The sequence below is a fragment of the Bombina bombina genome, chromosome 3, assembly GCF_027579735.1.
Source record: "Bombina bombina isolate aBomBom1 chromosome 3, aBomBom1.pri, whole genome shotgun sequence".
NCBI lineage: Eukaryota > Metazoa > Chordata > Amphibia > Anura > Bombinatoridae > Bombina > Bombina bombina.
The window spans coordinates 79704962-79849140 of NC_069501.1; the positions used below are offsets into that span (position 1 = coordinate 79704962).

The 144179-nt window shown below is 36.6% G+C and overlaps 1 protein-coding gene across 1 annotated transcript; it reads left to right on the plus strand.

Annotated features, from left to right (window-relative positions):
* Positions 1 to 6508: 6508 nt before the first annotated feature.
* On the plus strand, positions 6509 to 109573 carry GJA5 (gap junction protein alpha 5). The gene is made up of 4 exons (XM_053705890.1): positions 6509 to 6771; positions 19733 to 19809; positions 99023 to 99171; positions 107968 to 109573. The coding sequence occupies exon 4, from the start codon at positions 107988 to 107990 to the stop codon at positions 109080 to 109082; it is 1095 nt and encodes a 364-aa protein (XP_053561865.1). The 5' UTR covers positions 6509 to 6771; positions 19733 to 19809; positions 99023 to 99171; positions 107968 to 107987; the 3' UTR covers positions 109083 to 109573.
* The last annotated feature ends 34606 nt before the right edge of the window (positions 109574 to 144179 follow it).

Sequence of the window (144179 nt, forward strand, 5' to 3'; positions counted from 1 at the left end):
CCACAAAAGTGAGTACACCCCTCACATTTTTGTAAATATTTTATTATATCTTTTCATGTGACAACACTGAAGAAATTACACTTTGCTACAATGTAAAGTAGTGAGTGTACAGCCTGTATAACAGTGTAAATTTGCTGTCCCGGCAAAATAACTCAACACACAGCCATTAATGTCTAAACCGTTGGCAACAAAAGTAAGTACACCCCTAAGTGGAAAAAGTGTCAATATTTTGTGTGGCCACCATTATTTTCTAGCACTGCCTTAACCCTTTTGGGTATGGAGTTGGTGGATGTTAGAGACCTTGCGCTCCCCTACCTTGCGTTTGAGGATACCCCAAAGATGATCAATAGGGTTTAGGTCTGGAGACATGCTTGGCCAACTGATCACCTTTACCCTCAGCTTCTTTAGCAAGGCGGTGGTCATCTTGGAGGTGTGTTTGGGGTCGTTATCATGTTGGAATACTGCCCTGCGGCCCAGTCTCCGAAGGGAGGGAATCCTGCTCTGCTTCAGTATGTCACAGTACATGTTGGCATTCATGGTTCCCTCCATGAACTGTAGCTCCCCAGTGCCAGCAGCACTCATGCAGGCCCAGACCATGATACTCTCACCACCATGCTTGACTGTAGGCAAGACACACTTGTCTTTGTACTCCTCACATAGTTGCCCCCACACACGCTTGACACCATCTGAACCAAATAAGTTTATCTTGGTCTCATCGGACCACAGGACATGGTTCCAGTAATCCATGTCCTTAGTCTGCTTGTCTTCAGCAAACTGTTTGTGGGCTTTCTTGTGCATCATCTTTAGAAGAGGCTTTCTTCTGGGATGACAGCCATGCAGACCAATTTGATGCAGTGTGCAGCATATGGTCTGAGCACTGACAGGCTGACACCCCACCCCTTCAACTGCTGCAGCAATGCTGGCAGCACTCATACGTCTATTTCCCAAAGACAACCTCTGGATATGACACTGAGCATGTGCACTCAACTTCTTTGGTCGACCATGGCATGACCTGTTCTGAGTGGAACCTGTCCTGTGAAACTGCTGTATGGTCTTGCCAACCGTGCTGCTAGGCCATCTTTATGTAGAGAAACAATTCTTTTTTTCAGATCCTCAGAGAAATCTTTGCCATGAGGTGCCATGTTCAACTTCCAGTGACCAGTATGAGAGTGTGAAAGCGATAACACCAAATTTAACGAGTAACATGACACCGGGGAGGGAAAATGGCTAATTGGGCCCAATTTAGACATTTCCACATAGGGGTGTACTCACTTTTGTTTAGACATTAATGGCTGTGTGTTGAGTTATTTTGAGGGGACAGCAAATTTACACTGTTATACAGGCTGTACATTACATTGTAGCAAAGTGTAATTTCTTCAGTGTTGTCACATGAAAAGATATAATAAAATATTTATAAAAATGTGAGGGGTGTACTGAATTTTGTGGGATACTGTATATAGTGTAAATGTATTATTATTCTGAGCAGGAATAATTGCGAATATAGCATGTAATCAGGGTATCATATGTATTTATTTGCAATCAATGGATATTTTTAGAGCTGGGTCAGTTTTCTCTCTGTACCTGTGTAACCCCTCCTGATTGCAATCTAGTTTTAAAACCACCCCTACACAGTTGTTATAAAATGGGCTGGCATATAAGATGACATTTCTTACTGAAAAAGAAATTCAAGAGAAGGAAGAAATAGCATGACAGTAAAGAAGTGATTTTAATTTCTTTTGAATCATACATCAATTCGAATTTTAAAATCATTGTCTAAAATAATGTTTATCTTTAATACTAATTTGACATATACATACTTTCAAAGTATAATACACAATGTAACAAATGGCACTTACAAGTTCTGATGAGTGATCAATGACACAAGTATCGAGAAATTTGTTTGTGATAGTTTAAAATGTATATTTGAATCAGATTGGCTGATGTCATAAATCATGTGATTATGCATATTCCAATCAAAAGTGGTTGAAAAATTATCTAATGTGTGGGTTGTTTAGGAGTTTGCGTCATAATTGGTGCAAAAAGTGTTGCACCAAATTTGGTGCGAAGTGGAGAGTGGGACTTGTATTACATGGCATAAACATGGTGCAAATAGATTTTTCCAAAAAAATAAAAAGGAAGTTAGCTATATTATGTTGTGTATTTATTTCATTTTTATCTCTTTATCTATTAGTGCAACACATTTGGGGCACAACTTTGCAATATATTTGGAAAAATAATATTGTCCCTTTGCTTTGTAATGAGAGACAAAGATGTAACATAATCCATAAGTAGTAATGTATTTTTAATTTTTATCCCTATATCTACTAGTGCACCAAAAGTGTAGCAAAAATATTGTTTGATTTAGAAAGGGTATACAATTTTAATAAAGTTTCTATTTTACTTTTATTATGTAATATACTTTATTCTCTTGCAGCATCGAACATAAGCTTTCTGTGTTTTCAGACTCCCAGTGAGTTCTATGGCATCCGCGGCATAAAGGGTGGCGGATTTAAAACTAGGTACGCTGCGTCAGAATAGATGCGAGAGTACCTGTTAAATGTTTGATAAATTTGGGAAAGGGTCAAATAGAGTCGAATCTGAATTCGAAACATCTGTAATGATGCAAGCATCGATCTGCATTGGATTGAGATTGCGGGAGCGTATATTACGTCACAAATTTCAACATTTGACGATCTTGACTCTGTGATAACTACAGCGGATCAATATCGCGACAAATACAACGTGTATTTTCAGTTGACGCTTTGATAAATATCCCCCTTGTACGAGAGAGAGAGAGAGAGAGAGAGAGAGAAAGAAGAGAGAGAAGAGAGAGAAGAGAGAGAAGAGAGAGAAGAGAGAGAAGAGAGAGAAGAGAGAGAAGAGAGAGAAGAGAGAGAAGAGAGAGAAGAGAGAGAAGAGAGAGAAGAGAGAGAAGAGAGAGAAGAGAGAGAAGAGAGAGAAGAGAGAGAAGAGAGAGAAGAGAGAGAAGAGAGAGAAGAGAGAGAAGAGAGAGAAGAGAGAGAAGAGAGAGAAGAGAGAGAAGAGAGAGAAGAGAGAGAAGAGAGAGAAGAGAGAGAAGAGAGAGAAGAGAGAGAAGAGAGAGAAGAGAGAGAAGAGAGAGAAGAGAGAGAAGAGAGAGAAGAGAGAGAGAAGAGAGAGAAGAGAGAGAAGAGAGAGAAGAGAGAGAAGAGAGAGAAGAGAGAGAAGAGAGAGAAGAGAGAGAAGAGAGAGAAGAGAGAGAAGAGAGAGAAGAGAGAGAAGAGAGAGAAGAGAGAGAAGAGAGAGAAGAGAGAGAAGAGAGAGAAGAGAGAGAAGAGAGAGAAGAGAGAGAAGAGAGAGAAGAGAGAGAAGAGAGAGAAGAGAGAGAAGAGAGAGAAGAGAGAGAAGAGAGAGAAGAGAGAGAAGAGAGAGAAGAGAGAGAAGAGAGAGAAGAGAGAGAAGAGAGAGAAGAGAGAGAAGAGAGAGAAAGAGAGAAAGAGAGAAAGAGAGAAAGAGAGAGAAAGAGAGAAAGAGAGAGAGAGAGAGAGAGAGAGAGAGAGAGAGAGAGAGAGAGAGAGAGAGAGAGAGAGAGAGAGAGAGAGAGAGAGAGAGAGAGAGAGAGAGAGAGAGAGAGAGAGAGAGAGAGAGAGAGAGAGAGAGAGAGAGAGAGAGAGAGAGAGAGAGAGAGAGAGAGAGAGAGAGAGAGAGAGAGAGAGAGAGAGAGAGAGAGAGAGAGAGAGAGAGAGAGAGAGAGAGAGAGAGAGAGAGAGAGAGAGAGAGAGAGAGAGAGAGAGAGAGAGAGAGATTAAAACATAAGATCTATATTAGTGTAACACAATCTATCACAAACATTATGGCTTTCTAGAGCAATTCAGCACGATTCATTATTGCAGCTGCATTCTTTCCTATGTAGCATACAGTTCCTAACCAACAGGCACAAGTTTTATAGACAGGGATTTCATTGTTTAAATTCAGCTAACAGTTATGAATGCTGTAGTTACACAAACCTTTACTGAATAATACAGTAAATCAGAAGTGAAAAATAATGATGTCTGATAGCAAAAGAAGACCTCAATTATTGGGGAATTATGAAAGTCTCATTGTACTTTAGCTTACACAAAATATAAATATAAATATATATATATATATAAATAAAGAGAGAGAGAGAAAGCTTTAAACAATTAAAACATGGAAAACAATAATTGCTTAAAAAAGTGCATTGTTACATTTATATTAAACACTGTTACAATTAGATGCAATTAAAATAATACTTGTGTTTTTTCTCTATTGGTAGTGATTAAAAAGCTTTATTAATTTGTCTGATGTTTGTAAAGTAATTTAGCCATCGTCTGCCACTGCACCATTTTCTCAATCACCCCTTAGTCATTTGTCTCGTTATCCTTTACTGTGGAACACATCTTATGCACTGAGAAGTGAATAATTACGAGATACATGTGACCTAATTGATTATATAAGTGTAACTTACAACTCATTTATGGGACAAAGCACAACTATCTTTTTGAATTGTGCAATTTTCCAGTTGCGATATTGTGGCAAGTTTTTCCATGAGATATTATTTTTACAAACTGGTGTAACTGTATCTAGTTCACTGAGAACATTAATTGCCCCAACTGGTTTAAAATTAACCGAATATGTCCCTCAGGAAAGCATATTGCTCATCCTTTGCTGGCATTATTGTATTTATGCTTATTGCTGAACCCCCCCCCCCCTCAGCTCTTGCACTGTCCCACCTGTGCCCACTTCTGATTTGATTGCTCCATTGTTTTCTGTTCTGATTTAAACAGCCAATAGGATTTCAGTAGCTCTCATCCTATTGGCTGATTTGAATTTGAAGAATCAAATCAGCTAATATGAATTCAAGGAATGCCATCTTTAATCGCGTACCTTGAATTCACTATTCAGTGTACAGCGGCGATCGGAAGAAGAGGATCCTCCATGCTCCATGGTCACCAGTCTTCAGTTCCACCATCGCCGGTCTTCAGTTCCGCTGTCCTGGATGAAGAAAGAAGAGGTCCCCGCTTGGAAGAAGACTTCACAGCATGGAAGAGGACCTTCTCCGACGGACTTCATGACCCGTTACTATCTATTTGGGGCTTTAGTGTTAGGTTTTTTTTAGATTAGGGATGGGCAGCAAAAAAGCTGAATGCCCTTTTAAGGGCAATGCCCATACAAATGCCCTTTCCAGGGCAATGGATAGTTTAGTTTTTTTAGTGTTAGGTTTATTTATTTTGGGGGGTTTTGTGGGTGGTGGGTTTTACTGTTAGGGAGGACTTAGCATTTTTTGTAACTGCAAAAGAGCTGTTTAACTTAGGGCAAGGCCATACAAAAAGCCTTTTTAAGGGCTATTGGTAGTTTAGCATTAGATTAGGGGGTGTTTTTTTGGGGGGGGAGCTTTTTTTTGGGGGGGAGCTTTTTTTCATAGGGATTAGGTTAAAAAAAATTATTTTTGATAATTTGTTTATTGTTTTGTGAGTTTAATTTTTATTTTTTTATTTTTTTTATTAACGACGCACAGACTACCCTCTGAGCAGGCTTACCAACTAGTAACAGCATAACAGTAAAACTGATAAGATTCAATCTAGATGATTTCTTGCTGTTTCTTCAAGGCTCCCTCTCTAGGAATAGGCTTTGTCTTAATATACCTTGCTTATTGGATTTGCTGATACCACCTTATAGTGGACTAGTAACCTATTTTCTCTGGGTTATATTATAAACAATAGAGATATGTCACACACACACACATATATATATATATATATATATATATATATATATATATATATATATATATATATATATATATATATATATATATATATATATATATATATATATATATACATACATACATACATACATACACATTAACTAATTTGATCATTTACTTCTGTTTCAAAATATACTGAGTGAACTAGTAACCTTTTTTCTCGGGGTTATATTATCAACAATAGGGATATATTACACACAAATGTATACTATATGTATGTATGTATATATATATATATATATATATATATATATATATATATATATATATATATATATATCAAATTAACTAAATATATAATTTACTGCTTTTTTCAAAATATACTGTATTTCTACAGACCCCTCTGGGGTCAGGATTCATATCACTTGCCCCCCCCCCTTCACCTCTGGCAGTGCCAGGGGAAATGCACTGACCTCCAGTGCCAAGGTCTGACAGCTAGTGCAGTTTTACACAAGTACTCAGGAATTTATTACTTCATGTAATATCTTTATATCAGGGCAACAAGCTGTACTTGAACCTTTTAGAAGGAAATGAATGGTTTTTTAGTTGTTTTCTATTGTTTTCCTAAAACAATTTGACTTCCTCTCTGATATACTGAGATCCCTTAATTACAAATAGAGGAGTGAGAGCCAAGGGAAGTTCTGAACTCCAGCCAAAGCTTTGCTTGCAGCCCTGTCTGTATAAGATCACATTTATATCCCCAACTACAGCAACAGTTTTGAAGAAAAGTAGTCAGTCAGCTGCTGTTGCATGTCAGGCTGGGACCAGCAGATCTCAGCTTAGTCATCTGAAGCTCCTCAGTGCTGGGACCCTGTGCTGTAACAATGTCTAGGGACTGTGTGCTGGCTCCATCGTCACTGGCACACTTGCCCCTTGGGAAGGATTTTCTGTAGTTTAAAAGGACCGTGGTCCAGCATGGACCTCACACAGCTTCTGTGACTTGAAACTGCACCTGGCAACTAGTCCACTGTCCTGATGCCCAGACTACAATAAATTCACAAGAGGTAAATTCTTTATATTGTTTGTGGCAGTTGTATCCCTTACAAAGATGCAGAGGGCATGTGAAATATGTATATTACTGATGGAGAATACGTCTATCATTTCTAATCAATCAGTTCTGCCTTTCTGAAACAATCAACAGGGCATAAAAGTATTTTTCTTCTTTGTTAAATAATTGATGGTATTTTATTTATTTTTAAATGAATAAAACGACTTTTTATGAACCTGCATAGTGTGGACCTCATCACCAATAGAGAAGTGCAGGTTTTCCTTATCAGCCAATGAGAAGTCTGTCCCTAGGGACAAGTTGTGCACAAAAATACATTTTCTGTTAGTTTGCTCGGTTACCCCTTTATGATCCAAAAAATATTTTCAAAATGTTAACTGTTCTTTTATATGAAAAATATACAGTATCTTTTTTTGGCTGAATGCTCCTGTAAATTATCCAAAAGTCTGTCTGTAAAGTTCAGAGTTACTAAAATTGTATTTACATTAACTGTAGATTAAAGTAAGCAGGTAAATAGACAGACTGGTTGATTGGTATCTAATGTCAAAATGTGTTTCTGTATTTAAACTTGCAGTTGAAACAGAAGCACCAGTCTCCTAACTGTAAATACAATAAAATATACAGATGGTGTGAATAGTATTGCCAGCTTGTTATAGATATGTTGAAAAATGAAATAAGCATGATCTTTTTTTTCTTTTAAGAAGGAATGAATGTAGAGATTTTAGCTGACAATTCACTACTGCATGTTTGCACTAATATAAATGCCACCCCAGTCATTTCATTAAAGGGACATTCCAGTCAAAATTGGAATTCACATGGATGCATTTACATTTTGAAACATTTTTGTAATATACATGTTTTAGCAAAAATGCTTCTATTAAAAGCTTTAGCTGTTTCAAAAGTGTATTTAAGTATTCACCGTGCACCAGATTGTTAAATTCAGCACTTGCTCGAAGAGCTTAAGGTGCTTTTACCATCTGGTAATTAATCAATTTGTTAATTACTGACAGGATACAATCCCCACTGGTGGTCTGAGCAGCTACAGTATTTAGCTATGCCTCACATGTATGTGCAGAGAAAAATGTTTGCACTAAAACATTTATAACATTTTACTAGAAACATTTTTGCCAATACATGTATATTGCAAAAAGGTTTCTATTCAAAGGTGTAATTCATCTATAAGAATTTTGACTGGAATATCCCTTTAAATAAAATGAATCACAGCAGCATATAATTTAGTCTCACTCATTTCCTTATTATAGAAATACTGTACTTAAGTCTGGCATGTAAAACCATGATTTTATTTGCCTCTGACGCTGGTGTATTGCTGTAAAATCATGTGACATTTTTACACATTACTAATGTGCATATTCAGAGGATGCATGAAACCTTCAAAGTTTTTTTTCTTGTGGTTATTGTTTAATAAATGTTTATGTGATTTGTAATAACTTCAAAACTTGTCTGTAAAGTGTAAAATACAACTGCTTGAATAGGCACTAATTGAGAAACTAAAAATCTGTTTGTTTGTAAAACTTTGTGGTTTATATATTCTTGTTTATTATTTAACAATCTATTTCAGTATTGATCAAATACAATTATATGTTTAAACTGGAGCTAAACTGTTAAACAAATCTACTATCTATTTTATGGTGTAAACTATATTTATAAGAACGTTTTTGGTATGTTGACAAAAAGTGCTTCCTGTAAAATTCTTTCTTGATTATCTTTAAAGTAATGGTAAATCCAGGCGTTTTTAAAAGGATTTACCAGTGCAACAAATTAAGGGTACTTTCAGTCATGAAGTATGTAATACTTCATGCAGAAAGTTCCTTTATTTACCTGCAGAGTTCACTGCGCTGAACACCTCAGGCCGCCCTCGGCAGAACGCTGTTTTTCAGTGAGGTGATCTTAGCCAATATAGTGCTTGCCATACAGCATAATGCCAGCTGTTTCCGCACAGCTATTGGCTAAGTGGTAGGGATGGGCGAATGTTTGGCAACATTTGAAAAATTAAACTAATTTTAACACATTCATCGTTTCGAATTTTCAAATGTTTTTCATTTAATGTAATAGCATTTCTAATCCTTTGTTTAAATGTAATATTCTATTCAAATTTTTCTAATAATTTGATTTGAATTATGCAATATTTGAATTTGAAAAATTCTAATTGATATATTTGTAATAGTATTTCTAATGCTTTCTTTGAATGTAATATTCGAATTATGCAATATTCGAAATAGAAACTTTCAAATTTATATATTTTTTATCTATTATGTATTTATTTAAATTCCCTACCACAACTATTGAACTTCTGAGTAGTATAAAATCGAATGTTACATTTGAAATTTCGAATATGGACATTTTATCTAATTATGAACATTTGAAATCGAAAGTGACATTCGAGAACTGTAAATAGCATTCAATTATAGAATATTTAAGAATATTAATTTTTATCAAAATTAGATTATGTAAATCGAATTTCTACAATAACATTCGTTCTAACATTTGAATTTGAATATAAACACATTAGCCCATGCCTACTAAGAGGTGGAAACATCACCTTATTGAAAAAAAAATTGCGTTCTGCCGTGGGCTGCCTGAGTTGCTCAGCCCAGCATACTCTACCAGCAAATAAAGGAACTTTCAGCATGAAGTATTTTAGAATGCATGGTTGAAAGTCCCCTTTATTTGTTGCACTGGTAAATCCTAGCATTTCACAAACGCTAGGATTTACCATAACTTTAAGGACATCATTGTAAACTAATGCATTTCAATTTTGAATAGAAGTATTTTTTTGCAACATATTTGTATTTTCAATAATGCTTCTAGTAAAAATAATAACACTCATTTTTGCAGCATATGCAAATATGCTATGAGTACCCCATGCATTGACATACAAGCACCACAACTGCTCAGTTGGTTGTAAGTGGTGTGTATTATGTCAGCAATGTAACCACAAAAAGTTATCCATAACTTTGTTTTATATCATTTATCTCAGTATGGCACAGAGAGACATATTTCCTAAACAGCGGAATTATGGTACAGCCATAGTGGTAGATTAATTAATCGTTTCCAGCCTAGACACATGCTGGCTGTAGTGAAGTGGATGCTGGGCCACTAATCTGCTAAATAAGAAAGAAATAAAGAAAACAGTCTTGTGTGCATGGAGGGGAACAAAAAACCAGCAGCATGCCAAGATCTAATTTTATAATTTTCCACAAAAATCTGTTAATATATTAGCACAATTAACTTAGACATGAATGACTTGCTGTTAATCATCAAGACTTTACTGAGTCAATCAATGTTTGATGCAGCCGCACGTGATACCACATGAGACCCAGAAAATCATATGGTTCTGCATCTGTGTGAGAAACAATATTAGTATCAATTATATCACTAATAACAAGATTAATTCATCATTAAAATAACTTTATTTTCAGCTGCTGTAGTCCCAGTGTTAGAAGGTGATCGCTTTAATAAAGTAAGTCACCCAGTCAAGTCGATATCACATAATTAGAAGCCAGTATATAATTCTCATAAAGAAAAACAAAGCACACAGACTTTAAATAACCATGCTAGGATAGTTGCAGTCATCATATGTCTTATTAACCTGACCTGTGCTGGAACAGTAGTGAGTAGGTTAAGAGATGGGGATTAGGGGTTGTATATAAAATGCCAGGGCATTGGGGTCGCCAAGGGCACCATCATGTGAGAGGATGTGGCTTATTGGGAATCACACACTCATTCCTTCTGAAAGAACAGTTTCGATTACTGTAAATCAAACTGTATTTCACCTTCTACAGTCAAGATCTCTCACTAACACTTTGTTGCTGCTGAAGATTGATCCCACCAGGGTATGTGCCCCTCGCTTATCACATCAGATTCTAGAAAAAGCATATGCAAATTGTAGGAAAGATGCAATATATTTCATTAATATATGTTATTACATGTGCTGTATATGGGTGGCACAAACTCAGTGGAATTTTGCACTAAGATGTGATAATTATACATTGTAGCCCATAAGACAGAGATCACTTTAAAATACATTGTATTGCTTCATAAAGTCTCTAATTATAAGAGACCTCTTATTCATAAACATGGGACACTTAAACACTAAATGCCTTTAATTTGAAGCTCATTTGTTAGGATTTGATCACCTCTCTTTACACTTTAAGAGAGTTCATACTGATCCACTTATTTCTAAAGAGAAACTTGGAATTCCAGTAAGGTTCTTAAGTACAGGATTTTTTTTTGGGGGGGGGGGAAGATGTATTATTTATAAACTATATTTTTGTTCATACTTTTCAAATGTTTTAAAAGATAAGCCATTTAATGGTTAAAAGTTTTGCTACTGAAATGTTTTAACTACATTGTTTTAAAAACATCTTTGTGAAATTTTATAGGGATTATGCATCCAGAATATAAGCTATTTAGTAAAATTTATTTTCACAAGTAATGGACTAAGTTATATTAGTTACCATAAATGAAATGACTCATTTGTTTTACTAAATATATTTTAAATATGACTATTTATTTAAACCTTTTAAAAGGGATTTTTGACATAAATAATAATGCCAAATGTATTTGTATGATTTCTATATGAAATTAAATAAGAAATACCATGAATATGCATCTATTAATTTGATCACAAAAATAATACAACTATGTATCACAACTAGCTTAAATTAATTTAAATGAATTAATTATTATGCAGACTAATTTCCTAAAATATACAGTAGGAAGAAAAATGTGTTAAAAGTTTTTGGTTTTAAATGTTTACTATTAAAATGGTTGATAAAATATGACATAATATTGAAGTAATTAATAAAATGGAAAAAAAGAAATTAAAATCTGTTGAGGAAACCTTCAAATTTGAAAGAAAAAAAATGTTAATAATGCTCATGAAATAGTCAACTGTGAACAACTTTCCTATTTATTTTTAGCTTCTGATTAACTTTGTTCTCTTGCTATGTTTTGTTGAAAAGAATACCTAGGTAGGTTTTGGAGCTGCAATGAATTACTGGGTATTAGCTGCTGATTGGTAGCTGCACATTTATGCTTATTATTAGTGGTTCTCTAGATGTGTTCAGCTAGCTCTCAGTAGTACACTTCAACAAAGAGAACAAAGCAAATTTTATAAAAGAAGTAAATTGGAAAGTGGTTTAAAATTATGTGCTCTATCGGAATCATGAAAGAAAACATTTGGGGTTCATATCCTTTTAAAGGGACATATAACTCAACATTTTCTATCATGGATATGAAAGAGTAAACATGCCAAAAATATTCCTTTAAAAAAAATTTTTTTTTAAAGGATATAAAACAGTATAAGATTTTGATATTTTATGTGTAGTTAAAAAAAAAAGTGCAATATATTTTTATTATTTATTTTGCCCCTTTCATGTAATTAACACCACTGAGTTTGTATAAAGTAATTGGTGTACCTTGTTTGACCTTACATTTTTTTGTTATCTTACATTCCTGCTGAAAACAAGTAGGGACAGATTTGAAACAGACAATAAAAAAGACTGTGCAAACAAGGCTGTGTGGAACACAAGACAATCTATCAGGGTTTTAAGAAAGCCTTCTTTGCACAGACTCTATTATATTGCATGATGTATCTGATCTGTCCCTAATTGTTCTAAGCAGATGATTTAAACTTAAGTTTACAGAAACTGGAGTATTTTATAGAAACTAAACCTTTACACGTTCATCTTTAATTTTTTTAAATAACTAAAATAATTGTTAAAAAATATATCTACATATTATTCTAAGGCTTACGCCTAGCATGCATTTACTGTTTAATATCCCTTTAAATTCAAAGGGACAGTAAAGACCAAATTAAACTTGCATGATTCAGATAGGGCATGTAATTTTAAACAACTTTCCAATTTACTTCTATCATCAAATTTGCTTTTTTCTCTTGGTATTTTTTGTTAAAGGCTAAATCTATATATGCTTATAGGCTGATTTCTAAGACTCTGCAGTCCCCTCTTATCTCACAATCTGGCTGTGAATAGAAAATAACATGTACTGTTTGTTCATGTGTGCCATATAGATAACATTGTGCTCACGTCCATGGAGCTATTTAAGTGTCAGCACTAATTGCTTGAAATGCAAGCCTGTCAAAAGATATGAGATAAGTGGGCCGTCTGCAGAAGCTTAGATACAAGGTAATTACAGAGGTAAAAATTATATTTCTATAACAGTGTTGGTTATGCAAAACTGGGGAATGGTAAATAAAGGGATTATCTATCTTTTTAAACAATAACATTTTTGGTGTTTACTGTCCCTTTAAGGTGAAATGAACATAAATTTCCTGATTGTGTGGATCTGGGACTTTAGTGTTTATTGGCTGATAGGGACCGTTCCCACAAAAAAAAAAGTCTCATTCTGCACAGCAACATTTTTTTAGTGCTGTGATACATTTTGAAACATTAATTTTTAGATGGAAAAAAATGAGTATTAGATCTAATTATATAGTCTATGTATTTTCAACTTTGGAGTAATGAAAATTTCCTTTCCAATGGCTTTAATACAGTTCATAAAGTATAAAATGGAAGGTTATTTCAGATACATAGATAGAAAAAATGATACTGTTCCGATGTTGGTAGCAGCTACTATGAAAGGGACATTAAATACCTAAAACACTGTTTAATATATAAATAAATGCAACATAAAATAATAATCTTGTGTGTGTGTATATGGGGGGGGGTTGTGCTGAACTAGAAAGTCTGGAGGGCATACTTAAGTATACAGTTTAACTGACCTTGCCACCAATCAGCAAGCGCTACCCAGGTGTGCAACCAAAAATGGGCCGGCTCTTAAGCTTACATTCCTGCATTTCCAAATAAAGAAAGCAAGATAAAGAAGGAAAATTGATAAAAGCAATAAATTATAACATTGCTTAAAATTGCATGCTCTATCTGAATCATGAAAGAAAATGTTGGGGTTTTGTGTCCCTTTAAATATTCAGAAGCACTGCAGATTATAAAGTGTGTACATAGAACCACCATCCAGCAGTTGTAAGTAACCGAATAACAGCATTAAATGAAACACAAGCAGGCAATTATGTGCTTAAAACAAAGCAGAAAAAAAAAAGATGAACAGTCTTATGATGAAATATTTGAGGATCAACTACAACACCCTATTGCTTTGCCTACTGCTGCTGAATGCTACAGGTGTGTATTTGTGTACAGATTTGTGTTAAAGGGACTGTCTAGTAGTCAAAATTAAACTTTCATGATTTAGATAGGGCATGTAATTTTAAATAACTTTCCAATTTACTTTTAATCATCAAATTTGCTGTGTTCTCTTGGTATTTTTTGTTGAAAGCTAAACCTAAGTAGGCTCATATGCAAATTTCTAAGCCCTTGAAGGTCGCCTCTTATCTCAGTGCATTTTGACATTTTTTCACAGTTAAACAGTGACTGTTCATGTGTGTCATATAGATAACATTGTGCTCACTTCCGAGGAGTTATCTAGGAGTTAGCTCTGATTGGCTAAATTCAAGTCTGTCAAAAGAACTGAAATAGGGGGGCAGCCTGCAGAGGCTTAGATACAAGGTAATCACAGAGGTAAAAAGTTTGTTAATATAACCATGTTGGATATACAAAACTGGGGAATGGGTGATGAAGGGATTATCAATGTTTTTAAACAATAATAATTCTGGAGTAGACTGTCCCTTTAAAGCAACACACCACACATATTATTTTCTTTGTTCTGACTAAAAATGAATATTTCAAGTCAGTGATTTTTGTTTTTAATGGATATTTCTATGCTGAATAAACCAACTTTTTTTTGTGGGAGTTGTCCTTGGCTTCCAATCAGCAGTAAAATTGCTTGTTTGTATACAATAATTCACTTTCTGTTAGCTACTCTTTATATCTAAACAGCTTTTAGTGAAAACAAAATTTATGCTTACCTGATAAATGTCTTTCTTTTGCGATGTACCGAGTCCACGGTTTCATCCTTACTTGTGGGATATTATCCCTCCTAACAGGAAGTGGCAAAGAGAGCACCACAGCAGAGCTGTCTATATAGCTCCCCCCCTTAACTCCACCCCCCAGTCATTCGACCGAAGGCCAAGGAAGAAAAAGGAGAAACTATAAGGTGAAGAGGTGACTGAAGTTTTCAATAAAAAATACTATCCGTCTTGAATAGACAGGGCGGGCCGTGGACTCGGTACATCGCAAAAGAAAGAAATTTATCAGGTAAGCATAAATTTTGTTTTCTTTTGCAAGTCCACAGTTTCATCCTTACTTGTGGGATATCAATACCAAAGCTTTAGGACACGGGTGAAGGGAGGGACAAGACAGAAACCTAAACGGAAGGCACCACTGCTTGCAAAACCTTTCTCCCAAAACTAGCCTCCGAAGAAGCAAAAGTATCAAATTTGTAAAATTTGGAAAAAGTATGAAGCGAAGACCAAGTCGCAGCCTTACAAATCTGTTTAACACCTCTTTCACTTTACCCTTCCTGCTTAGAGCCAGTAAAGAGAATGACTGGGGGGTGGAGTTAAGGGGGTAGCTATATAGACAGCTCTGCTGTGGCGCTCTCTTTGCCACTTCCTGTTGGGAAGGATAATATCCCACAAGTAAGGATGAAACCGTGGACTTGGTACATCTTGCAAAAGAAATGTTCTTTTCATGCCAAATAACAATGTTATGTGTTTACCTTTCATACACCAATTATAGAACATTTTTGAATATCATGTCCCTTTAAGTTCTGAAGCTATGTTTACCATTAACTAAAGCCGTTTACAGATATATAAACACCATTACACTAACGGCTCAGCTGCCTGAGTGCTGTAGCAATACCAGGAGTCTAGAGCTGTGGTTTCTGCTCCCTTATCTCACAGAGCAGCAGTTGCAGCCAGAAAGTGTTTATTTCTGCATCTTTACGCTCTCAGAGGTATAATAATAGAATATGTGATGACCTGGGAAGTTCCAAGAACTTTCGGCAGCTTCTTGGCAATTACGCAGCAAACACTAACCTGGCATCAGAGTGCTGTAAATACCAGTGCTGCCTTTGAGGGTGATGTCACTGTGTGCGTCTTACATAATAACAAGTGTCACTATTAGAAAGTATGAAACAATTTACCGCTACCAGAAAACCCTAAAATTGCCCAACTGAGATCTCAGCCTAAAGCAACATTAAAGTAATTTTTCGTATGTATAGTATATATCATCAATTAAAGGGACAAGATAATGCAGTAGTAGTATAATGCTCTGATGCACTAGAGAATGTTATTATGGCACTACCAAATGCATCTCTGTGCTTAAACACAGTAAATACTATAAGTTAAAAAACAGCGCTACTGAATTTGGTGGAACTTTACAAGTAAAGAATAATAAAATAATAGTTCATAGTTAGAGTCTGCTGTGTAGTGAAAATGCTTTTCTGCTCCTAAACTGGACACGAGCCGGTAAGTTATACTGTAGTAGCATGGTAAGCCATTCTGTAGCAGCATATGTACGCCATCCTGTAGCAGCATAGGCAAGCCATCCTGTAGCAGCATATGTACGCCATCCTGTAGCAGCATACATAAGCCATCCTGTAGCAGCAAAGGTAAGCCATCCTGTAGCAGCATAGATAAGTCATCCTGTAGCAGCATAGGTAAATTATCCTGCAGCAGTATAGGTAATCCATCCTGTAGCAGCATATGTATGACATCCTGTAGCAGCATAGATAAGCTATCCTGTAGCAGCAAAGGTAAGCCATCCTGTAGCAGCATAGGTAATCCATCCTGTAGCAGCATAAGTAAATCATCCTGTAGCATCATAGGTAAATCATCCTGCAGCAGTATAGGTAATCCATCCAGTAGCAGCATAAGTAAGACATCCTGTAGCAGCATAGATAAGCCATCCTGTAGCAGCATAGGTAGGCCATCCTGTAGTAGTATAGGTGAGTCATCCTGTAGCAGCATAGGTAAGCCATCCTGTAGCAGCCTAGGTAAGTCATCCTGTAGAAGCATAAGTAAGTAATATTGTAGCAGCATAGGTATGTGATCCTGTAGCAGCATAGGTAAGTCATCCTGCAGCAACATAGGTAAGTCATCCTGCTGCAGCATAGGTACGCCATCCTGTAGCGGCATAGGTAGGCCATCCTGTAGCAGCATAGGTAAGCCATCCTGTAGCAGCATAGGTAGGCCATCCTGTAGCAGCATAGGTAAGTCATCCTGTAGCAGCATAAGTAAGCCATCCTGTAGCAGCATAGGTAAGTCATCCTGTAGCAGCATAAGTAAGTAATCTTGTAGCAGCATAGGTAAGTCATCCTGTAGCAGTATAGGTAAGTCATCCTGTAGCAGCATAGGTAAGTCATCCTGCAGCAACATAGGTAAGCCATCCTGCAGCAGCATAGGTACGCCATCCTGTAGCAGCATAGGTAGGCCATCCTGTAGCAGCATAGGTAGGCCACCCTGTAGCAGCATAGGTAAGTCATCCTGTAGCAGCATAGGTAAGTCATCCTGTAGCAGCATAGGTAAGCCATCCTGTAGCAGTATAGGTAAATCATCCTGTAGCAGCATAGGTAAGTCATCTTGTAGCAGCATAGGTAAGTCATCCTGTAGCAGCATAAGTAAGTAATCTTGTAGCAGCATAGCAAGTCATCCTGCAGCAGCATAGGTAAACCATCCTGTAGCAGCATAGGTAAGTCATCCTGCAGCAACATAGGTAAGCCATCCTGCAGCAGCATAGGTACGCCATCCTGTAGCAGCATAGGTAGGCCATCCTGTAGCAGCATAGGTAGGCCATCCTGTAGCAGCATAGGTAAGTCATCCTGTAGCAGCATAGGTAAGTCATCCTGTAGCAGCATAGGTAAGTCATCTTGTAGCAGCATAGGCAAGTCATCTTGTAGCAGCATAGGTAAGTCATCCTGCAACAGCATAGGTAAACCATCCTGCAGCAACATAGGTAAGCCATCCTGCAGCAGCATAGGTACGCCATCCTGTAGCAGCATAGGTAAGTCATTCTGCAGCAACATAGGTAAGCCATCCTGCAGCAGCATAGGTACGCCATCCTGTAGCAACATAGGTAAGTCATCCTGTAGCAACATAGTTAAGTCGTCTTGTAGCAGGATAGATTAGCCATCCTGTAGCAGCATAGGTAAGTCATCCTGTAGCAGCATATATAAGCATTCCTCTGCTCATGAGCATTAGTGCATTGAATTTACAAGCAGATTCTATGTGTTAACCCCTTTGGGGAGGTTCCACACTTAGGTTCATGCAGTAGTAGAACAGTAAAATGCACTAGCATCTCCCTTTTGATCACTAACGTACAAAAGCACTGTATACAAAATAAATGTTTTACAAGCATTTAAAAGTGTTACCTTGTCTCTGATAAAAGCCTCTTGAGTATTGTTTACCTTATGACCTTTGCTGTGGCCAGTTATTAGGTGGATATAAATGTCTCCTGCATTGGTCAATCAATCAATGCACAGAATATTGAAGGATCTAAGTACTGTGTGTAGAGTTAAATTCACGGCAAAGTGGTTAAAATAAAGAAGTAAAGTACAAAATAAAGTGGTTTCACTATTAAACATTATAGAGGGAATTAACTTTTGAGTTTTATGTCCCTTTAAATTGGCAAGCAAGTGGGAGTTAATCTATTTGAATTGTCTATATATTTGTATGGTCTATATATTTGTATGGCTGTACCACACTGTGATTATTTAAACAGATTATCTGCATACTGAGGTAGGATCAGGAGTGTGCACATTGTGTGCATTATATAGCAGCTGTGATTGCAGCAATGTTTGTAACAATGTTATATACATAGTGGTCAAGACATGCACACTCCTCAGCCTACATCAGTATGCTCTCATGGAAAGGGGCTAATTTAAAACACAGGCTATCAAGAAAAAAAAATAGTGAATAAAATAATAATACTAAATTGGAAAATGTATTTTAAATTATATACTGTCTTTTTTAACTACTTAGGGCCATATTACAAGTGGAGCGCAAAATATTGCTTTAGCTAAAGCGCTATTTGTGCTCCACTTTGTAATACCAGTGCACGCTAATGCGTTCGCATTGCTGGGATGCATTGCACTCATGAGAGTGTTTTCCAGAGCCTTGTTCTGATGCCGTCACAGACGGCATCAGCACCTTGCGCAGTGAAGAGGTAAGTAGCTCAGCAATGGGCAGCACTTAGTAAATATATATGAATATGGCTATATGCATATATATTTATGTGTTAATATATGTATATACACATAGTAACACATAAATATATATGTATATAAGCATATATATTTACTGAGAACACAGTTACCATAGACTGCAATGTAAAGACACTTTTCAGTGCTGTTTGTTTCTAACACCCCACTCCCACCAACTTTAAAGCCCCAAAACTGCCTAGTGCAGTTTTTTTGTTTTAAAAAAAATTGCAATTTTTTATTTTATTTTAAATAAAAAAACTATAATGCCCTCTATTTTGAGGGCATTTGGGGCACTTTTAGAAAATTATCCAGAGATTGGATCTCTGGTTAATTTTCTGAGCGCTAACTGCTACCCCAAGCTCGTGGTAGCAATAACCAGCCACTTGTAGTGGCTGGCTAATTATTGCGCTCCCGCAAACTGGCAAATTTGTGCATGTGGGATAATTTAGCACTTCACTAGTAATCTAGCCCTTCATTTTTACTTTAAAGTTGCTTTAAGCACCAAAATATCAAACAGCAGCAGATAGTAAAATAACATAAAAGTATGTTCCATTATGTTACAGAAAATAACAAGAGAATGTAGTTATGTGCTTAGTGATAGCTTCAGACAATATGCTGCAATCCTACCTACAAATATAACACCCCTGTTATAAAACAGCAGTTATTTAATACCAGGGTCCTCTTGCAGAAACTCCACCCATAAGAAAAAGTTGTTACCCCACCTACTCAACTTCTATAACTTGACCCACCTTTCCTATATCAACTCATATATACAGACAACGTTCTCTCTTTTTATACAACAGCACATGAAAAAGAAGCAAGGATGGCTTAACCTGGTAAATGCTGAAATGTCTCCTGAGATCTAAGTGGCTGCTAGCAGGTAAGGTAATGATACTGTAGTCAGTAATGTGTGCCTGGTACTTGTGGAAAGGGTTAATTAGAGTTAACCCTTAGCATAGGTTCCTCCTTACCTTGTAAAAACCAACTGGTCTACTTATATCCAGGTTCCAAAAATGACAGAAGTTTATTGCAGCATGTTTCATTGGATTATTATCCCAAACTAGTATCGACTGTCTAGTAGAAAAAAAAATAATATGGTTTGAGAATAATTTTTCTTTAATGTAATGTATTAATTCCATGATGACTAAAGTAAACTATGTGTACTGAATAAAAATAATTAAAAACCAGAGATAATGTGCTAGCAGATAATGTGTAGAAAATTAATCAATATGCGTAAGTAGTTATAAGGGACGTAAAAGGCAAATTGAAAGTTTCATGATTCAGATACAGGGTACAATTAGGGGGGAAAACACTTTACAATTTACTTTTATTGTTAAATGTACTTTGTTCTCTTGGAATCATTTTGTTGAAACTTAGTTGGCAGTGGTGGTGTTTGCAAAAATGTACAATAATATATTTATTTTTAAAATGACTGCTACTTCCATAGAAATTTAAAATGTAATATTGCCAAGAGCAAATTATGCATATAGGATCCAAAAACCCAAAGGTCAATTATAGTCTCAATTATACATTACTGACTGTAACAAAAGAGAAACAGAACTTGGCAATTATTATTTGGAAGAGGTATTAGTAGCAGAAATAGTAAGGTTCTTATGCCACTTTACAGATCATTAGTTAGGCCTTATCTGGAATACTGGGTACAGTTCCGGAGACCATATCTCCAGAAGGATTGAAATAAATTAGAAACTGTCCAAAGGAGGGCTGCTAAAATGGTACATGGTCTAAAATATAAAGCATACAAAGAAAGACTCTATGATCTAAATCTGTATAGTTTAGAGGAGAGAAGGGAAAGAGGTGACATGATAAAAATTATAGAAATCTTCAAATATATGAAGGGACTAAATGAAGTGGAAGAAATACAAAAAAAGAAATGCTAAAACAAGGGGTCACAATATTAAGTTAGAGGGTAGCAGATTTAAGAGTAATGTGAGAAAGCATTTTTTTTTTTTACAGAAAGGGTGGTAGATTCATGGAATAAACTTCCAATTGAGGTGGTAAACACAGGGACTGTGAAGAATTAAAAAATGCCTGAGATATGGATAATGCTATCTTAAGAAAACAGTAACATGTAATAAGTGTAGACTTGATGGGACATACATAAGGCTAACCTAAAAAAACAGTAACATGTAATATGTGTAGACTTGATGGGACATACATAAGGCTATCCTAAGAAAACAGTAACATGTAATATGTGTAGACTTGATGGGACATACATAAGGCTAACCTAAAAAAACAGTAACATGTAATTTGTGTAGACTTGATGGGACATGCATAAGGCTATCCTAAGAAAACAGTAACATGTAATAAGTGTAGACTTGATGGGACATGCATAAGGCTATCCTAAGAAAACAGTAACATGTAATATGTGTAGACTTGATGGGACATGCATAAGGCTATCCTAAGAAAACAGTAACATGTAATAAGTGTAGAATTGATGGGACATGCATAAGGCTATCCTAGGAAAACAGTAACATGTAATATGTGTAGACTTGATGGGACATGCATAAGGCTATCCTAAGAAAACAGTAACATGTTTAATGTGTAGACTTGATGGGACATGCATAAGGCTATCCTAAGAAAACAGTAACATGTTTAATGTGTAGACTTGATGGGACATGCAGAAGGCTATCCTAAGAAAACAGTAACATGTTTAATGTGTAGACTTGATGGGACATGCATGTGGCTAACCTAAGGAAACAGTAACATGTAATATGTGTAGAATTGATGGGACATGCATACGGCTATCCTAAGAAAACAGTAACATGTAATATGTGTAGACTTGATGGGGCATGCATAAGGCTACCCTAACAAAACAGTAACATGTAATATTGTTAGACTTGATGGGACATACATAAGGCTAACCTAAGAAAACAGTAACATGTAATATGTGTAGACTTGATGGGGCATGCATAAGGCTACCCTAACAAAACAGTAACATGTAATATTGTTAGACTTGATGGGACATACATAAGGCTAACCTAAGAAAACAGTAACATGTAATATGTGTAGACTTGATTGGACATGCATAAGGCTATACTAAGAAAACAGTAACATGTAATATGTGTAGACTTGATGGGATATGCATAAGGCTAACCTAAGAAAAAGTAACATGTAATATGTGTAGACTTGATGGGACATACATAAGGCTATCCTAAGCAAACAGTAACATGTAATAAGTGTAGATTTGATGGGATATGCATAAGGCTATCCTAAGCAAACAGTAACATGTAATATGTGTAGACTTGATGGGACATACATAAGGCTAACCTAAGAAAACAGTAACATGTAATAAGTGTAGACTTGATGGGATATGCATAAGGCTAGGCTAAGAAACAGTAACATGTAATATGTGTAGACTTGATGGGACATGAATAAGGCTATCCTAAGAAAACAGTAACATGTAATATGTGTAGACTTGATGGGACATACATAAGGCTATCCTAAGCAAACAGTAACATGTAATATCTGTAAACTTGATGGGACATACATAAGGCTAACCTAAGAAAACAGTAACATGTAATAATTGTAGACTTGATGGGACATGCATAAGGCTATCATAAGAAAACAGTAACATGTAATATGTGTAGACTTGATGGGACATACATAAGGCTAACCTAAGAAAACAGTAACATGTAATATGTGTAGACTTGATGGGACATGCATAAGGCTATCCTAAGCAAACAGTAACATGTAATATGTGTAGACTTGATGGGACATACATAAGGCTAACCTAAGAAAACAGTAACATGTAATATGTGTAGACTTGATGGGACATACATAAGGCTATCCTAAGCAAACAGTAATATGTAATATGTGTAGACTTGATGGGACATACATAAGGCTAACCTAAGAAAACAGTAACATGTAATAAGTGTAGATTTGATGGGATATGCATAAGGCTATCCTAAGAAAACAGTAACATGTAATAAGTGTAGACTTGATGGGACATGCATAAGGCTATCATAAGAAAACAGTAAGATGTAATAAGTGTAGACTTGAGGGGACATGCATAAGGCTAGCCTAAGAAAACAGTAACATGTAATAGGTGTAGACTTGATGGGACATACATAAGGCTATCCTAAGCAAACAGTAATATGTTATATGTGTAGACTTGATGGGACATACAAAAGGCTAACCTAAGAAAACAGTAACATGTAATAAGTGTAGACTTGATGGGATATGCATAAGGCTATCCTAAGAAAACAGTAACATGTAATAGGTGTAGACTTGATGGGACATACATAAGGCTATCCTAAGAAAACAGTAACATGTAATATGTGTAGACTTGATGGGACATGCATAAGGCTATCCTAAGAAAACAGTAACATGTAATATGTGTAGACTTGATGGGACATACATAAGGCTAACCTAAGAAAACAGTAACATGTAATATGTGTAGATTTGATGGGACATACAGTACATAAGGCTATCCTAAGAAACAGTAACATGTAATATGTGTAGAATTGATGGGACATGCATAAGGATATCCTAAGAAACAGTAACATGTAATATGTGTAGACTTGATTGGACATACATAAGGCTAACCTAAGAAAACAGTAACATGTAATATGTGTAGACTTGATGGGACATGCATAAGGCTATCCTAAGAAAACAGTAACATGTAATAAGTGTAGACTTGATGGGACATGCATAAGGCTATCCTAAGTAATAAGTAACATGTAATAAGTGTAGACTTGATGGGACATGCATAAGGCTATCCTAAGAAAAGAGTAACATGTAATATGTGTAGACTTGATGGGACATGCATACGGCTATCCTAAGAAAACAGTAACATGTGTAGACTTGATGGGACATGCATAAGGCTATCCTAAGAAAACAGTAACATGTAATATGTGTAGACTTGATGGGACATACAGTACATAACGCTAACCTAAGAAAACTGTAACATGTAATATGTGTAGACTTGATGGGACATGCATAAGGCTAGCCTAAGAAAACAGTAACATTTAATATGTGTAGACTTGATGGGAAATACATTACATAAGGCTAACCTAAGAAAACAGTAACATGTAATATGTGTAGACTTGATGGGACATACAGTACATAAGGATAACCTAAGAAAACAGTAACATGTGTAGACTTGATGGGACATGCATGAATCTAGCCTAAGAAACAGTAACATGTAATATGTGTAGACTTGATGGGACATGCATGAATCTAGCCTAAGGAACAGTAACATGTAATATGTGTAGACTTGAGGGGACATGCAAACGGCTATCCTAAGAAACAGTAACATGTAATATGTGTAGACTTGATGGGACATGCATAAGGCTATCCTAAGAAAACAGTAACATGTAAAAAGTGTAGACTTGATGGGACATACATAAGGCTATCCTAAGAAACAGTAACATGTAATATGTGTAGACTTGATGGGACATTCATAAGGCTATCCTAAGAAAACAATAACATGTAATATGGGTAGACTTGATGGGACATACATAAGGCTAACCTAAGAAAACAGTAACATGTAATATGTGTAGACTTGATGGGATATACATAAGGCTAACCTAAGAAAACAGTAACATGTCATATGTGTAGACTTGATGGGACATGCAGAAGGCTAACCTAAGAAAACAGTAACATGTAATATGTGTAGACTTGATGGGACATACATAAGATTAACCTAAGAAAACAGTAACATGTAATATGTGTAGACTTGATGAGACATGCATAAGGCTATCCTAAGAAAACAGTAACATGTAATATGTGTAGAATTGATGGGACATACATAAGGCTAACCTAAGAAAACAGTAACATGTAATATGTGTAGACTTGATGGGACATGCATAAGGCTAACCTAAGAAAACAGTAACATGTAATATGGGTAGACTTGATGGGACATGCATAAGGCTATCCTAAGTAATAAGTAACATGTAATATGTGTAGACTTGATGGGCCATGCATAAGGCTATCCTAAGTAATAAGTAACATGTAATATGTGTAGACTTGATGGTACACGCATAAGGCTAGCCTAAGAAAACAGTAACATGTAATATGTGTAGACTTGATGGGACATACATAAGATTAACCTAAGACAACAGTAACATGTAATATGTGTAGACTTGATGGGACATGCATAAGGCTATCCTAAGTAATAAGTAACATGTAATATGTGTAGACTTGATGGGACACGCATAAGGCTAGCCTAAGAAACAGTAACATGTAATATGTGTAGACTTGAGGGGACATGCATAAGGTTATCCTAAGAAACAGTAACATGTAATATGTGTAGACTTGATGGGACATGCATAAGGCTAGCCTAAGAAACAGTAACATGTAATATGTGTAGACTTGAGGGGACATGCATAAGGCTAACCTAAGAAAACAGTAACATGTAATATGTGTAGACTTGATGGGACATACATAAGGCTATCCTAAGCATATGTGTAGACTTGATGGGACATACATAAGGCTAACCTAAGAAAACAGTAACATGTAATAAGTGTAGACTTGATGGGATATGCATAAGGCTATCCTATGAAAACAGTAACATGTAATAAGTGTAGACTTGATGGGACATGCATAAGGCTATCCTAAGAAAACAGTAACATGTAATAAGTGTAGACTTGATGGGATATGCATAAGGCTATCCTAAGTAATAAGTAACATGTAATAAGTGTAGACTTGATGGGACATGCATAAGGCTATCCTAAGAAAACAGTAACATGTAACATGTGTAGACTTGATGGGACATGCATAAGGCTATCCTAAGAAAACAGTAACATGTAATATGTGTAGAATTGATGGGACATACATAAGGCTAACCTAAGAAAACAGTAACATGTAATATGTGTAGACTTGATGGGACATGCATAAGGCTAACCTAAGAAAACAGTAACATGTAATATGGGTAGACTTGAGGGGACATGCATAAGGCTATCCTAAGAAACAGTAACATGTAATATGGGTAGACTTGAGGGGACATGCATAAGGCTAGTCTAAGAAACAGTAACATGTAATATGTGTAGACTTGATGGGACATGCATAAGGCTATCCTAAGTAATAAGTAACATGTAATATGTGTAGACTTGATGGGAAACGCATAAGGCTAGTCTAAGAAAACAGTAACATGTAATATGTGTAGAATTGATGGGACATACATAAGGCTAACCTAAGAAAACAGTAACATGTAATATGTGTAGACTTGATGGGACATGCATAAGGCTATCCTAAGCAAACAGTAACATGTAATATGTGTAGACTTGATGGGACATACATAAGGCTAACCTAAGAAAACAGTAACATGTAATAAGTGTAGACTTGATGGGATATGCATAAGGCTATCCTAAGTAATAAGTAACATGTAATAAGTGTAGACTTGATGGGACATGCATAAGGCTATCCTAAGAAAACAGTAACATGTAACATGTGTAGACTTGATGGGACATGCATAAGGCTATCCTAAGAAAACAGTAACATGTAATATGTGTAGAATTGATGGGACATACATAAGGCTAACCTAAGAAAACAGTAACATGTAATATGTGTAGACTTGATGGGACATGCATAAGGCTATCCTAAGAAAACAGTAACATGTAATATGGGTAGACTTGATGGGACATGCATAAGGCTATCCTAAGTAATAAGTAACATGTAATATGTGTAGACTTGATGGGACATGCATAAGGCTATCCTAAGTAATAAGTAACATGTAATATGTGTAGACTTGATGGGACACGCATAAGGCTAGCCTAAGAAAACAGTAACATGTAATATGTGTAGAATTGATGGGACATACATAAGGCTAACCTAAGAAAACAGTAACATGTAATATGTGTAGACTTGATGGGACATGCATAAGGCTAACCTAAGAAAACAGTAACATGTAATATGGGTAGACTTGATGGGACATGCATAAGGCTATCCTAAGTAATAAGTAACATGTAATATGTGTAGACTTGATGGGACATGCATAAGTCTATCCTAAGTAATAAGTAACATGTAATATGTGTAGACTTGATGGGACACGCATAAGGCTAGCCTAAGAAACAGTAACATGTAATATGTGTAGACTTGAGGGGACATGCATAAGGCTATCCTAAGAAACAGTAACATGTAATATGTGTAGACTTGAGGGGACATGCATAAGGCTAGTCTAAGAAACAGTAACATGTAATATGTGTAGACTTGATGGGACATGCATAAGGCTAGCCTAAGAAACAGTAACATGTAATATGTGTAGACTTGAGGGGACATGCATAAGGCTAACCTAAGAAAACAGTAACATGTAATATGTGTAGACTTGATGGGACATACATAAGGCTAACCTAAGAAAACAGTAACATGTAATAAGTGTAGACTTGATGGGATATGCATAAGGCTATCCTAAGAAAACAGTAACATGTAATAAGTGTAGACTTGATGGGACATGCATAAGGCTATCCTAAGAAAACAGTAACATGTAATAAGTGTAGACTTGATGGGATATGCATAAGGCTATCCTAAGTAATAAGTAACATGTAATAAGTGTAGACTTGATGGGACATGCATAAGGCTATCCTAAGTAATAAGTAACATGTAATATGTGTAGACTTGATGGGACACGCATAAGGCTAGCCTAAGCAAACAGTAACATGTAATATGTGTAGAATTGATGGGACATACATAAGGGTAACCTAAGAAAACAGTAACATGTAATATGTGTAGACTTGATGGGACATGCATAAGGCTAACCTAAGAAAACAGTAACATGTAATATGGGTAGACTTGATGGGACATGCATAAGGCTATCCTAAGTAATAAGTAACATGTAATATGTGTAGACTTGATGGGACATGCATAAGTCTATCCTAAGTAATAAGTAACATGTAATATGTGTAGACTTGATGGGACACGCATAAGGCTAGCCTAAGAAACAGTAACATATAATATGTGTAGACTTGAGGGGACATGCATAAGGCTATCCTAAGAAACAGTAACATGTAATATGTGTAGACTTGAGGGGACATGCATAAGGCTAGTCTAAGAAACAGTAACATGTAATATGTGTAGACTTGATGGGACATGCATAAGGCTAGCCTAAGAAACAGTAACATGTAATATGTGTAGACTTGAGGGGACATGCATAAGGCTAACCTAAGAAAACAGTAACATGTAATATGTGTAGACTTGATGGGACATACATAAGGCTATCCTAAGCAAACAGTAACATGTAATATGTGTAGACTTGATGGGACATACATAAGGCTAACCTAAGAAAACAGTAACATGTAATAAGTGTAGACTTGATGGGATATGCATTAGGCTATCCTAAGAAAACAGTAACATGTAATATGTGTAGACTTGATGGGACATACAGTACATAAGGCTAACCTAAGAAAACAGTAACATGTAATATGTGTAGACTTGATGGGACATACAGTACATAAGGCTAACCTAAGAAAACAGTAACATGTAATATGTGTAGACTTGATTGGACATATATAAGGCTAACCTAAGAAAACAGTAACATGTAATATGTGTAGACTTGATGGGACATGCATAAGGCTATCCTAAGAAAACAGTAACATGTAATATGTGTAGACTTGATGGGACATACAGTACATAAGGCTAACCTAAGAAAACAGTAACATGTAATATGTGTAGACTTGATTGGACATACATAAGGCTAACCTAAGAAAACAGTAACATGTAATATGTGTAGACTTGATGGGACATGCATAAGGCTATCCTAAGAAAACAGTAACATGTAATATGTGTAGACTTGATGGGACATACAGTACATAAGGCTAACCTAAGAAAACAGTAACATGTAATATGTGTAGACTTGATGGGACATACATAAGGCTAACCTAAGAAAACAGTAACATGTAATATGTGTAGACTTGATGGGACATGCATATGGCTAGCCTAAGAAAACAGTAACATGTAATATGTGTACACTTGATGGGAAATGCATAAGGCTATCCTAAGAAAACAGTAACATGTAATATGTGTAGACTTGATGGAACATAGAGTACATAAGGCTATCCTAAGAAAACAATAACATGTAATATGGGTAGACTTGATGGGACATACATAAGGCTAACCTAAGAAAACAGTAACATGTAATATGTGTAGACTTGATGGGATATACATAAGGCTAACCTAAGAAAACAGTAACATGTCATATGTGTAGACTTGATGGGACATGCAGAAGGCTAACCTAAGAAAACAGTAACATGTAATATGTGTAGACTTGATGGGACATACATAAGATTAACCTAAGAAAACAGTAACATGTAATATGTGTAGACTTGATGAGACATGCATAAGGCTATCCTAAGAAAACAGTAACATGTAATATGTGTAGAATTGATGGGACATACATAAGGCTAACCTAAGAAAACAGTAACATGTAATATGTGTAGACTTGATGGGACATGCATAAGGCTAACCTAAGAAAACAGTAACATGTAATATGGGTAGACTTGATGGGACATGCATAAGGCTATCCTAAGTAATAAGTAACATGTAATATGTGTAGACTTGATGGGCCATGCATAAGGCTATCCTAAGTAATAAGTAACATGTAATATGTGTAGACTTGATGGTACACGCATAAGGCTAGCCTAAGAAAACAGTAACATGTAATATGTGTAGACTTGATGGGACATACATAAGATTAACCTAAGACAACAGTAACATGTAATATGTGTAGACTTGATGGGACATGCATAAGGCTATCCTAAGTAATAAGTAACATGTAATATGTGTAGACTTGATGGGACACGCATAAGGCTAGCCTAAGAAACAGTAACATGTAATATGTGTAGACTTGATGGGACATGCATAAGGCTATCCTAAGAAACAGTAACATGTAATATGTGTAGACTTGATGGGACATGCATAAGGCTAGCCTAAGAAACAGTAACATGTAATATGTGTAGACTTGAGGGGACATGCATAAGGCTAACCTAAGAAAACAGTAACATGTAATATGTGTAGACTTGATGGGACATACATAAGGCTATCCTAAGCATATGTGTAGACTTGATGGGACATACATAAGGCTAACCTAAGAAAACAGTAACATGTAATAAGTGTAGACTTGATGGGATATGCATAAGGCTATCCTATGAAAACAGTAACATGTAATAAGTGTAGACTTGATGGGACATGCATAAGGCTATCCTAAGAAAACAGTAACATGTAATAAGTGTAGACTTGATGGGATATGCATAAGGCTATCCTAAGTAATAAGTAACATGTAATAAGTGTAGACTTGATGGGACATGCATAAGGCTATCCTAAGAAAACAGTAACATGTAACATGTGTAGACTTGATGGGACATGCATAAGGCTATCCTAAGAAAACAGTAACATGTAATATGTGTAGAATTGATGGGACATACATAAGGCTAACCTAAGAAAACAGTAACATGTAATATGTGTAGACTTGATGGGACATGCATAAGGCTAACCTAAGAAAACAGTAACATGTAATATGGGTAGACTTGAGGGGACATGCATAAGGCTATCCTAAGAAACAGTAACATGTAATATGGGTAGACTTGAGGGGACATGCATAAGGCTAGTCTAAGAAACAGTAACATGTAATATGTGTAGACTTGATGGGACATGCATAAGGCTATCCTAAGTAATAAGTAACATGTAATATGTGTAGACTTGATGGGAAACGCATAAGGCTAGTCTAAGAAAACAGTAACATGTAATATGTGTAGAATTGATGGGACATACATAAGGCTAACCTAAGAAAACAGTAACATGTAATATGTGTAGACTTGATGGGACATGCATAAGGCTATCCTAAGCAAACAGTAACATGTAATATGTGTAGACTTGATGGGACATACATAAGGCTAACCTAAGAAAACAGTAACATGTAATAAGTGTAGACTTGATGGGATATGCATAAGGCTATCCTAAGTAATAAGTAACATGTAATAAGTGTAGACTTGATGGGACATGCATAAGGCTATCCTAAGAAAACAGTAACATGTAACATGTGTAGACTTGATGGGACATGCATAAGGCTATCCTAAGAAAACAGTAACATGTAATATGTGTAGACTTGATGGGACATACATAAGGCTAACCTAAGAAAACAGTAACATGTAATATGTGTAGACTTGATGGGACATGCATAAGGCTAACCTAAGAAAACAGTAACATGTAATATGGGTAGACTTGATGGGACATGCATAAGGCTATCCTAAGTAATAAGTAACATGTAATATGTGTAGACTTGATGGGACATGCATAAGGCTATCCTAAGTAATAAGTAACATGTAATATGTGTAGACTTGATGGGACACGCATAAGGCTAGCCTAAGAAAACAGTAACATGTAATATGTGTAGAATTGATGGGACATACATAAGGCTAACCTAAGAAAACAGTAACATGTAATATGTGTAGACTTGATGGGACATGCATAAGGCTAACCTAAGAAAACAGTAACATGTAATATGGGTAGACTTGATGGGACATGCATAAGGCTATCCTAAGTAATAAGTAACATGTAATATGTGTAGACTTGATGGGACATGCATAAGTCTATCCTAAGTAATAAGTAACATGTAATATGTGTAGACTTGATGGGACACGCATAAGGCTAGCCTAAGAAACAGTAACATGTAATATGTGTAGACTTGAGGGGACATGCATAAGGCTATCCTAAGAAACAGTAACATGTAATATGTGTAGACTTGAGGGGACATGCATAAGGCTAGTCTAAGAAACAGTAACATGTAATATGTGTAGACTTGATGGGACATGCATAAGGCTAGCCTAAGAAACAGTAACATGTAATATGTGTAGACTTGAGGGGACATGCATAAGGCTAACCTAAGAAAACAGTAACATGTAATATGTGTAGACTTGATGGGACATACATAAGGCTAACCTAAGAAAACAGTAACATGTAATAAGTGTAGACTTGATGGGATATGCATAAGGCTATCCTAAGAAAACAGTAACATGTAATAAGTGTAGACTTGATGGGACATGCATAAGGCTATCCTAAGAAAACAGTAACATGTAATAAGTGTAGACTTGATGGGATATGCATAAGGCTATCCTAAGTAATAAGTAACATGTAATAAGTGTAGACTTGATGGGACATGCATAAGGCTATCCTAAGTAATAAGTAACATGTAATATGTGTAGACTTGATGGGACACGCATAAGGCTATCCTAAGCAAACAGTAACATGTAATATGTGTAGACTTGATGGGACATACATAAGGGTAACCTAAGAAAACAGTAACATGTAATATGTGTAGACTTGATGGGACATGCATAAGGCTAACCTAAGAAAACAGTAACATGTAATATGGGTAGACTTGATGGGACATGCATAAGGCTATCCTAAGTAATAAGTAACATGTAATATGTGTAGACTTGATGGGACATGCATAAGTCTATCCTAAGTAATAAGTAACATGTAATATGTGTAGACTTGATGGGACACGCATAAGGCTAGCCTAAGAAACAGTAACATATAATATGTGTAGACTTGAGGGGACATGCATAAGGCTATCCTAAGAAACAGTAACATGTAATATGTGTAGACTTGAGGGGACATGCATAAGGCTAGTCTAAGAAACAGTAACATGTAATATGTGTAGACTTGATGGGACATGCATAAGGCTAGCCTAAGAAACAGTAACATGTAATATGTGTAGACTTGATGGGACATGCATAAGGCTAACCTAAGAAAACAGTAACATGTAATATGTGTAGACTTGATGGGACATACATAAGGCTATCCTAAGCAAACAGTAACATGTAATATGTGTAGACTTGATGGGACATACATAAGGCTAACCTAAGAAAACAGTAACATGTAATAAGTGTAGACTTGATGGGATATGCATTAGGCTATCCTAAGAAAACAGTAACATGTAATATGTGTAGACTTGATGGGACATACAGTACATAAGGCTAACCTAAGAAAACAGTAACATGTAATATGTGTAGACTTGATGGGACATACAGTACATAAGGCTAACCTAAGAAAACAGTAACATGTAATATGTGTAGACTTGATTGGACATATATAAGGCTAACCTAAGAAAACAGTAACATGTAATATGTGTAGACTTGATGGGACATGCATAAGGCTATCCTAAGAAAACAGTAACATGTAATATGTGTAGACTTGATGGGACATACAGTACATAAGGCTAACCTAAGAAAACAGTAACATGTAATATGTGTAGACTTGATTGGACATACATAAGGCTAACCTAAGAAAACAGTAACATGTAATATGTGTAGACTTGATGGGACATGCATAAGGCTATCCTAAGAAAACAGTAACATGTAATATGTGTAGACTTGATGGGACATACAGTACATAAGGCTAACCTAAGAAAACAGTAACATGTAATATGTGTAGACTTGATGGGACATACATAAGGCTAACCTAAGAAAACAGTAACATGTAATATGTGTAGACTTGATGGGACATGCATATGGCTAGCCTAAGAAAACAGTAACATGTAATATGTGTACACTTGATGGGAAATGCATAAGGCTATCCTAAGAAAACAGTAACATGTAATATGTGTAGACTTGATGGAACATAGAGTACATAAGGCTATCCTAAGAAAACAATAACATGTAATATGGGTAGACTTGATGGGACATACATAAGGCTAACCTAAGAAAACAGTAACATGTAATATGTGTAGACTTGATGGGATATACATAAGGCTAACCTAAGAAAACAGTAACATGTCATATGTGTAGACTTGATGGGACATGCAGAAGGCTAACCTAAGAAAACAGTAACATGTAATATGTGTAGACTTGATGGGACATACATAAGATTAACCTAAGAAAACAGTAACATGTAATATGTGTAGACTTGATGAGACATGCATAAGGCTATCCTAAGAAAACAGTAACATGTAATATGTGTAGAATTGATGGGACATACATAAGGCTAACCTAAGAAAACAGTAACATGTAATATGTGTAGACTTGATGGGACATGCATAAGGCTAACCTAAGAAAACAGTAACATGTAATATGGGTAGACTTGATGGGACATGCATAAGGCTATCCTAAGTAATAAGTAACATGTAATATGTGTAGACTTGATGGGCCATGCATAAGGCTATCCTAAGTAATAAGTAACATGTAATATGTGTAGACTTGATGGTACACGCATAAGGCTAGCCTAAGAAAACAGTAACATGTAATATGTGTAGACTTGATGGGACATACATAAGATTAACCTAAGACAACAGTAACATGTAATATGTGTAGACTTGATGGGACATGCATAAGGCTATCCTAAGTAATAAGTAACATGTAATATGTGTAGACTTGATGGGACACGCATAAGGCTAGCCTAAGAAACAGTAACATGTAATATGTGTAGACTTGAGGGGACATGCATAAGGTTATCCTAAGAAACAGTAACATGTAATATGTGTAGACTTGATGGGACATGCATAAGGCTAGCCTAAGAAACAGTAACATGTAATATGTGTAGACTTGAGGGGACATGCATAAGGCTAACCTAAGAAAACAGTAACATGTAATATGTGTAGACTTGATGGGACATACATAAGGCTATCCTAAGCATATGTGTAGACTTGATGGGACATACATAAGGCTAACCTAAGAAAACAGTAACATGTAATAAGTGTAGACTTGATGGGATATGCATAAGGCTATCCTATGAAAACAGTAACATGTAATAAGTGTAGACTTGATGGGACATGCATAAGGCTATCCTAAGAAAACAGTAACATGTAATAAGTGTAGACTTGATGGGATATGCATAAGGCTATCCTAAGTAATAAGTAACATGTAATAAGTGTAGACTTGATGGGACATGCATAAGGCTATCCTAAGAAAACAGTAACATGTAATATGTGTAGACTTGATGGGACATGCATAAGGCTATCCTAAGAAAACAGTAACATGTAATATGTGTAGAATTGATGGGACATACATAAGGCTAACCTAAGAAAACAGTAACATGTAATATGTGTAGACTTGATGGGACATGCATAAGGCTAACCTAAGAAAACAGTAACATGTAATATGGGTAGACTTGAGGGGACATGCATAAGGCTATCCTAAGAAACAGTAACATGTAATATGGGTAGACTTGAGGGGACATGCATAAGGCTAGTCTAAGAAACAGTAACATGTAATATGTGTAGACTTGATGGGACATGCATAAGGCTATCCTAAGTAATAAGTAACATGTAATATGTGTAGACTTGATGGGAAACGCATAAGGCTAGTCTAAGAAAACAGTAACATGTAATATGTGTAGAATTGATGGGACATACATAAGGCTAACCTAAGAAAACAGTAACATGTAATATGTGTAGACTTGATGGGACATGCATAAGGCTATCCTAAGAAAACAGTAACATGTAATATGTGTAGACTTGATGGGACATACATAAGGCTAACCTAAGAAAACAGTAACATGTAATAAGTGTAGACTTGATGGGATATGCATAAGGCTATCCTAAGTAATAAGTAACATGTAATAAGTGTAGACTTGATGGGACATGCATAAGGCTATCCTAAGAAAACAGTAACATGTAATATGTGTAGACTTGATGGGACATGCATAAGGCTATCCTAAGAAAACAGTAACATGTAATATGTGTAGACTTGATGGGACATACATAAGGCTAACCTAAGAAAACAGTAACATGTAATATGTGTAGACTTGATGGGACATGCATAAGGCTATCCTAAGAAAACAGTAACATGTAATATGGGTAGACTTGATGGGACATGCATAAGGCTATCCTAAGTAATAAGTAACATGTAATATGTGTAGACTTGATGGGACATGCATAAGGCTATCCTAAGTAATAAGTAACATGTAATATGTGTAGACTTGATGGGACACGCATAAGGCTAGCCTAAGAAAACAGTAACATGTAATATGTGTAGAATTGATGGGACATACATAAGGCTAACCTAAGAAAACAGTAACATGTAATATGTGTAGACTTGATGGGACATGCATAAGGCTAACCTAAGAAAACAGTAACATGTAATATGGGTAGACTTGATGGGACATGCATAAGGCTATCCTAAGTAATAAGTAACATGTAATATGTGTAGACTTGATGGGACATGCATAAGTCTATCCTAAGTAATAAGTAACATGTAATATGTGTAGACTTGATGGGACACGCATAAGGCTAGCCTAAGAAACAGTAACATGTAATATGTGTAGACTTGAGGGGACATGCATAAGGCTATCCTAAGAAACAGTAACATGTAATATGTGTAGACTTGATGGGACATGCATAAGGCTAGTCTAAGAAACAGTAACATGTAATATGTGTAGACTTGATGGGACATGCATAAGGCTAGCCTAAGAAACAGTAACATGTAATATGTGTAGACTTGAGGGGACATGCATAAGGCTAACCTAAGAAAACAGTAACATGTAATATGTGTAGACTTGATGGGACATACATAAGGCTAACCTAAGAAAACAGTAACATGTAATAAGTGTAGACTTGATGGGACATGCATAAGGCTATCCTAAGAAAACAGTAACATGTAATAAGTGTAGACTTGATGGGACATGCATAAGGCTATCCTAAGAAAACAGTAACATGTAATAAGTGTAGACTTGATGGGATATGCATAAGGCTATCCTAAGTAATAAGTAACATGTAATAAGTGTAGACTTGATGGGACATGCATAAGGCTATCCTAAGTAATAAGTAACATGTAATATGTGTAGACTTGATGGGACACGCATAAGGCTAGCCTAAGCAAACAGTAACATGTAATATGTGTAGAATTGATGGGACATACATAAGGGTAACCTAAGAAAACAGTAACATGTAATATGTGTAGACTTGATGGGACATGCATAAGGCTAACCTAAGAAAACAGTAACATGTAATATGGGTAGACTTGATGGGACATGCATAAGGCTATCCTAAGTAATAAGTAACATGTAATATGTGTAGACTTGATGGGACATGCATAAGTCTATCCTAAGTAATAAGTAACATGTAATATGTGTAGACTTGATGGGACACGCATAAGGCTAGCCTAAGAAACAGTAACATATAATATGTGTAGACTTGAGGGGACATGCATAAGGCTATCCTAAGAAACAGTAACATGTAATATGTGTAGACTTGAGGGGACATGCATAAGGCTAGTCTAAGAAACAGTAACATGTAATATGTGTAGACTTGATGGGACATGCATAAGGCTAGCCTAAGAAACAGTAACATGTAATATGTGTAGACTTGAGGGGACATGCATAAGGCTAACCTAAGAAAACAGTAACATGTAATATGTGTAGACTTGATGGGACATACATAAGGCTATCCTAAGCAAACAGTAACATGTAATATGTGTAGACTTGATGGGACATACATAAGGCTAACCTAAGAAAACAGTAACATGTAATAAGTGTAGACTTGATGGGATATGCATTAGGCTATCCTAAGAAAACAGTAACATGTAATATGTGTAGACTTGATGGGACATACAGTACATAAGGCTAACCTAAGAAAACAGTAACATGTAATATGTGTAGACTTGATGGGACATACAGTACATAAGGCTAACCTAAGAAAACAGTAACATGTAATATGTGTAGACTTGATTGGACATATATAAGGCTAACCTAAGAAAACAGTAACATGTAATATGTGTAGACTTGATGGGACATGCATAAGGCTATCCTAAGAAAACAGTAACATGTAATATGTGTAGACTTGATGGGACATACAGTACATAAGGCTAACCTAAGAAAACAGTAACATGTAATATGTGTAGACTTGATTGGACATACATAAGGCTAACCTAAGAAAACAGTAACATGTAATATGTGTAGACTTGATGGGACATGCATAAGGCTATCCTAAGAAAACAGTAACATGTAATATGTGTAGACTTGATGGGACATACAGTACATAAGGCTAACCTAAGAAAACAGTAACATGTAATATGTGTAGACTTGATGGGACATACATAAGGCTAACCTAAGAAAACAGTAACATGTAATATGTGCAGACTTGATGGGACATGCATATGGCTAGCCTAAGAAAACAGTAACATGTAATATGTGTACACTTGATGGGAAATGCATAAGGCTATCCTAAGAAAACAGTAACATGTAATATGTGTAGACTTGATGGAACATAGAGTACATAAGGCTATCCTAAGAAAACAGTAACATGTAATATGTGTAGACTTGATGGGACATACAGTACATAAGGCTAACCTAAGAAAACAGTAACATGTAATATGTGTAGACTTGATGGGACATACATAAGGCTAACCTAAGAAAACAGTAACATGTAATATGTGTAGACTTGATGGGACATGCATATGGCTAGCCTAAGAAAACAGTAACATGTAATATGTGTACACTTGATGGGAAATGCATAAGGCTATCCTAAGAAAACAGTAACATGTAATATGTGTAGAATTGATGGGACATACATAAGGCTAACCTAAGAAAACAGTAACATGTAATATGTGTAGACTTGATGGGACATGCATAAGGCTAACCTAAGAAAACAGTAACATGTAATATGGGTAGACTTGATGGGACATGCATAAGGCTATCCTAAGTAATAAGTAACATGTAATATGTGTAGACTTGATGGGACATGCATAAGGCTATCCTAAGTAATAAGTAACATGTAATATGTGTAGACTTGATGGGACACGCATAAGGCTAGCCTAAGAAAACAGTAACATGTAATATGTGTAGAATTGATGGGACATACATAAGGCTAACCTAAGAAAACAGTAACATGTAATATGTGTAGACTTGATGGGACATGCATAAGGCTAACCTAAGAAAACAGTAACATGTAATATGGGTAGACTTGATGGGACATGCATAAGGCTATCCTAAGTAATAAGTAACATGTAATATGTGTAGACTTGATGGGACATGCATAAGTCTATCCTAAGTAATAAGTAACATGTAATATGTGTAGACTTGATGGGACACGCATAAGGCTAGCCTAAGAAACAGTAACATGTAATATGTGTAGACTTGAGGGGACATGCATAAGGCTATCCTAAGAAACAGTAACATGTAATATGTGTAGACTTGAGGGGACATGCATAAGGCTAGTCTAAGAAACAGTAACATGTAATATGTGTAGACTTGATGGGACATGCATAAGGCTAGCCTAAGAAACAGTAACATGTAATATGTGTAGACTTGAGGGGACATGCATAAGGCTAACCTAAGAAAACAGTAACATGTAATATGTGTAGACTTGATGGGACATACATAAGGCTAACCTAAGAAAACAGTAACATGTAATAAGTGTAGACTTGATGGGATATGCATAAGGCTATCCTAAGAAAACAGTAACATGTAATAAGTGTAGACTTGATGGGACATGCATAAGGCTATCCTAAGAAAACAGTAACATGTAATAAGTGTAGACTTGATGGGATATGCATAAGGCTATCCTAAGTAATAAGTAACATGTAATAAGTGTAGACTTGATGGGACATGCATAAGGCTATCCTAAGTAATAAGTAACATGTAATATGTGTAGACTTGATGGGACACGCATAAGGCTAGCCTAAGCAAACAGTAACATGTAATATGTGTAGAATTGATGGGACATACATAAGGCTAACCTAAGAAAACAGTAACATGTAATATGTGTAGACTTGATGGGACATGCATAAGGCTAACCTAAGAAAACAGTAACATGTAATATGGGTAGACTTGATGGGACATGCATAAGGCTATCCTAAGTAATAAGTAACATGTAATATGTGTAGACTTGATGGGACATGCATAAGGCTATCCTAAGTAATAAGTAACATGTAATATGTGTAGACTTGATGGGACACGCATAAGGCTAGCCTAAGAAACAGTAACATGTAATATGTGTAGACTTGAGGGGACATGCATAAGGCTATCCTAAGAAACAGTAACATGTAATATGTGTAGACTTGAGGGGACATGCATAAGGCTAGTCTAAGAAACAGTAACATGTAATATGTGTAGACTTGATGGGACATGCATAAGGCTATCCTAAGAAAACAGTAACATGTAATATGTGTAGACTTGAGGGGACATGCATAAGGCTAACCTAAGAAAACAGTAACATGTAATATGTGTAGACTTGATGGGACATACATAAGGCTATCCTAAGCAAACAGTAACATGTAATATGTGTAGACTTGATGGGACATACATAAGGCTAACCTAAGAAAACAGTAACATGTAATAAGTGTAGACTTGATGGGATATGCATTAGGCTATCCTAAGAAAACAGTAACATGTAATATGTGTAGACTTGATGGGACATACAGTACATAAGGCTAACCTAAGAAAACAGTAACATGTAATATGTGTAGACTTGATGGGACATACAGTACATAAGGCTAACCTAAGAAAACAGTAACATGTAATATGTGTAGACTTGATTGGACATATATAAGGCTAACCTAAGAAAACAGTAACATGTAATATGTGTAGACTTGATGGGACATGCATAAGGCTATCCTAAGAAAACAGTAACATGTAATATGTGTAGACTTGATGGGACATACAGTACATAAGGCTAACCTAAGAAAACAGTAACATGTAATATGTGTAGACTTGATTGGACATACATAAGGCTAACCTAAGAAAACAGTAACATGTAATATGTGTAGACTTGATGGGACATGCATAAGGCTATCCTAAGAAAACAGTAACATGTAATATGTGTAGACTTGATGGGACATACAGTACATAAGGCTAACCTAAGAAAACAGTAACATGTAATATGTGTAGACTTGATGGGACATACATAAGGCTAACCTAAGAAAACAGTAACATGTAATATGTGTAGACTTGATGGGACATGCATATGGCTAGCCTAAGAAAACAGTAACATGTAATATGTGTACACTTGATGGGAAATGCATAAGGCTATCCTAAGAAAACAGTAACATGTAATATGTGTAGACTTGATGGAACATAGAGTACATAAGGCTATCCTAAGAAAACAGTAACATGTAATATGTGTAGACTTGATGGGACATACAGTACATAAGGCTAACCTAAGAAAACAGTAACATGTAATATGTGTAGACTTGATGGGACATACATAAGGCTAACCTAAGAAAACAGTAACATGTAATATGTGTAGACTTGATGGGACATGCATATGGCTAGCCTAAGAAAACAGTAACATGTAATATGTGTACACTTGATGGGAAATGCATAAGGCTATCCTAAGAAAACAGTAACATGTAATATGTGTAGACTTGATGGAACATAGAGTACATAAGGCTATCCTAAGAAAACAGTAACATGTAATATGTGTAGACTTGATGGGACATACAGTACATAAGGCTAACCTAAGAAAACAGTAACATGGGACATGCATAAGGCTATCCTAAGGAAACAGTAACATATAATATGTGTAGACTTGATGGGACATGCATAAGGCTATCCTAAGAAAACAGTAACATGTAATATGTGTAGACTTGATTGGACATACATAAGGCTAACCTAAGAAAACAGTAACATGTAATAAGTGTAGACTTGATGGGACATGCATACGGCTATCCTAAGAAAACAGTAACATGTAATAAGTGTAGACTTGATGGGATATGCATAAGGCTATCCTAAGTAATAAGTAACATGTAATAAGTGTAGACTTGATGGGACATGCATAAGGCTATCCTAAGAAAACATTAACATGTAATATGTGTAGACTTGATGGGACATACAGTACATAAGGCTAAACTAAGAAAACAGTAACATGTAATATGTGTAGACTTGATGGGACATACATAAGGCTAACCTAAGAAAACAGTAACATGTAATATGTGTAGACTTGATGGGACATACAGTACATAAGGCTAACCTAAGAAAACAGTAACATGGGACATGCATAAGGCTATCCTAAGGAAACAGTAACATGTAATATGTGTAGACTTGATGGGACATGCATAAGGCTATCCTAAGAAAACAGTAACATGTAATATGTGTAGACTTGATGGAACATAGAGTGCATAAGGCTATCCTAAGAAAACAGTAACATGTAATATGTGTAGACTTTATGGGACATAGAGTACATAAGGCTATCCTAAGAAAACAGTAACATGTAATATGTGTAGACTTGATGGGACATACAGTACATAGGGCTATCATAAGAAAACAGTAACATGTAATATGTGTAGACTTGATGGGACATGCATAAGGCTATCATAAGAAAACAGTAACATGTAATATGTGTAGACTTGATGGGACATACAGTACATAAGGCTAACCTCAGAAAACAGTAACATGTAATAAGTGTAGACTTGATGGGATATGCATAAGGCTATCCTAAGAAAACAGTAACATGTAATAAGTGTAGACTTGATGGGACATACATAAGGCTAACCTAAGAAAACAGTAACATGTAATATGTGTAGACTTGATGGGACATACAGTACATAAGGCTATCCTAAGAAACAGTAACATGTAATATGTGTAGAATTGATGGGACATGCATAAGGCTATCGTAAGAAACAGTAACATGTAATATGTGTAGACTTGATGGGAAATGCATAAGGCTATCCTAAGAAAACAGTAACATGTAATATGTGTAGACTTGATGGGACATACATAAGGTTAACCTAAAAAAACAGTAACATGTAATATGTGTAGACTTGATGGGACATGCATAAGGCTATCCTAAGAAAACAGTAAAATGTAATATGTGTAGAATTGATGGGACATGCATAAGGCTATCCGAAGAAAACAGTAACATGTAATATGTGTAGACTTGATGGGACATGGATAAGGCTAACCTAAGAAAACAGTAACAGTAATATGTGTAGACTTGATGGGACATGCATAAGGCTATCCTAAGAAAACAGTAACATGTAATATGTGTAGATTTGATGGGACATGCATAAGGCTATGCTAAGGAAACAGTAACATGTAATATGTGTAGATTTGATGGGACATGCATAAGGCTAACCTAAGAAAACAGTAACATTTAATATGTGTAGACTTGATGGGACATACAGTACATAAGGCTAACCTAAGAAAACAGTAACATGTGTAGACTTGATGGGACATGCATAAATCTAGCCTAAGAAACAGTAACATGTAATATGTGTAGACTCGATGGGACATGCAAACGGCTATACTCAGAAACAGTAACATGTAATATGTGTAGACTTGATGGGACATGCATAAGGCTATCCTAAGAAAACAGTAACATGTAATATTTGTTGACTTGATGGGACATGCATAAGGCTATCCTAAGAAAACAGTAACATGTAATAAGGGTAGACTTGATGGGACATGCATAAGGCTATCATAAGAAAACAGTAACATGTAATAAGTGTAGACTTGATGGGATATGCATAAGGCTATCCTAAGAAAACAGTAACATGTAATATGTGTAGACTTGATGGGACATACAGTACATAAGGCTAACCTCAGAAAACAGTAACATGTAATAAGTGTAGACTTGATGGGATATGCATAAGGCTATCCTAAGAAAACAGTAACATGTAATAAGTGTAGACTTGATGGGACATACATAAGGCTAACCTAAGAAAACAGTAACATGTAATATGTGTAGACTTGATGGGACATACAGTACATAAGGCTATCCTAAGAAACAGTAACATGTAATATGTGTAGAATTGATGGGACATGCATAAGGATATCCTAAGAAACAGTAACATGTAATAAGTGTAGACTTGATGGGACATGCATAAGGCTATCCTAAGAAAACAGTAACATGTAATATGTGTAGACTTGATGGGACATACATAAGGTTAACCTAAGAAAACAGTAACATGTAATATGTGTAGACTTGATGGGACATGCATAAGGATATCCTAAGAAACAGTAACATGTAATATGTGTAGACTTGATGGGACATGCATAAGGCTATCCTAAGAAAACAGTAAAATGTAATATGTGTATAATTGATGGGACATGCATAAGGCTATCCTAAGAAAACAGTAACATGTAATAGGTGTAGACTTGATGGGACATGGATAAGGCTATCCTAAGAAAACAGTAACATGTAATATGTGTAGATTTGATGGGACATGCATAAGGCTATGCTAAGGAAACAGTAACATGTAATATGTGTAGATTTGATGGGACATACATAAGGCTAACCTAAGCAAACAGTAACATGTAATATGTGTAGACTTGATGGGACATACATAAGAATATCCTAAGCAAACAGTAACATGTAATATGTGTAGACTTGATGGGACATACATAAGGCTATCCTAAGAAAACAGTAACATGTAATATGTGTAGACTTGATGGGACATGCATATGGCTATTCTAAGAGAACAGTAACATGTAATATGTGTAGACTTGATGGGACATGCATAAGGCTATCCTAAGCAAACAGTAACATGTAATATGTGTAGACTTGATGGGACATGCATAAGGCTATCCTAAGCAAACAGTAACATGTAATATGTGTAGACTTGATGGGACATGCATAAGGCTATCCTAAGCAAACAGTAACATGTAATATGTGTAGACTTGATGGGACATGCATATGGCTATTCTAAGAGAACAGTAACATATAATAAGTGTAGACTTGATGGGCCTTTTGGTTCTTATCTACCATCATATTCTATGTTCCTATGTTTTTGGGGGTTTTAATTAAATGCTCTATCTGAATCATTAACGTTTTATCTTGGCTTTAGTCATTTGTAGCTTGATGCTTTTCCATCTAATAACAAGTGAATCCATATATGTTCTCAATACATAGTACAATACATAGTACAAGTTAATCATCAGCATTGCAGGATAGCAAAACTGATTTAGCCAAGAAGAGTTATTTAAAAAAAAAAAAAGTGAGGTGAGGTGCGGTGGGCCCCGGTGGCATTGCTAGGTTAAAAAAAGATCTGGACTAAAGCCCACAGGAAAAATATATAATCTGTAAAGAAAATCAGTTCTCTTTTTGTTGTTGCTTGGTTATTCCCTACATGCCACTTCTTATGTAAATTGCCTATTGCTCTATATGCTAAAATCTGTATATATACATATATATATATATATATATATATATATATATATATATATATATATATATATATATATATAGTTATATAGAAGTTACGTATCTATAGTCATACAAGTTTATCCAGTGATTAATGACTAAGAAGTCTGACTTTGCTAAATAAAACAGCCTGTTATTGAGTCTCAGTAAAACCTTAAGGATCCTCAAAGCTCTGATTGGTGCATCAGCCTTTAGCAATGCTCCTGGCGAGCAGGTGGATTGGCACTGGCTGTATACAGTATATAGTGTTTAGCAGATAGCAGGTATGGAGTTATGATATACTTAAACTGTACAGGCAGTTGCAGCTGTATTCATGCTAAAGTACAGAAGAATATTTCTGGATCTCATTGTATTTCTTTTCCTCTGGGTGTTAAACCTTTTTGCTGCCAGATAACTGGTGCCTGGTATATTTATATTCTAATGTCCTTATGTTCAACACATACAAAGCAGATCACACTGGCAAACTTCACATCTAAGTCATTCCTATATCACAGTCTGGACACAAGTAATGGTCAGGTACTTTGCAGATGTAGAATGAGCATGATTTAAAGGGGCATTCTACTTTTTTTATCTAAATGCTGGTATTTTAAAATATACCATACTTTTGTGCTTTTTTTCTATGCTACATAAACATTCTTTACTTGTACTTATAAATCAGGTGTACAAATAAAACATTAAAGGTATATAAGACTGTAAAAATATGCAAGATATGATTTACTTATAGAAAAAATAGCCTGATAATATTTAGATGTATGTTTTTAAATTATATTAGTTGTTTAAATATTGAAGATAGACAGATAAAGGTTTACTTTATATAAAGTTCTTTTAATTTCCCATATAGTAATGGGCACGGCCATGTTGGAACCTAGATTTCCACCCATTATCTATCTCTTCTGTTGAGGACAATTAGGCACAGATAGAAAACAGGCAATAAAGAGAGTGCGCAGACAAGGCTGTGTGGAAACCTTGTTAGATAGTTAGCAATGTTATCCCGTGAGCTATGGATATTTCAATATAGGTTTTAGCTTATCAATTACAGCTATTTGTAATGAATAGATTATAACACAAGTACAAAAGGATTTCACTGGTATGTTATGAATTTTTCTTAGTTCTCTTGCTATCCTTTGTTAAAGAGTAATTTTAGGTGAGCTCAGGAGTGTGCATGTGTCTCAAGCCATCTGGCAGCAGTGTTTGCAACATTGTTTATAGCAATGTTGTGCATAGTTACAAACACTGCTTCCATAGCCTTCTATAGACACATGCATGCCCCTAAGCTCCTATTAGCCTACCTAGCTTTACTCTTCAACAAAGGATACCAAAAGAATAAAGATATTTTGAAAATAGAAGTAAATTGGAAAGTTCTTTAAAACTGCATGCTCTATGTGAATCATGAAAGTTTCATTTTGACTGTACCGTCCTTTAAACCTCTTCACTACTGGGAAGACCAGAGAACTTTAAACTGAAATAGAGTCTAATTTTTTTTGTATTTACCTCTCAAAACTATATATATATATATTTTTTTAAATAGACAACCCAAGGTATTGATCTAGGCCCATTTTGGTATATTTCATGCCACCATTTCACAGACAAATGCAATCATATAAAAATGTTAACTTTTTCACAAACTTTGGGTTTTTCACTGAAATTATTTAAATACCACTTGTGTAATCATGACACAAATGGTTGTAAAAGCTTCTCTGGGACCCCCTTTGTTCAGATACTTTGCATTGTGGGGGGTGGCAGTTTAGGGGTTAATAGTTTTATTAGATACTTTGCTTTGGGGGGTGGCAGTTTAGCGGGTTAATGGTTTAAATTGATACTTTGCATTGTGGGTGATGGCGGTTTAGGGGTTAATAGTTTAATTAGGTTTTTGCAATGTGGGGGGATGGTGGTTTACAGGTTAATAACTTTTATTAGTGATTGCAATGTTGGGGGAATGGCAGTTTAGGGGTTGATATTGTTCATGTGTTAGGTGTTTGTTAAGGCTTCCAGGGAATTACGGTGCTTTATTACTGTGCCCAAAAGTTGCTGCGTCTGCCTATGTGTGGGGGCTGTAAATGGAGTAAAATATCTCCATTCTGCACGAGTAAGTCCTTGCGCTGCATTTGTGATACCGCCTGGCGACGCCAGTTCTATCTTAGTTTATCGGAGTAATAAATGTGCACGCCGTCAAAAATCAACATGCCTAACTTGTCTACTGCGCCGGGTATATGATCGTTTGATTAGACAAAAATTTGGCAACGCACGATTTTGCGCACGTCGCCAAGTATGTGATTGAGGCCCTTGTTGGCAGTGTTTTTAATAACATTTTCCTGTGGCCAAATAACCTTTTTTTCCATTTAGTGTACAATGCGAAAGTGGCAAACACTTTAAAAAAAGAAAATACTCTAATGTGTTAGATAATATATTATTGTGCTATTGTTTTTTTATATATAACAGTGTGATTAAATCCTGCTATAAGTGCAAAATGAAAATCTGATGTGTTAGTTCTGTGTTAAACACATAGCTAAAGTTAGCCCCATACATATATCCTATACGATCAGCTGCTTGACACCCCCTGCTAGGGAATCTGCAGGGGGCAGCATTGCACAAGCAGTTCACAAGAACTGCTTGTGCAATGATAAATGCCGACAGCATACAGCCGACATAATGCGCTACATCGTATCATGTCCGCTCACACTTTCATAAACGGCCCCAATGTCTGAACTTTAAAAGATTCATTTTGAATAAATTTTCCCGTGCTGTAAACCAAGGCATGGTTGAATTTTTCTTTATGCTTATTAACAGCCATACATTCCATTTAGAAAAAGATTTTGTTTATGCAGAAGAAAAAAATGTATAACTTCTTTTTTTTTTAAAACACTTTCATAGAGATAAGTGGCACAATTTATTATGGTTATTTGCTCTGTAAATTAAGAATATTATTGCAGTTTTATAACTTTTTTATGTACTTAACACGGATGCATACGGCATCAGGGTCTAAATATACAACAGTTTGGCAGATATACAGTCAGCAATAGAAAATATAAGTATTTCTGGTAAATATTTACTTAAATCTCATCTTTTAGATTGTTACATAATAAAAATTATGAGTAACTTTGTTCTCATAATAAAGAAACATTTCCTGTGTTTTATTTTACTTTCAAGTTGTTTATAAATGTAAAATCAAAGCTAAGCTGAAGTTGTAATCATTAAATGACAGCATTTATGTGAATATATCTTATATTATTCTCTCAGCTGATAGATTAGAGAGATTCACTGCTATCATAACTGGAAACACTCAAATAAAGCACTTTCTTTTATGCATCTCAGAATTTGCCACACACAATCTTATATATTTTTAGTTTCCATGGGGTATATTTATTAATGTGCGAGGGGACATGATACGATGTAGCGTATCATGTCCGCCGCACATCGATAAATACCGACAGCCTGCGTTGTCGGCATTTATCATTGCACCAGCAATGCCGCTCCCTGCAGATTCACGGCCAATCAACCGCTAGCAGGGGGTGTCAAATTCGATCGGGTTGATTTCTGTCCGCGTCCTCAGAGCAGGCAGACACGTTATGGAGCAGCGGTCTTCAAACAAAGGTCATATGGAGCTTGATAAATCGGCCCCCATAACTGTTTGGAGAGTCTGCAGAGATATGTCCCTAATGCTGACCATGTAAACTGACTGCTGTGTCTGTGCAAAATGTAAATAACAAAAGCATTTTATGGATATTAGTTCTAGAAATGGTTGTACAGATGTGTATCACATATTGTCCAAAAGTCAAGCACATGACACTGTGATTAGCCAGTACATTATTGCATGAACTGCAGGTCATTGCATGTTAAATGGATAGGGATATAGGGTACTCCAAATGCAACTACCCATGGTTAAACGGATACAAAACTCAAATTTGAGATATGTCTGACTGCATTTCAGTTTGGCTAGAAGTGTTTTTGCTATACAAAAAATAGTACTAGTACATATGATGACTGTTTCAGTGGGAGCTTATTCTGTGCACGGTGCATATGTGCATATGCCCCATGCAACCGCATTCAAACACTATAAACACAGTAAATGAAATCATTGAAACAGTCATGGGGCTCTATGTAATTAAAAGGCGAGTGGACAAGCTTCTCAACTTGATGCACACTGGCAGCGTATGAACAGGATCCACTGTCCATATGTATCATCACATGATTAAGCGAGTGTGTAAAGCGTGACCAATCCCATGAGAGAAGGGGCTGTCAATCACCCTGAGTGAGCGAGATTTCTCTTCACCACCTCAGAGGAGGCAAAGAGTGCATGAGCAAACCTGCTCTGCAAGGGCTCCCGGAGCAGGTTACGCAGCTTTGTACATGGAGCCCATAATCCATAACTAGAAGCATAAAGTGAATTCCAAAAATGTCCCTAATTGGCCCCAGCACAGGAAACTGAATAAACACGTTCAAGATGCTTTGTAAGTGGGTTAAATACATAGATAGAGTCATTAATGCAAACATGACATGCTCCAACAAATTTAAGCATGTAATTCATAAAGGGACGAGTCAAAATTATACTTTCACAATTCAGATGTAGCATGTCATTTTAAGACACTTTATAATTCACTTCTACTACCAAATTCACTTTCTTCAGAAGCAGCAATGCACTGCTGGGAACTAGCTGGTGATTGGTGGCCTCATACATTTGTTTGTTGTCATTGGCTCAAAAGATGAGTGGAGCTGACTTTAATCAAGTTTGCTTTAATTTAAAGTGTGCATTATCTCTTTGCAGGGGTTAAGCACATATTTAAATTTAAGCAATAGTTCAAAAATAAAATGCTCTAACATAGAGCATTATCTTTTTTTTTTGCAGTTTGCTGTACCTTTAATTTAGAAGATTCCTTTAAATTGGAGAAAAGCAGATTTTTTTAAGAGGCATTACAAACAAACATAACAAAATAATTTGTATCATGTTTTCAGCTGTAACACGAGAGTAGAACTAACTAAAACTAGATTTCTGAGAATTTTAGAGGCCTGATGGCAATTTTTATATTGCACATGATCCTGTGAAGACTTCCATAATGGATAAATCCTGGGAAAATATACAAAGTCATCTGTTTGCCAAATAAAACAATTAGATAGCTGCCCTGCAGTGCCCGCTATGTACGTAGGATTTAACTGTATTTATCTACCCTAGCTAGAGCTCTGCGCTTGCTAAGCAGTAAGACATCTCTTGACATCATACAACATCTCATTTTAATGTTTCTTTTGGACCAGCAAAATAAAACCAAAACGATGGGTCGTATCAGCAAAACGATGGGATAGTAACATCAAAATTGAACTGTTAGTATTTAATATTTTAAAAAAAACAACATTCTAATATTTAATTCTGATATCAAAATTGCTGTTTTCTTGGTATCTATTTTTTGAAGAGTAAACCTAGGTATGCTCATACGCAATCAGTGCATCTTTAGCACTCTATGGCAGCAGTGTGTGTGCATATTACAGAACAAAAATAGAGGGATATGAAACTGAACAGATAGAGAATACACTTTTAAACAACTTTCCAATTTACTTATATTATCAAATTTGCTTCATTCTCTTGGTAATCTTTCTGAAGGTGCAGCAGTGCACTGCTGGCAGATATCTTAATACATCAGGGGAGCCAATGACAAAAGGCATATATGTGCAGCTACCAATCAGAAGCTAGCTCCCAGTAGTGCTTTGCTGCTTCCAATCCTACCTTGGTAGGTTTAAAAAAAGAAAACAAAGCAAACTAGATCAAGGTTCTTAAAACTCCCCCCCCCCCCCCCAAGACCCAGTGCAATGATACCACACACCTTCACAACCCTATTTATCTGCTTGGTCTGAAGATTTCTAAAGTAACATACAAGATAGCCTCAACTTTTTGGCAAAGTAAGTAAAATGTTTGTGTACTTTATTCCTGATTGTAGTCAAACTTTAAAGTGTTGTAAAAGGTAATACACAAACACACTCTCATACAACACACACACACCCCACACACTCTAATACAACACACAAACTCTCATACAACATACACACACACACCAACAAATCATATATAACACCAAACACATTCACTCATACAATACACACACCACACACACTGTCATACAACACACACACACTCTCATATAACACACACACTCATATTACACATACACACACTCTCATATAACACACACACTCATATTACACATACACACACTCGCATACAACACACACACTCTCATATTACACACACATACACATCCCACACACTCTAATACAACACACAAACTCTCATACAACATACGCACACCCCAAAAAAATCATATATAACACCACACAAATTCTCTCATACAACACACACTCTCATACAATACACACGCCACACACACTGTCATACAACACACACTCTCTCATATAACACACACACTCATATTACACATACACACAACCTCATACAACACACTCACACTCATATTACACATACACACACTCTCATACAATACACACACTCTCATACAACACACACACTCTCATACAACACACACACACCCCACACACTCTAATACAACACACAAACTCTCATACAACATACACACACACACCAACAATCATATATAACACCAAACACATTCTCTCATATAACACACACACTCTCATACAACACACACACCCACACACTCTAATACAACACACACACACACCCCACACACTCTAATACAACACACACACTCTCATACAACACACACACACCCCACACCCCACACACTCTAATACAACACACAAACTCTCATACAACATACACACACACCAACAAATCATATATAACACCACACACATTCTCTCATACAACACACACACACCCCACACACTCTAATACAACACACACACACCCCACACACTCTAATACAACACACGCACTCTCATACAACACACACACACACCCCACACACTCTAATACAACACACAAACTCTCATTCAACATACACACACCCCAAAAAATCATATATAACACCACACACATTCTCTCATACAACACACACACGCTCATACAATACACACACCACACACTGTCATACAACACACACTCTCATATAACACACACACTCATATTATACATACACACACACTCTCATACAACACACACACTCTCATATTACACACACACATACACACCCCACACACTCTAATACAACACACAAACTCGCATACAACATACACCCACCGAAAAAAATCATATATAACACCACACACATTCTCTCATGCAACACACTCTCATACAATACACACACCACACACACTGTCATACAACACACACACACACTCTCATATTACACATACACACGACACACACTCTCATATAACACACACACTCATATTACACATACACACACTCTCATACAACACACACATACGACACACACTCTCATATAACACACAACACACAAACACTCATATAACAAACAAACCACACACACACACTCATATAACACACAGCACACGCTCTTATACAACACACACACACGCTCTCAAACAACACAAAAACACCACACATGCTCTCATACAACACACACCACACACCCTCTAGTATAACAAACACACACAACACACACTCTCTCAGAACACACACAGACTCTCCTACAACACACACACCACACACACTCTCCTTCAACACACCACACACACTCCTACAACACACACACAAGTCACAATGTAGTAGTTAGAAGAACCCGGAATTAGATAACAGAAGTAAATTAGAAAATCGTCTAAAATGGCATGCTCTACCTGAATTATAAAAGTTTAGTTTTGACTTTTCTGTCCCTTTAAATACTGATACCATAGAGTAATAAAGAAATGTGCTCAAGCCTGAGATCCTATGAGTCCTAATTAGATTAACTCTTCAACAAAGGATGCCAAAAGAAAAAAGCAGTATGGTCTATTAATCTGCATGGTGTGTCCTTTTAACCAAGGGTGTCCATCCTTTTTGCTTAAGGGCGCTTAAAGGGATAGTCTACTTGAAAATGTTTATTGTTTAAAAAGATAAATAATCCCTTTATTACCCATTCCCCAGTTTTGCATAACCAACACAGTTATATTAATATACTGTTATCTCAGTTCTTTTTACAGGCTTGCATTTTAGCCAATCAGTGATGACTCCTAAATAACTTCACAGAAGTGAGCACAATGTTATCTATATGACACACATGAACAGGCACTAACTGTGAAAAAATGTCAAAATGCACTGAGAGCCTACCTATGTTTAGCTTTTAACAAAGAATACCAATAGAACAAAGCAAATTTGATGATAAAAGTAAAGTTGTTTAAAATTGCATGCCCTATCTGAATCATAAAAGTTTAATTTTGACTTGACTGTCCCTTTAATAGATTTTTTTTCACTTGCGGAACTGGTGAGCACATTTTAAACATCCTATTAAATTAAAACAAAAATATAAACCATACTTAAATATAAACAAACTTCCAATGACTAATGCTCCAGCGAAACACATACCATTGCTTAGGTTCACGCAAGTGCCAGTATCGGCCTGGTAACCTTATACTGTGATATATATGTGTGCTATTGTACAAACCCAGACAGCCACAGATACACAATATCCTTCATTTCAATATCATATGTTTTTTCCTACCTTAAAATTCCTTTTTCTCTTTGTACAAATATTTACTTTTAAAAAGGCAATTAGGTAACTGTTTTTAAATATACATTGAAAAGTGATCACTGCATTGAAAAAGATCTGCGAATTCTGATGCATAAAATGTGTGCTGTACTTCATTAGAGAGTGTAATATTTTTATTAGTGATCCTAGCTTTATATTTAACCCATGCAATGCGGTTAAACACATAGCTAAAGCCCAGTTTAGGAACCAGAGGCACTGCAGCTCCAGAGCAGAACACGGTCAGTGAGCCAGTTAAGGAATAGTGTAGTCAAAATGAAACTTTCATGATTCAGATAGACCATGTAATTTTGAGCAACTTTCTAATTTACTCCTATTATTAATTTTTCTTCGTTCTCTTGGTATCTTTATTTTAAAAAGCAAGAATGTAAGTTTTGAAGCCTTCCCATTTTTTATTCAGCTCCTGGGTAGCACTTTATGATTGGTGTCTAAATGTAGCCACCAATCAGTAAGCGCTACTCAGGTGCTGAACCAAAAATGGGCCAGCTCCTAAGCTTACAGTCTTGCTATTTCAAATGAAGATACCAAGAGAACGAATAAAAATTGATAATAGGAGTAAATTTGAAAGTTGCTTAAAATTGCATGCTCTATCCGAATCATGAAAGTTTCATTTGGACTATACTGTCTCTTTAGGAGCGGTATTCACATGTAGACAATAGTCTCCAGCAGTGACCTTCTTTGGAGCTGCAGTATGTGCTGCACTAAAGCATGGTGCTACCTCTGTTGTAAACCCCTTTGTGTGGGTTAAACACATAGCTAGAGTCAGTAATGAAAAAAATGACAGTCTCTATTAGAACATGTTATTTTCGCATCAGAATTTCCCTTTACATTACAGGAATCATGCAAGTGTATTGGAAAGTTGTTTTAATTTTGAGCCAGAGTACGCGTGGAGAGGTATTTAATGCTCCCGCTCATGCACTAACGGTGCTAGGAGTAAGGTTTTTGCGGGCATCGGGAAGCGCTTGTATTACAAGTTAAAAGTAAAAAGCTTTCACTTGTGTGCTAACCCCATGCACACAAAAAGCCAAAGTTAGAATATTGCGACCACGTTAACAAATTCCCCCATAGAAGTCAATGGAGCAAGAAAGTGGAAAAAACCTAGCAACCTACTCGAGCGCAAACCCAATCGCATAATCTCAAGTTCACTAACCCAGCACAAAAATATGTTTTTCACATAGAAGAATATGTTTTATTTATTCATAAATACATATTTCTACATATAAATCACTATTATGAGTGTAACTGTACTTTTAAATGTATTTTTTATGCATTTTGTGATAGCTCTGAGATAGCGCTTTCCAGCGCGTTAACTTCAAATGCGCTCAAGCAAACGCGTTTACTTTCAACTTGTAATAAGAGCGCTATATCCGACGCATGCAAACAGCCACAATAAACCTGAGATTGATTGGGGTACTTGTTAGCGCTCCACTTGTAATCGGGCCCTTTATGGGGACCTCAATATTGAGTGTAACTTCCCTTTAAAGTGAAAGTTAAAGGAATCATTTTAAATTCTCTAGGAGGACTCAGGTACCATAAATCATTTAAAATATGTATTTTTCTGCTTTGTTCACAATTTAAATTAAACTTAACTTGTACATGCAACATTAAAACGGTCAGACGATACATAGCTGTGCTGTTTTTTGTTTTTTTTAAAGAGAGGCTCTCTCCCCTAAAGCATTGTTTCTCAATCGCGGTCCTCAAGTACCCCCAACAGACCATGGGTACCAGTGACGTGCAGTGACGTCAGAGGCTGGTGAGGCAGTGGCAGGATACGCCTTCATTCTTTAGATATCCTTTGTTGAAGAAATAGCAATACACATGGGTGAGCCAATCACATGAGGTATCTATGTGCAGCCACCAATCAGCAGCTACTGAGCATATTTAGATATGATTTTCAACAAAGGACATCAAAAGAATGAAGAAAATTAGATATTAGATGTAAATTGGAAAGTTATTTAAATTTGCATATGGGTTTCATATGGGTTTCATGTCCCTTTAAATGGTGTCTTGGAAAACTGGTCAACTTAGTAAACTTCTGGTTTTAGTCTAAAAGGATTGTAACAGAAACTCTTGCCAGATAACACAATGCTTGCTCTGATTATGAGATCTAGAAATCCATGCCCATTAAAATATGTTTAAAACATACTTTTTACTTTAATGCTGCAAATTATGCTTATAGATTCTTTCATTACATAAGGGATGAGAGTCAGAGGGGGAGGAAGAGAGAGAGAGAGAGAAAGAGACCATGGGGGAGAACAACACATAAGGAGAGAGATGGATAGATAGAGAGAGAGACACACACACACACACAAGTGGGGGAGAGAGGGACCACTGCATTTTAAAACAGAAGAGCTACAGAGAGTGTATAAAATTAGTCTATAATTTAGTGTGAAGTAAAGAGGTAAGCTGCTAAGTTAGTGGGTGTAAAGTTTGAGTAAACAAAATACAAAAACGACCCTGCTGTAAAAGATTAAAAAAAACACTAAACCACATTCATTAAATGATCATTTTCACTAACAGAATGAATGTGGCTGAAACACTGCTCTCTGTGCCTCTTTTCCTGCTCTGTAAGGATTTAGAAAGTGACAGTGGCACATTCCACTGCACTTAGAGGGGAAGAACAGAACTCTCTTTTTCACTTTAGCAAATCTAGCAGGTTCAGAGGACAGCAACAAAATATATGAAAGTTGTTTTTTTCCATTTTTGTTTTGTTTTATATGATTTAACATCCAGCCCCAACCCTATGTTCCACTTACTAATGCCTCTCGCTGCATTGGTTCAGCCCAAATAGGACTGCCTCAAATAAGCAGTTAATGGGCCATGCAATGATCTTAACCACTTGCATCCAGTAGGTTGTGTAATGGTGGGCAGACCTGCTTGTGCCTCTTCATTGCACAACATATAGCTGTGAGAGAAAAAAATGCTGGGAAAAAAAAAATTACAATTTTATTTTTAAAGCCAATAAAAAAAAATATATTTTTGCCCATATGAGAGGTGAAGCACTGCCTCACCTGCCTCTAGTGACTGCACATCACTGATGGGTACTGATCAGCTGATTACTTCACCTGTGCACTGGTTCAGCTATAATGAAAACCTGGCCTGTTGGGGGTACTTGAGGAGTACGATTGAGAAACACTGCCCTAAAGCATTGAGAAGTGTTCCACCACTGACACGCTACAACCTCTGATTGGCTGTAGCACCTGCCTACTTTTGAAAAAATTAGCAGTCTGGAGACAGCAAGCAGAAAGGTAGTTTAACCTTGTAATATTCCTCCCCTATGCATGTACAGAGAGACCAGCAATTAGGGTTGCCACCTGTGCGGGTATAATCCGGACAGTTGGGGTCACTGTCCGGGTTTGAAGCTGAGTCAAGCCTAGACATGTAAATGTCTGGGTTTAGCGGGAAACAGCCAAAAAGGTGACATTGTGTATTTACAACATCCTGTTAGGGTTGCCACCTCAGCCATGTTTTCCTGGACTCTTATGAGTTACACATGCTGCAGGGTGTGCAGGGAGGAACATGTATTGTGTTTCTGGACAGCAATATTCATATTCCTCCCTGCACACCCTGCAACATGTGTAACTCATAAGTGTTCTGTATTTTAAGGGACGGGTGGCAACCCTACATCCTGTACATACCTAGTTATTTCTCTCTTGCATGGGTGTGTCTTTCTTTGGTAGTGTGTGTGTATGTGAGTCTCTTTGTGTATGAGTGTGTGTGTCTTTGTGTTTGTCAGTGTCTTTCTGTATGTTAAAGAATGTATTTGTGTGCGTGAGAGAGAGAATGTGTGTTAGTGTGTTAGAGTGTGTGTGTGTGTGTTAGTGTATTTGTGTGTGTGTGTGTATGTAAGTCTTTTTGTGTATGAGTGTGTGTGTCTTTGTGTTTGTCAGTGTCTTTCTGTGTGTTAAAGAGTGTATTTGTGTGCGTGAGAGAGAGAATGTGTGTTAGTGTGTTAGAGAGTGTGTGTGAGTGTTAGTGTATTTGTGTGTGTGTGTGTTTTGTGTATTTGTGTGTGTGTGAGTGTTAGTGTATTTGTGTGTGTGAAAGAAAAACTGTGTGTGATAAAGTATGTGTGTATTAGTGTATTTGTGTGTGAGTGTTAGTGTATTTGTGTGTGTGTGTGTGTGTGTGTGAAAGAAAAACTGTGTGTGATAAAGTATGTGTGTGTTAGTGAGAGTATGAATATGTGTTAGGGTGTGAGACTGTGAGCGTTTGTGAGTGTGTAAGAGTGTTAATATATATGTGCAAGTTTGTGTTTATACATAGTGTGTACTCTGTAAAAAAGTGCTGTGCTGTGCACGGTGCTAGAGTGTTCGGCTTTGACCTGAACTAAAGGTGGCAATCCTACCTGCAATATAGTCTTAATTTGTTTTAAACATTTTTTTATTTTAAATCTCTGTGAATGGATGCGGTTTGCAATATTACACTATGCAGTACATATGGTATGTCATACCACACAGATGCTCACCCCTGAATATGTACATAGAACACACTGAAAAACACCTTGAGATTTTTATATAAAATGTTTACTTATGAAACAACTTTGCAATATACTTTTATTTATTTTACTTCCCCTTTTTCATGTAATTTAGTTCTGATATTTGTGGATTGTTTTATTCTCAGAACTTGGAATGCACACTGCTGACCTATAATCCTGCTACACATATCCCTAATTTGATGTATCAGCTAACAAGTGCGAAACAATGCATTTTAGACTAACTTTATGACAGTGGCTAGCCTTGTTGCCTCAGGACTAAAGCCCTGATTGGCTCCTCCAAATAAGGCGAATAGTGGGTGGAGTTTGGTTATTGAAAATAATTGCAGTAAAAAGGATGTTACTTAGTTTTAAAAACGTTAAGGCTTGGATGAAATGTTATTCTATAGCAACACAACAGAAATGTCTTGTAATTACAATGTGTTTACTGTCCCTTTAATATATTATTTGTAAGTGAAAGCAAAAGCAACCTTAAAATGGTATTACTAGGAAGTTTAACTTCCTACAAACCCCCCCCCCCCTTCATCAGATGACCTGTAAGGTTTTGTCATCCTGACCCCATTTATAGTGACTGAGAATGCTTAGCATGCCCTGCAAGCGCACATGTCATCAGTACGTGCACAGGCTTCCAGACTTGTACAGCTGGCACAGCTGATGTATAATTTGGGGACATTGCTACCACAGTGTTAGTGTAAGCGCATGCCCCATATACAGCTAATATGATGGATGAGTTGGTACTTTACAGGCACCAAACAGCTCATTGTATCCGGTGAAGAAGGGAGAGTAGGCAGTTGGTGGGTGAGAGGCAGCCAGTTGCTTTTGATTTATTCTACTACTAGATTAAGGCATTATAGGAATACTTAGAAAAATCACTGTTTGATGCTTATGGAGGTAATTTTGCTCTTTATATCAAAGCATAAGCACCAAGCCCACACTGAGAATAGGGCATAGAGAGCATATTCCCAGTTGCGTGTCAGTTCAGTTCCCAGCATTATTATTTGTGTATGATGCAGGGCCAGCCGAGCCCTGCCACTAATTGCTTTGCTGTGCCTGCTCAGGTATATTTCTTAAAAATGCTCATCTCACCAGTGAACGAATAGCAAGACATACATGTGTGATAATGTTCACCTATGATTGTGTGTATTGTATTAGAGCATACCTGAGGATTCCTCATTGTTATACAGCTACACCCATGGAACTCCAACAGAATACCTATAGCTTTGCAATAACCACTGTCAAAGGGATAGATTTAAATGTACATGGATGTATTTCATTTTAAATGCAAACATTAAATAAATTTCCATTAAAAAATTATTTTAGTAAAAGTTATAACTGATTTTCAGCAACATACACAAATATGCGAGGGCCCATGCATCAGTATTTAACACTATGGGGCTGTTCCATAACTTGTCCGCCTGCTCTGAGACGGCGGACAGAAATCAACCTGATCGAATACAATCGGGTTGATTGACACCCCCTGCTAGCAGCCGATTGGTCGCAAATCTGCAGGGGACAGGATTGCACCAGCAGTTCACAAGAACTGCTGGTGCAATGATAAATGCCGACAGCGTATGCTGTCGGCATTTATCGATGTGCAGCGGACATGATATCCTACTTTGTATCATGTCCGCTCGCACTTTCTTAAATATGCCCCTATGCCTGCTGAGAGACTTGGCGGTGGTGTGTATTGCATTAAAAAATACTTAATTTGTGCCATAGAAGCCACTGCTGACTCTATGAGAAGGCGTGGTGTTTGATTACTGGTGCACAGGTCCTCAGAGCATATGTGTGTATGCCACTGAAAACCAATGATACATTTTACTAGAAGCATTTTTTTTTTTTCATCGAAGTATATTGGAAAAGTACTTCTATTTAAAATTGAAATGCACCCTTGTATATTTCAATTTTGACCTTTCTATACCTTTAATAAAAAAATAAAAAAAAACATTAATAATAATAATTGAGCTGAGCCATTATGGGCATATTGTACACTTATATATATTGTGTTTATAGATGTCTACAACAAGCACACCGCATATATCATTTATTTCCTATGTGTGCAACTAGACTTTCTATCACCTATAACCTGCTAAAGTAGTTTCATAATTGTATATTCTATATTTTAATTTATCTATTAATATTGTAATTTCACATTTCCTGGATTTGGTTATTAAACCACCCCATGGATATCTTTAGTTTGCGTAATATTTCAGTTACAGTAGTGCTCTATCTATTCTTTCCAGACTCAATATTAAATTCTGGATTTATATCTTCTGTGGTAAAATAGATAGATAGATAGATAGATAGATGATAGATAGATAGATAGATAGATAGATAGATAGATACCTGGTACAGCTCTGCTACATTATCATTAAAGGAGAAACTACACCAAATTGTGAGAACTGCAAAAAAAATAATTAGGTTTCAACTTATTTCTCTTAATGGATGAATTTTTTTTTATTTGATTCATCTCACCCAGGCCATTGTTTTTTTAATTGTCTTTTTATTGTAGGTCAAGGTTGAGAGTTTTACGAACTCGGACAAACCGTTTTCTGAATAGTTTTTTTTACCAGGCTATTAAAATAGCAAACAGGAATACAGTGTAGATTTTTACATTGCTGATTGTGGGCCAGATTACGAGTGGGGCGCTATTTAGCACTTTTACTCTCGCACAAACTTTGCTAAAAATAAAGTTTTTGCGCAGGTAGGTTTGCTCTCATATTACCAGTTAAAAGTTTTCTCTTGCGCCTTAACCCAATGCGTGCAAAAAGCACAATTTAGAATATCGCGCTAGCAATAACCTATTCCCCCATAGAAGTCAATGGACCAAAAAATATGGTGAAACTAACACCCCACTCGTGTGCTAACCTGAATGCATATTCTCAAGTGCGCTAACCTGACATGAAAATATAAATATTTCACATTCCAATGTTCTTCACATAGCAGAATATGTTCTATTTATTCATAACATACAGTACATATTTATTTATATATATATATATATATATATATATATATATATATATATATATATATATATAGTATATATGATGTTTTTGTTGGTAAAATATATATTTATATTTACTACCTAGTCTATCTAGTTAAAATAAATACAAACTTACCTGTGAAATAAAAATAAAACCTAAGCTAGCTACAATATAACTATTAGTTATATTGTAGCTACCTTAGGTTTTATTTCACAGGTAAGTAAGTATTTAGTTTTAAATAGGTATTATTTAGTTAATAACTGTAAGTTTAATTTAGCTCTATTTTAATTATGTTAAAGTTAGGGGGTGTTAGGTTTAGGGTTAGGCTTAAGGGTTAATATAGTTTAATTTAGGTTGTTGCGATGTGGGGGGCTGGCGGTTTACGGGTTAATAGGTTTATTTAGTGATGTGGGAGGCCAGAGGTTTAGGGGTTAATAGCTTTATTTAGTTGTGGCGATGTCGGGGAGAGGCGGAATAGGGGTTAATAGATTTATTATAGTGTGGGCGATGTTGGGAATAGGGGTTAATAACTTTAGTATAGTGGCAGCAATATCGGGCCGGCAGATTAGGGGTTAATAGTTTTATTTAGGTGCCGGCGATATTGGGAGCGGCAGATTAGGGGTTAATAACATTATGTAGGTGCTGGCGATGTCGATGGGGGGGCAGATTAGGGGTGTTTAGACGTGGGGTTTATGTCAGGGTGTTAGGTTTAAACAGTAGTTTTTTTCCCCATAGATATCAATGGGGCTGCGTTACGGAGCTTTTCATTCCACGATAGCAGGTCATAGACTTTTTTCTGACCCGCTCTCCCCATTGATGTCTATGGGGATAGCGTGCACAAGCACATCAAAACAGCACTTGAATTGAGTGCGGTATGGAGCTTCAAAACACCATATCGCACGCGCAAGCCAGCTGTTTCAATACTTGTAATGGCTGCGCTATAGGGGGTTAAATAACGCAACGTTGCGTTCGTCAATTTCCCTATAGAGCGCATAGCTCGTAATCTAGCTGATTTTTAGTAGTATCTAAAGTCAAAATTAAACTTTCATATTTTAGAAATAGCATGCCATTTTTTGACATTATGAAATTGTGCACAGACTTTTTATAAGTACAGCTTCTACTGAATATTTGCAAGAGTTCACAGTGTATACATACAAGTCTGTGATTTGCTGTTAACTGTCACATGATACAGGGGCAGGCAAAAGAAAAAAGAATTTGAAATTTGTCAGAAAAAAAATCTGTTGCTTATTTGAAATTCAGAGTAAGTGTTTACTGCATTTAATGGTCCTTTAACTGTTGTACACTTTGGTTTGATAAGAATAGCAATGCAATATTTTTTATGAGGCCACTTTATTTGTGTTTGAACCTTTCAGATTACCGATTTCAAATTCTATGTTACCATTAGAAACAAAGTGGAAAAAATCTTGAGCCACAACTTTGAGACTCAGTTTATTACATTTTAACAGAGACTTTAATAATGGCAATGTTGTGTTTTTCTGCTTGTATTCAGCATTTGGCTGTTGTTGTTTTGGTAATATATTATCAAATGATTTTCTACTGAAAATCACCATTATTCTAAAGGATTGTGACCAACTTCATTGTGTTTGTTTTGTTCATTTCCCTCTTCAAGGTGGAAATGCACCTCCACTAGATTTTTACTGATTCTGTCATATAACGTTAGAGATATTGTTTACCAATAACAAGTAGACAACTAGTGATTATTGACATTTTTTGAAGGGGTTAAAAGCTTAAGAGCACATTGTAATAAATCAGAATCCCATTGCAATGTGCTTTGGAAGGGTTTGTAAATGGTTTCATTAAATTCAATAACATTAGGTTCCCCTCCACACAATGACATTTTTTTCTAATGCTTTTCAAAAGCATTTGCACCATGAAATGACCCCCTATACATAGAATGTGGACAATTTGACACTGCTTCTAGTTAATAAAAAAAACACTTCATCTGGATTTCTGGACTTTTGAAATTGCTGTTCAAAACACATTTTCAAGTGTTTCAAGCAGAGCGTCTTGGTTGTACAGATTTTTTTTAATTTTCAAGGTTTATGAGTTTGCTGCTCAGCAGGGCCGGATTTCCCTTTAGGCACATTAGGCATGTGCCTACAGGTGCCTTGCAGTGAGGGGTGCCTGCCTGTCAGTAATAATGCCAGGTGCCTACAAAGTCGAGGGTTTCATTGGGAATATGTTACAGCAGTTGAGGGAGCCATGAAGGAGAGAGGGGCAAAGATTAAAACTAAACCAGGCATGATTAGTTTCACTTTTATTTTATGTACTTCTGTTGCCTCACACAGCCAAGCTCCATGCTGATGTGGTGCAGAAACTTTTTGTTGAGGAATGAAAGCTTCAGAACAGGTTAGGACTGTACAAGGCTTCTAATGCTGCCTAGAATGAAAACATAACAAGCAGAGCACTTTAACCCCTTGGCTACCAGAGAGGGTTGCAGTGTATTCACTTGTTATGTGCTGTATTCCTTTTTTATAGCCAGGAGTTTAAATTCTGCTTCAGGATGAATGTTTTTGTTCTATAAAGGCCTTGGAGGTGTGGAGGTTATGTGGGACTAGCTGCTCTGCTCTTTATTACAAGTTGCCAATTGTGATTTACAGCCTTTAGGGCACTTTGACAACAAAGTTTGTAGACTGTAAGGCTGTAAAATATGTATGTGTGTAAACCACTCACATGGCATATTTGTTTGTATGTATGTATATGTATGTGTATATATATATATATATATATATATATATATATATATATATATACACATACACACACATCACACATACATATATCTATACACATACACACACATCACACACACACACACACACACATATATATATATATATATATATATATATATATATATATATATATACACACACACATACACACACATACACACACATCACATTAAAAATGTTAATCTGTTCTTTTATCAAGTAAGTGTGGTATTTTTGTATTGTGGTAAATTGAATTTCTAAGTTCTAATTTTAAACACATTTGTTTAACATCATATGATATTTATATTTCAGAACAAAATAAATGTAACATCTGTGTGTATTTGTACCAAAAATATCAGAGTTTACAAGATTTTTTCATGTAGTGGAAAAAAATACCTACATTTTATATTTTCTTCCACTGGCTGCACAGATTGTTGATGGTGATGAGCTTGCATGCTGCTAGTTTTAATATTGCTATTGTTTACACAAAACTGTGTTTAACTCCAACAAAATGTTAAGCACATAGTCAAAGTCATCTCCAGAAAAGCAATACACTAATGGCTTGTCAATAAACATGTCCTATGAGCCCATCTGGGTCTGCACAGATGTGTATTGCTGTCTCAGAACTGACATTGACTATGTGTTTAACTCTTTTGCAAGAGGCTAACACACTTCTGTGCAAGCACTAGTGCAATAATAAAATGCCCAGCAAACTGTCACATTTTATGTCCCTTTAAATAGGGTTTTCTTTAGAATATTTTGCATTAAAAGTTTAACATGATTTGTTTTTGTTATACATAATAGAAATTGTATGGCCATTTGAGCCAAGTGAATATTGATTTTTGGTGTAGCTTCCATTACAACAAATATTGCAATTGGTGTGTGTATTTGTGTATCTCCATAAAAGGGAAAATGTAATTTTACATCTAATATTTATTTTTAGTTGTCCTAAATAATAATAAAAAAAAGTCCTCATTTTTTCCACTTTTTGTCTGGGGGGGTGGGGGGGGCGCTTCAGGTTTTTGTGCCTACAGCCACCTGAGATGTAAATCCGGCCCTGCTGCTCAGTTCACAATTAATAAGTCAGATAGTTTGAGGACATTGCTGTCCAATGATTAATGATGCCCTTTGTCCATACCACTTCGAATGGGAGTCTATTCCATGAATCAACCTCCATTTCAGTAAGAAAGTGCTTCAGCATATTACTTCTTGTTGCACTTTGCACTAAGTTCTGAAATTTGTAATTCAGATCAAAAGTTGTAACAGATTCTTTAAATATGTACAGTCCCCAAACATAGTTCCTGCGGAAATATGTCACTCTGTGAATGTAGCTGTGCATTTTATGAGCTATACTGGGAAACATCTCATGAAGTCTGAGATATGTTGAATAAGAACAATTCCTTGATAGCTGTAAAAGATTTTTTTTTTGCAGAGCTTTCCAAAATCCTTTCTGTTAGCCTTTTTAGGTTGTTCCACAAGGTTTTCTAATTCGATCGTTAAAAGCTGCCAAGTTTTCAAACATCTGTGAAACTGGAAATATCTCTTATATAAGAAAGACAAGTGATGACTTATGGTATTCAAAAGGATGAGACAAATGAACTCAGCCAAAGTGTGAACATTGATTCTAAGCAGCAGCTAAACGTGAGGTCATCAAGGGTTATTTTTTGTCTTGTTACACTCTGACTCCTGTTTAGAAGCAAGTGAGACTGCATGTGGCCATCTCCTAAACATGCAATGGAAAAAACAAGTGATATATGAAATGTTTATAAGCTACGTTATTTATTTTTCACTTTAATATATAAACAGCTGTCCTCTTACTGCCAACTTGTTCCCAGTTTCTGCTACCCTCTGTGTGCATTTATACCACTCTACTTTACATCACAGGACCTCAATTTCTGTAGTCTTACTAGCCTGACCATACGTCCCGTTTTGAAAGGGACAGTACCGTTATTTTAGGTTTCTTCCCCCGTCCCGTCGTTTCTTTAATAATATTCATTTTGTCCCGTTTTGAGAGTTATCAGACCATGCGGCCAGCGCAAGTGTCATTTTTTTAGCACACACATCACTTACTAAAAAACTTTAAACACCCCGACTGCGTTTTTTTTTTTTTTTTTTTATTTAACTACAGGCCTGGGGTTGGGTGGCTGTGCCCACATGATCCACAGCACCAATTCTATATCGCCCGCACTCAAAATTAGAGCGTGATCATTGAAAGCAAGTGACAGCAGGTCAGTACTCAGTCGTGAGCTGTCAGACTGAGCTAAGGAGAGAGACTGGTCACGAGAGGGAAGTTAGAACTACTAGCTAGTGCCTAGTAAGGACAGGAGTCGGACTAGATCTGTCATCATCTGATGTGATGATCATCTGCCTCTGCCATCATCCGAATTAGCGGCTGACCATCACCAGAGAGATAAATCTTGCCATCTTCTTGTGTCACAGTGTGAACATACAAACATAGTGATCAAGTAGATCAACTGTCTAAGTTCAACAAGAATTGTGCATGGCCAAGGTAAGACCAGTGTCTGTGCCTGTCAATCAATTTAATTTTCATTAATTATGCTTATTATGCTGCTGCAGTGCTGGTTGTACAGACGTTATAATTATTATCAAGTAACTATTTCCACATTTTTCTCAGTTCTTTCACCATGTAACAATGATTTTGGGCAACTCAGCTAAAGAAAATCTACAACTACTAATCCAGATCTTCAAACCAAACGCATCTTCAGAGGCTACACTTTTACCATTTAAAATCAGTTAATATGGGGAATTTGCCTTGACAACATAGAGGATAATTTCAATTTTGGAAACATTGAGTTAAGGGCATGTGATTAAAAAATATACACATGTCACATTCCCAATTTAGATCATGGGAACATTGTGAAAACACTGTGGATTGGTACTTTTAGCTCTACGTCTACCTAAACATTTTGTATGAGTTCTTCTGTCACTGAAGGATAATTGTAGGCTCAATAGTTTATATTCATGTCATAAAAGTTAACTTTTGTTAAAATCTTACTTTTTTTCCTATGAATAAAGAATATTAACCCCGTCCCGTTTTTGGCATCTCAATGTCCCGTTTTGTCTCAAGGAAATATGGTCAGCCTAAGTCTTACGCTCACGATCAAGGGACCTATTTGCAGACTTCCCAACAGTCCAAGATTTTGCAGGACTGTCATGGTTTAGGAGATCTTTCCCACACACACACTGTCCACAGCATCCCTGTTCAGGGTGAATGATCCTGTTTCTAAGGACTAACCTAGCCCCGCCCACAGCGCAAAGACTCTGCTTCCCATGTCCATGACATGCCTCTGCTGTGCACACAAATGCTCTTCCTGCCATGGTCCCACCCACAAACCACTGGAGGACCACTACCCACAAGTCCCCTCACCTTCATCTTGAAAAAGTCTATGAGGAAGGCTAGAGATGTATTCTGATAATAATAAGAAGGCTGTGATCGGTCAAAACTGCATGCTCTATCTGAATCATAAAAGTTTATTCTGAATTTCATGTCCTTTTAACCCCTATAATGGCAGATGGATAACAACCAGGTGCTTTCATCTTGTTGGGGTGCATTCGGAGCTAATTGTGACCCCCCCCCCCCCTGAACTTACAGATAGTTACAGGACATGACCAGGAAAATCAGAGGCACCTAGAACTGCTGGGATGCTGCCTGCAGTTAAGAAAGCTGGATGGGAGGGTAAATATTCAAACCCATCAATCTCAGCACCCTTAAGCTCCAGAAACCCCTAAAAACTCACCCTTCTAAAGGCAATTGTGTATTGGGGGTAAAAAGTACAAGCACAGTTTTTAAAAAAAAATTATGTTAAAGGGACAAGGGTCAAGTCAAAATTACACTTTTATGATTCAGATAGGGCATGCAATTTTAAACAACTTTCCAATTTACTTTTATCATCAAATCAAAATTGTTTCTCTCATGATTCTGATGAGAATACAATTTTAAACAACATTCCAATTTACTTCTATTATGTAATTTGCTGTATTCTTTAGGTATCCTTTGTTGAAGAAATAACAATGGAAATGGGTGAGCCAATCACACGAGGCATCTATGTGCAGCCACCAATCAGCAGCTACTAAGCCTATTTAGATATGCTTATTTCATAAAGGATACCAAGAGGATGAAGCAAATTAGATAAAAGAAGTATAATAAATTGGAAAGTTGATTAAAATTGCATGCTCTTTCTAAATCATGAAAGAAAATATTGGGTTTCATGTCCCTTTAAGTTTATCAGAAACAATCATTTACTGAAAAGGAGTTAAATGTGGACTTAAAAGTACAAACTATTCAAATCTGATTATTACTAGATACATAGACACTCAGAGGCGTAACTAGAAACCACAGGGCCCAGGTGCAAGAATATAAGAAGGGCCCCCCACCCCCACAAAAAAAGTGAATTTGATATATATCTTTTTTTTTTTTTACATTTAACACAGAAAAAAAATGTAAATCAGATTACGTCTGCAAAAGGAGGTACCCTGTGTCCACAGTCTGTGAGATGGTCTGACCCCCTATTACTGTATATAGTGACACTGTTTAACCCCCCAGTACTGTATATAGTGAGCCAGTGACACAGTCTGTAATCTGCCAGTGAGATGGCTGGCCTGACCCTACCCGCCCCAGTACTTTATAAAGTGACCACAGTAGTCTGTGACATGGTCCTGCCCCCCCCCCCCATACTGTATATAGTAGTACTGTATAGACTGACACTGTTTACCCCCCCCCCATGCTGTAGTAACAAGGTCTGTAATTTGCTGGTTCCCCAAACATACACACACACATATACATGCATACATACACACACAGTCACATATATACACACACATGCATGCATAAATACACACACACACATACATGCATAAATACACACACAGTCACATACATACACACACATGCATAAATACATACACACATACATACATAAATACACACACAGTCACATACATACACATACATGCATAAATACACACACACACACATACATGCATAAATACACACACAGTCACATACATACACACACACACATACATGCATAAATACACACACAGTCACATAAATACACACACACACATACATGCATAAATACACACACACATACATACATAAATACACACACAGTCACATACATACACACATACATGCATAAATACACACACACAGTCACATAAATACACACACACATACATGCATAAATACACACACAGTCACATACATACACACACACACACATACATGCATAAATACACACACACAGTTACATACATACACACACACACACACACACATACATGCATAAATACACACACAGTCACATACATACATACACACATAAACACCAATGGGTAAAACAGAAAGACTAACCCCTGTAGTCAGAGACACTAGTGAAGCATCATGCCACACTCACATGATATCAGTGCAGGCAGTGGCAGGTCAATGTTTTTTATTGTAAAAATATATATATTTAAAGCTGGGCCCCACCCTTGGGGGTCCAGTCGCAATTGCGTCCTCTGCACCCCCTGTAGTTTCGCCCCTGTGGACACTGTACTAAGCTAAAGAACCGCTAAAGTTAGAATTACAGTTTCAGGATTCAGATAAAGCAAGAAATTTACAAAAACTTTCCAATATACTTTGACTATCTAAACATGCACATTCTTTTTATATTACACTTTCTGAGGCTCCAGCTTTCACTGAGCATGTGCAAAATTGCACAGTATATACATATATGCATTTTATGATTGGCTGATGGTTGTCACATGATACAGGGGGAGGGAACATTGGATTAACTGCTCATTTCAAATTTAAAGTAAGTGCTATTGTGATGTCTTTTTATTGTGTATCTGTCATTTAGTCAATTCTGCTGTATTTAGTGGAACTTTTACTTCATTTTATTAACTACAGTTGTAATTCCATTAGATATTAAATGTACGTAGCTAATTGTAATTGGACATATAATCAAAGGGACACTCAAGTCAAAATGAAACTTTTATTCAGATAGAGCAGCAATTTTAAACAACTTTTCAATTTCATTCCATTAACAAAATGTGCACTGTATTTTTATATTTACACTTTTTGAGTCCCCAGCTTCTACTGAGCATGTGCAAGAATTCACAGAATATCAGGGGTGTATTTTGGCCTAGGCAAACAAGGCACTTGCCTAGGGCAGCAGATTTGAAGGGGCAACACTTTTTGAATCTCACTACACACACATTCACTAGATACTTACTCACATATACATTTGAACATGAATATACCTTGGAAATGCCATGAAATTAAATTCATTTAATTAATTGCCAAAAACCTGGGGGGGGCAGCAGAATTCTGAGTGCCTAGGGCAGTACAAAACCTAAATACGCCAATTCAGGATATACATATAGTTATTTGTGATTGGCTGATGGTTGTCACATGATTAAGCAGAGTGGAAATACACATAACTTTCAAATTAGTCAGAAAAAGATTTACTACTCATTTGAAGTTCAGACTGTGCTTTTGCACTGACTTTTTTCATGCATTTGTTGATTATGCAAATCTACTATATTTACTGGTAATTTAAATGGATAGGATACTCAAAAAATTCTCTGATCTATCAAAAAATTAAAATTTACTACAGTGCTTTCCCTTTAAAAAAAAAAAAAAGCCGTTTATGTGCTGAATCAACTTTTTCTGTGTGAGTTGTCCCTATCAGCCAATGATGTGTCAAGAAAGTTGTACACCAACACACATTACATTTCAACAGCTTTTTACTTATCCTTTTTAAGGACAGACATTTCTTTAACATGTTTGTGTGGCCCCAGGAAAAAGCAGAGCTAAAAATGTGCACTACTGGTGGGTAGGTCAAGAAAGCTACAACTTAAAAGAGCCTTCTGGAGGGGAGAACAGCAGACAGAGACTCCCCTGCTCGCTTACCTAAAACTGTCTCTGTGCCACTAGACATTATGAGGAAATGTGTTATTACTTGAGTGGTTCATAGCCATAAATTTATATGCCGGCCCTTAAGGCTTCTAAAATATTTATTTGCAGCCCGGATGTGTTAGAAAGTTGTTAATCACTGATTTACACAATAGAAAAAATGAAAGTATCCTATTCTTTTAAAGGGACATAAAACTCAAATTTTTTCTTTCATGATTCAGATAGATATGCCATTTTAAAACAACTTTCTAATTTACTTCTATTATTAGTTTTTTCTTAGTTCTCTTAGGGCCTATTTATTAAATGCCTGTTCGACATGATCCAGTCTGCGGATCATGTCCGACAGATATCGCTGAATGCGGAGAGCAATATGCTCTCCGCATTCAGCATTGCACCAGTAGCTCTTGTGAACTGCTTGTGCAACGCTGTCCCCTGCAGATTCCACGGCCAATTGGCTACTAGCAGGAGGTGTCAATCAACCCGATCGTATTCGATCGGGTTGATTTCATGCGGAGCAGGCGGAAAGGTTATGGAGCAGAGGTCTTTAGACCGCTGCTTCATAACTGGTGTTTCTGGCGAGCCTGAACACACACACAGAAGCAGTGGCACTATATAGGCAAGCTCCCAAAACATAAAGTTCTATTTTTTCGAATTAGAGTATATGTGGTCAATTTATCAAGCTCCGTACGGACAGAAATCAACCCGATCGGATACTATCGGGTTGATTGACACCCCATGCTAGGGCCAATTGGCCGCGAATCTGCAAGGGGCGGCATTGCACCAACTGCTGGTGCAATGATAAATGCTGACAGCGCATGCTCTTGGCATTAATCAATGTGCAGCAGACATGATATGCTACATCGTATCATGTCCGCTCGCACATTAGTCAATTGACCCCTATATCTTATCTTAAGTCCTTTGATAACAATTTTTGGTTGGGAGTGGTGCTGGCATCTATTCGTATTTCAAATAAAAATTTGGAAAAAGTTCCAAAGAAAGTGATACCTAAATAGCACTCTATGGGGCCTATCTATCAAGCTCCGAATGGAGCTTGATGCCCCGTGTTTCTGGCGAGCCTGCAGGCTCGCTAGAAACAGCAGTTATGAAGCAGCGGTCACAAACACCGCTGCTCCATAACCTGTCCGCCTGCTCTGAGCAGGCGGACAGACATCGCCGGAAATCAACCCGATCGAGTACGATTGGATTGATTGACACCCCTGCTGGCGGCCCGTTGGCCGCGCGTCTGCAGGGGGCGGTGTTGCACCAGAAGCTGTTGTGAGCTGCTGTTGCAATGCTGAATACGGCGAGTGTATTGCTCGCTGTATTCAGCGCGATCTGGCGGACCTGATCGCACTGTCGTGCCGTGTACATATTATCGTATCCCAATATACCGGACCTCTGTATGTTGATAAATAGCAGTATAAATATAAGCAATAAACGCTAAGTAAGAAAGTGTGTAGGGGTTTACAGTGATCAAATCAAGTTGCTGTAGTGAAGTGCATCTCAAGGAATATGATGGTTATAGTTCCTGAAACTTTATGTAAATACAGTCTCCTTAGTATTAGTGGTTACTGTGTAATACACACTTGTTTAAATACAAATAAGTCTGAATGTAATTCGTTTGTGAGCACACTTTCATTTAGCAGCCTTCTTTTCTGTAAAGCCCTTATGTACAATTAATAATATGTTGTTTTAATAATACTGCTGTGTAGTGCGCATCAGAAACAGGTATCTAATTACCACAACATTGTGCATGAGTTGGCTATCGAGTATCAGTGTTGGCTAATTTGCCCCACATCCAATGATAGCAACTATGTATCTATATGTTTATATTGGGCACGTGTATAAATGATGATCCTGTTTTTTGTGAAGCACATACACTCTGTTTATAGTTTGCATTCACACAGTTATATAAGGTTATATTCCACTGGTTTGTACTGCTACTAAATATAATGCTTATGTGTTCGAATATTTCTCCAATTCACATGATTATATGTTAATATTACTGCTGTCAGTTTGAACCTGTCTTGGTGAATAATGTTGTCCGCGTGTGCGACTAAAGCTAATATATCCCCAAGAAACCAGCAGCCCGCCACCTTTGATAAAGCCTTAACCGGCGAAACGCGTCAGGGGTTTGTGTGGACAATGGGGTCCTAAATTTTCTCTTTTTAAACTTCTGAGAGTAATTGCTGTTTAAAGTTATTAAACGTTTACCGTCATAAATATAACTGAGGTTAAGAACTGAGTATTCAATATTACCAATGTGCACTCTGCACAGATTATGCTATATTTACCTAATATAACGGTTGTTAAATATTACACTCTGGTGAATTGACTCTGTCTGTGAACTATTACACAAATACTATATAATATATGTGCATCGCACACACGGACAACATTATAGTACTATTTTCAAGCTTTTGCAAATCAAGAGCAGTTTCCTATTAATTTATAGCTTATTTCCTTAGACCTAGTAAAGTCAAATGTAAATGAGTTACTGCACTGGTCTAAGGAAGCACCGAGTAGTATGCAGATAACTCACTCAAACTTCTCTTTGGGGAAATGAAGAAGCACAGCTTTCAGAGATATTTTATAGCAAAAGCAGTCAGAAAAGATAATGAATATATAACGTAATGTTGTTTGATTTACCTTAATTAATGTGGGATTCAGTTTTGAGTTTAAAGTCCCCTTTTAACTTAATGTTCTTGCTCTAATTACCGCAGCCTTATACATAAGCATGGGTTCATCTCAGTACACTGCTCAGGGACAGAGTAGCTTTAGATAACATTAAGGGCTAGATTACAAGAGGAGCGCTAAATTATTATAATTATCCAGCCTTACAAGTGGCTGGTTATTGCCGCTGTGAGCTTGCAGTAGCAATTAGCGCTTATAAAATTAACCAGAGATCAGATCTCTGGTTAATTTTATAAGTGTGCCTCAAATGCCCTGAAAATACAGTGTAGTGTATTTAATTTAATTTAATAAAATAAAAGATAGCAGCATCTTTATTTTTAATAAAATTACTGCACTAGGCAGTATTTTGGAGCTAAATTTGGTGGGAGTGGGGTGTTAGAAAAAAAAGGCACTGAAAAGAGCCTTTACATTTCTGTCAATGGGAACTGTGTGTTCCCAGTAAATATATATGTATATGCTTATATAGACAACGGTAACAAACTTGATCCCAGGCGAGGTATTTAAAAGCACAAAAAGTCTTTATTAGATTCCACTTGTGGTAAAAGCATAAGGAGGTACCAAAACACATAAAAAAGAATATTCACACGAAAGCATAGGCTAACATGTTTCGGCCTGATGCCGTAGTCGTAGCTGGAGTAATGCAAACGTGTGAAGCATTTAAAGGAACATCTGTTCAATGATAGGTCAAATAGAGACCAATCATGAACCTTCATTTTAAGTGTGTGAATACAGACATTTAACCCGTTAGTTACCAAAAAGATACATAGAAAACTTTGCACATCATTTTTCCATAAATACAAAAATGCATACTTAAATTATAGACATTTTAGTCTGAAGGACAATTACATGAGTAATGTACATAAACTTTTAAACTTAAGATCTATATAATACTTAGTAATTATGTATCAAGTTAATAAATAAATGAATCAAGTCAAAGGGAGCAATTCAAAAGAAGCAATACTATTGCTGATACATATATATATGGTCAAACTGGCACAATTACGAGTCTATACAACATGATGAGATGAACAAAATTGAACAAATACTGCATATGGAATGGAATATCATAAGCATGGAAATAATAATAATAATTAAATTGAAAAGGCTCAATTCCGTATAGAGCTAAAAATAAAACTTTTCCTTTATTAAAATGTCCGATGCTTATGTTAATAACCACCCTCAATCTCTGTATGCAGCACAGTGTTCATACACACTGTTAAACCGATTTTCAAAGTTAAATAAGTAGGGGTGAACCAATATATAAATGAAATGTCAATCGATACAAAACAAAACAAACACAAAACCAAAACAACTCTCTTATTATGGTTGGTATCAATAAACAGTACTAATGAAAATATACTGGAATGGAAGGACATTAGTGTAGATTACAACACAATAATAATAGTCATATATGGCTGTACGTGTGTATATACAATCAGCCCAAGGGTGTACACAGAAATGATAAACCTGATCTATTTCCAGTAACCTGGTCACATGAAAGAGAGATTAAAACATAGGGGTTATCCGAAGCATGTATTAGAGAGAGCACAAACACAAGTAGACAGACTTGATAGACAGACATTGTTACAACAGTCCAAAAACAAAAAATGTGTTTCCACTCAAAGTGACCAGGTTACTTTTGTAACTGAGTACAGCGAAGAATATAGAAGTATATGCAAAATAGTGAAAAAACATTTTGCACTTCTAGTGGCTGATAACAAATTGACTAAATGTGTGGAACAAGGTTTACGCTGTTCCTACAGAAAGAGTAAGACCATAGGGAACTACTTGTCTCCCTCTGAACTTCCCAGTCCAGCTGATCCCCCGAGTGGGTCTTGGCTTAGACATAGGGGGATGTACAGGTGTGGCAGGTCTAGATGTAGACCATGTGAATTTGCTACCCTCTCAAATAAATTTCAGTCAACAGTGACTGGTGAGGAGTTCAGCATTGATTCCTGCCTTAACTGTACATCCTCCTATGTCATTTATGTCCTGACTTGTATCCAATGTAACCTTCAATATGTGGGTCTCACCACGACAGATGTCAATACGAGGATAAGAAATCATCTTTCCTCTATTAAGACTGGTGAAGCAACCACACCCTTGGTGAAACATTTCAAAAACATACATAATAAAAATAACAACACATTAAGATGGCAAGCCATTGAATGGGTTAAACATCCCCCTAGAGGTGGTAATAGAGATGAGGCTTTGGGGAAACGCGAAATGTTTTGGATCTTTAGATTGCAAACACGCGTACCCAAGGGCCTCAACTCAGAATATGACTTAATCAATTATTGGAAATAGATCAGGTTTATCATTTCTGTGTACACCCTTGGGCTGATTGTATATACACACGTACAGCCATATATGACTATTATTATTGTGTTGTAATCTACACTAATGTCCTTCCATTCCAGTATATTTTCATTACTACTGTTTATTGATACCAACCATAATAAGAGAGTTGTTTTGGTTTTGTGTTTGTTTTGTTTTGTATCGATTGACATTTCATTTATATATTGGTTCACCCCTACTTATTTAACTTTGAAAATCGGTTTAACAGTGTGTATGAACACTGTGCTGCATACAGAGATTGAGGGTGGTTATTAACATAAGCATCGGACATTTTAATAAAGGAAAAGTTTTATTTTTAGCTCTATACGGAATTGAGCCTTTTCAATTTAATTATTATTATTATTTCCATGCTTATGATATTCCATTCCATATGCAGTATTTGTTCAATTTTGTTCATCTCATCATGTTGTATAGACTCGTAATTGTGCCAGTTTGACCATATATATATGTATCAGCAATAGTATTGCTTCTTTTGAATTGCTCCCTTTGACTTGATTCATTTATTTATTAACTTGATACATAATTACTAAGTATTATATAGATCTTAAGTTTAAAAGTTTATGTACATTACTCATGTAATTGTCCTTCAGACTAAAATGTCTATAATTTAAGTATGCATTTTTGTATTTATGGAAAAATGATGTGCAAAGTTTTCTATGTATCTTTTTGGTAACTAACGGGTTAAATGTCTGTATTCACACACTTAAAATGAAGGTTCATGATTGGTCTCTATTTGACCTATCATTGAACAGATGTTCCTTTAAATGCTTCACACGTTTGCATTACTCCAGCTACGACTACGGCATCAGGCCGAAACATGTTAGCCTATGCTTTCGTGTGAATATTCTTTTTTATGTGTTTTGGTACCTCCTTATGCTTTTACCACAAGTGGAATCTAATAAAGACTTTTTGTGCTTTTAAATACCTCGCCTGGGATCAAGTTTGTTACCGTTGTCTAAATTTGCACCAGGATTTCCTAGTGCGAGGAGAAGCTCGCAGATTTAGCACCACCTGTTGACACGCTGGATTCACCTATGCTGTTGCTTGGTTACGACAGCAATCAAGTCGATCGGCCGTGACAAGGTCACGTGAGAGGACACTCCTCCCGGCACCACGGCGGAACGCCGTACTCGAACAAACAGAGAGCCGAAGGATTTCGGAGATCACGGTGGTTGTTCCAGACGCTGGAGGCACTAGGAGAGCGGTGAGTGGGTACAGCATATCGCTGTAATTGGGCACAGATTGCTCTAGGAGGTCCCACTAAGCACCGCCAGTGTCAGTAACACCGGGGATAGAGTCCGCCTCTGTTTGTCTGTTTGCATCATTGCCGATATACTGCTTTACCAAGTGAACTATCACATATCACAGGAAGGAGATATATATCATGCTGAATCTTGCTTACAGTTTCACACCTCTCTGTGCAGTTTATTGAACTTTTTTTCCTTTGATTATATGCTTATATACATATATATTTATGTGTTAATATGTCTATATACACATATTAGCACATAAATATATATGTATATAATCATATACCTGTACATATATATTTATGTGTTAATATGTCTATATACACATATTAGCACATAAATATATATGTATATAATCATATACCTGTACATATATATTTATGTGTTAATATGTCTATATACACATATTAGCACATAAATATATATTTATATAATCATATACCTGTACATATATATTTATGTGTTAATATGTCTATATACACATATTAGCACATAAATATATATGTATATAATCATATACCTGTACATATATATTTATGTGTTAATATGTCTATATACACATATTAGCAAATAAATATATATGTATATAATCATATACCTGTACATATATATTTATGTGTTAATATGTGTATATAGGCATATTAGCACATAAATATATATGTATATAATCATATACCTGTACATATATATTTAAATTTGCTGCGCTACCTGCAGCCTTCACTGCACGATGTTCTGACGGCATCAGAACGAGGCTCCCATAGGAGCCTATGGAAGCACGCTCTCTTGTAATACCAGCGCATATTAGTGCATGCGCTGGTATTACACAGTGAAGTGATATTTAGGGCTCCACTTGTAATCTGGCCCTAAATTGGGTATAATTTAATTAAAAAATACTGTAATATTGTTAACTCCCCTAACTCATTTATAGCTGCCCATAACTGGCCTCACCAGAGGGGATAAGATAAGATAGCAAGCCTAGGTTACAAATGGCTGAGCCAATTATTTATGGGGATTAAAATGTTACACTTATATATTATTAACCCCTTAATGACAGCTGACATACCCTGTACTTTGGCTGTCTGTTGGGCATTTAGGGGTGTGACAGCACCAGCCATGCTGATAGCACCAAGGCTGCACTATTTCTGCGTGTCTGGGGCAGCGAAGGAATGCAGAAATTGTGTGGTTTTGTGCTGTAAGCAAGACTCGCACTATTACAGCCCTGAAACCCCTGAGTACAGAATAGACTGCTGTTGTTAAGCAGTTAATGGGGTTAATATTGAAATAACTAGTGTCATTTGAAAAAATATATATATATCCACATATTATATCTTTGTTTTGAATACATAATTTATATAGTGGTTAATGTTCCTTTAAATTAGATTTTTCTTGAAATACATTTTAACTTGTGTGTCTTAAGGTACCCAGATTGATTTAACACACATTCTTTTAAAATGTATATCTTGCAGAAAAACCTCAGCACAACTTGAAACTTGAGCAATTCAAAGAGATTTTTAACGCATCTTGTCACATCCACAAGTTGCATGTGCCTATTATAATCAATGGAGAGGCGTCTATCTCGTAACTACACACAAAAATCATTAGTACATTACATTTTATTTGCATTAGTGTAGATGAAAAATTCCAACCACACACCCAGAACACGCACAACCAGTCCCGTTCGTGTCTTCTACGTTTCCAGGACATCTATCATTCTATCTAAAAATACTTCTTTTCCGTAATAAAACAAACATGCAAATATTTTACAACAAACATTTACATTAACCGTTTTTCAAGTGTGTTTCTAAAGTCTTTGCAGCAGTAATTATTGTTTTTCCGCTTTGCTAGCAGTTCTTGTTTCACGTACGAGATATCATGTATAGAGCCCCTCATGAAACTATAGATGTTAAAGGGACAGAGTTCAGAACTTACACACTCCAATTTGTTAGCTGTACCGACCCAATAAATCTGTGTTTAAGCCACACAGATGAGTTAAACATATATTTAAAGTACTGCTCAGGAGTGTCAGGGTACCTGTAAATGTCAGTGGATAATACATACTGTATCTAAATAATAAAATATGTATCAGTATGCAATCGATAAAATATTAAGGTTGAGCATGCTTAATACCATTTGCTGGGTGGATTCTGTGGGTTGCAGGTCTGAGGTTCATACATGGGAGAACTTGCTGATTGCATCAGGATTCAAAAGGAACTTTTCCTCCCCTCCCCACTCAATATGCAAAATTACAATGCATCCAGGTGAGAACAAAGAAAAGACATTTGGTCTGGTTAAATTCAGGCAGTCATTTCAAAGAAAGACACATTACTTCAAAAAGATCGTCATCTATATGGTTGTATATTGCAAATCTAAGATCAGACAGTTACTTCAAAGTAAGTATTAGCATGATGGAGCCTCAGAAGTGTAGGCCCATATATGGGCTTCCTGCCCAAGATGGATAATGAACTCACAGGCCCCTGTGGAGAATAGACGGTCCGTCTGTGGGAATGGTTAAATATACAAACATGCTCAAAGAATTGTAGTTTTTACCATCTACATGATAAATTATCCCTGCTGAGATCTGTTTTAACTCAAGTACCAACTGACATGGGAAATTATAGCTCAAATATAGAAATTGTGCCTAATCTTCATGTAAGTTAAAGATACTCAAATGAATATATATATTCAGACAACATATTAAATATAAACGCATGAATCTGGGAGATTGTCTATGTCTACGAAGGGTAATATTGGAAGCTGAAAATCTTAGATTCCGAATTTCAGCATGTGTTAACCTATGTATTTTTTTGAAAGAATAGAATGTTTTAAGCATTTAAAATGGCCAATTTTAACAACCTATTTCTTTTTATTTTTTTCAGCCATTTTAACAAATACACGTGTGGTCATGCCATAAATCGTGTAATATGTTTTATGCAATCAGAAAGAGGTGTACTGTATGTGTAACATGCTGTATTTTTATATAAATATAAAGAAATACTCAAATGCAATTTTAAATGGATTTTAAGATAATAATAGTATGATGTTAGAAATAATACTGAGGTTTCATATTAAAATAATCAGGAAAGATGACAAAATATAATCCATGTATAAAAAAATATGACCAGACAGGTTTATTAATGTAAAGAAATAGTGTATTTGATAGAAAATTTATAAGATTGGATAATGTAACAGTAGCAATATTTGAATTAAACTGTTGTCTCTGTCTGCTGCCCCCCGATGGCCTAAATCCAGTATTACAGCCAAAGGCATTTGGCTGTTGAAAATGAAATTTCCCAGTAGCCAATCAGAGAAAAAAGCATACCCAAATCTATTGAATGATTAAGAGATGAGGAGGAGTCTTGTCTCAGACAAAAACTCCTTGCACAGAGAGAGAGAGGAGATCTTTTGGTCGAAACATTTTGGTTGGTAACTGTTGCAATCCTGCTTGCTACCATTTTGCTTATAAGAGAGACCAGTGTGCGAACACAGTTTTCTGTAAGACAAATACGTTGGGACACTCTTTGTGGATAACAGACTATCAAAATTAATTCTCTTACTAATGTGCATAATTCCTCTGAGACATATGACGGTAGACATATTTTGATATTAACTGAATTCTCAAACTGGTGACCTGGTAAAGTATAATAAATTGTTAAGTATATAATTTGATATTTTAAAGCAAATACATTCATTATTGCTATAGTCAAATTGCAGTTAATAGATTTAAAAGGGCACTTAGTGTTTTAAGCTTGTGTTTCATAGTCCTGTGTAGTCTTAACTAGTCATTATTGCTAAATAATTTATTAGACAGAGTTTTATACTCCAGATTTATAAGTCAGTTATTATAGTGAACTCTTTCAGAACTGTACATAAACTGGTTATTGTGATTATATCCCTGGTAGTTATTAATTAAGCATAGTAAGTGGGTAATCCAGATTGAGCATTGAACTATAATTATTGGTTTATAACAGAAGATTCTGGTATCTCATTGTGATATTAAAATGCAACTCTGATTTGGGAGATTATTGTGAATAAGGTAATTTTTATGATCTTTGTATAGCATATTATAACAGTTTAAACTTGTATAGTTTGATTTATATTTGGTTTTCTATAAATATATTTCAATGTGTCTATAAATTTTAACTAATATAAATAATTTAGGAATTTACATTAATTTTATTGTTTGGTATATGCATTTTTATTGGGGGTTTATTTTAAAGAATAATTATTAAATATATTGTATTATAACCCAGCCATATACTGACAGGAGTCACAGAGAACTGCTGGTCCAGAGAAGACACAGCCAGTGAGATAGTAATAGAAAATGTTATTAATGCATATTAAAAATATACTCATTATTTTTATACCCTTATTTCTGTAATTTAAACTCAAAATTTAGCAATGCATAAAATGTTTCATTTTTAAAAGTATAATATATTATTGCAATATGCATTGATTATTTATTTTGCTGTCTTTTGCTGTAAGATACATCTGAAAAATTGCTGTTATTTTAAAACTGTTATCTAGTTTGTTATATATTAGCGTTTTCCTACCCTTCTCCCTCACCGTGTCTACCTCATCATGAGCTTTTGAGGTAGATTTAACATTGGTCAAGTGAACATGATTCGCTGTAGCAGATCATGTCGATTCGACCTCGCTGTCGGCATTTAACATTGCACAAGCATTTCTGGTGAAATGCTTGTGCAATGCCGCCCCACACTCACTGGTGGCCAATCAGCCGCTAGCGGAGCCTTCAATTATCCCGATCGTATCGGATTGGGATGATTTCAGTCTGCCACCTAAAAGGTGGCAGAGAAGTTAAGGAGCAGCCAGTCTTACGAGCGCTGCTTCTTAACTTCCGTTTCAGGCGGACCTGAAACAAAGGGGGTTGAAAGCAGCATTCGCTGCTTGTTAAATCTACCCCTTTGCAAGGATGGAAAAAGCATTCTTTGAAATAGCAATGGGCATACTAGGTAGTTCAGATATGATTATTATATATTTAGCTATTAGTTGGCGATTATAAAGCAATATATATTTGTTTAAATACATCTTTACTAAATTATTATTACCTAAGCTGAATCTAGGCTAAACCACCTTAAAGGAAGAGAAGAGGGCAGGTCTACCCCATTCAGTTTCTTTAACTGCACTTGTGCAAATAACAATTCATGCTGAAATCTGATATATGTGTATTGGTTTGTGACTGGCTAGGAAGGGTTCTTTCACAAAATAAAGCTGTATTACTCATTATAAAATTCTTCTCAGACATGAGGGCCCATTATAATGCATCTTACATTTTGTGTACAATGTCCCTTTAAGCTACTCAAATTATAAATACAGTAGAACTAGTACGTTTTCTTACACTGGGATGGGTGAACACACAAAAAATATAAGACTATTTTTTTTTCTCAGGTTTTTTGGGGGGTTTCATTGGCGTTTACGCAAAACTAGAAGGCTAATTGATTCAATATTGATGACAACTGCTAATGTCCTCGGAAGCAGATTTTATAACCTAGCCAATAATACAAATCTATTGATTGATATTGAGTAATATTAAAATGACTCTTAAAAACCCATGCAAGGGCGCTTGTAACACATTGCAATAGACCCAATATCTGACGTTGCATAATAATAAAAACTCTAGTGCATCATGCTATAGCAGTGCTATTTTTTTATTTTTTTCGAGTCACGCACAAGAATGCAAGCAGTATAGAGCGCACAGCTTGTATTTGTGTACTTAAAGGACCACTCGATGCAGTACAATTGCATAATTAACAAGTACATAATTAAAAGACAAGGTAATAACACCTACTCTGAATTTCAAATAAACAGATTTTTTCTAACAATTCCCCCCCCCTATTTTGCCGGCCCCCTGTATCATGTGACAGACATCAGCCAATCACAGGCTAGTATACCTATACCCTGTGAGCTTTTGCACATGCTCAGTAGGATCTTGTTCCCCAGAAAGTGTGCATATAACAAGACACAATTTGATAATGAAAGTAAATTGGAAAGTGTCATTAAACTGCATGCTCTTTCAGAATCATAAACTGTTATCTTGACTTGCGTGTCCCTTTAAATTAAGCCAATGTTTAATATTTATTGTGGGTGCAGCAGTATGTTGTGTGCTATAGTGCTTATGTTGGAAAGAATGGATGTGCAATTTACCTCAGATAAACAGATTCTTATGAGGGCCCACACTGTAATCATTCATGGAGAATGAAGCTCAAGCTAAAGAATTGTGCTCAAGTAGTGGGGTTTTGTATATAGTTAACTTTCAATGTTAATTTTACATACAACACATTCACATGTACACACAAACACACATAAACATTTGACCCCATTCCCACTTCTGATTACCAATTTAACCCTTCCGCAAAACCTTGTTCATAAACCCTTTTATTTCATACTTTTTAAGCTTTTATTCACCGCCATTCATTTATTTTTATAGCATTTTAAAGTTTTTGAATGCACAATAGACAGCATTAATACCACAGTATTTCAGATTGGGCGTTATCTCAAAACTTACTGGATGAATGTAATAAGTGTGACTGCTGCTCCCCATTGAAAGAATAGGACATGCAATATAAGTATTGGGTGCAGTAAAAATATTTGATTTAAACATTTAAACCAACAACTTGTAATACCTAATCAAGTGTTATTGTTTGTGCAAACCTCAGTGCAAAATAAGGCTCTGCACATTATTAATTGCGCTCAACTTACTGGTTAAAAAAATTCATGCCACGATGTATGTAGAACAATCCATACATTCTTGAACTTGGTATTGTTGTTTGTTTATTACCAAGAGCTATGGATTATCCATATTGCTATTTATGATTATTTTATGGAAGTTTCATTAAGGTACAAAGACCAGTAGAGAGCATGAGATTAGTTTTTTAAACAAACAGTAGCTAAACCAACTTTAAATCAGAGTAGACAATAACCAAGAATGATAGAGGTTGACACACAAGGGTCAAAGGCAAACAGGGTTTATAGTCAGGGATACATTTTGACCACCGGTTTTCAAACGTATCTTCAGGCCTCCCTAACAGGCCACATTTTGAGGATATCTGAATTGGGGCACAAGTGAAATAATCAGCTTATTAGTAAATGTGGTAAATTTACCTGCTCTCATCCAAGATAATCCTGAAAATCTGGTCTGCTGGGGAGGCCTGAGGACAGGTTTGAAAACCAGTGATTTAGACTTATCACAGACTAGTGGACAAATAAAAATCTCTAAAACCTGGCATAACTATGAAGAATATTTTGCATAGGCAATATCTGTAGTCAAACACGAGCAGATATCTTTACAAAACTGTCCAGCATTTGGGTTTCTAAAGGGAGAGGATGCAGGAATATCTGATGGCGTAGCTGCTGCCACAGGCGCAGCATGGCGAGCACAGGATTTACAACAAATCTTATAATGAACAATTATATGGCTACTTTTCTGGAGGAGAAATGCCAGAAAAAAAAATCTTGGGTGGAAAATTCTCAAAAAGAACCATTTTTCAAGGCTTTATCACATCCAACCTATTGGAAAGAAACACACAACTTTTGGTAATTTAAAATATTCTGGATAATTTATTATTATCATCAGTTATTTGTAGAGCTAAATGTTGTTGTCATTCTTTTTAAAGGAAGATGAAACCGGCAACATTTAAATCTTTCATGATTTAGGTAGAACATACTATTTTTAACAACTTTCCAATTTAATTCTATTATCTCATTTGCTTCGTTATCTTTGTCTCCTTTGTTGAAAAAGATACACAGGTAGGCTCAGGAGCTAGCTGCTGATTGGTGGCTGGACATATATGCCTCTTTTCATTGGCTTACCAATGTGGTCATCTAGCTCACAGTAGTGCATTGCTACTTCTTCAATAAAGGATATCAAAAGAATGAAGTAAATTAAATAATAGAAGTAAACTGGAAAATTGTTTAAAATTGTATAAATCATGAAAGAAAATGTTGTGGTTTCATGTCCCTTTAAATACACCTGGCACAGAGAGTTTTGTAGGCAAAGCTGATAGACTCCCAGTATCTTAGGAGGTAGAGTGTAGATGAGATTGGATTTCTGTAACCTAGTTGAATGGTTTGACATAACATGAATATAATTTAGTGATTGTTTATTTTTATGCAAACCCTTAGCAAAGGGTCAACTCATAAGGTCTTTTGTCTTCTATACTAACAGATGTAGACTTCACAGGCTGTTTGTTTGTTTCCGGACAGTATGGTGAGGTCCATCAGTACAGTGAGGTCCGTCAGAACAGTGAGGTCCGTCATTACAGTGAGGTCTGTCAGTACACTCAGGTCTGTCAGTACAGTGAGGTCCATCAGTAGAGTGAAGTCTGTCAGTAGAGTGAAGTCTGTCAGTACACTGAGGTCCATTAGTACATTGAGGTCCATCAGTACAGTGAGGTCTGTCAGTACAGTGAGGTCCGTCAGTAGAGTGAGGTCCGTCAGTAGAGTGAGGTCTGTCCGTACAGTGAGGTCTGTCCGTACAGTGAGGTCTGTCCGTACAGTGAGGTCTGTCAGTAGAGTGAGGTCTGTCAGTACAGTGAGGTCTGTCCGTACAGTAAGGTCCATCAGTAGAGTGAGGTCTGTCAGTACAGTAAGGTCCGTCAGTAGATTGAGGTCTGTCAATAGATCGAGGTCTGTCAGTACAGTGAGGTCTGTCAGTACAGTGAGGTCTGTCAGTAGATTGAGGTCTGTCAGTAGAGTGAGGTCTATCAGTACAGTGAGGTCCGTCAGTAGAGCGAGGTCTGTCAGTACAGTGATGTCCGTCAGTACAGTGAGGTCCCTCAGTAGATTGAGGTCTGTCAGTAGATTGAGGTCTGTCAGTAGAGTGAGGTCCGTCAGTAGAGCGAGGTCCGTCAGTAGAGCGAGGTCTGTCAGTAGAGCGAGGTCTGTCAGTAGAGTGAGGTCTATCAGTAGAGCGAGGTCTGTCAGTAGAGTGAGGTCTGTAAGTAGAGTGAGGTTCATCAGTAGAGCTTCCGTCAGTAGAGTGAGGTCTGTCAGTAGAGTGAGGTATGTCAGTAGAGTGAGGTCCATCAGTAGAGCTTAGGTCAGTAGAGTGAGGTCTGTCAGTAGAGTGAGGTCCATCAGTACACTGAGGTCTGTCAGTACAGTGAGGTCCGTTAGTACACTGAGGTCTGTCAGTACAGTGAGGTCCGTCAGTACAGTGAGGTCCGTCAGTACACGGAGGTCTGTCAGTACAGTGAGGTCCCTCAAAGAATTTTAGAAACACAGATTTCCCCTTGAGAGATGTTTATCTCACTATTCATGCTCTGTGTGTGGGAGAGAGACTCCTATATTAAAATATAAGGTCTAAAAAGATTTTCTGTGATATCTCTCCATGGCACAAAGTTTTTTGATAATCGGGCCCCTAGTAAGCAAGAGAAAAATGCAGATGTGTGATAACCAGGCTTAAAGGGGTATCAAACGCAAAAAAAAAAAATTCATTACTTCTATTACCAAATATGCTTTGTTTTCCTGTTGCCCTTTGTTGAAGAGATACCTAAATAGGTAACGTGCACTTGTTGGGAGCACTACATGGCAGGAAAGAGTGCTGCCATCTAGTGCTCTTGTTAATGTATAACATTCTTGCAAAACTGCTGCCATATAATTCACATGCACGCTCCTGAGCGTACCTTCCTGCTTTTCAACAAAGGATAAAAAGAAAACTAAGAAAGAAATTGGAAAGTTGTTTAAAATGGTATGTTCTATCTGAATCATGGAATAAAAATATTGGGGTTTATTTCCTTTTAAGGGAAATAATCCAGGTGGTTTGTGATGAATGATACACAATGATTATATTGTCAAGTCACAGATATTGCTATAGATTTTGTAATTCTATCTTTGACAAAATCATATCATATGCTGCTGTATCTTTAATCACAGATTAGGTTTATGGCTTGTTAAATAATTTCTTAATTAAACATATCTGTGTCTCAATGCAAGCATTTTCTGTAAATCATAGGTTAATAGTTTGTTTTTAACCAATTGAATTGTTGAGGGTATTTGGAAAGGGTTGTGTATGGTGTTTTTTAATATGTCTGTGAGCTGAAATGCATTAGATGTAGTGCTATGCCCATGCTTTTAATCTGTATATGTTCTTAAGTGAATGTTTAACACTAATGGCCAGATTACAAGTGGGACACTATTTAGCGCTTTTTCTCGCATGCAGACACCGCCAGAAGTAAACTTTTAACGTGCACAGATTAGCGCACGTTTTACAAATTGAAACTAAAATGTTTGTGTGCAAGCGAAAGCCAACGTACATTAATTTCAGGACTCCAAATATCGCTACCGCACTAACTTATTCTCCCAATTAATTGGAAAAAAAAAACTAATCGCTCAATCGCTAATCCAACAGGAGTTAAACCTACAATGCTAACCCAAAGGTAGTTATGAATGTTTTACATTCCAATGTTCTTCACATAGATAGAAAAAAATGTTATATATTTTTTTAATTTGCATATATATATATATATATATATATATATATATATATATATATATATATATATATAAATCAATGTAAATATTTGCATAGGAAATTAGCATATCTAGGCAAGATTTGCTTGCTTTTTCCCAGAAATACTTAATATACAATGTTACCAATGCACAAGAGAATTCTGGGTAAGATATGCAAATTAGATATGCAAATTCTCAGGTTTTTTTGCTTCAAAATACTGTTTTAGCACAGCAATCCTTTTAACAGGACTATTGCAGCAAACCAGAAATCACTCACTAGACAGCCTGTTTCGTTCTTTTTGGAACTCATCAGTAGGAGATAGATTTATGGTTGCTGCATTGGTAAAGCTATTTTCATGGTTAAACCAAAATTCATTAAAATTATGGGGGGAGATAAAAAACTGAAATTAAAATCCTCCATGTCTCAAAATTAAATGAATGTAAATATTTGCATAGGAAATTAGCACATCTAGGCAAGATTCCCCGCTTGCTTTTTCCCAGAAATACTTAATATACAATGTTACCAATGCACAAGAGAATTCTGGATAAGATATGCAAATTAGATAGGAAAATTCTCAGTTTTTTTGCTTCAAAACTATACTTGCTCTTTTTGGAACTCATCAGTAGGAGATAGATAGATGGATTGATGTGTTAAAAAAGTATTTTGAAGCAAAAAAACTGAGAATTTGCATATCTAATTTGCATATCTTACCCAAAATTCTCTTGTGCATTGGTAACATTGTATATTAAGTATTTCTGGGAAAAAGCAAGCGGGGAATCTTGACTAGATGTGCTAATTTCCTAAGGAAATATTTACATTGATTTAATTTTGAGACATGGAGGATTTTAATTTCAGTTTTTTATCTCCCCCCATAATTTTAATGAATTTTGGTTTAACCATGAAAATAGCTTTACCAATGCAGCAACCAGAAATCTATCTCCTACTGATGAGTTCCAAAAAGAACGAAACAGGCTGTCTAGTGAGTGATTTCTGGTTTGCTGCAATAATCCTGTTAAAAGGATCGCTGTGTTAAAACAGTATTTTGAAACAAAAAAAACTGAGAATTTGCGTATCTAATTTGCATATCTTACCCAGAATTCTCTTGTGCATTGGTAACATTGTATATTAAAGGGACACTGAACCCAAAATTTTTCTTTCGTGATTCAGATAGAGCATGCAAATTTAAGCAACTTTCTAATTTACTCCTATTATCATTTTTTCTTCGTTCTCTTGCTTTCTTTATTTAAAAAAGAAGGCATCTAAGCTATTTTTTTGGTTCAGACCATGGAAAGCACTTGTTTATTGGTGGGTGAATTTATTCACCAATCAGCAAGAACAACAAAGTGTGTTCACCAAAAATGGGCCGGCATCTAAGCTTACATTCTTGCATTTCAAATAAAGATACCAAGAGAATGAAGAGAATTTGATAATAGGAGTAAATTAGAAAGTTGCTTAAAGGGCCACTGTAAGTAAATATTTTCTATGCCTGTTACTAACTACCCCAAATACGCTTTTTATCAATAGCATTTCATTAACATATCTCTACCGTTTATCAGAAATCATGTCTGCAAATTTAATTGTTTTCCAAACCCACTCCGTGGGTATCCTTTGCTCTGTATCAATCCGTTTACAATACCTATGTTTCAAAATGGCGCTTTAAACACAAAGTTATTGGTTTAAGTATTTTGAACACTCAGTGCTGAAAATAGTGGGCAGGATAACGTGACATCATCGGCGAATAAAATATATAACTTTTAGAACGTTATGAAACTTCGTTTTGGAAAAAATATAGGTCAGTAGGTTTTAATTAATGTTTATTAACTTTAATATGTTAGTTGTTTAGCTTAAAAATTATAACAGAAAGTAATCCTTTAAGATTGCATGCTTTATCTGAATTACAAAAGAAAACATTTGGGTTCAGTGTCCCTTTAAGTATTTCTGGGAAAAAGCAAGCGGGGAATCTCGCCTAGATGTGCTAATTTTCTATGCAAATATTTACATTGATTTAATTTTGAGACATGGATGATTTTAATTCCAGTTTTTTATCTCCCCCCATAATTTTAATAAATTTTGGTTTATATATATATATATATATATATATATATATATATATATATATATACACACAAAGGCGAGATATTCTAAGAAGTCTCCTTTGTACGGCGAGACCCTTAAACAAATTTGAGAAACACAAATTTTAACTTGAGGCATTTTTATGGTGCTATGTAGTGTTCTTTGTGTGAAACAGAAACTACTACATTAAAATACAAGGTCTAAAAAAAATTCCAAAGATTTTACGGTATTTCTCTCCATGCCTGCAAGGTTTTGAATATCAGGCCCACAGTATTAAAGAGTCCCTATACTTCAAATTACATACTCTAGTGAATTAGAGGATGTCATTTTTTTACTATAATGCCCCTTTAAACATATTATAATACAATCTCAAGAGTTTAATTCAACTGAGTGAATACAAATATTTTAATTCATAGAGCTGTCGGCCTACACCTTCTTTAGTTGCGCAATGTCCCATTAAAATGCAAGTGCAACAGGTGGAGATTTCACAGCTATAAATTACATATTGCAATAATAATAATAATAATACGATTTAAGCAAATTATGTCATTACATATTTTTAAGAGAAGTGATAAGCAGCTGCTATGACTGTGGCATGGCTCAGAGCAACAAACTGATGCCTTACATTCCGAGACTGATATTTCTTCCTCATTTAACACCAGAGTTATGAGCTGTAAACATCCTCCACATACAATGAATATTTAACACCACTCACCATGTGGTGGCTGTGACTGAGAAGGGACGAACAGACCTCCGGTCCCTTCTGTCCCAGTCTTTCTCACTTATAGTAAAGCTTTCACAATCCTGTCCAGATTACTGATTTTTGCACGCTGGCTGATTTATGTCATGTTTAGCCAGATGATACATCACAGCATTTACATTATGGGTGATTAGACATTCATATGCTTCCTAAAGTGCTGTATCAGGGACAGCTCTGCGTAAGTCACTAACTGTTACAACCATCTACTGTTCAACGATACGTGTACAGAGGGGAAAACGTCACTCTCACAGGATCACTGACTTCCAAGAAAGGTTTTGCAATACGCAACAAGTAAATATGGCTTCACAAACCAGATGTTCGTCTACACTAATGGGTGTAAAGTTTTGCTTTGTAAAAAAAAAAAAAAAAAAAAACATACTGAAAGAAAGATGTTTTACAGCTGTAGAAATATAATAATAATAAATATGCTTTATGGATAGGGTGACCATATTGTCGCTTTAAAAAGGGACACATGAAAAATACATATGTCAGGATTCTTATACAAAACATTTCTTTAAAGCGGCAATATGGTCACCCTATTGATGGACCACAGACACAAGTCAGATTTAAACTTCAAGGATATCCACATCTGCAGATTAATTAGAAGATCTCTGAGTTTTTAATCCACCTGCTCTTTTTTAAAATGAAATGAAAAAATGTTTTTCATTTTCACAAATAAATATCTAATAAAACATCACTATCAATAAACAATGGACCTTATCCCATGTTTTTAAAAAACAATTATTATCAGGGCACTACATGCTTCTTTATATCTGTCCCTAACCAGGTCAGTTGGCAACGATTGTTAGATGATAAAGTGGCCTCTCCAGAGACCACATATGTATGGGTGGAAACAGTCAAAAGTAGAGGGGCTTTGCCAAAGATCTAATATATTTAATATATATTTTCCCACAAAAAATGTAACATTTCCCAAAGCCCCGCCAATGTTTTTTGGCAAGGCCACAAAATAGGAGGGGTGGAGCCACATGCATATTGTGGGAGGAGTCAGACATGTAGTGGGCGGGGTGTGCCACTGGTGGTCTGGGTGGAGTCTGGACGTATCTTTTAATTAAATGATGTCCTTTAAACACTATTGCCAGCCAACTAACATATATAAACCCTCGTGTTTTAATAAAAACATGCACAAACAAGTAAATTCAGCAGATATAAACTAACCATACAGCATCTTTAGATAATGAAATGGTAATGTTTAATAACAAAATGCTCTTTTATTTAATTTGCCACCAGGCACACTGCTTTGCTGATCCTCACAAGGACATACCTGGGGAGCCAATCAGGAGCAGTGTATTTACATATTGGCCAATCAGTGTTTGTGTCCTGCGTAGGAGTGGCATGGGAAGACACCAGATTTTACAACGCTATCTATTTACTTGGCAGGGGTTTAGCACCTATTAAATAAATAGATTTTGTCCAAAAATAAAAAGAGCATTTTATTTTTACACTTACGTGCCCCTTGAAAAGTAAACAGTGGAAATTCTCCTGGCAATGATGTTTCTTGCATAAGTAAAAATAGGTGATTAGTAAAAAAATAAAAGTCTATTCATTACTACGCACAGCTGCCAGTAGTCTTCAGTCTGCCCTGGTTCTTTCCCACGTCTTATCTCATTGCTGTGACACTGAGTTTTCTGTTTCAGAGATTTCTATATATTTGTTTCCTAAAATCAAGATTTTCTCAAGCTCTGCACTCTTTTGCTTTGTAATTGTCTTTAACGTCTTTCTCAGACTTTCTGCAGTTCTTGCACAAAACCCAGATGATATGTACAGACCAACAAGAGGGGGCGCCTGACATATTTTGGAAACAATAGTTAAAGGGACACTAAACCCAAATATTTTCTTTCATGATTCAAGTAGAGAATACAATTTTAAACAACATTCCAATTGACGTCTATTATCTATTTTGCATCATTCTTTAGATATCCTTTATTGAAGAAATAGCAATGCACATGGGGGAGCCAATCACACAAGGCATCTATGTGCAGCAACCAATCAGCAACTACTGAGCCTATCTAGATATGTCAAGAGAATTAAGATAATGATATAATAGAAGTAAATGATTTTTTTTTAAAAATGGCATACTCTTTTTAAATCACAAAAGAAAAGATTTGGGTTTCATGTCCCTTTATGTCTAAAAAAAAAAAAACAAGCAAAAATAAATGTGTTCAAGATCTTGTTATTTATTCTACAAAGAAAAATGAGTGTTACAGAAAAGAAAGGAAAATGTAGGGGAAAAAATAGAAAATGTTCAATCTGAAAGGGGCATTGTAGTGTAAAAATAAAATACCCTCCAGAGGTTTAACACAGAAATAAGAGTTTGCTTACTAATTAAATTATCTACCAAATTAGAGCATTATTATGAATACAGCAGAACATTTCTTTAAAGGGATAGGAAACCCCAAAATTTTCTTTCATGATTCAGAAAGAGCATACAATTTTAAACAACTTTCCAATTTACTTCTATTATCTATATTGCTTCGTTCTCTTGGTATCCTTTGTTGAAAAGCATACCTAGGTAGGCCAAGGAGCCTGGATTTGTGGCTACACATATATGCCTCTTATCATTGGCTTACTGATGTGTTCAGCTAGCTCCCAATAGATCATTGATGCTCCTTCAATAACAGATACTAAGAGAATTAAACAAAATGAATCACTTGGAAAATTGTATATTTTTCTGACTCATGAAAGAAAATATTGTAGGTTTCATATCCCTTTAACGCTAATAAAATTACTCAAAGCAATTTCTGCTTTTCATTTCTTCATCAGCACTATTTTTGCCTCTGGAAACAAAAGAAGGGATAAGACTAAAGTTATAAGAAAACATGACAGATAACGAAAATCCTGCGGAGCATTGCTAGTTTATGCTGGTGCTGCAGGTTATGGCCGTAGTCACACTGCGCACTTGAGATTGTGAAAGATAAATATTTTGTTCTCCTCTGTGTGTTATAGAGCGAGCGGAGCCCACATGGCAACACGCAGCATGACACTTCACTTCTAAGAATCATCTCATTCTTGTAACTGTCACAGATCCAAGTTTTTCTTGTAGTTGTGCCAGAACTGTCTTAAAGGGACATAATAGGGCGATCATAAGATGCATTAGCGCATTTTATTACTGCACTGTTTATGACAGGGAACAATGTATTTAAGGGAACATAGCAATACAAAAAAGAAAATGCTAGTATGTGTTAGAGCTGTGTTTCTCAATTACAGTCCTCAAGGAGCTCTAACAGGCCAGATTTAAAGGATTTCCCTACCTGAGCACAGAACTGTTTTTAAGGGACAATCTATTCCAGAATTTTTATTGTTTAAAAAGATAGATAATCCTTTTATTATCCATTACTGAGTTTTGCATAACCAACATGGTTATATTAATACACTTTTTATCTCTGTGATTACCTTGTACCTAAGTCTCTGTAGCCTGCCCCCTTATTTCAGTTATTTTTACAGACTTGCATTTTAGCCAATCAGTGCCCTCTAATAAGTAACTCCACGGGAGTGAGCACAATGTTATCTATATGGCACACATGAACTAACACCCTCTAGCTGTGAAAAACTGTAAAATGCATTCAAATAAGTGGCGGCCTTCAAGGGCTTAGAAATTGGCATATGAGCCAAAGAATACCAAGTGAACAAAGCAAATTTGATGATAAAAGTAAATTGGAAAATCGCTTAAAATTACATGCCCTATCAGAACCATGAAAGTTTAATTTTTACTCGACTGTTCCTTTAATGACTGAGCTAATGAACATCCTCAGAAGGGAAATACTGGAATACAATTGTTAGAGCATTTTATTATTGCACTACTGCTTGCATACTGTTCAATAAACACATAGTTAAAGTTAGCTCCAGAGGCTTGGGACTAGCTGGACTCATCTGGTGAGCCAATGACAAGGGGCATATGTGCGTAGCCACCAATAACCAGTTGGCTTAAGGTAGCACACTACTGCTCATGAGCCGAACTAGATATGCTAAGTATTTAGTTATTTGTTTAAAAATGTGCTGTGAATGCATTTTATATGCTGAAAACTACAAGGTTTATTGCGCTTCATCTCTTTTACACACGGTCACAGACTTGTCTATGGGCAAAAGTGCAACCTCTCAGTAATGTTATAAACAGATAGGAGTCTAGATTCAATGAAACTCTCCCCAGTATACACTGTATATAGCACTGTAGACATAATGATTTGCAGCTTTTTGATTTCCAAGAGTAAGTAACATTAATTTCTATGTTTACTATCCCTTTAACAATTTTCAGGCAAAAAAAAATATGTTGGGTAGTATGTCCCTTTAAACGTACATTCAATGGCGTATTTAGGTTTTGTGCTGCCCTAGGCACTCAAAATTCTGCTGCCCCCCCCCCCCCAAAGGTTTTAGGTCTTTTTTCCTGTTAATATTTTTTTGGGTCAGTGTGTAAAATGTTTTTGTTTTGTTTTTTTCATAACAATTAAAAAGAAAATGGGCTAGCAAAACACTTGCATTTGGGCCGGCATTTAAACTTACATTTTTGCATTTCAAATAAAGATTCCAAGAGAATGAAGAAAACTCATAAGTGTCCAGGAAAACATGGCCGAGGTGGCAACCCAATGTCTGAGTGATGAGGCAATGGCAATATGAAATCTCACTGTAAAAGCTGTAATTGAAACAGTAATAGCTTGTACTATTCTGTTTTTACTGTAATATCCATTTCATTTTCTCTCACATGACAACTTAAAGGGAATGAAAAGTGCACTATTGGTTTCACGTAGTTAAAGGGCATTAAAGGGAAATGTCAAAATTACACTTTCATGGTTTACATGCTATTTTAGGAGACTTTTTAGTTTACTTCTATTATGAAATGTATCTTGTTAATTTGGTATTGTGTGTTGAAAAGTTACAGTATATATAGGTAGGCTCTGAAGCAACAATGCACTACTGGGAGCTATCCATTAATTGGGGGCTACACACATCTCGTGTCATTGGCTCACCTGGGGCGAGATTACATATGCGGCGTCGCCCGCAAAAGCCGGCGTCGGCTGTTTTTAGTCGGATATTTCTATCACATATATGGCGCAGCATATAAATGTGGCACGTATATTTCCCATAAACTAACATAGAACCGGCGTCGCATGTCGGTATCACATATTTAGCACAAGGACTTACGCAGCGAAAAGGGAGAAATTTTACTCCATTTTCACCTCACCTCACATAAGCAGACGCAGCAAGCCTTGCGCTGAATATGTATGCACCGTAACTCCCTGGAGTCTTAACAAACACCTAAAGCATGTGCAATATCTACCTGTCAACCGCCATCCCCCCACCGCAATAACTAAATAAAATGTATTAACCCCTAATCCGCCAACCCCCACATCACAAAGTACCTAATAAAATATAAACCCCTAATCCGCCAACCTCCACATCGCAAAGTACCTAATAAAGTTTAAATCCCTAATCCGCTATCCCCCTGCAACGCAATATACCTATTAAAACTATTAACCCCTAATCCGTCATCCCCAGACAATGCAAAGTATCGAATTACACTATTAACCCCTAATCCTCCAAACGCCACCACGCAATATACCTAATTAACCCCTAAGCCGCCATCCCCCACAACGCAAAGAACTCATCTAATCACTAAGCCCCCTAACCTAACACCCCCTAAATTAACCCCAATTACATAAAATAAAAAGACTACCTTACTAATAAATTAATTAAAAATTACCAAAATAAAAAAATCCTAACTTTATTAAAATAAAAAATCCTAACATTACATAAAAAAACTAAGATTAAATAAAAATAAAAAAATCTAATATTATAAGAAATAAAAAAAATCTAAAATTACAGAAAGAAAATAAATGAAATTATCCAAAATAAAAAATGTAAACATAATTTAATACCCCTATAAAAATAAAAAAGCCACCCCAAAATAAAAACATCCTAATCTAAGAATAAACTACCAATAGCCATTAAAAAGGGCCCGTTGTAGTCAACTGCCCTGAATCAATCAGCTCTTTTACCTAAAAAAAAGTACAAATTAACAGTAAAACCCCCCCACCCACCCAACCCCCTAGAAAAACCTAAGCTACCCATTACTCCTAAATGGGCATTTGTATAGGCATTGTCCTTAAAAGGGCAATCAGCTCTTTAGTGCCCATTAAAAAAAAAATCCTTAATCTAAAAAAAACACCCAAAAAAACAAAACCTAACAGTAACCCCGACATAGGTACTCACCATTCCTGAAGTTCGGTGGTTAAGGTGTTCTTCCAGGCGGCTCCAGCTTCATTCAGCGCGGGGACATCTTTCTTTATCCGGAGCGAAGGCGGCACGGATCGAAGGCGGCACGGAACAGGAATAGCAGCCGCAGAGACATCCAGCGTGGAGGATCCTCTTCATGCGATCGTCACCGCCTACTGAAGATTGAATGCAAGGTACCTGTTTTATATTGGGGTAACTTGCATTCCTATTGGCTGAAATTTTCTAATCAGCCAATAGGATGAGAGCTACTGAAATCCTAATGGCTGATTTGAACAGTCACTGGCAACTCCAGAAATGTCTATTTCTGCACATTTCTGAACATCGCCATTTTATCTTACGGCAGTATCTGAGTTGCACTGAAACCAACACTGCATATGTAATCTCGCCCCTGATATGTTCAGCTAGCTTCAAGTAGTGCATTGTGTGATGGGTATACTCAAAGCGCCAGCGAACACCTATTAGCCTGGGAGAGGTGAAACCTAGCTAGCACCTAAAAAACTACAAGTGTGGGAGGGGTCCCAGGCGCCAACTGACGGAGGCTAGGTGTACTACAGCTGTTTAATAGAATACAGAAATTTAATAAAAACAATATAAAAACAGTATATACATATACATATTCTCATGGATCCATGGTTAATAGCAGGAGATATAATACAATCAACATAAAAACATTAGACCACAGTTAAAATACAATTGACACGATTAATGCTAGTACAAATATATGTACTGGCTGATGCAGTCCTTATATAGCAAAGCGTTCAAGTTAAATGGTCTGCTCCAGGGAGGTATGGTGAGACCAAAAAATGATATCCAAATGTGACACCGGGAAAAACAGTGATCGAAGAATAAGTTAAAAAATTCAAAAATTATTCAAAAATAATATATGTGAATTCTGGTGCTCCTGTCAAAATCGTAAAAATGGGGATTCAAAAGTGAGGATATTCAAAAGAAAAAAAGGAAAATGGATGTAGAAAAAACTTTCTGGTGTAGAAGGTAAAATAATATAGTTCCACAAAATAGACAGTTAGTTATAGTCTGTTAGCAAATAGAATAAAATAACAATTCAGTGTGGAAAAATCAAATGTAGTGTTATATCCAAGTGAAAAACAGAATGGGAAACTTGGAGTGCTGGCTCCTTAGTGCAGCGTGATGTGCAATTGAGACAACGGTCTCAAACAAGAGTGAGGAAAAAACTCCAAAAAATAGAATATAAAGGAACTCGTCAAACAAACCTGTGGAAAAAACAAAAGACAGCAATGTGCAGAAAATCAAAGACAATCAGCTAAGATTGAAATTAAACTCACCAGTACTGGTCTACGCGTTTCTGCCTTATATAGGCCTTTTTCAAGACCCCTCCCACACTTCAAGTAGTGCATTGTTGCTCTTAAGCTGATTTAACTATGGGTTCCATTTATCAAGCTGCTTATGCAGCTTTGGAGGCCCTTCGCTACAGGCAAGCATGAGCGAGCCAGCAGCCGATAGTTAAAGGAACAATAAAGTAAAAATTAAACATTCATGGGTTGGATAGAGTATGCAATTATAATCAAATTGATGATTTTACATCTATTATCATTGCTTGTGCAATGATAAATATGGGCAGCACATTGCTGCCCGCTGTCTGAGAACCTTGTCTGTCTAGGCTTTATTATATGGGGCCATATAAATATATATATGTAAACATAGCCAGCAGTAGAAATTGCACTCCTACTGAAAGCTAGGAGAGAGAAGCCATACAAAATAATTTTAAATTGTTCTCTCTAAGTATTGGATTTTGGTATATAGACATAGATAATATAAAGAAGCATGTGTGTGTACAGAAAGTGATAAAACACAGAGATCTGATTTCCCATTTTAATTGGCTGTGGTTTCAAATAACAAAAAAAACTAAAGAAGCAATTTCTCATAGATTTTATGCTCTGCGGCTGGTATAACAAGTCATTGAAAACAGAATAAGGGGAAACAATTTTCCAGTACATTGTCCCTTTAATATCCCTTTAATCTTTCTTTAATGCCACCTTAAATTTAAAAAGTTATCATGAGCATTCAAGTTATTTTACATTGCCAAAATGGAAAAGGTTTTACACCCTTGGTTATAACTAGATTTGTCCATATAACACATCGCTTACCATTGCTGAACAGCAGAATTTCATTTTATTACTCAAACAAGAACTACCATCCTTATAATAAAATGACAACTGACTATCTCATGCCAGCATTGTAAAAGGAGGGAGGGAGAATAAAGTTATACATTTGTATTCACACAATCATTTCTATGTGGCAGTGTATAAAATTATGTGTAAAAGACTATTCTAAAAATGTCATTTGTGTCATAAGTAGATTTTGAACAACACATTTGTATGACTGTTAAACCCCTGTTTATGTATATATTTATATATCTTTATATTGTTTGCAGGGTTATCCTAAAGTAACCTGTTGTAGCATAGACATCTACAAAAAAGAAAACAATTGAATATTGACCATGTCCTGGGTTGGACTATAATTCATCTGAACATTGTACTTCACCTTCACTAATGTGAGCACAGGAGCACCAGGAAGAAAAGGGTAATTATCATCTTTACACAATGGCAGCCATATATTTACAGTGTATTTAGTTGTGTTTGCTTACGTAATACTGCTTGACCCTCTATGTCACTATGAGATGTCCAGATGCTTATAACTTTATGCCAACAGTGGCTGTAAAAAATACACTACAGAGGAACACAAAGTGCAAGTTTCCTAAAGAATTATCCATTTGGTGGTATTTACTAAAGCATCAATCTCCTAACAAAATATAAGCCCATCATGAATACACATAGAGAAAAATATATCAAGCTGCAGACAGATGAGTTGTCAAGCAGAACCCACTGCCTGCAATCTCCTGAGCTCTCTAGTGAAATCCTGTCCCCTAATCTTTGGCAATGAATACTGTGATAACAGGACCTGTCAGTCACGCCAGGTAGACAGGTTTGGACTGATATCTCTCAGCCACCTTTGAAGTGATAGAGAGAATAAAAGGCAGGAACTGCTTTATAAAGGAAGACAATATCCAAATGTTAAGCACTTAAAAGTGTTGCAGTATATCTGTAAAAAGATATATTTTATATATAGTTTAAGGAAGTTTACTATGAAATCTCAAGGGATTTCAGTGAAATTTCATGAGATCACAGTAAAGCAAAGCATGACCTCAGCACTGCTGATGCTGATTGGCTGTTTTTTCAACTGCTGCTGGACAGTAGCTGAGCGATAACTGTTCACAGAGCACTTCATTGTGTGAGTTGAAGAAATTTTGAGGTAAAATATCTTGCTTTTTTACAAAGAGATGTTCAGGTGATATTTTCTAGTCAGCTTTTTAAAGTTATGCTGCATAACTTTCAAGTGATTTAGCGTATGGGTATTATGTCCCTTTAAATTTGTGGTTGCAAGCTTGCTCAACTAAGTCTGCACATCAATGTGTCAGATGCTAAGAATGCAGCTTATTAACTTCTTCCCTTATGGTTATTGGCAGAATTCTCCTTTGTTCAAACAAGGATATCCACAAAAAAAGGGATTTGCAAAAGGTTGCGTATGGAAACAACAAGCTATTTGTATGTTCTCTGTCTAAAATCTTGAATTAAAAGCAATATAAAAATGTACACAACCTTGCAGATTCATGTTAATAGGTATATAGAGCTTAGTACACACAACATATTATATATACCTCTTCCTTCAGCATGTATAAAATAATGGCTTTAATCCCAATATACAAATTACTAAACACACAGAAGGCTCATTTTGTTCCACCTCATTTGTGAAAAAATAGATTAATCGGTAAATATAGTTCATGCTTACTCTAATGCTACCATATTACAGTGCATGCTCTTTCACAATAAATATGTCCTACCCAAGGAATTTGTGGTTGTGCTGCTGTAATTTATGCTATATTACCATAGTCAAGACTGGTGGCATATTAGTACCAAAGTACATATTCATATGAAGAGTAGAATAAAAGAGAGAACAGAGGGGTCGTCTCATGTGTAGAACCACCAAACAAATAGAAGAATAAATAATATGAGATAGCCAAACTTATGTGCTAATAGATGCAGACTGATATATTGGGGCGTATCTAAAATGAGGGAGAAAGCAGGAGAGCACCTCATGTGCAGATCAACCAGAATATTATTATGACAAAAGTGATATAAATGCCAAATGGGTACTCACATTTTTGTGATGAATCAAACATACTGAATGGATGAGCAAGTTGTCTGACCAGGGATAGGCAAGGTGTCCGTATACGGACACTGGTGTCTGTGACTGGTCCCTGCAGTGTCCGCGACCCGTTTTGTGGAGGGGAGGGAGGAGTAGGACAGATGAATGCTGGTCCTCACTCCTCCTTGACCCAAGCGGCGCCACGCTTAGTAGCGGGAAAGTGAGGGAAGAAGGAAGCTGTCTGCAGTCAACTAACCGTGCGTCGTGACCCATCCCAATTCCTTGATCTGTGCGGCAGCGTGATGCCGGTGTCTGTGTGTAGAAGACAGCTGGCTACTCTGACAAACCTTACATAACCAATCATGATGATCATGCAATTAACACCAAGGTGGGTGGGTTTGGTCAGGAGTTGCAGACTCTCAATATAACCCCCAAAAAATAAAAGGTAATACCACAAGCAATTTTTATATAAATGTTATTTTAAACTTGTTTGATTAGATAACTAATTTGTACTTGTGGAACTAGACCAGGGGCGTCCAACGTGCAGCCCATTTGACAGCAAAGTGTTGCTTTCCTGACTTATAGAAACATAGAATATGTCGGCAGATAGGAACCATTCGGCCTATCTAGTCTGCCCAATTTTCTGAATAATTTTATTAGTTCCTCGCCTTATCTTAGATCTAGCATAAACTTAGGTCTATCCCATGCATGTTTAACCCCTTAAGGACACGGCCATTTTTCAATTTCTTTCCCTGAAGGACCAGGGCTTTTTTTAAATTTCTGCAGTGTTTGTGTTTAGCTGTAATTTTCCTCTTACTCATTTACTGTACCCACACATATTATATACCGTTTTTCTCGCCATTAAATGGACTTTCTAAAGATACCATTATTTTTATCATATCTTATCATTTACTTTAAAAAAAATGATAAAATATGAGGAAAAAATGGAAAAAAACACACTTTTTCTAACTTTGACCCCCACAATCTGTTACACATCTACAACCACCAAAAAACACCCATGCTAAATAGTTTCTAAATTTTGTCCTGAGTTTAGAAATACCCAATGTTTACATGTTCTTTGCTTTTTTTGCAAGTTATAGGGCCATAAATACAAGTAGCACTTTGCTATTTCCAAAACACTTTTTTTTCAAAATTAGCGCTAGTTACATTGGAACACTGATATCTTTCAGGAATCCCTGAATATCCCTTTACATGTATATATTTTTTTTTAGAAGACATCCCAAAGTATTGATGTAGGCCCATTTTGGTATATTTCATGCCACCATTTCACCACCAAATGCGATCAAATAAAAAAAAATGTTCACTTTTTCCCAAATATTTTCACAAACTTTAGGTTCCTCACTGAAATTATTTACAAACAACTTGTGCAATTATGGCATAAATGGTTGTAAATGCTTCTCTGGGATCCCTTTTGTTCAGAAATAGCAGACATATATGACTTTGGCGTTGCTTTTTGGTAATTAGAAGGCCGCTAAATGCCACTGCGCATCACACGTGTATTATGCCCAGCAGTGAAGGGGTTAATTAGGGAGCATGTAGGGAGCGTCTAGGGTTAATTTTAGCTTTAGTGTAGTGTAGTAGACAACCCCAAGTATTGATCTAGGCCCATCTTGGTATATTTCATGCTACCATTTCACCGCTAAATGCGATTAAATAAAAAAAAACGTAAAATTTTTCACAATTTTAGGTTTCTCACTGAAATTATTTACAAACAACTTTTGCAAGCATGGCATAAATGATTGTAAATACTTCTCTGGGATCCCCTTTGTTCAGAAACAGCAGACATATATGGCTTTGGCGTTGCTTTTTGGTAATTATAAGACCGCTAAATGCCGCTGCGCACCACACGTGTATTATGCCCAGCAGTGCAGGGGTTAATTAGGTCATTTGTAGGGAGCGTGCAGGGTTAATTTTAGCTTTAGCGTAGAGATCAGCCTCCCACCTGACACATCCCACCCCCTGATCCCTCCCAAACAGCTCCCTTCCCTCCCCCACCCCACAATTGCCCCCGCCATCTTAAGTACTGGCAGAAAGTCTGCCAGTACTAAAATAAAAGGTGTATTTAAAAAATAAAAAAAAAATTGTATAGCATATTTACATATGCAGCTGTGTAGGATCCCCCCTTAGCCCCCAACCTCCCTGATCCCCCCCAAACAGCTCTCTACCCTCCACCTCTAACTTACTGGGAGCCATCTTGGGTACTGGCAGCTGTCTGCCAGTACCCAGTTTGCAAATAAAAATGTATTTTTTTTAATTTTTTTTATTTATTTTCCTTTTTTCTGTAGTGTAGTGTAGCTTCCCCCCCCCACCAATCCCCCACCAATCCCCCACCCGCTCCCAGATCCCTTAGATTAACTTTTATTAGGGATTTTATCCCCCCTTACTGCCACTTCTGTACAATGTCTTTTTCCGTAGTGAAGCGATTCCCACCCGCTCCCTCCCCGTGCACGCGCCCGCCCGCCGCCCCCCGTGCACGCGCGCGCTCCGGTGCGCACTCCCGACAACCCCCGCCCGCGATCCCGCCCTCCTCTCTCTTCAGCCTTTCATCGATGGCCGCCCACCCGCCTCCCACGTCAGCTCCCACCCACCAACGATTGCGGCCATCGATGCCGGTGCAGAGAGGGCCACAGAGTGGCTCTCTCTGCATCGGATGGGGGAAAAATGTTATTGCAGGATGCCTCGATATCGAGGCATCACTGCAATAACTGTAAAGCGGCTGGAAGCGATCAGGATCGCTTCCAGCCGCTTTAATCCCCAAAGTCGTACAGGGTACGTCGCTGGTCTTTAAAGACCAGGTTGTGTGCGACGTACCCTGTACGACTCGTGTCGTTAAGGGGTTAAACTACTTCACTGTCTCTACCAATTCTGCTGGATGGCTATTCCACCATGTATCCACTAACCCCTCTGTAAAGAGTGTTTTTTGATGTTTTTAATTTGAAATGTACCTTGTTGTCCTTCAATAACGTCTGTACTTTGTAAAATGTCCGCCATAGCCTTGGTCTGTGCCTATCACTGTGTCTGACTAGCATAGTTATTTCACAAAGGGTTTATGATGACTAATTCATGAAGAAACTATAGCCCTTGTAGACTAAATCTGCACCTTAAAATGATGAAACTACTTCCTAAACTGGTAAGCTAAAAAAAAGAAAACACTAGTCAGATCCAACTGCTCAAAAAAGCTATGGAAGCTTTACATGATATATTTCTGACATCAGAATCACGGCTAGTCTACTAAATTCCTTATATAATACTTCAGGGTACTGAAAACAATCTTATAGAACCAGACTTATCCCTGAGATTCAGACTGAATGAACCACAATCTTGACATTAATATTCTAGGAGGAAAATATCTTCGGAAAAAATGAAGCAATGGTCTTATCCTGATAGTTAATAATAAAAGGAAGCACAGTAGGGTACCTAGACCTGATACTAGTTTGGCTATGGAAAAAGACACTATCTAAATAGTATTAACATTTACTAACTCTAAATACTTCTTTAAAAGTTGCAAAAGGCTGATGTTGAAAAACACAAACAGCCATATTCAAGTTGCCCCAAGGAACAAGGGTCTTGAAAACAAGAGTTAATTCCAGAGCCTTGAGTAGAGACACGAGCCTTGAATGGACTAATTTAAAAAAAATCAAAACTATGTAAAACAGAGAGAAAAGGCCAAGATTCTCCTCTCTACTGTATTTAAAAAATAACCAAGAGACAGTTGTCTCAAATTATAGGCCTTCAACATTGTTGAAACCACTTTGCAAAAAACCCCACACTGTTAAGAATCAATGAACCTATAAATAAGCCATCAGTTCAAGCACTTCTATGTTTTGTTAATGCTATTACTGATGGGATGCAGGACACTCCTTCCCTATAGTATTTGTTTTCAACCAAGCAACTAAACTGAAGGAGTTAACCAACTGAAGGAGTTAACCAATTTGTTTATAGTCTTGAAACCAGGAAGAAAATGATGCATGGGGTTAAACAAATAGATTTGCAATGTTGCTAGTGATAAAATAGCATGTAGTAATGTATAAGAGCATATTATTTTATCGTTATAATGGTCATTTAAACAGAGGGGCGTCTAGGAGGATTTAAGCTTGGCCTCCAAGCAAGATGTAACAGGCTAATTTAAAGTTCCAAGGAAAGAATGTTTGCTTGTCTCATGAGAGACAATTATAGACCTTGCTGTTAGCACTCCTAATTTTCTTCAACAAATAGGGCTGTGATTTCTATATTTTAGTAAAAAGACACATAATATTGAAGAAACATCACAGTAAAAATAGGATATCTGTATCAGGAAAGGATCCAAAGTCTGCTCAGCAGGAGTGGTCTTTCAGATAGATGATCTCCTGTACTGTGTTTATCCATGTGTTACTCTACTGAGCACAACAGGATGCAGCAGCTACCAGAGAACAGATAGAATCAGTTTGTTTATTAAGCTTTCTTTCAAAGAGCAGAATAAAGGATCACAAAATGGTGAACTATCCTCTAAGGAACTACAATACATTTGAATAGTTTCAAAATTGCCACCTGAACATAAGAAACCCATTCCAGAAATTGCAAAGCAGATTCAAAGAAACAGGGTAGGAAATTAATTAGAAACCACAATAAATGGGTATAACCCTTTCACTATTTATTATTTTCTTAAACTCTGAATAACTGTTTTTTTTCCATGTTTTGTTTGCCATGTGCTGCTGGCAGCCATTTTACTCACCTCTCTTGCTGGTGCATTGTGGGGGATGCTGCTCATTTCCTGCACTTCCTTTTATGGCCAGACTCAATGATTACTTCTGTTCTGTCCTCACAAAACATTGTAAAGATAGAACTATATTAAAGGGACACTAAACCCAATTTTTTTTCTCTGATGATTCAGATAGAGCATGCAATTTTATGCAACTTTCTAATTTACACTTACTATCAATGTTTCTTCGTTCTCTTGCTATCTTTCTTTAAAAGCAAGAATTTAAAACTTAGGAGATAGCCCATTTTAGGTTCAGCACCCTGGATAGAGCTTGCTTATTGGTGGCAACATTTAGCAAACCAATAAGCAAGCATAACCCAAGTTCTGAACCAAAAATGGGCCGGCTCTTAAGCTTTACATTCCTGCTTTTTAAATAAAGAAAGCAAGAGAACAAAGAAAAACTGATAATAGGAGTAAATTAGAAAGTTGCTTAAAATTGCCTGCTCTATCTGAATCATTAAAGAAAAAAAATGGGGTTTCATATCCCTTTAATGAATCACTATGGACAGGAGTTTTTCCAGAGAATAGTGAAGGTATTTCCTCTCCATAGAAAGGACAGTAGAGTATAAGACTCTCGTAACTTTAAGCCTGTCAGTTTAACTTCAATAGAAGGAAAATTAATGGAAACAATTATTATTTACATAAAGACAAACAATTTAGGGAACCAAACATAACTTTTATGTTAAACAAGATCATGTCAGATAAATCTAATTGACTTCTTTGATCATGTAACTAAAGTGTTAGACCAGAGTAGGGTAGTAGATGTAGGTTACCTAGATTTCACCAGATATTTTACGCTGTCCCAGTAAACAAACAAATTCATTAATTGTATTGCCTTGCTCACAAATTGTGATGAAGGTAGAATGCTGGCTTACGGGTAGATCATTCAGCACAGTGGGCACTTACTAGTGATGTTCCTCAGTTCGTGTGACCTGTTGTGTATAACATTTATCAGTGATATCAGTAAAGGGTACATGATATCAAAACAATTCAGGATTAGACAAATTACTAGCGCTGTGGAATCTGTTGGCGCTCTACAAATAACCGATAATAAAAATAATAATAACTGGGATCTAAAGTTCAACATCACAAAGCGAAAACTTATGGATTTATGAAGAAAAATCCAAAGGTTAAAGGGACACTAAACCCAATTTTTTTTCCATGATTCAGATAGAGCAAGCAATTTTAAGCAACTTTCTAATTTACTCCTATTATCAATTGTTCTTTGTTCTCTTGCTATCTTTATTTAAAAAGCAGGAATGTAAAGCTTAGGAGCCGGCCCATATTTGGTTCAGAACCTGAGTTATGCTTGCTTATTGCACCAATAAGCAAGCTCTATCCAGGGTGCTGAACCTAAAATGGGCCAGCTCCTAAGCTTTACATGTTCCAGAAACTAGGAAAATCTGACATTTCTGGCTCATAACAATTTTCAAATATTCAAAATCATCTTTCCCAAATTCAGATCAGGGTCTGCCAGCAGAATGGTAGATGTTGACTGGACGTTAGGAATGGAAACTGTCCAGGGATGCAGTTTTGGTGCAGAAACAAGGTTTGTGGGTACAGGTTTTGGTTTCTAGGTCTCAATGGTCCTAGGTTTAGATGACCTGGATGGGTTTAGGGGATTCTGTGACATTTCGGATGTCCCTGCTTACTTAAAAAGAAACAAAGAGATAACTAGAGGAAGGATTGGCCGAGGCATATAGCTCCCAGTGTGGGCTGTTGCTTTATTTAAGGGATTATTGGGAATTCTGTGGTAGGTTGAGTCAATAATACACTACCAGTATTCTGCAATCCTCCTTGTTTTATGTGTACTTTTCATTGTTTACCATCATTTCTTCATCTCCTCTATTACTATCCTCTCCCATTTTCCTCCCACTCCCAAGCCCTTTTAAAACTTGTCCTCTACCATCCACCCCTATCATTCTTTTTTGTTCTGCCCCATGCTCTCTGGTTATAAGTTAAAGGTACATTGTACTTATACAATTCTATTTATTTTTGCAGGAAAGATGTAGAGTAAAGGCTATTTAAATGAATACAGTAGTATTTGGTTGTGTACATCCTGATAATACTCATTGGCTGATAGGTACAATGTGCATTTGCGCCTATCGCCCTTTAACATTAGAAGGAAGAACCTATGAGTCCCTGAGCATTAGTACACAAGTGAAACGGTTGTATTAGTTTAAATTTAATGTTAAAATATAAATCAATGAAATGTATATTTAATGCAGATCCCCTATTATGGCGATTAATAAATCCAACTGCTTCCAGCTTTCATGTTAGGTAAAACAATCAGGTAAAGGGCATTTAACCATTAATACATTTATGATTGTCAACCTTTTTTATATATTAATATATATTGTTTGGCACTACGGGACTTGTGTACAGATTAATAGAATGTTTGCACTCTCTTACAGATTGGTCTAGATAAACAGACATGGGTGACTGGACTTTCCTTGGAGAATTCTTAGAAGAGGTTCAGAAACATTCCACAGTGGTGGGCAAAGTATGGCTGACCATACTGTTCATCTTCCGCATGCTGGTGTTGGGCACCGCAGCAGAGTCCTCATGGGGGGATGAGCAGTCTGATTTCATGTGTGACACCACTCAGCCTGGTTGTGAAAATGTCTGCTATGACAAAGCCTTTCCCATCTCACATATCAGATATTGGGTCCTCCAGATTATATTTGTCTCCACCCCATCCTTACTTTACATGGGACATGCTATGCACACAGTACGCATGGAGGAAAAGAAGAAACACAAAGAAGAAGAGGCAAAAGCAAAGCAGAACATCAACAGCGATTCCTCTTATCACCAACAAGACGTAGCAGTAGAAAAAGTAGAACTTCAATACAGGGATGAGCTGAGTGGGAGGATCAGACTGCAGGGAAATTTACTGTACACGTATGTTTTTAGTGTTTTGATTCGTACAGTGCTGGAAGTAGCTTTTATAGTTGGACAGTACATGCTGTATGGGATCTTTTTAGATACCCTTTACACATGCCACAGGCCTCCATGCCCACATCCAGTGAACTGTTATGTTTCCAGACCAACAGAGAAAAATGTTTTTATAGTATTTATGCTGGCTGTGGCAGGCTTATCACTCTTTCTAAGCCTTGTTGAACTCTACTACTTGATATGGAAAAAGATAAAGGAAAAAATGTCTTCTTCTTCACACAATCCAAAGGCCCTCAGAGTAGCAACAATAGAACCAGAACACAGATCCCAAAGCTGCACTCCGCCTCCAGACTTTAACCAGTGTTTAAATAGTACCAGTGATAAATTCAACAATCCTTTTAGCAATACGCTAGCTTCCCAGCAAAACACAGCCAATTTTGCCACGGAAAGGGTTCATAGTAAAGACGATATTGGAGAAGGTCAATTCATCCATATAAACTATACACAAAGTGCTCCAGTGTCCAACAGCTCTACACCACACCTTGTTTCAAATGGCTATTGTCATGGCAACCGTCGCTTAAGTAAGACTAGCCGTGCAAGCAGCAAAACTAGATCAGATGACTTAGCTGTTTGATCAGCATTATAAGGACCTTTCTTATTTAATTAAAAGCAACTTTACCAGTATAAACTGGCATCTACAACATTGTTCTAGGTCAGGGGTACCCATAAAATGGGATGTACTTTTTTTGTGTGATCTTCTTGTATAAGTGCCAAACTTATGGAAATGTGAATTCACAGGTATTGTATACGATTTTAATAATCCTGTGCTATATGACAAGTTTACCCCTGCAAAGAAACTTTATTTTCACTAGATGTCATTGTTGTGGTGCAAAATGATTAAATCATACAGCAATCTTATGACATACTGGTTAACTCTTAGCAATTTAATGGTAGATCATAATTAACCTTTTATGAGCACCTGTTCTACCGAAATAGTATTAGGGACTAAATTGTAAATGTAAATCCAATTAAATTCTGAACCTTGTGCCTTAAAATCTTTTTTTCGAAAGCAATGAATGGACAATGGTGTTTAAGTAGCATTTAGGAATTAAAATAATGACTATATTTCAAGTTGAAATTGTTCTTATTTTTAATAACGGTCTAGGATAGCGCATAATCTTAATTCCAGGAAATACATAAAAGCAAATATATTCTAGTTGCGTTATCACAATGTAGTTAATGGAAGTGCTAGAACAGATTACTTGGTAACAGAAACCCGTACATGTGAAAATATATACAAATTATAGAGAAAATATGTTGCTTATTTTCTGGGGTAACTAGGACAAAAGAAAATAAAAATGAAAATATTACCCCAAAGTCTTCTGTACTGTACAAAATGTTGGCACTTTATGAATTAATGATAATACAACAGGATTATGTAACTGTGATTTTAACATTTCTTTTATATTTTGAATGTTCATTCTAAACATTAAAAAAAAAGGAAGGGATTCTGTTCCATTATAACTTTGGTGCTCTTTTGGCTAAAATCGGTGCATACAACTTTATTACAGTAAGTAATAATAGCACACATTTCTGGGTCTAATTTATCTGATCAGATTGTGGGTTGAATAATACTGATCCGGAAATGCCCTCTGGTATTACTGAAAGAGAATATGTAGGAACTCATATAAAACAGTGTGTGCTATATAACTAGTCTGTTTAATGATAAGGAGCCCATGAAATAGAGTGACATAGAATTTATATAAATATTATGCTCCAGATATCTAGTATTTCTCAATTGTGATTTAGATCAGAGTAATTGTTGGTTCACTACTAAAATTTCTACCCAGAAGCAATACTAGAGTTTCCATATTATTGGAGCCAAGATGGCACCATTACAATTGTCATCATAGACACAATGTGGCATCAGCAATGTTGCCTATGTATCAATACAAGGAACAGTAGGAGAAATATCAGGGTATAAAAGGTGCCAGAAAAAAAAATAAAAAAATTTTTAGGTCTGCCCAACGGAGAACCGGGCGGGAGCCATGGACTCTCCTCATAACGTTGGAAATGAAATTATCAGGTAAGCATAATTTATGTTTTCCATCTAATACGAGGAGAGTCCACGGCTTCATTCATTACTTGTGGGAAACAAATACCCAAGCTCTAGAGGACACTGAATGAAAAACGGGAGGGTAAAAAGGAGGCGGACCCTATTCTGAGGGCACCACAGCCTGGAAACAAAGAATATTCCAGCCTCCAAAATTCTTTAAAAGAACCTTTATTTTCACACAGGGTCCTCAGCAACAAACATACAATGTTTCAAGCCTAAAAAGGCTCTTAGTCATGTATGGCCACAGCCTGCAAAACCTTTCTCCCAAAAGTTGCTTCAGCCGAAGCAAAAATGTCAAATTTGTAAAACTTTGCAAAAGTTTGTAAGGACCAGGTAGCTGCCTTACAAATCTGTTCTAGTTGAGTGAGCCGTAATCCTCTGAGGAGGCTTATGTCCCGCTGTCTCATAAGCCAAACGAATCATGCTCCTCAGCCAAAATGATAGGGAAGTAGAAGAAGCCTTCTGCCCCTTGCGTTTCCCCGAATAGACAACAAACAAAGCTGAAGTTTGTCTGAAATCCTTCGTAGCCTGAAGATAGAATTTCAAAGCTCGAACCACATCCAAGTTATGAAGTAGAAAGTTTAGGACGCAAGGAAGGAACCACAATCTCCTGATTAATATTGCGATCAGACACCACCATAGGGAGAAATCCCAGTCTAGTGCGAAGGACAGCCTTATCTGCATGGAAAACTAGGTAAGGAGGCTCACATTGCAAGGCCGATAATTGAGACACTCTGCGTGCAGAGTCTTAATGTCAAGAGAATGCATAGGCTCGAACGGAGGCCCCTGCAAAACCTTCAGAACCAAATTCAAACTATGTAACAGCACAGATAGAGCCGAAATCTGTCCCCTTAAGGAACTTGCGGCAAGTCCCTTCTCCAGATCGTCCTGGAGAAAGTAAAGAATTCTGGATACCCTTACCTTATGCCAGGAATATCCACGAGATTCACACCAGAGTAAGTAGGTCCTCCACACTTTATGATAGATGTGACAGGTGACCGGCTTTCTGGCTTAAATGAGAGTATCAATCAATCACCCTCTCAGAAAAAAACCCTTCTGGCTAAGACTAAATGTTCAATCTCCACGCAGTCAGCCTCAGAGAATCTAGATTCTGATGCACAAAGGGGCCCTGTACCAACAGATCCCTGCAACAGGGCAACCTCCATGGAGGGGAACGATGACATCCCCACTAGATCCGCAAACCATGTCCTCTGAGGCCACGATGGAGCAATTAGAATAGTTGACGCTTGCTTCTGTTTGATGCGTGCGACTACATGAGGTAGAAGTGGTAACAGTGGAAATATGTACACTAGGTTGAATCCCCAAGGCACTGCTAAGGCATCTACCAGTTCTGCCTGGGGGTTCCATATCTGGGTAACTTGAAGTTGAGTCTGGATGCCATGAGATCTATCTCCAGAGTTCCCCAACTGTTGCAAATCTCCTCAAACACTTCAGGGTGAAGAGACCATTCCCACAGATGAAAAGATTGTCTGCTGAGAAAGTACACTTGCCAGTTGTCCACACCCGGGATGTGGATCACTAATAGCGAGCATTCGTGGGCTTCCGCCCACTCCAGAATCCAAGATACTTCCCTCATGGACAGGGAGCTTCTCATTCTCCCCGGCGGTTGATGTAGGCTACTAAGGTAATGTTGTCCGACTGGCATATAATGAACTTGGATGGACCCAGGAGAGGCCAAGCCTCCAGAACATTGAAGATCGCCCGAAATTCCAAGATTTTGATCGGGAGAAGAGACTCCTTCCTGGCACCCCAAACCGCTCCCCAACCTGAGAGACTCGCCTCCATAGTCACAATCTCCCAAGATGGTCTGGGGAAGGATGTCTGGACGGCTGGTCTGGACAGAGTAACCAAGAGAGAGACTCCCTCGACCCGTTGTCCAGAGAGATCAGTTGGGACAGGTCTGAATGATCGCCATTCTGCTGCCTCAGCATACACAGCTGAAGAGGCCGGAGGTGGAATCTGGCGAATGCAATGACATCTATAGTGAATACCATGAGCCCAATCACCTCCATGCACAGGGCCACTGATGGCCTTGAGGAGGATTGAAGGGCAAGACAGCTGGAGACAATCTTGCAACGTCTCTTGTCTGTTAGGAATATCTTCATGGCAATGGAGTCTATTATCGTGCCCAGTAACTCCACTCTGGTACTGGGAACCAGAGAACTCTTTCCTGAGTTTACCATCCATCCATGAGATTGCAGAAGAAGGAGTAGAGCACTTGAGTGGTCCTCTGCCAGCTGGCAGGACAGAGCCTTAACCAGGATGTCATCCAGATAAGGACCCACTGCTATCCCTCTGGATCTTGCCACTGTGAATAGCGCTCCCAGAACCTTTGTGAAAAAGTGCTGATCCAGAAAGGCGAACTTTAAGAACCTGAAGTGATCCTTGTGTATTGGCACATGAAGGTAAGCGTCCTTCAAGTCTATCATAGTCATACACTGACCCTCTTGAACTAGGGGCAGTATAGACCTTATCGTCTCCATCTTGAACGATGGAACCGATAGAAACTTGTTTAAGCACTTTAGGTCTAGAATCAGTGAAATGTGCCCTCTTTCTTTGGTACCACAAAAAGGTTTGAATAGTACCCTAGACCCCTTTCTGCTAGAGGTACCGGTACAATTACTCCTAGAGAGGAGAGATCCCTCACACAGAGATTTGACAAGAGGAATCTGCCCCTGGGAGGATGAGTTTTGAAACCTATCCTGTAACCCTGGGTAACAACTTCCAGATCCCAAGGATCCTGTACATCTCTTAACCAGACCTCCGCGAAAAAAAGAGAATCTGCCCCTATGAGATCCAGAGATGGATTGGGGGTCGCCCCTTCATGACGATTTTGTCTCTGTGGGCTTCTTGCTCTGCTTGGTTTTATTCCAAGACTGAGAGGGTTTTCAAGATCCCTTGGACTGCTTGGTTTTCGCGGCAGGTTGCTGTCGTTGGGACTTGTCCAAACGAAATGGACAAAAATTAGGACCCTTCATTTTGTTCTTCTTATCCTGTGGTAGTAAGGTACCCTTGCCCCGTGACCGTGGATATAATCGAGTCCAAGCCTGGACTGAAAAGAATCTTTCCTTTAAACGGAAGGTAAAGCAATCTAGATTTGAATGTCATGTCAGCAGACCACGACTTCAACCACAGGGCCCTCCGGGCCAGCACAGAAAGGCCTGATGTCTTGGCATTCAAGCGAATAATCTGCATATTAGCATCACAAATAAACTAATTAGCTACCCTCAGGTCCTAAATTCTTTCATGTATTTCAACGAAGGGAGTCTCCACCTCGATCATTTCTGACAGAGAGTCACACCAATAGGTAGTGGCCGCCGCAACCGCGGCTGCAGGTTGAAAAACGAACCCCTGTGTGCTGAAACATTTTTCTTAACAGGGTCTCTAATTTCTTATCCATGGGTTCCTTAAACAACAAACTATCCTCAAGCGGGATAGTGGTGAGTTTAGCGAGCATGGAGATAGCTCCATCCACTTTAGGGACAGATCCCCACAATTCTAGCTGAGAATCTGGAACCGGGAACAATTTTTTTAAACGAAGAAGAAGGGGAGAAAGACAAACCAAGTCTTTCCCACTCATTTTTATTAATATTCGCCATCTTTACGGGAACCGGGAAAGTTTGGGGCACTACCCTGTCCTCATAAACTTTATCAATAGAAGGTTCCTCCAGTAAGTTTGGTTACGGAACCTCTAGAGTCGCTAACACCTCTTAACAAAAAGCGTAAGTTCTCCATCCTAAACCTAAAGTCTGGTTCCTCCACAGCCGGAGGTTTAGAGGCCGCAGATTCTGACCCAGAGAGAGAGAGTCCTCCGAAGTATCAGAATCCTCAGCATCAGCGGATAATCTAGTCTCAGATACATCCAATGGAGTAGATGACACCTGAGAAGGATAGTAATGTTTAACCTTTTGTTTGCGCTTGGCCTGACGAAGTAAAGCACTAATGACCGCAGATACCGCAGTTTGTAATTGTTCAGCAAAATTGGGCGGCCACGTGGCCCCTCCCTCAGAGGTGGACGACTCAGTGGTACTAAACATCTTATTTCTTTTAGATATCACTATTTTAACGAGGCATGTGGAACATAGTTGAGCAGGCGGGTATACCGAAACCTCCTCACAATAAACACAGGTATTAGATTTAGGTAAAGAGGGAGTACCCTCTAACATATCAGAGTCCTCCATAGCTTGCGCTTTAATAAGGACTACAGAAAAACAGTAAATGGCACCTTTAGACTTCCAATGGCCGGGGCACTCACCACCTCCTATGACCTAGGCCCAAAGAGAAACTATTTTTCATCTCCTGCAATGGTCAAGAAAAGGAAGGGAAAGAGGCCACAACATGAAGAACCGTACAGGACGGCCCTCGCAGCCAGGAAAAAAAGTGTGCCAACTAAACAGGCTGCACAGTAATCAAGGAATGAAAAAACCTGACTGTTCCACATTGCCAGAGCCACATCTTACACATGTTGCAGCAAAAACACAATAAAAACAATCATGTATACATCCCCCCCTGTTCAATAATAACCTCCTGGAGATATTAACCCTTGATTCTATACAGATAAAGGAGTCACACTGTGACCCTGTCTTCTTGCGTTATCATTACAGATATAAAAAATGAAACAATCTTACCAGAATCAACGCCGTGGAACAGGAACATGGCCTCTCAAGTTTGACAGTGTGTAGAATCGCTCTTGACATGGACTTGAGTAAAGAAGCAGGCAGTGAAACTCGTCAACACTGATTGCTTAAGGAGCTGTTAATACGAGTCTGGATGGTTTCGCAGAAAGACTCTCCCTGCATCCCCAGAACGTAACATTCGTCAATGCTCTCACTGAGAGGCTGACAAGACTACTTAAAACTTCAGTCCCATTCCGAAGAGTACTACCCTCCATAAGAGACTACTCCAAAATCATCCTTCTGTGATGAAAGGCAAAGAATGACTGGGGGATGAGGGGAGTGGGGGAGGTATTTAAGCCTTTGGCTGGGGTGTCTTTGCCTCCTCCTGGTGGCCAGGTTCTGTATTTCCCACAAGTAATGAATGAAGCCGTGGACTCTCCTCGTATTAGATGGAAATATATATCTATACATATATATCTAGATTGTTATAAATAGGTATAGATATATACAGATATATATAGGAATATCTATTTACAAAAACTTAGAACATATTCCCCTAAGTGAAGAACATTGGAATGCAAAATATTTAAATTATATACACAGTTAAACACTTCCTGTTTTCAGCTACTTGACTGCAAAGGGCTTTGATGCATATATATATATATATATATATATACATACACACACACATATATAAATCTTTAGACATGTATATTTATGTATGTTTAAGCCCTTTGCAGTCCTTTTTTCCTAACACCTGAGACCTCATATCTTTGAGCCTTTACGACTTTTTTTATGCAATTTCTTGTTTAAATAATTTTTGCTAGTGTTAAGAGGGTAAATTTACTTTTTAATGTATTTTGTGCAACTTTTTACTCAAGCGTAACAGTTAACCAGAGCTCTGAGGTGACACTATCCTGACACATTAAATTCCATTGCGCACAAGCAAACGCATTTACTTTCTACTTGTAGTATGCACGCTACTTCCGAAGTGTGCAAACAGCCACAATAAACCCGATATAGCTTGTGCGCAACAGTTAATGCACCATTCGTAATCTGGCCCTTTAGTAGTTTACTCGATTTATGATGACTTTGTGAAATAGATTCAAATGACAAAGCAGCGTAAAGTTTATAATATTTTTATAATATATAATGTATATGAAGGTATTTAAAGAAGGTCATAAAGCAGGTTTCTTTATATCAGTGTTCAGGTTATTTTGCTATGGTAATAAAACTGTAATATGTTGAAAAGCAGAATGTGAAATCAAGAAAAACTTACAATTAAAAGTTCTCTCTGTGTTATTTTTTTAATTAAAGGGATGGTAAACACTTTTGAGATTTTAATATAAAGTGTTTAATTTTTTGTAGTGAAACAACTTTGAAAACACTTGAATTATTTATTTTGCCCCCTTTTCCTGTAATTTAACGGAACAGTCTAGTCAAAATTAAAATTGCATGCCCTATCTGAATCATGAAAGTTAAACAGCTTTCCAATGTACTTTTATCATCAAATTTGTTTTGTTCTTTTAGTATTCTTTGTTGATAGCTAAACCTAGGTAGGTTTAGCTAAGTTAGCACTTTCGCTTTGCAGCGCTATTCCAAAACAGGCTGTTCTATTTAAACAGCACTTTGCTCTGGCTGCATTGTGTAGAATTTCCTTAACACAGTGCAGCCACAGTGAAGCACCATTTAAAGAGAATGGTCAAATACAGGGTAGCACTGCAAAGAAGCAGTACATTGATTGAAGACCGACTCTTTAACTGCTGCAACAGTGGCATCACTAGGGGGGGGCGGGCCGCACCCGGGTGACACCCTCCAGGGGGTGACACCAAAAAAAAAAAAATTTTTTTATTTTTTTTATTTTATTGAAATTCAAAGAAATACAATGTTGAGATGCATAGATTATTTTATTAGAGGCTGGCATTTGTGAACATTAGTGGGACTGGGACTGGACACAATTTTTTTGCCCCTTGAGCCAGTTCTGCAATTTCAACAAATAGTTTTCCCGGCTGCTTTTGCTTGTTTGTACTTTGCTCCTCCCCTGCCCAATTTCACTATGAATGTTGTGGGTGTGCCGTGGGGCTTGCAAAGTTGCGCTGCTAGCCTAAACCTGCCTGCCTATCTGTGCTCACTGCTCAGTGACATGCGGCCCAGGGCTGTGCACTGACAGACTTGGAACAGAGTCAGAGAGCAGAATTTTCATAGTTTGTGCGCCTAAACCTTTTCTTCAGTGATTTATTTTAGAGTGCTCTGTTTATCTTTCATTTGATGTTCTGCTGAGCCAGGGAGCAGCTCTAGGCATGAGCTTCATAATTAATGCAGTGCAGTTTACATATTTTGTATGTGTGTGTCTGAGTTTTTGTGTGTCTCAGTGTTTTTGTGTGTGTGTGTCTGAGTGTGTTTCCGAGTGTTTGTGTGGGCATCTGAGTATGTTTTTAAGTGTGTCTGAGTGTTTGTATGTGTGTTTGCCTGTGTTTTTGTGTGTGTCTGCTTTCTGGGGGGGGGGGGGGGGTGACACCATGACTTACCGCACCGGGTGACACCAACCCTAGTGACGCCACTGTGCTGCAATATAATATATACAACTTGCTTTATTCTCCAGTTAATCAGTATATTGCAATTGAACTGGTACTTTAGTATAACTACCTAATTTAAAATTATACTAAATTTCAAAATAACCTGTAGAAAATTTTTGACTAAAAAAAATGTCATCGCAGAAAGTGAAAAAAAATTCTGCTTCTGGGAACCTAGGTAGGCTCATATGCTCATTTCTAAGGCCTTAAAGACCGCCTCTTGTCTCAGTGCATTTTTACAGTTTTTCACAGCCAGACAATGCTAGTCCATGTGTTCCATATAGATAATATTGTGCTCACTCCCATGGAGTTATTTATTAAGTCAGCACTGAAAGGCTAAAATGCAAGTCTGTCAAAAGCACTGAGATAAGGGGGCATTCTGCAGAGGCTTAGATACCATGTTGGTTATGCAAAACTAGGAAATGGGTAATAAAGGGATTATCTATAACAATTCTGGAGTAGACTGTCCTTTTAATTAATCTCACTTGCATCAATATTTGCCCCCCAAAAGCATCATCATAGTTATTAGGGATGCTTATTCTGCAGTTTTGTTCACTGCTCTTTTTAGAGCTGAATATCCTCTTGTGCAGGTGAAACACTAAGATCTGTGCAAATCCAGACCTAAGTGTTTGTTACTTACACAAGAGGATATTCGGCTCCGAAAAGAGCCAAATATTGAGAGCAGCCTCCTATTTCCGCATTCGGCAGTGAACGAAACTGCCAAATGCAGATACCATAAATATTATTTCAGTGTTCCTTGCATAACATTGATTCTTATATTCTTGCAATTGTTATATTCCTCATTAATGGGAAATCCAACCCAAAATATTTATTTTGTGATTCAGATAGAGCTTGTCATTTTAAAAATTTTTACAATCTACTTCTATTATGAATTTTTCTTCGTTCTCTTGGTATCTTTATTTGAAAAAGCAAGAATGTAAGCTTAGGAGCCATCCTATTTTTAGTTCAGAATCTGGATAGCGCTTGCTAATTGGTGGCTAACTGTAAGCTTACATTGCTGCTTTTTAAATAAAGATACCAAAAGAACGAAGAAAAATTGATAATAGGAGTAAATTAGAAAGTTGCTTAAACTTGCATGCTCTATCTGAATCATGAAGGAAAAAAAATTTGGGTTTCATATCCCTTTAACCTTTACTAACATTTCCTGATATAAACACAATACAATATTTTTTATCAGCAAAGCATGTATTCACTTGATAAACAATTTAAGCAGACACTAAACATATGCTAAGTAAAACAATGTATTAAAGTAATAGTATAACATTTAAGGGCTAGACTACAAGTGGAACGCTATTTAACACTCCCGCTTGAGCGTTAACTGCTCTAAAAGTAAGCTTTTTGTGCGCGTCAGGTTGCGCTCGTATTATGAATGCAAGGTAAACTGTTTTCACTTGCTTGTTACCTCGACGTGCGGAAAAAGACTAACTTATTCCCCCATAGAAGTCAATGGCGCAAAAATATAAAAATTTCACAACCCAGTGTTCTTCACATAGAAGAATATATTCTATTTATTCATAAATGCATATTTCTATATATAGCTGATGTTTTTTTTGCACAAATATATATTTATACCTATTGATATACATATATATATATATACACACATACATACACACATGATTATATATAGGTATAGATATATACAGATATACATAGGAATACCTATTTACAAATACTTAGAACATAATCTGCTATGTACAGAACATTGGAATGTGAAATATTTACAGTAAAGACACAGTATAACACTTTATAAAATAGAAATATTGCATAAATATGCTTTAACATGTTATCCTCCACTTAAATGCAAAGGGCTCTATCACACTTATATATCTATATATGTATTTATGTGTTTATATGTGTATGTCTGTAAATATGTGTGTAGGTATGTTAAAGTATGCGCAAGAGGCACCAAGCTGCTCCAACCCTAAAGTCCCTCACGTTAGGGAAAAAAGATATGCAAAAGAATGAAAAATCAGGAGAAGCGCTAAACAAAGCTAAAGGTACTACAATGAAAACAAAGTGAGATAAATGACTTGCTATGCAAATATGATTTAATCAGACAATCATAGAGGTACAAATCCTGCAAAGATAAAGTGCATAAATGTAAGGATATTAAAAAATCGGACGTCTCCGATATATTAAAACACAAATAAAAACAAATGACTACTGTTGCCAATATAGAACTTGTCTCTGTATTATGAGAGGAAGTCGACAATGAATAACTAAAGTCCTCAGAAGAGAAGAAAAAGAGATATCAAAGCCGGGTAAAAGTTAACCCGTTTAAACCTTCAGGCGTACCGTCCGTGTGTTTGGAATCACCTCCGTGAGGCGTATGTATATCCCGTGACGTCACTGATCGGGAGGCGTCGTCTTTGAAGGGAAATCCTATTGGTCAGGATAACTTGACAGATGAACTATAGCGGCCGCTATATTATAGATTTAAATCCCCGCTCTTAGTGCAAAACCGCACGCAGGGTCGTAGTATATCCAGATCTCTCTTATAGACCTTGTAGTGTACGGACTTTGATGTGCAACTTGGGACCGGCTTGACTTAGGCCCGTGGCCCTTCACAATGCGGTCCTCGTGCTCTCCGTGGATAGCTGAAAAACTTGTTACTTCAACAGAGTGTTAGAGTCCTTTTAGACAAAATATGAAGTGTAAGGTAGCTGTAACTTCTCATCAACGCGTTTCTCCCTCTTACAGGGCTTTCTCAAGATGAATTAGCTCCAGTCACAGCTTCCTTTTAAACAGTCCAGACTCATACCTATTGGTCAGGTTAGATTAATTTGTTTGACAGGTGTGCTCATTACAATTGATCTATTGGCAACAGTACTGGCAACTTAAATAAAAGAGACACAGGACTTTTCTAAAAATAAACATTTTCACTAATATAGATTAAGAATATATCTATATGTGCATAAATATTTATATATTTGCATATTTGCAACAATTCATCTGCAGTCAGAAAGATAGAAATATATATAAAACTCCATTTAGATAAAAACATGCTTTCCAAGAACAGTATTAATGTTACTGAAAAAAGGGGTTATTTAAGAGAACGACAATACATCCTCACTAAAGTGTTGTCAATCTTATGACTTGGTGCTAGAAAATAAAAACTGAATGTTTACTAATGTGCATAGAAAAAATTAATGAGTGAAAAAAATGCATATACATGCTGCAGAGAAATGTATATATATATATATATATATATATATATATATATATATATATATGGAGAATATATAACTGCAGTTATCTGCCGATGTGTGAAATTATATACATGTGCTTACATTAAAACAAGTGATCGTATATAAATTAAAAGATAGTGACCATTATTATGGAATTCTAAAATGTCAAAGAAGTCCTATGATTAAGTTCAAAACTTATATAAGTGTATATGTATACACCCCATATTGCAGAGGTATCCAATCTTTTCATTATATCATGTGGCTATTATTTAGACATTTAACTTAAAAAGTGAAAAAGATGAAAGTAAAAATTAGTGAAAGTAAGAATTTTATATTTGAACAGAGAGTTTTGAAGTCGTACTTTGGATATAGAATTAATCTAAAACGAAGGGTGAAATGTCGAGTTCAGAATTCAAGCCAGCTGGATATAAAGTATCATACTTGTATATGTATTCTGCTTCTTTTATACATAGTAACTTATCTATGTTGCCTCCTCTCCAGTGGCACTTAATATGTTGTATTCCCCAGAAGGTTAAATCCTTTGTTTGCCCTTTATGTACTTCTTTAAAATGCTTGTAAAGTCTGGTGTCTTCTCTTTTTTTCTCTATACATAAAAGGTGCTCCCTAATCCTATCCTTTAGCATCCTTTTTGTTTCCCCAAAATATATTAAATTGCACGTACATTGGAGTACATATATGACCCCTTTTGTCGTGCATCTAATGAGTTCTTTTATTTGGATCAGATCTCCTGTAGATGGAATTTTTAGAGAGTTTTTCTTATAACTATGCTGACAGGCCTTACATGTGTAGCAGGGGAAAAAACCTGACACTTTCTTTCCTGCAATGTCTAATTGGGTATTTTGACTTATTTTATTTTCTTGAAAAGTACTGGGTACTAATATCTATTTTAGGTTTCTTGATTTTCTAAAAACTAGTCTTGGTCTATCTGTCAATTTCTTCCCTATAACAGGGTCTGCTTGTAGAATATGCCAGTGTTTATTAAGAATTTTTCTTACAATACCATAATCATTACTAAAGTCAGTAATGAAAGGTGTATCAATAGTATCTTTTTCATCTGTGGTGTTTTTTTGTTTATAAGTAAGAAGTGTTTTCCTATTTGATGATCTGGCTCTACTAGTGGCATTATGGACTAGGTCCTCATCATAGCCCCTATCCTTAAATTTCTCCATAAGGGTCCCTATTTGTTCCTCAAAATCCATTAGTCTAGAGCAGTTCTTTCTTATCCTTAAGGCTTGACCTACCGGAATGTTATCCTTCCATTGTTGTAGGTGACAGCTGTCTGAATGTATAAAGCTGTTAGAGTCTACATCCTTAAAATGTGTTTTTGTCTCAATTATGTTATTTATCACCATAATTTCTAAGTCAAGAAAAGTGACTTTTTCTTGACTGTAATTAAATGTGAATTTAAGGCCTTTATCGTTGGTGTTCATATTCGTTAGCATGTTATTTAACTCCATTTCAGAACCTCTCCAGATCATCAGCATATCGTCTATGTATCTACTATAGAGCACGAGGTTTGCACCAAAGCCACTTTCCCTGAAGACATTTTCTTCCCAGTGGCCTACAAATAAATTGGCATAGCTTGGTGCAAACCTCGTGCCCATAGCAGTCCCTTCGATTTGAAGATAGAAATATCTGTCAAACGAAAAATAGTTATTATTTAATATGAAGGCTATACTTTTTAACAGGAAGGTATTTTGTTCTAGTTTAATATCAGGGTCTGCATCTAGATACTTTTTCACAGCCAATAGGCCTTTATGGTGATCAATCACCGTATTTAATGAGGTGATGTCACAGGTTACTAAAAACCAATCTTTCTCCCATTTAATTGTGTCAAGGATGTTTAAAACCTGGGTTGAATCTCTTAAATAAGAGTTCAGTTGCCTGACATATTTCTGCAAAAATACATCCACATACTGTGAAAGATTAGATGATAAAGATCCCACTCCGGAGATGATTGGCCTTCCAGGGGGGTTATTTAGGTCCTTGTGGATCTTTGGAAGGAAGTAGAAAACCGGGGACCCTAGGAAACTTAGGGTCCAGGAAATCCACCTCCTTATTATTCAGAATTCCCAATTTTTTTCCTTCTATAATATTTTTTTTCAGATTGGCTGCAAATTTGTTCGTAGGATTAAGTTCTAATTTTTTATAGGTTTTTTTATCATTAAGTAGTCTCAGGGCTTCAGATTTATAATATTTGGTGTCCATGACTACAATCCCGCCGCCCATGTCGGCGGGCTTTATGGTCACGTCACCATTTTTCTTTAAACCATCCAAAATTAATCGGTCTTGTTTACTCATGTTAGATTTAATATATTGTGAGGGTTGGCTTTTTTTGAGATCCCTGAGTACCATTAACTCAAATGTTTCCAAATTACTTCCTTTGCAAAACGTGGGGTTAAATGTAGATTTGTTCTTTAAATTTGTGTGGATAAATTTTTCTTGTCTCACTTCAATTTCTTTAGTCCTATCTAATGGATCCTTTAGGAAACAGCGTTTAAGCGTTAAATTTCTTATGAATTTTTTTACATGTACATGTGTATTAAACTTGTTCATTTTAGAACTAGGTGCAAATGAGAGTCCATGACTCAAAATCCTTGTTTCATCTTCTTTTAGCTGAATACTACTGATATTAAACACCCCATTTGTATTTACTTTGTTCTCTTTGCCTCTTTTACTCGTTCCCCTCCCTCTTGTTCCTCTAGGGGTCTTTTTCTGTTTACCCAGACATTTTCCAGATTTTCTTTTTGAAGATTTCTGGATGTGCCCTCCCTTAGAGGGCTGTGCCCTAAAAAATGAGTTTCATTTTCTCTAATTTTAGGGGTCTCAGGATGCTGATGTGCCTGTCTATAGTTACTATTCATAGGTGTTTGCCATCTATCATTATTTTCCCAATGTCTATTTGTGTTATACATTGTTTTCTTTTTATCATGATTATTTTCCCAATGTCTATTTGTGTTATACATGGTTTTCTTTTTATCATGATAGTGGTTTTCGTCTCTAGAATTATTCATTCGATAATCCATATGCCTATATGTATTATGATAATAGTAACCTTTATTTTGTCTATTGTATGTATCTGGCCTCCATGAGTAATTTGTGTTCCTATCCCTATAGTCACGCTCTCTCTGGTTGGGGTAATTCCTTTTATCTTTCTTTTTATAGCTGACTGTAGTCCAATCGTTTTGAGATGTAGTTATATCCATCTCTTCATTTTTATTTAATTCTGTCTGGGGTTTATTTGTATCTCTGTCTAATTTTTTCCATTTTGTTTACAAAACGTCTTTGCTCAGACTATTTATTCTCTCAATCATTACTTTTTGTTTTTCTTTGTATTCTTTTGTTTTTTCTTCCTTGAGTTTATCTTTTATTTCCAAAATTTCTTTTTCTAAATCTAGGAGGGTATCCTTTCTAGATCTCTTAAGGATATCTATTAGATCCAAAGAGGCCTTATTAAGGACGCCTTCCCATTCCGATTGGAATGTTTCTTTTAATGGAAATGCACATTCTTTATTTAGTACTAGCCCTTTCGGTACTAGCCCTTTAAGTGTGTATTTGTTTAAAAATAAAATTTCAGTTTTTTGTTTCAATTCCCTAGTGAGCAATTTTTCTAATTTACTCATTATATCATCTAGATTTTCAAAATCTGAGTATATAGCAGTATCCCCTTCCTTATATCCAGACATGGTTTTATAGAAGCTTTCTCTAAACTCAAAGATATCTTCCATATTAGGAAATAAAAAGAGCTCTGCTGCAACACTAACAAGGGACTATGGTAAAGGTGTGTGTAGGTATGTTAAAGTGTGCGCAAGAGGCACCAAGCTGCTCCAACCCTAAAGTCCCTTACGTTAGGGAAAAAAGATATGCAAAAGAATGAAAAATCAGGAGAAGCGCTAAACAAAGCTAAAGGTACTACAATGGAAACAAAGTGAGATAAATGACTTGCTATGTCTCTTTTATTTAAGTTGCCAGTACTGTTGCCAATAGATCAATTGTAATGAGCACACCTGTCAGACAAATTAATCTAACCTGACCAATAGGTATGAGTCTGGACTGTTTAAAAGGAAGCTGTGACTGGAGCTAATTCCTCTTGAGAAAGCCCTGTAAGAGGGAGAAACGCGTTGATGAGAAGTTACAGCTACCTTACACTTCATATATTGTCTAAAAGGACTCTAACACTCTGTTGAAGTAACAAGTTTTTCAGCTATCCACGGAGAGCACGAGGACCGCATTGTGAAGGGCCACGCGCCTAAGTCAAGCCGGTCCCAAGTTGCACATCAAAGTTCGTATACTACAAGGTCTACAAGAGAGATCTGGATATACTACGACCCTGCGTGCGGTTTTGCACTAAGAGCGGGGATTTACATCTATAATATAGCGGCCGCTATAGTTCATCTGTCAAGTTATCCTGACCAATAGGATTTCCCTTCAGAGACGATATCTCCCGATCAGTGACGTCACGGGATATACATACGCCTCACGGAGGTGATTCCAAACACACGGACGGTACGCCTGAAGGTAAAACGGGTTAACTTTTACCCGGCTTTGATATCTCTTTTTCTTCTCTTCTGAGGACTTTAGTTATTCATTGTCGACTTCCTCTCATAATACAGAGACAAGTTCTATATTGGCAACAGTAGTCATTTGTTTTTATTTGTGTTTTAATATATCGGAGACGTCCGATTTTTTAATATCCTTACATTTATGCACTTTATCTTTGCAGGATTTGTACCTCTATGATTGTCTGATTAAATCATATTTGCATAGCAAGTCATTTATCTCACTTTGTTTTCATTGTAGTACCTTTAGCTTTGTTTAGCGCTTCTCCTGATTTTTCATTCTTTTGTATGTCTGTAAATACATATATACACATATAAATATATATGTACACACAAATGAAAATATATATATTTATATATAAATCTATATTTACATACATATCCATATTTAGACATGTATATGTGTATGTATCTCAATGTTAAACCCCTTTGCCTGTCTGAGACCCCATATATTTGAGCCTTTATAACTTTTTTGTGCAATATTTTTTTGAATATTTTTTATTAGATGTTGTTATTAGGAGCGTATGTAATGTATTTTTGATGTGTTTTGTGACACTTTTTTGTTTCGCGAATCAGTTAATCAGAGCTCTGAGGTAATCATTCTAGCGTAAATCGGGATTTTGCTTAAGCGATCGCGTTTACTTTCAATTAGTAATACAAGCAGAAAACTTGACACATGCAAACAGCCAGGATAAACCCCTTATTGCTGGCACATAACTGTTAACTCGCTACTCGTAATCTCGCCCTTAGTGTCCAAAGCAATGTGTGCTTCCATGTCGTAACCAGTTTCCTTCTCTACTAAGGCCAGTTGGGGACAGTTGTAACTAATGGCTGAGGGTAATATAGAAGTGTTAATTCTGGATTCTGCACGTTCATTTCTACCAGGAACTAGAAAGCACACAATTTTTAGAATGGAAACAAAAGGGGACAAAATAAATAATATTTTAATACGTCTCTTAAACTGTGCAGAGGACCAATTAAATCAAATCCTTTTTTACTTGAATTTCCCTTCTTCAATGTAACGCACTTCACACATTTTTTATCTAAAATAACAATATTTTATTAACTAGCAAACCTTTGCACATACCAGAGTAACTTCTTTTTTTGCCAGTTAAATTCAGCAAATAAATAGAAGCTGTGCATTAACATTTGTAGAAATATGTTCAGTTGAATAAGTAGTTGTGCATTAACATTTGTAGAAATGTGTTCAGTTGAATAAGTAGCTGTGCATTAACATTTGTAGAAATGTGTTCAGTTGAATAAATAGCTGTGCATTAACATTTGTAGAAATGTGTTCAGTTGAATAAGTAGCTGTGCATTAACATTTGTAGAAATATGTTCAGTTGAATAAATAGCTGTGCATTAACATTTGTAGAAATATGTTCAGTTGAATAAATAGCTGTGCATTAACATTTGTAGAAATGTGTTCAGTTGAATTTGTTCACTGCAGAGGTTGTGTCAACATCTTTTCACTTGTAAAAGCAACAAAATGTGTTATTCGGTTAGGTAAGCTATAAGTTACTTTAGAGACTAGTTACTGTATGACCAATGAGAAGTCAGATATAATGATAGAAGCAGTCACATTGTAGCATGATCAGGTAAAGCGTGCATACCACAGTATGCTATATGTACTTCAGCTTCTCTGTGGGGGGGTAGGAAAAGGCACTATTGTCAGAGGAAAATGACAGGAAAAGCAAGCAAAAAAATCATGAATAAAGCACTGATTTTGATTACATATTTTACAGAGATTTCATTATGATTTTAATAGCTCTTTAACAAAACTGACAAAAAAAATGTTGAATATTTAAATCTGACATTAGTTGTAACTCACTTTGTCACACGAGGAAACAAAATATATACATTTATTTTGCAGCTCTTTTAAACTTTATGTTCTTTGTTTTGTCAATGAGAAGATATATATATATTTTTTTTTTCTTCAAGCGCAACGTTTCCTTCGTATGCGCCTCTGTAAGGGTGTGTGATTATTTAGAAAGAAAATGTTTGCACTAAATCTTTGTCTACTGGAATGTACAAATAAAATCTTTTTCTTAAAAAAACAAACAAACAAACAAACAAACTGTATGATGTTGTTGATATCACACTTGCAAATACTCACTACTAAATGATAAACCATGATGCGTAACAATTACTTAAAGAGTAGTTGAATGACAGCATTGTACAACTATTTCTGTTTGTTTCATGCTATTAGGATTTAATTAACCCCTTAAAAGGACATGAAACCCAAATTTTTTCTTTCATGATTTAGAAGGAGCATGCAATTTTAAACAACTTTCTAATTTACTTCTATTATCTAACTTGCTTCGTTCTCTTGATATACTTTGCTGAAAAGCATATCTAGATAGACTCAGTAGCTGCTGATTGGTTGCTGCACATAGAGATGCCTCATGTGATCGGCTCACCCATGTGCATTGCAATTTCTTCAACAAAGGATATCTAAGGAATGAAGTAAATTAGATAAAAGAAGTGCATTGGAATTTTGTTAATAATTGTATTCTTGAAAGAAGTAAATTGGGTTTAGTGTCTCTTTAAGGACATGGCCATTTTTCAATTTCCTTCCCTTAAGGACCAGGGCTATTTTTACATTTCTGCGGTGTTTGTGTTTAGCTGTAATTTCGCTCTTACTTATTTACTATACAAACACATATTATATACCGTTTTTTTCACCATTAAATTGACTTTCTAAAGTTACCATTATTTTCATCATATCTTATAATTTATTATAAAAAAATATATAAAATATGATGAAAAAAATGTAAAAAAACACACACTTTTTCTAACTTTGACCCCCAAAATCTCTTACACATCTACAACTACCAAAAAACACCCATGCTAAATAGTTTCTAAATTTCGTTTACATGTGCTTTGCTTTTTTTGCAAGTTATAGGGCAATAAGTATAAGTAGCACTTTGCTATTTCCAAACCATTTCTTTTTTTCAAAATTAGCGATAGTTACATTGTAACACTGATATCTGTCAGGAATCCCTGAATATCCCTTGATATGTATATATTTTGTTTTAGTAGACAACCCAAAGTATTGATCTAGGCCCATTTTGGTATATTTCATGCCACCATTTCACCGCCAAATGCGATCAAATAAAAAAAATCGTTCACTTTTTCACAAACTTTGGGTTTCTCACTGAAATTATTTACAAACAGCTTGTGCAATTATGGCACAAATGGTTAAACACTTCCTGTTTTCAGCTACTTGACTGCAAAGGGCTTTGATGCATATATATATATATATATATATATATTTATTTATATATATATATATATATATATATACATATACACACACACATATATAAATCTTTAGACATGTATATTTATGTATGTTTAAGCCCTTTGCAGTCCTTTTTTCCTAACACCTGAGACCTCATATCTTTGAGCCCTTATGACTTTTTTATGCAATTTCTTGTTTAAATTTTAAATGACCGAGGACGTACGCCATACATCCTCAGAAAAAATACAGTTAATGCCTGAGGACGTATGGCGTACGTTGTTGGTCTGGAAAGCAGCTGGCTTTCCGGTTATTGCAGTGATTCCTCGATATCGAGGCATCCTGCAATAACAATTTTTACCCCTCCGGTGCAGAGAGAGCCACTCTGTGGCCCCCTCTGCACCGGACATCGATGGCACATTAGTTGGTGGGAGCTGAAGTGGGAGGCGGGTGGGCGGCCATCGATGGGTTCTGAGCCTGAGAGGGGGGCGGGATCAGGGGCGGGATAGTCGGGGGGCGCACGGACCCACGCGCATGCACGGGGGTCGGCGGACGCGTACACGGGGAGGGAGCGGTTGGGAACCGCTACACTACAGAAAAAAAAGTAGTATAAGTGGGAGAAAGGGGGGAGGGAATGCCCCAAATAGTAATCTAAGGGATCTGGGAGGGGGTTGGGGTTGGTCTTGGGGGGGAAGCTACACTACAGAAAAAAATTAAATTTTTTAAAAAAAAACATAAATTATATTGTAAACAGGGTACTGGCAGACAGCTGCCAGTACCCAAGATGGCTGCCAAGAAAGTAGAGGGGGAGGTTAGAGAGCTTTTTTGGGGGGGGTCGGGAGGTTGGGGGCTAAGGGCAGCAGCATATGTAAATATGCAAAGAAAAAAAAAGAAACAAAAAAAGGATGCCTTTTATTTTAGTAATGGCAGACTTTCTGCCAGTACTTAAGATGGCGGGGACAATTGTGGGGTGGGGGAGGTAAGAGAGCTGTTTGGGGGGGATCAGGGGGTGTGATGTGTCAGGTGGGAGGCTGATCTCTACACTAAAGCTAAAATTAACCCTACAAGCTACCTAATTAACCCCTTCACTGCTAGCCATAATACACGTGGGATGTGCAGCGGCATTTAGCGGCCTTCTAAAATACCAAAAAGCAAAGTCAAAGTCATATATATCTGCTATTTCTGAACAGAGGGGATCCCAGAGAAGCATTTACAACCATGTGTGCCATAATTACACAAGCTGTTTGTAAATGATTTCAGTGAGAAACCTAAAATTTGGAAAAATTTAAAAAATGTTTTTATTTGATCGCATTTGGCGGTGAAATGGTGGTATGAAATATACCAAAATGGGCCTAGATCAATACTTTGGGTTGTCTACTACACTACACTAAAGCTAAAATTACCCCAAAAAGCTCCCTACATGCTCCCTAATTAACCCCTTCACTGCTGGGCATAATACACGTGTGGTGCGCAGTGGCATTTGGCGGCCTTCTAATTACCAAAAAGCATCACCATTTCTGAACAAAGGGGATCCCAGAGAAAAATTTACAACCATTTATGCCATAATTGCACAAGCTGTTTGTAAATAATTTCAGTGAGAAACCTAAAGTTTGTGAAAAAAAACTGTGAAAAAGTTAAAAAAAAAAAATTTGTATCGCATTTGATGGTGAAATGGTGGCATGAAATATACCAAAATTGGCCTAGATCAATACTTTGGGATGTCTTCTAAAAAAATATATACATGTCAAGGGATATTCAGGGATTACTGAAAATATTAGTGTTCCAATGTAACTAGCGCTAATTTTGAAAAAAAGTGGTTTGGAAATAGCAAAGTGCTACTTGTACTTATTGCCCTATAACTTGCAAAAAAAGCAAAGAACATGTAAACATTGGGTATTTCTAAACTCTGAACAAAATTTAGAAACTATTTAGCATTGGTGTTTTTTGGTGGTTGTAGATGTGTAAGAGATTTTGGGGGTCAAAGTTAGAAAAAGTGTGTTTTTTTCAATTTTTTCTCATATTTTATAATTTTTTTATAGTAAATGATAAGATATGATGAACATAATGGTATATTTCGAAAGTTCGAAAATTTAATGGCGAGAAAAACGGTATATGATATGTGTGGATACAGTAAATGAGCAAGAGGAAAATTACAGCTAAACACAAACACCGCAAAAATGTAAAAATAGCCTTGGTCCCAAACGGACAGAAAATGGAAAAGTGCGGTGGTCATTAAGGGGTTAAATTCCATTGTGCTCAAGCAAACACATTTACTTTCAACTTGCAGTATGCGCTACTTCCGAAGTGTGCAAACAGCCACAATTAACCAGATATAGCTTGTGCGCAACAGTTAACGCACCATTCGTAATCTGGCCCTTTAGTAGTTTACTCGATTTATGATGACTTTGTGAAATAGATTAAAATGACAAAGCAGCGTAAAGTTTATAATATTTTTATAATATATAATGTATATGAAGGTATTTAAAGAAGGTCATAAAGCAGGTTTCTTTATATCAGTGTTCAGGTTATTTTGCTATGGTAATAAAACTGTAATATGTTGAAAAGCAGAATGTGAAATCAAGAAAAAACATAATTTATGTGAGAACTTACCTGATAAATTCATTTCTTTCATATTGGCAAGAGTCCATGAGCTAGTGACATATGGGATATACAATCCTACCAGGAGGGGCAAAGTTTCCCAAACCTCAAAATGCCTATAAATACACCCCTCACCACACCCACAACTCAGTTTAACGAATAGCCAAGCAGTGGGGTGATAAAGAAAGGAGTAGAAAGCATCAACAAAGGAAATTTGGAAATAATTGTGCTTTATACCAAAAATTCATAACCACCATAAAAAGGGTGGGCCTCATGGACTCTTGCCAATATGAAAGAAATGAATTTATCAGGTAAGTTCTTACATAAATTATGTTTTCTTTCATGTAATTGGCAAGAGTCCATGAGCTAGTGACATATGGGATATCAATACCCAAGATGTGGAGTCTTCCACTCAAGAGTCACTAGAGAGGGAGGGAATAAAAAAAAACAGCCATATTCCACTGAAAAAATAATCCACAACCCAAAAAACAAGTTATTTTCACTTTTGAAAGAAAAAACTTAAATCAAAAGCAGAAGAATCAAACTGAAACAGCTGCCTGAAGAACTTTTCTACCAAAGACTGCTTCCGAAGAAGCAAATACATCAAAATGGTAGAATTTAGTAAATGTATGCAAAGAGGACCAAGTTGCTGCTTTGCAAATCTGATCAACTGAAGCTTCATTCTTAAAAGCCCATGAAGTGGAGACTGATCTAGTAGAATGAGCTGTAATTCTCTGAGGCGGGGTTTGACCCGACTCCAAATAAGCTTGATGAATCAAAAGTTTCAACCAAGAAGTCAAGGAAATAGCAGAAGCTTTCTGACCTTTCATAGGACCAGAAAATAAAACAAATAGACTGGAAGTCTTCCTGAAATTTTTAGTAGCTTCCACATAATATTTCAAAGCTCTTACCACATCCAAAGAATGTAAGGATCTCTCCAAAGGATTCTTAGGATTAGGACATAAAGAAGGGACAACAATTTCTCTACTAATGTTGTTAGAATTCACAACCTTAGGTAAAAATTGAAAAGAAGTCCGCAATACTGCCTTATCCTGATGAAAAATCAGAAAAGGAGACTCACAAGAAAGAGCAGATAGCTCAGAAACTCTTCTAGCAGAAGAGATAGCCAAAAGGAACAACACTTTCCAAGAAAGTAGTTTAATGTCCAAAGAATGCATAGGTTCAAATGGAGGAGCCTGTAAAGCCCTCAGAACCAAATTAAGACTCCAAGGAGGAGAAATTGACTTAATGACAGGCTTAATACGAACTAAAGCCTGTACAAAACAGTGTATATCAGGAAGTATAGCAATCTTTCTGTGAAATAAAACAGAAAGAGCAGAGATTTGTCCTTTCAAGGAACTTGCAGACAAACCCTTATCCAAACCATCCTGAAGAAACTGCAAAATTCTAGGAATTCTAAAAGAATGCCAGGAGAATTTATGAGAAGAACACCATGAAATGTAAGTCTTCCAAACTCTATAATAAATCTTTCTAGAGACAGAATTACGAGCTTGTAACATAGTATTAATCACTGAATCAGAGAAACCTCTATGACTTAGAACTAAGCGTTCAATTTCCATACCTTCAAATTTAATGATTTGAGATCCTGATGGAAAAACGGACCTTGAGACAGTAGGTCCGGCCGTAACGGAAAAGGCCAAGGCGGACAACTGGACATCCAAACCAGATCCGCATACCAAAACCTGTGTGGCCATGCTGGATTAACCAGCAACACAAAAGACTGTTCCATGATGATTTTGGAGATCACTCTTGGAAGGAGAACTAGAGGCGGGAAGATGTAAGCAGGTTGATAACACCAAGGAAGTGTCAGCGCATCCACTGCTTCCGCCTGAACATCCCTGGACCTGGACAGGTATCTGGGAAGTTTCTTGTTTAGATGAGAGGCCATGAGATCTATCTCTGGAAGCCCCCACATCTGAACAATCTGAGAAAACCCCAAACCTTGTTCCTGAGGAGGAACTGGCATGATTACCCCTGAAGACTCCAGGTCTGAAACACACTTCAGAAAAACCTGAGCTTTTACTGGATTTACAGGAATGTGTGAGAGAAAAAATCTTCTCACAGGAGGTCTTACTTTTAATCCTATTCGATACCCTTGAGAGACAATGCTCTGAATCCAATGATTTTGGCAAGATTTTATCCAAAAATCCTTGAAAAACCTTAATCTGCCCCCTACCAGCTGAGCTGGAATGAGGGCCGCACCTTCAAGCGGACTTAGGGGCAGACTTGGTTTCCTAAATGGCTTGGATTAATTCCAATTTCAGGAAGGCTTCCAACTGGAAGCAGATTCCTTGGGAGGAGGATTGAGTTTTTGTTCCTTATTCTGACGAAAGGAACGAAAACGGTTAGAAGCCTTAGATTTACCCTTAGGTTTTTTATCCTGAGGCAAAAAAAACTCCTTTTCCTCCAGTTATAGTTGAAATAATAGAATCCAACTGAGAACCAAATAAATTATTACCTTGGAAAGAAAGAGATAGTAATCTAGATTTAGATGTCATATCAGCATTCCAAGATTTAAGCCACAAAGCTCTTCTAGCTAATACAGCTAAAGACATGGATGTAACATCAATTTTGATAATATCAAAAATGGCATCACAAATAAAATGATTAGCATGCTGCAGTAAGCGAACAATGCTAGATATGTCAAAATCCAATTCATGTTGCGCTAAATTTTCCAACCAGAAAGTTGATGCAGCCGCAACATCACCCAAAGAAATAGAAGGTCTGAGAAGATGACCTGAATATAAATAGGCCTTCCTTAGATAAGATTCAAGCTTCCTATCTAAAGGATCCTTAAAGGAAGTGCTATCTTCCATAGGAATAGTGGTACGTTTAGCAAGAGTAGAAATAGCCCCATCAACTTTGGGGATCTTTTCCCAAAACTCTATAGATTTTGCTGGTAAAGGATACAATCTCTTAAACCTTGAAGAAGGAATAAAGGAAGTACCTGGCTTATTCCATTCCCTAGAAATCATATCAGAAATAGCCTCAGGAATGGGAAAAACACCTGGGAAAACCACCGGAGGTTTAAAAACAGCATTTAAACGTTTATTAGACTGAACGTCAATAGGACTAGTTACCTCAATATCCAAAGTAATTAACACTTCTTTTAATAAAGAACGCATATACTCTATTTTAAATAAATAAGTAGATTTGTCAGTGTCAATATCTGAGGAAGGATCTTCTGTTTCAGATAGATCCTCATCAGAAGAGGATGAATTATTATGTTGTTGGTCATTTGAAATTTCATCAGCTAAATGAGAAGTTTTAAAAGACCTTTTACGTTTATTAGAAGGTGGAAATGCAGACAAAGCCTTCATAATAGAATCAGAAACAAATTCTTTAAAATTTACAGGTATATCATGCACATTAGAAGTTGAAGGAACTGCAACTGGCAATGTACTATTACTGATAGAAACACTATCTGCATGTAAAAGTTTATCATGGCAACTATTACAAATGACATTCGGTGGAATAATTTCTACAATTTTATAACAAATGCACTTAGCTTTGGTAGAACCGATGTCAGGCAGCAATGTTCCAGCAGAAACTTCAGAGACAGGATCCGATTGGGACATCTTGCTCAATGTAAGAGAAAAAACAACATATAAAGCAAAATTATCTATTTCCTTAAATGACAGTTTCAGGAATGGGAAAAAATGCAAAAGCATAGGCCTCTGATAGAGAAGAAAGCAGGAGGCAAACATCAATGGGGTATTGAAATAATGAAAAAAAATTGGCGCCAAGTATGACCGGAACTTGACACACTTGCATCACTAATGACGCCGCCGTGTGAAAGGTCTCGGCGTCACGTATGACGCCGGAAATGACAAAGTTGCGTCATAAACGTATATTTTCGCGCCAAAAAAGTTTGCGCCAGAAATGACGCAATAAAGTCTAGCATTTGACGCACCCGCGGGCCTAACACCCGCAATTGAAAAAAGTAGTCAAATTGAAAAAAGACTAAACCCCAGGTAAGAAAAAAATTTCTTAAAGTGTTTACATTCCCAAATATGAAACTGACAGTCTGCAGAAGGAAATACATGAACCTGACTCATGGCAAATATAAGTACAATACATATATTTAGAACTTTATATAATTGCATAAAGTGCCAAACCATAGCTGAGAGTGTCTTAAGTAATAAAAACATACTTACCAAAAGACACCCATCCACATATAGCAGATAGCCAAACCAGTACTAAAACAGTTATTAGTAGAGGTAATGGTAAATTGAGAGTATATCGTCGATCTGAAAAGGGAGGTAGGAGATGAATCTCTACGACCGATAACAGAGAACCTATGAAATAGACCACCGTTAGGGAAATCATCGTATTCAAATAAGTGATACTCCCTTCACGTCCCTCTGACATTCGCTGTACTCTGAGAGGAATCGGGCTTCAACAATGCTGAGAAGCGCATATCAACGTAGAAATCTTAGCACAAACTTACTTCACCACCTCCATAGGAGGCAAAGTTTGTAAAACTGAGTTGTGGGTGTGGTGAGGGGTGTATTTATAGGTATTTTGAGGTTTGGGAAAGTTTGCCCCTCCTGGTAGGATTGTATATCCCATATGTCACTAGCTCATGGACTCTTGCCAATTACATGAAAGAAACGTACAATTAAAAGTTCTCTCTGTGTTATTTTTTTTTAATTAAAGGGATGGTAAACACTTTTGAGATTTTAATATAAAGTGTTTAATTTTGTGTAGTGAAACAACTTTGAAAAAACGTGAATTATTTATTTTGTCCCCTTTTCCTGTAATTTAAAGGAACAGTCTAGTCAAAATTAAAATTGCATGCCCTATCTGAATCATGAAAGTTAAACAGCTTTCTAATGTACTTTTATCATCAAATTTGTTTTGTTCTTTTAGTATTCTTTGTTGAAAGCTAAACCTAGGTAGGCTCATATGCTCATTTCTAAGCCCTTAAAGACCGCCTCTTGTCTCAGTGCATTTTTACAGTTTTTCACAGCCAGACAGCGTTAGTTCATGTGTTCAAAATAGATAACATTGTGCTCACTCCCATGGAGTTATTTATTAAGTCAGCACTGAAAGGCTAAAATGCAAGTCTGTCAAAAGCACTGAGATAAGGGGGCATTCTGCAGAGGCTAAGATACCATGTTGGTTATGCAAAACTAGGAAATGGGTAATAAAGGGATTATCTAACAATTCTGGAGTAGACTGTCCCTTTAATTAATCTCACTTGCATCAATATTTGCCCCCCAAAAGCATCATCATAGTTATTAGGGATGTGTATTCTGCAGTTTTGTTCACTGCTCTTTTTAGAGCCGAATATCCTCTTGTGCAGGTGAAACACTAAGATCTGTGCAAATCCAGACCTTAGTGTTTGTTACTTACACAAGAGGATATTCGGCTCCGAAAAGAGCCAAATACTGAGAGCAGCCTCCTATTTCCGCATTCGGCAGTGAACGAAACTGCCAAATGCAGATACCATAAATATTATTTCAGTGTTCCTCGCAGAACATTGATTCTTATATTCTTGCAATTGTTATATTCCTCATTAATGGGAAATCCAACCCAAAATATGTATTTTGTGATTCAGATAGAGCTTGTCATTTTAAACAATTTTCCAATCTACTTCTATTATGAATTTTTCTTCATTCTCTTGGTATCTTTATTTGAAAAAGCAAGAATGTAAGCTTAGGAGCCAGTTCAGAATCTGGATAGCGCTTGCTAATTGGTGGCTAACTGTAAGCTTACATTGCTGCTTTTTAAATAAAGATACCAAAAGAACGAAGAAAAATTGATAATAGGAGTAAATTAGAAAGTTGCTTAAACTTGAATGCTCTATCTGAATCATGAAGGAAAAAAAATTGGGTTTCATAGCCCTTTAACCTTTACTAACATTTCTTGATATAAACACAATACAATATTTTTTATCAGCAAAGAATGTATTCACTTGATAAACATTTTAAGCAGACACTAAACATATGCTAAGTAAAACAATGTATTAAAGTAAAGGTTATAAAAACTAGAAAGAAAATAGCCTAAGAATAATATTAGTTGTTTAAAATTTAAAGAAATAGAGTATAACATTTAAGGGCTAGACTACAAGTGGAACGCTATTTAATACTCCCGCTTGGGCGTTAACTGCTCTAAAAGTAAACTTTTTGTGCATGTCAGGTTGCGCTCGTATTATGAATGGAAGGTAAATTGTTTTCACTTGCTTGTTAACTTGACGTGCGGAAAAAAAGACTAACTTATTCCCCTATAGAAGTCAAAGGGGCAAAAATAGAAACATTTCACAATCCAGTGTTCTTCACATAGAAGAATATATTCTATTTATTCATAAATGCATATTTCTATATATAGCTGATGTTTTTTTGCACAAATATATATTTATACCTATTGATATACATATATATATATATATACACACACATACACACATGATTATATATAGGTATAGATATATACATACAGATATACATAGGAATACCTATTTACAAAAACTTAGAACATAATCTGCTATGTACAGAACATTGGAATGTGAAATATTTACAGTAAAGACACAGTATAACACTTTACAAAATATAAATATTGCATAAATATGCTTTTACATGTTATCCTCCACTTAAATGCAAAGGGCTCTATCGCACTTATATATCTATATATGTATTTATGTGTTTATATGTGTATGTCTGTAAATACATATACACATATAAATATATATGTACACACATATGAAGATATATATATTTATATATAAATCTATATTTACATACATATCCATATTTAGACATGTATATGTGTATGTATCTCAATGTTAAACCCCTTTGCCTGCGTGAGACCTCATATATTTGAGCCTTTATAACTTTATAACTTTTTTGTGCAATATTTTTTTGAATATTTTTTATTAGATGTTGTTATTAGGAGCGTATGTAATGTATTTTTGATGTGTTTTGTGACACTTTTTTGTTTCGCGAATCAGTTAATCAGAGCTCTGAGGTAATCATTCTAGCGTAAATCGGGATTTTGCTCAAGCGATCGCGTTTACTTTCAATTAGTAATACAAGCAGAAAACTTGACACATGCAAACAGCCAGGATAAACCCCTTATTGCTTGCACATAACTGTTAACTCGCTACTCGTAATCTCGCCCTGACAGGCCCATTTATCAAGCTCCGTATGGAGCTTGAAGGGCCGTGTTTCTGGCGAGTCTTCAGACTCGCCAGAAACACAAGTTATGAAGCAGCGGTCTAAAGACCGCTGCTTCATAACCCTGTCCGCCTGCTCTGAGCAGGCGGACAGGAACCGCCGGAAATCAACCCGATCGAATACGATCGGGTTGATTGACAGCTCCCTGCTGGCGGCCGATTGGCCGCGAGTCAGCAGGGGGCGGCGTTGCACCAGCAGCTCTTGTGAGCTGCTGGTGCAATGTTAAATGTGGAGAGCGTATTGCTCTCCGCATTTAGCGAGGTCTTGCGGACCTGATCCGCAGTGTCGGATCAGGTCCGCAAGCCCTTTGATAAATGGGCCCCTTAGTGTCCAAAGCAATGTGTGCTTCCATGTTGTAACCAGTTTCCTTCTCTACTAAGGCCAGTTGGGGACAGTTGTAAATTGGTCACTATAGTGTGCAACTAATGGCTGAGTGTAATATAGAAGTGTTAATTCTGGATTCTGCACGTTCATTTCTACCAGGAACTAGAAAGCCCACAATTTTTAGAATGGAAACAAAAGGGGACAAAATAAATAATATTTTAATACGTCTCTTAATCCTTTTTTACTTGAATTTCCCTTCTTCAGTGTAACGCACTTCACACATTTTTTTATCTAAAATAACAATATTTTATTAACTAGCAAACTTTTGCACATACCTGATTAACTTTTTTTTTTGCCAGTTAAATTCAGCAAATAAATAGCTGTGCATTAACATTTGTAGAAATATGTTCAGTTGAATAAATAGCTGTGCATTAACATTTGTAGAAATGTGTTCAGTTGAATAAATAGCTGTGCATTAATATTTGTAGAAATGTGTTCAGTTGAATAAATAGCTGTGCATTAACATTTGTAGAAATATGTTCAGTTGAATTTGTTCACTGCAGAGGTTGTGTCAACATCTTTTCACTTGTAAAAGCAACAAAATGTGTTATTCGGTTAGGTAAGCTATAAGTTACTTTAGAGACTAGTTACTGTATGACCAATGAGAAGTCAGATATAATGATAGAAGCAATCACATTGTAGCATGATCAGGTAAAGCGTGCATACCACAGTATGCTATATGTACTTCAGCTTCTCTGTGGGGGGGGGGTAGGAAAAGGCACTATTGTCAGAGGAAAATGACAGGAAAAGCAAGCAAAAAAATCATGAATAAAGCACTGATTTTGATTACATATTTTACAGAGATTTCATTATGATTTTCTTAGCTCATTAACAAAACTGACAAAGAAAATGTTGAATATTTAAATCTGACAACATTAGTTGTAACTCACTTTGTCACACGAGGAAACAAAATATATACATTTATTTTGCAGCTCTTTTAAACTGTATGTTCTTTGTTTTGTCAATGAGAAGATATATATATATATTTTTTTTCTTCAAGCGCAACGTTTCCTTCGTATGCGCCTCTGTAAGGGTGTGTGATTATTTAGAAAGAAAATGTTTGCACTAAATCTTTGTCTACTGGAATGTACAAATAAAATCTTTTTCTTAAAAAAAACCAAAAAAACTGTATGACGTTGATATCACACTTGCAACTACTAAATTATAAACCATGATGCGTAACAATTACTTAAAGAGTAGTTGAATGACAGCATTGTACAACTATTTCTGGTTCTTTCATGCTATTTGGGACCGGACTGTACCAGTGAAAAAACAAATATATAAAGAAGAAACAACTAGGATGTAATTAACCCCTTAAGGACATGGCCATTTTTCAATTTCCTTCCCTTAAAGGGATACTAAACCCAATTTTTTTCTTTCATGATTCAGATAGAGCATGAGATTTTAAGCAACTTTCTAATTTACTCCTTTAATCAATTTTTCTTTGTTCTCATGATCTCTTGGTTTGAAAACGCAGTACTGTAAGCTTTAGAGCTGTCCCATTTTTTGTTCAGCACCTGGGTAGCACTTGCTGATTTGTGGCTAAATGTAGCAAACCAATCAGCAAGCGCTACCCAGGTGCTGAACTAAAAATGTGCAGGCTCCTAACCTTTCATTACTGCTTTTTTTAAATCAAGATAACTTGAGAACAAAGAAAAATTGATAATCGGAGTGAATTAGAAAGTTGCTTAAAATTGCATGCTCTATATGAATCATGAAAGTTAGTATCCCTTTAAGGACCAGGGCTATTTTTACATTTCTGCTGTGTTTGTGTTTAGCTGTAATTTTCCTCTTACTCATTTACTGTACCCACACATATTATATACAGTTTTTCTCGCCATTAAATGGACTTTCTAAAGATACCATTATTTTCATAATATCTTATAATTTATTATTAAAAAAAAATATATAAAATATGATGAAAAAATGACCTCCAAAATCTGTTACACCTCTACAGCCACCATAAAACACCCATGCTAAATAGTTTCTAACTTTTGTTTACATGTTGTGATTAAAGAAAGAGTCACCAGCGCTAAATCTTAGATCTAGTAATAATTTCTTATTATAACCATGAAATAGATCCTATTTTTGTATCAAAAAGTGTACTAAGAAGTATCAATAATTGTTCTTGTACTGAAATTATATAAATTAAAGTTTGAGATAGTGTGCTGCCTCAATACTGAAACAGAGTACCCCTAACTCTGTAAAGATATATATATATATAAAGATGATTCCAATATTAGATAGAGGCGCTCAACTATAGGAAAAATATTATGAATTCCTGTGTCTTGTGTAAATGTACATATAAAAATACATATAAAATAATAAGAGCTTGAAAACTGTATCTGGATGGTAATCTTCACAAAAGTTCAGTCAAGTAAGTTTTTACTGCTTACCAGCTGTTACCTCAATCTTATGAGGTAAGATGTAGGCCCGGTTTAAAGATGGAACACTGTATCTCACTTTCCTGATGTTGATCCGGAAGAAGATGTGTTGAAATAGGGTCCTCTCTCTGGAACTGTAAAACTTGTTCAAATGGAGATCCTGGACTCTCTTCGGTGAAATAAGGAGATTCTGGACTCTCTTTGGTTAAGAAGGCTGTAGACTGTAATCCGTCTCTGTATATTTCCTTTCAATGGTGGTAGGAATATAGAATCCCCTCTGTGCCCTCGGATGGATAAACTTGTGCACAATGCACCATAGTCAGGAAGAGTTTATCCATCCGAGGGCACAGAGGGGATTCTATATTCCTACCACCATTGAAAGGAAATATACAGAGACGGATTACAGTCTACAGCCTTCTTCACCAAAGAGAGTCCAGAATCTCCTTATTTCACCGAAGAGAGTCCAGGATCTCCATTTGAACAAGTTTTACAGTTCCAGAGAGAGAACCCTATTTCAACACATCTTCTTCCGGATCAACATCAGGAAAGTGAGATACAGTGTTCCATCTTTAAACCGGGCCTATATCTTACCTCATAAGATTGAGGTAACAGCTGGTAAGCAGTAAAAACTTACTTGACTGAACTTTTGTGAAGATTACCATCCAGATACAGTTTTCAACCTCTTATTATTTTATATGTATTTTTATATGTACATTTACACAAGACACAGGAATTCATAATATTTTTCCTATAGTTGAGCGCCTCTATCTAATATTGGAATCATCTTTATATATATATTTGTTTACATGTTCTTTGCTTTTTTTGCAAGTTATAGGGCAATAAGTACAAGTAGCACTTTGCTATTTCCAAACCATTTTTTTTTCAAAATTAGCGATAGTTACATTGTAACACTGATATCTGTCAGGAATCCCTGAATATCCCTTCACATGTATAAATTTTGTTTTAGTAGACAGAAGTATTTATCTAGGCCCATTTTGGTATATTTCATGCCACCATTTCACCGCCAAATGCGATCAAATAAAAAAAATTGTTCACTTTTTCACAAACTTTAGGTTTCTCACTGAAATTATTTACAAACAGCTTGTGCAATTATGGTTGTAAAAGCTTCTCTGGGATCCCCTTTGTTCAGAAATAGCAGACATATATGGCTTTGGCGTTGCTTTTTGGTAATTAGAAGGCTGCTAAATGCCGCTGCACACCACACGTGTATTATGCCCAGCAGTGAAGGGGTTAATTAGGGAGCTTGTAGGGTTCATTTTAGCTTTAGTGTAGTGTAGTAGACAACCCAAAGTATTGATCTAGGCCCATTTTGGTATATTTCATGCTACCATTTCACCGCCAAATGCAATCAAATAAAAAAAAAATTGTTAACTTTTTCAGAATTTTAAGTTTCTCACTAAAATTATTTACAAACAATTAGTGCAATCATGGCACAAATGGTTGTTAATGCTTCTCTGGGATCCCCTTTGTTCAGAAATAGCAGACATATATGGCTTTGGCGTTGCTTTTTGGCAATCAGAAGTCCGCTAAATGCCGCTGCGCACCACACGTGTATTATGCCCAGCATAATATGTCAGGGGTTAATTAGGGAGCTTGTAGAGTTAATTTTAGCTTTAGTGTAGAGATCAGCTTCCCACCTGACATATCCCACCCCATGATCCCTCCCAAACAGCTCTCTTCTCTCCCCCCACCCCACAATTGTCCGCCATCTTAAGTACTGGCAGAAAGTCTGCCAGTACTAAAATAAAAGGGTATTTTTATTTATTTCATTTAAAAAAAATAAAAAAATATTCTGCCTTGTAGGATCCCTCCATAGCCCCCAACCTCCCTGATTCCCACCAAACAGCTCTCTAAGCCTCCCCCCTCTACCTATTGGCCTCCATCTTAGGTACTGGCAGCTGTCTGTCAGTACCGATTTTCCTAACAAATATGCCCTTTTTTAATAAAAAAATGGAATCCCCCTATTTTCTGTAGTGTAGCTTCGCCCTCCCCTCAATACCATACCCGCTCCCCGATCCCTTTCAAAAACATTTTCCCTTTCCCTTTCCCCTCTCCGTCCTTTGCTTACACATTTTCTGGTAAATGTGATTACCATGCATGTTCCTGAGCCCCGCCCCCCCCCACCTCCTCACAGAATCACAGGCAGGATCCGGATGCTGCAACTGTACCACAGAGTGGCCCTCTCTGCATCGGTAACTCTGCAAATCTATTTCTGCAGAGCCCCACTCGTGGGGCATGCAAAAATAGTGCAATCTCGCTATTTTGAGCGAGATCGCATTAGAGAGAAGCCCAGGACTGCAGCGACGTACAAAGTACGACGTTGGTCGTTAAGGGGTTAAACCAACAAAAAAATGGCACAGAAGACATTTTTATAGTTTTATTTGACTTAATTTAAAAAAATCATTAACAAATCATTAAGACTGGGCCTCTTTGATCTTAATAAGTCTGTAGACGGCTGGCTGGTTTGTCTAAGGACAGAGAAGAGATCTAGGACATATGATAACATTAATAGCAGCCGCGTGGCTGTTGTGCAAAATGGTTAAAGGGACATGAAACTCAATATTTTTTCTTTCATGCTTCAGATAGAGAAAATAATACAATTTTTAAAAAAGTTTCCAATTTACTTCTATTATCAAATTTGCATCATTCTCATGTTATTCTTTGTTGAAGAGATATCTAGATAGGTAACATGCAGATGTCTGGAACATTACATGACAGGAAATAGTACTGCCATCTAGTGCTCTTGCTGATGTATAATATTCCTGCAAAACTGCTGCCATATATTC

Bases quoted from the DNA above. Each gene is read 5' to 3' on its own strand.
- GJA5 (XM_053705890.1), top strand. From the start codon at position 107,988: ATGGGTGACTGGACTTTCCTTGGAGAATTCTTAGAAGAGGTTCAGAAA.